The sequence below is a fragment of the Lycorma delicatula genome, chromosome 3, assembly GCF_047948215.1.
Source record: "Lycorma delicatula isolate Av1 chromosome 3, ASM4794821v1, whole genome shotgun sequence".
In the NCBI taxonomy this organism is placed as follows: Eukaryota; Metazoa; Arthropoda; class Insecta; order Hemiptera; family Fulgoridae; genus Lycorma; species Lycorma delicatula.
Window position 1 is genome coordinate 1,067,675 of NC_134457.1, and position 144,179 is coordinate 1,211,853.

A 144,179-nucleotide genomic window follows, 5' to 3' on the forward strand; every position below is an offset into this window, starting at 1 on the left:
CATTATTTCAAACCCCTGGGCCACTGGTTGGTGACACAAAAAACAATCTCCTTATATACGTTTTAGGACCTTATCCAAAGAATAGTAAAAACTTTAAACGAATTCGATATTTTACTTAATAAAAAAGTTATATCGATATTTTGTTTTTGTCATCCCTTGCCGTAAGGATTGATCATATCAAAAAAATTGTTTCAGATAAAGGTTTTAGGTAATTTTTAGAGGACTAACGACCACTTTAAACCGATTCGATACTGTGCCTATAAGGGAGTACGATATTTTTTTGTCTTAAAAATCTCATTTTTTCCAACGGTTGGTGACATCAAAAAACTTTACTTAGATAGGTTTTACGCCCTTATCCAAACAATAGTAGGAACTTTAAACCGATTCGATATTTTACTTAATAAGAAAGTTACAGCGATATTTTGTATTTTCGAAAAAGCTCCCCCATGGTCGTTAACGAACTTGACCGAGATTTTGGGACGAGTTATTTTTAAGGAACAATTTGAAAGTGATTTGCGCAAAATTACGGCAGTTATCGTGTTCACAAGAAAGTGAAATATATATATATATATAAACTTTTGAGTTGACAGTGGTTTTGGGATCTAGGGGATATGAAACGCGAAGATATGTCGAAATTTTCCGGAAGTCGAGTTATGGTACCATTACAATAGGTAGCTTTCTTATGAAATCTACCTAATATAAAACTCTCTTTTTAATATAATTAATAATAACAAATACGAATTATTAATATTATTTTGTCGTCGATTTCACAAACTGAATACTGTGAATAGATTTAATTTTTTTTTTTTTTTGAGTATTCGCTCAGAAGAAACGTATTTATTTCTTTTCGTTACTGTGGATTTGGGTTTGATCAAAACTTTAATCCAAATAACAGAAAACTACTCCTTTTTTATCTAAAAGCGTTGAAAATTGGATGAACTGGAATATTTTGAAATGAAGTAAAATACCATAGTCTCTAAAAAACATGCATTTTTACTGTTACATAGCTCTTTTTGTGACCTGCAATTGTTTATTCTTATATATATATATATATATATATATTTTTAATAATCAATCTCAAGTGTTTTTATATTTGGTACAATTCATACTTTTTATTTCGTAATAATTGGACGTACGTAAAAGTTGTAATCAGTAAAATTTTAATGGTTTTATAAACACAAGAAATGAAGAAAAGTTTACAACAGATTTACAGATGAAAGATAATACTTTAAATTCCTTCATGATGTACGTAGAGGTAGGTATCTGTGTCACGGTGTTTATCATTAGGCTTGTTTTTTCTTCTTTTTTTTATAAATCTTAGTTGTCAATGGTCGCCCGATGAATTGCAGTTGTAAAATCGACTAAAGAATTAACGTCGGTACAGAGGTCCGATAAACTTTCACACTTTCCCAATGACTTTCTTCGCGTAGCGGTAACCTAGAAAACAGAAGTATTAAACGAAGAACCGGCAACTGGTTTGCACTCGAACTTGAATCGGGCTTTAATCTGACTACGCGTAAAAAAATGTAATACGTTAATTACGCCTTACTTCAAGTTTAACGGTAATATTTCCATCTCCTTTTAATATTTCTATTTATACCGAATTCTTGCACCGATTGGAACAAACAATTATAGTATTATCTTTAGTCTAATAGGAATTACACAACCAGAAATTTAACCGCTAAAGAATGTTCGTAATCATTAAAATAATCGTTACTTTACAATAATGCATCGTAAGCGATTTAGTTTCCACTTTCAAGAATGCTTTTGGATGATATATGTGTACTTACACGCGCGCGCACACGCACACACTCACTCACACACACACACACACACACACACACACACACACACACACACACACACACACACACACACACACACACACACACACACACACACACACACACATGCAGATAGAGGGAGAGATATAAAGACAGGATCTCTTAAACGACTTTTAAAAGTTAAATACTTGAAAAACAGATGCAGAAAAATTTTGCTCCTACCTAAAAACGGTCTATTTTGTCGATATGAGTTCCCACGGAGGGCGATTGAAAAATTTTAAATGGAAATAATACGGTTGTGACCGATCACTTTAAAGGGTATTATAAAACAACAATTCTGATGTAAAAAAATTTCGGACTATAACAACCCTAACCAAAATGGCGGGTACCTTATTAAGCTCGTTTCAGAAGTAGCCTAAGGTATACCGAAAGCATTGGTTCCATACTCAAAAATATGGGATCATTTTGAGATAGGAGGCGGAAAGAGTTTTGGCGCAAGAATATTTTCTAAATTTCATTTTTCAATGTTTAACTGAGAAAACGTATTTAAGGTTTTCCATACTTTAACCTTATTAACACTGTGCCCGCGCGCGCGCGTGTGGGCGCGTAATGAGGAATTAACAAGGGTGAAATAATTGTCAATAAATAATAAAGAACGAAAGAAGATGGTGTAACATGCAGGAAGATTTCCGCATCGCGGGTAGCGGTAGGATTAGTGTTGGGTTAGAAAATAAATATTTTCTAGAGATCGATTCAAGTTAATTGAGATAGTTATTATTAAAAGTATAAAGAAACAGTTAGGTAAGACAAAATAGAATGACAGGCAAAATAGAAATGTAATTATAACAATAGTGTAGGCCCTATAACAAAAAAAAAATTTTAAACTGGAGCACACAGCATACAACGGTGCGTGGTCACAGAAAATACGACCGAAGAAAGAAGACCGATGAAACGCCGGTTAAGGTCCAAGGTGGGATCCTCTTTTCATCATTAAAGATGTACGCGCGCGCGCGCGCGCGTGTGTGGAAAATCCGTCATTTACGGGGCCATCATTCATTTTTCGATTTTAAAAGTAACTATGAAGCTGAGATTTGGCATATTTTTCCAAAGGAAAAAATATTTTAATTAAGAACCCCTTATATACCTTAATTAAGAACACCTTATATTCTTAATTTTAATTAGGAATATTTTAATATAGTGGATCTATATTAAATAAAAAGTTTGAAGAGGGTTGAATAAAATGGAAAATCCACTGGGCGCGGTGCTGCCATTAAACAGAAAGTCTTTCCTAACAAGTCTTTTTCTCGCTAATTCTTAAAGAGGTAAAAAGGTGTGGCAAGTTTTCAAAACCGGTATATATATATATATATATATATAAGCATGAATATCTAAAACTTTTTAATATTAAACATTTTTTAATTCGACAGTATAAATTTTGTTAAAAATGTATTAAAACCATCCTCAAAAAAGGGTTACACTCCCTTATCTTATTAACTGCCGGTTTTATTAGTAACTTGAAATTCAGAACGGTCGTTAACTGCAATACTATTAAAACATACCTCGATTTTCCTTTTAAACTGTCCGTAAAAGTGTACAGTCAGTAGTAAAGGGTGCATTTTATAGTTCCGTTATGCTTTAAAATCTAGTTTTCATGAATATAGAATTTGCTTCTGAAATTAAGCTCCATCGATATCTGAAAAAAAATTAACTTTCCGTTTAACCACCCCTAAAAGACGTAAAAGAGGTCACGACGGCTTTCCTAATTCAAGTGGAAATTTCTCATTCCTCAAATAAAAATTAAAATTCGTAACGTACTCTAGCTGTAATAATTTGTTTCGAGACTTTTCTTTAAAACCGATTTAAGCGACTGAAACCTAATATAAGGGTTCCATCACATACATCGAAAGTCTTGGAAATATTTAACAAAATCTCGATGAGAAAAACGACCCTTAACATATCAAATAACGGTTCGTGAGTTTCGTTCCCGGATCAGTCGACCTGAGAGAACATACTTCACTTTCTTTTACGGATAAAAAACGTTTTAGATCTCAAAACGACAAACTCAAATATTTACCAAACAATAAAAGAGTACATCTTTTAATCTTATCGGTACATAATAATAATAATATATATATATATAGATTATGTCATTATGAAATAAATAATAAAGACGGATTATTAAGGTAAAAAAAATAGATGTGTTTAAAGTCTTCTCTCCAATAAAAAATCACGATGCGTCGGTTTTTTGCTGTATGTGCTTGTACTTTTATTCTGAATGACGCGCACGAACGATTCATTCATTCGAACGATTTATATTTCTTGATACGAACGATTTATCAAAAATTATATTTGTATTTTGGAGATAAAAGAGAAAAACATGTGGGTTAGAACCGTGTTAGAAAATCAAAATTTAAAAGTCTTATACATATAAATGCAAAAGTTTGCCTGCAACAGCATCTCGGGAGAACCAGCCCACCGATCGCTTTCAAATTTTCAGAATAAATTCGTGTTATCCAAGGAAAGGTTTTAAGCCGCAGATCGAGACGGAAGTGAATTTTTGATTTACAGATATTCATTAAAGAATAAATTATCGTTTTACTTCATTATCGAATTTCTGCCACCGTGGCAGTAAAATGATTTCTTTAATGAATATCTGTAAAATATTTTAACAACCATGAAGGATAATCCATCACCGAGGGATGCGTAGGGATCCAGAAGACGAAGCTTCCTGTCTAGACGATCGGGCGAGTGAAGCGTGCCCTGACCGATTTGTCAATATTAATGTTTAAACACAAATATATAAAATAATGAAATGCAAATATAAGGAAAAAGAATTACAAATATGTGAAATACAAATATACAAAATTATGAAATACAAATACAGATATAAATATACAAATAAATGAAATAACATTAAGGTAAATAAATTAAATATAAAAAAAATTACTAAAAAACAATTCACGATTTAGAAACCGCTTTGAAAATTTGTGTTACTTAAAAATTCAAGAATAATATTATTTCCGTAAAAGAAAATCTTTCAATTATATTTCAAATAAACTGAAGGGAAAACTTTTTAATACGGTTGTTAATTTATTAAAACTAGAAACGGAAGCGTAATAAGGCCCTTTCTACTAAGCCGAAGTATTACGGTGAGTTACTCGTACAGGGAAACACCGGATATTAAATTACCATTATTTTTAGTAAAGATGCACGTTCAAGGATAAGTTAACGTTTCTAATTTTAAAATATAGATCATCGTGATTAATACTTACGGGCGCCAGATAATTATCTGATAGCTCATTTTTGTATCTTAAAAACTCTTTACACTTAAAAGGTGACGTTATACTTTTGACAGTGGCGGCTCGCATATAGACACTGTTCCCCCTATTCCCACTCGATATTATCGATAACATTAAACACGAGTACTTTTTTCTTTAATTCTTTATTTATACCGCTTGTACAATATATGTACAAGTCTTGATGCTTTATACTTACAATATTACAAGTTAAATCTTTATATTTGTACAATATATAAATCCTTAAGCTTAATGTCAGTAGTTATTCCCCAGTTTATGGAAAAGATACAAAAATCTTTGTACGGAACTGTGCGCTTCCCAGTTCCTTCCAGGGAGAGAGAGCACTGTCGCTATCGCAGTGCCGACCATGCATGCTGGTGGAGGTAGTTTTTTTTTTTACTCCGGGTGTATGCAACGTTCCTTAATCGTTCCCTTTTCTAGTTTAGTCGGTGGAAGGAATTTGAAAGCGGTTTAGTTGTTTTTTCAGCAGTGATCAGAAGACGGCGGAAATCAAGGGCTCTTTGATTGCCAACTATGTCCAAAAACACGCTGGAAGGGCGAAAGAGAAGGTAATTAGTAAAAACTAATTATGTATTTGTTTCTGTGTAAATGAAAATTTAAATGAAGCACCGTTAGACTATAGTGTTTTTAAACGGACATTTTACAGTTATCTAATAATACTAAAAAATATTATCTGTATTGACATTTTATCATTTATTCGGTACACGATTTTTAAACACAATGTGCTTAAAAACCTTGTACCGTATTCTTGAACGTGATAAAGTGTAGAATTAGATTATTATCCTGTTTCCAGCTATTCTATTTAATTCATTTTTGTTCGTTTTTTTTTCGTTATAAAAAACTTTAACCATGGCCTTGAAAAGGCCCAGAAAAAAATTTTCTGGAGCAGCATCCCCATTAATTTTAGCTACGAACCGCCACTGTCTTTTGAGAAGAATAGAAATATACGTAATAATTATTTAATAATGAAAACAAAGCTTAAACATTAGCTACTTCTGCTTGAAAAAATCGTGAGACATCGACTAGTATACTCGTATTATATAAATCGGCTTATTTGTTGATGTTGGGAAATATTTACCGAATTAATGTGAAATTTAGAACCGATTACATCCGAATTTTAAATTCTAAATAGATTCTAAACTTCATTTTGAAAAACTTCCCGAAACCTTCCGTTTTAGAATTAGATAAATTAGGGAAACTCTGTAAACTAATGTGCCGCGAAATAAATTACAAAAAAGTAAGAACCTTTTACGGTAAGCGGGTACCATTTTTTCTTTTTTTCTCAAAAATAACAATAAAAACGCAAATTTTTACATTTATATAAGAATAACCAAATACACCGACTACCAAATAAATTTTTCCGAAAAAGGATCAATTTTCTGTATTATCAATCAATCTTGAATTAGTCTTCTATACTTTTTTTTATTTCTACTCGTCAATTTTATTCAAACATAGGTCTTCCAAATATACCTGATAGAGGTCTTATATAAATTGCTTATAATTATTAATATAATCTAACCAAAGTTAACCTACGCTGGCTAACCTTTACTAATGAGGAGAGGTTACCGAGCGAAGCGAGCGTAGGTTAAGTCTGGTTAGATTATATTTATAATTTCTCTCCAAATACCCACTGATTTGGTGGAAAAAGAGTGCTCTTTTAATCAGATGCACGTATGTTTTACAACCTTTACCGATAATATTTTTTCTCGTCTGTTTTAACTGAAATTATATCTTCAAATATAAAGTTAAAATGTCACCGTTACAGTACTCAAAAGTCGCTTACGGTTCAAAATTTACATATCTGAATAAAAGTAGAACTTTATCAAGTACTATGCGACTTAACTGAAACTATTGCGATGAATACAGACCTGTTGTATTCTCTTTTAATAAACTCACTCTAGAAGGGCCTACTCGATATTTTCATCTTGCTACGACGTAACGCACGCTGAAAAAAACAATTATCCTTTGCCATCGGATCCGATGCCTGATGCGGTAACAATTGTCCATCGTACGAACAAGAAATTACCGTATTTTTTAACTTTGACGTTTTCACTTTCACATCGATCCTATCTCGCATCTGTGAAGAAAATAAAAAATTGATTACAATATAAGAAAAATAAACAGACAATTTTTTTTTATAAATTAAGAAAAACAACTTACATTCGTGGTCGCAGAATATTGTTAGCTTAGTGGTAAAACTGACCGAGTCAATTTTTTTTTTTTTTTTTTTAATAGCACTTTTTATCAAAATGTAATGTAAATGATGAGGTTTTAGTGGAAAAAATGTCCAAGTCCTACTCTACTACTAAGTCGACTAACAGCGCTTTATAAAACGATCAAGTCCTGATAACAAACCCACCGTGTTGGTCTAGAGTTGAACTCGTCATCGCAAATCAGCTTATTTCGAAGTCGAGAGTTCTAAGGTTCAAATCCTAGTAAAGGATGTTACTTTTACACGCATTTGAATACTAGATCGTGGATACCGATGTTCTTTGGCGGTCGGGTTTCAATTAATTACACATCTAAGGAACGGTCGATCTGAGACTGTACAAGACTACATTTCATTTTCATTCATCACATATCATCCTCATTCACCATCTTACGGCGGTTCCGGAGGCTAAACAGAAAAAGAAAGTCCTGATAAACAAATCCGCTGATAAATAAACATACTAAACTTTTTATACTGTAAAAAAGGTAAAATTGGACTCGGGTACATTTACTACTAAGCTGACGATGTATTAATTATTAATTTGGCAGATCACGTACTTTTTATACGCACTAAAAAGGTATAATGAAGAAAAAATTCTCGATAAGATTATGTTATACAGAATGTTCCAGAACGTATTAGGCGAATTTCAGGAACCGATTCAGGACACCAAAATGAACAAAAACGTTCGTATCGACATTAGTCTTATTTTGCTTTGTTTACTTCTGGACGCCATTTTGTATTTTCAACAAAAAGATTATTTCTCAGGAATCGGAAAACCTACTTTAATTAAATTTGCAAATCTAAGACTGGCCTCTTATTCTACAAAATAAAAAATTCTGAAAACGTCACTATCAAAACGGCGACCGTCTTAAGTTATTAATTTTCAATATCTTTGAAATTATTTGTCGATCAAATGTTTACTTATTACAAGATTTATTAAGAATTTTATTTTGAAAAAATGAAGGTAATTTGTAAAGATCCGTTAACGAACAATCGATTTATTGTAGACAATTAACCTGGCAGTACGCTTTCGCACTTAATAGAAGGCGATATTTTTTATTAATTTACAATTAATAATCATATTTATTACATTTAGAGGAGGAAATAAAAACAGGCAAAAAATTATCAACTTGCATTACAGTGCACAAACGTACTGCCAGGTTGATTGTCTCCAATAACTCGATTGTTCGTTAACGGATCTTTACAAATTACCTTCATTTTTTTCAAAATAAGATGCCTTATAAATTCTGCAATAAATAAACATTCGATCAAACAAATAATTATAAAGTTATTGAAGATAAAAAAGTCAAAATGTCCGCAATTTTGTAATTTTTGAAGGTGACTTTTCAAAATCTTTTATTTTGTAGAACAGGACACTGATCTTAGATTTCCCAAATTTAATTAATGTAGGTTTACCCGTTCCTAAGAAATAATTTTTTTGTTGAAAATCACAAAATGGCGCCCAGAAGGAAAACAAAGCGAAAAAGGACTTATGTCGATACGAAATTTTCTGCTTCCTAAATCGATCCCTGAATTCGTCTCGGAACACTCCGTATAATCTGTTATAAATCAAAGCGATCTATTCACACAGCTTTCCCGCCGATTCTAATCTGTGTCTCGGGGCGTCGATTTATTTTCTGACAATTATCTATAGAACCGTAAGTAAAATTATTTAAATATTAAAATAATCTTACCCCTAAACTTTTATTTCAACTAGGGTCAGCGATAAAATACGGTGCACAGCACCGAAGATCTGCTTGTTTACCGCAACAGAGATTTCAGTAATATCGGGAACTGCTTATATACAGACTCGACAAAGGTACTATTACCGGAGCTCAAGCCCGATAGTAATTCTTATTCTATAGAAAAAGCCTTAATAATCGGTTCATCAGGCGGTAGAAAAGCCAGAATCAGTCCAAAATTTCAGCAGGCGGTCCGTTTCTTTACCGAGAGCGACTCGATACTTTCCATCCGTTACTAACAGTAGATAAATGAACGATCTATTTTTTGTTATGCGACCACCACTTGCGGTGTGCTGTAGAAATAACATATGAAAAATATTAATATTTCAATAATTTGTAACCGCAGTTTAATACTTTTGTTATTAAAGTGCTATTTAATAAAAAATTTAAAAAAATATTATATCTCTCTCGTGGGGAAATAGCCTCAAAATTACTTTCTCTTTACTTATCTTTTATATCTGATCGATCTCACTCTCTGAATTCTCTATACAGTCACACCAACAATACCTTCTAAGCTCAATTCACTAGCAAAGACACTTCATCACTTAGTAACAACACATAACTTCAATCTCAAATCTGTATAACTTTCTTTTTTAATGAAATATAATGAAAATCAACAATTTACAAAGTATTTCTCATTTTTACAGTAATGTAGGTGATAAATATATATATATATATATATATATATATATAAATTGCAAGAATATAAATTTTTCCATCAATTTTTAAAAAAATTATAAACTATGATAAATTTTAGTAGAACAGTAGATATGTTACTTCTCAAATTGTTTAAAAAAAAGACGCGATTGAAACTTTCATCACAGTAACAAACAACGCAGAATACATTTTAGATGTATGGAGATTCATGCTCCACGTTTAATTATGTGTATTTGGGCAAATAAAAATCAAAGACAAAAAAAAATACTAAAGTTCATTCTTCGATGTATATAAACGCTCTAAAAATATTCTAATTAATTATTATTAATCGTTGCAGAGATTATAGAATATATTACGTGTGATAACAGACGCGCGCGGGCGCACGGTGTATTTAACAACTTAATTTAATTATCTTTTTTGTAGAACGGTAAGAAATATAGCGTCTACTTTAAATTTTACACGTTATTTTACTATTAAATATACACATACAGATGACTAATAAAGTACGACGGCCCTTAAATAAGTAAACGAAATAAAAATGAAATTTATGGAATATTCGTAACTCGAAACCTACGACCACCGCTTGAAATAAAGTATGAAAAATATTAAATGACAGCCGATTCGGCTAGGGTTGTCGTAGTCAGATTTCTGTATCGGATTTTTTTCAGTAGCTTTTAAAATGATATATTACAACCCCATCCTTTCCACTCAAAATGTTTTAATCGCTCCCCCCTGTAATTGCTAAATTAAACGGGTTTTATTAGTTAAATTAAATAAATCCAAAAGTGTGGAGATCTCCAGAGGAGTATTTGCTAAATATTATTTCTTTTGTATACGGGTCGTCGTACTTTATTAACCTTATATTCATTAATTAGACTGCACCGTATACAGTTTAGAACAAAAAATATAGCCGGCGTCTTGTGTTTTAAAGGTTATAAAACCCGGGTCGCTATGACCTACGGGATAGGTTTAAATTAATAATTACGCGTGTTTCATTCGCACACGTATGCAGTAAACATTCGTAAACCCACTCTTTCAAAATATCTATTAGTAAACCGATTTACATCGGTTGATATTCGGGCACTTTTTACGCCCCCCGCTTTTTTCGCATTTTTCACATAAAAATTACTTAATTTAGCACGTTTTATAATAATCGATAGATATACATTAGAGAAAACACGCTGTTTTATACCGGTCATTTTAAACATATTTTACATAATAGTCAAGGTTAGCGAGCGAAGCGAGCGTAAGTTAATGTCAAGTGAAGCGATAACGAATTGGAAAATATACCTAAGAGAGGTATGTGTGCTGATCATTTATTAAAAAAACCAAAGAAAGGTAGGCGATCCAGGAATGACAATAGAAATAGACGAGTCCTCGTTTTCAAAAAGAAAGTACAGTAAAGGCAGAATTCTTCCAAATCAGTGGGTATTTGCAGAGAAATTATAAATATAATCTAACCAAACTTAACCTTGACTAATTAACAGTAATATTTTGATTATTTAAATAAACTCAGAAATTATCGCAATTATTTAAATAAACAAAACATTACTGTTAATTAGTCAAGGTTAAGTTTGGTTAGATTATATTTATAATTATAACCGATACGCTTATATTTTTAATATTTAAAATATGTTAATATAGAGAATGCTTAAAATGACCGGTATAAAACAGCATGCATTAAGTAATTTTTATGTGAAAAAAGGCGAAAAAAGTGGGGGGCGTAAAGCAAAAAAGTACCGACATTCGAACACTAAGTTTAAAAAAAAAACGAAAAAAATTCTTCATTAAAAGTACTTACTACTTGTGATCGGTAAGTGGGAAACGGTTCGGCGCGAAAATAAAATCAAATGCTTCGATCGTTTTAATCATTCATTCTCAAAGTGGGCGATAACGCTCCCTTGTGAGCGCTATCGCTCACAAGGGAGCATTATCATACTGGGGGGGGGGGGAGTAGAAGGCCCATAGAAAATTGGGGGCGTTCAGGCGGTCTAGGAAGGCGATGGCTGATTAAAAAAAAAGGGTAAAAATTATGTTTTCTTGATATTTCAAACTAAAATTAAATACCTACTACAGTATAACAAAAATTAAAAGAACACCTATATTTTATGATAAAAAGTGATCGTATTCAAATTACTTTAACTTTGCAACCAAGAAGCTGAGAGTAAAAAAAATAGATTGAAGCTTGAATATTCTACTTTCTGACAGCATACTTCAGATATCAAAAATCATCAAATTACAAAAAAAAAATAAGCGAGAAATTGCCATCGTTTAAAATGTACGTTTCAATTGAAAAAGTAGGATATACCACGTTTAAAAACAATAATTACAATTGCTGTTTTTAAGAGCGCACTCACAATTGCAGTTGCAATTATTTTTTAACAGAGTTTAAACATTTTTGAGGCGCTAGAAAATGTTTGATTCTCAATGTGGGCGGTGGCCGAAAACGTTTGAGAATAAACGGTTTAAATCGATATTTGTATAACCCAGGCGGATTTGAATGTTTACTATTAAACAATTATTCTTACTTTTTCCTGTTTAGCCTCCGGGAATCACTGTTCAGGTGTTACTTCAGAGGATGAATGAGGACGGTATGAGTCTTGTACAGTCTCAGTTCGACCGTTCCTGAGACGTGTGGTTAACTGAAACCCGACTACCAAAGAACACAGGTATCCACGATCTAGTATTCAAATCCTTATAAAAATAACCGACTTTACTAGGAGTTGAACGCTGGAACTCTCTGATTTGGGAAGACGCGTTCTCCACTAGACCAACCCGGTGGATTACTATTAAACAAATAACATTTTATTTACTAACCCGATTCGATAATGTTATACTTCCTTTTTACTTAGATATAACGAAGTAATGATTGTATTTACTAAATAAAGTAAATAAAAATACCGATGAAATTTTTACGGTAGACCGATCGTTTCAGATAACATTTTCAAGTTTTCTCAAACATATAAATACGAATTTAATAATTCCATCCTCAAATTATTTTCGTTTAATATTTCCGTACTTACGTATTAAACAGAAACAGTATATTATTAACAAGATTTCTGAAAATTAAAAAAAAAAAAATACATATTTGAGCTAGTGTATTGTAACAGAAAGTATAAAGAAGTTGAAGTAAATAAAATAAAAAAGAGTAAAAACTTTTTTGTCAAATAAAGTAAAAAGAAAAAATGCAACGGAAGATTCAGGACACTTTCACTGATTTAATGATTAAACCGAATAGCCGATGAGATATGAAAATGAACGCGCGATAACATATGAAAGTCGAGCGCGATGTACTTTTCTTTTTTAATAATACCCGCTTAAATAAACATCCGCAAATAAAATTTAATCGTATTAAGTAGAAGTAAAACAGTTACACGTATATATATTGTGAAACATTAATAGAATTTAATACTTTAAATCTCTACTACGACCTTATAAAAAAATGTTTTATTCTAGTCAATTGCTAACATGTACAGGAACCAAACAGCAACAGTAACAATTGAAAACATAAGAAAGAAGCCGTAATAAGAAAGGGAGTCCGACAAGGATGTTCCCTATCTCCGTTACTTTTTAATCTTTACATGGAACTAGCAGTTAATGATGTTAAAGAACAATTTAGATTCGGAGTAACAGTACAAGGTGAAAAGATAAAGACGCTACGATTTGCTGATGATATAGTAATTCTAGCCGAGAGTAAAAAGGATTTAGAAGAAACAATGAACGGCATAGATGAAGTCCTACGCAAGAACTATCGCGTGAAAATAAACAAAAACAAAACAAAAGTAATGAAATGTAGTAGAAATAACAAAGATGGACCGCTGAATGTGAAAATAGGAGGAGAAAAGATTATGGAGGTAGAAGAATTTTGTTATTTGGGAAGTAAAATTACTAAAGATGGACGAAGCAGGAGCGATATAAAATGCCGAATAGCACAAGCTAAACGAGCCTTCAGTAAGAAATATAATTTGTTTACATCAAAAATTAATTTAAATGTCAGGAAAAGATTTTTGAAAGTGTATATTTGGAGTGTCGCTTTATATAGAAGTGAAACTTGGACGATCGGAGTATCTGAGAAGAAAAGATTAGAAGCTTTTGAAATGCGGTGCTATAGGGGAATTTTAAAAATCAGATGGGTGGATAAAGTGACAAATGAAGAGGTATTGCGGCAAATAGATGAAGAAAGAAGTATTTGAAAAAATATAGTTAAAAGAAGAGACAGACTTATAGGCCACATACTGAGGCATCCTGGAATAGTCGCTTTAATATTGGAGGGACAGGTAGAAGGAAAAAATTGTGTAGGCAGGCCACGTTTGGAATATGTAAAACAAATTGTTAGGGATGTAGGATGTAGAGGGTATACTGAAATGAAACGACTAGCACTAGATAGGGAATCTTGGAGAGCTGCATCAAACCAGTCAAATGACTGAAGACAAAAAATAAATTCTGGTCGGTCGAAAAGAATACATTATTTTTGGTTAATGATAATATTGCAGGAAAAAAAGATTAAAAAAAATGAAATTTTGATAGAAAGAAATAGGTATGGCGGTTATAATATACCAAAAAAATACGATACATTACGATGTGAAATTAAAAAAAAAATCTGACAACACATTTGTAGGACTTTCCCGTCACGCGGCTACAACTGTGGGTTTGCGATGCACGGCTTACACGCACGTCTTAATTTAAAATATTTATCGTTTTATTTAAAAAGAATATTTTTTCGTTTATTTCATTTAACGATTGTAACTAAAGCGCGCGCGCGCATACTGTATTTAATTAGCGCGGGTGTGGAGGTACTAGCGGCGACGGTCGGCACTAATTAAACTAATGTAATTTCACGACTTAAATAGAATAATAAATTTCGCTTGTTCGATCGACAGACCTATGTAGCCGCGAGGCTTAACGCGCCAGGTACTGAATCTACTGGGCGATCGAGTTCGAAACCCGACCAGACCGAGTTACTTCTTTACACAACTTAAATATTTAAATATTATAATTATAAGTTCCGCTTACCGACGATTGTAATTACGTTCAAGCTCTTTCGGAAATACTATTTTCCATCTTCAGGAACGTATGATGATCGAGTGTTATTTATAAATATTCACTTCGCGTAGTAAAAATTGAGAGAGTAAAATAAATTAAAATTTTTATAAATACAACAATGATACGATCCAAAATGCGCAAACTACGATTTGGAATACATCGATATGACTAATCGATCCTTTTCGATTAGAATTAAAGAACACATTACAAGTATACATGACGTCCCCGCCGTGTTGAAGTAACGAATGTGAAAAACTCAGCTTTTCAGGAGAGCTAAACAACGGTCTCGATGTTAAATTTAAAACAGGAATGTATATTTGTAATACTGACGTTAAGATTAGTCGTAAGCTGACGAATCTAGAATATGTGATTTTTCACATTCGTTACTTTAGCGTGGAGGTGACGATAAAGGAAACAAAGAATGTTCTACTTTTGCCAAACATATTCTGGAACACAATTACTTAGAGCCTAAACAACTTTATTAATATTTTTTAATACTCTCACTAATAAATTTTATAAAAAAATATTTTAGAAAAATTCTACATCTAATCGAATAACAACAAAGTGATCACACATCGCAGATTTTAAACAATAATTATTGGTTCTTATGTCGGCCAAATCGCATTTATACCAAGAGACAATTAAGTTTCTTCTATTGACAAGACGCATAAACGTCGACTTAATTTTATTACTATAACGATCGCTGTTGTATTTATATAAATTTTAGTTTATTTTACTCTCTCGGTTTTTACTACGCGAAATAAATATATAAATTATACTCGATCATCATATGTTCCTGAATTACTCGTAATTGTCGGTAAGCGGAACTTATAATTATGTCTTTTACGTATTACATATACCAACGGACCACGCTAAGTAAAATTAATCTAAACTTTAAATATTATTCATTTAATTCTACCGTTCACCTGTGACGTTACAATATAGCAGACGACAACAGCATTTTTTGGGACGGGTGCGATTTTGCAAAAAATCTTTTCGCAAATATTGTTGTTTTTTAATCGTTAACAAACGCGCCTAAGAAAAGTACGACCTGAATTACAGATTAGATCTTACATTTCACCTACTGAGGGTGACCTTGCTCCACAGCCTCTCACTTTTGACCTTTTAAATTGAAAATTTAACGGCATCCCCACCTATAGAAGTAATCTGTTTGATCAAAATCGGTCCAGTAGTTCTGAAGATATAAGATGATTTAGAGGCCGACAACGAACATACACGCGTACAACCGAACGTTAATTAACATTCGGAAAATTTTCATCCGGCTTTTTGAGTTCCTTAGGTGTGAAAACGTCAAGATCCGGTGAAAGCCGCACATGCCGAAATCGGACCGATTACAATTCTTTCTCTTTTAAAGCTTTAAAGATACGATATTATACTTCTGGTGAGAATATACAAAAGCATAACGACTATTTAATAATGACGAGAAGCTCATCGTTTTAATAAGACGCTTAAAAGCAAAAGAGTACGGCTTGATTTTATCGCAAATTAAATCGATTTTTCCATACCAACAGAAGTTTTCATCGTTAAATACCCAAACATTTTGATCTACAGACAGCATAAATATTATCTTTATCGTTAATGGAAATTCTATCCTCCCGATTAGCGACGTTACTCCGACCTGAGAAAATCAATGCGACGGTTTTATCTATGTTTTAAGTTAGTGTTTTTCTAATAAACCGTTTGCAAGTCCTTTTAAATAAATATCTTTTAATATTTAGCTGTGTCAGCTATGAAGAGGGTAACGACGAACGATTTAATGTCTTGAGGCAGAAGAAAAACAAAGCGACCGAGGACTCTTTCTCTGCGGAACTTCGCGTTCTATATCTTGGAAGTGGGGATCTACATTTTACATCTGTATTCTCATCAAACAACGAAATTTTATCTGCTTGTTAACGATTACAAATAACCTGTGTTAAGAGTAACGTATGACTTTGATTTGCAAACGGCTTCACCAATACCGTAGTCGCTGGGTATTTCCGTCGGTAAAAAATACGGGACTAATTCGTGCTTTATTGAGATAGCAAAAATTGAAAACGGAATCTTTTTGTTGTAGGTAAATTTAAAATATTTTTTTTAAAACCGGGAAACAGTCGTGTCGGAAATCAATCTGTTCCTAAACCATGCTGAAAGTTCGTTACGCTTTCCAAGAAATGTTAAAAATATTTTTTTTCAAACTACAGAGAATACGAACGATAATAAATTTAATAAATTAAATGGACAGGAGAGGCTTTCTTAAAAAGGGTCTTAAGGGGACAGGAAAGTACTCGGTCGATAATTAAATTTGTAAAAGGTACTACGTAATAGTAATAATAATGTCGAAGATAAAACCTAAGACTGCTTTTAGAATACCAGAATGAATTTTGTCAATACCTGGCGACGGTTTACAAATTACATTTAAAATACAAGTTTTAACTTTCTGGGTATCGACGGAAAGTAAAAATAACGAGTCGATCAGCAAAACCGTTCAAGGTTAACGGGATCGCTATGCGATCAGGAAACGAGACGACGGAAGCTAATCTTTTTGTATTTTTCGTGAAATTATCTATCTATTTTATTCCCAAATCCCGCTGTCATTGTAAACACGGAATTAAATTTATCGCTGGAATCGCCTGTTAAATTATTAGAATGTAATTTTTTGACGTTATGAATAACCGCAGCGTAAATACGTTAGTAATTTTTTAGGTAATTATGGAAGTTATTAGAAAAATTATACATAGATACCTCGCGGAGATTCCTTTCAGTAGCGGTAGACTTTACAATTTCTTTAGTAATCCGTGCGTATTTCTTTTTACGTTTACACAGTTCACTTTTCCTAAAATAAAAGCTGAAAAGAAGGCCTTCTAAAAAACCATTTAAAAACCGTTAAATTTTTCACGAAAGATAATATCGTTATTACTTTCCCGGGTTTTTAAATTTCTAATCGAATTTTTATCGATTATCCTTTTTAAAAATAAAAGTAATCGATATCTCGTCGCGTGCTTTTCATTAATAATTTATGTTATCGCAATTTGACAATCACGATCTGAAAAACGGTGATGCGCAAGATTCGAAAACGTTCTTGTAAAAATATTACGTTTAATATGCGTATATTTTATAACGCAGTAAACGTTTGACTTCGCGGTATAACGCGCTCCTTACGGGGACGGAGCGCTCTCGACGGTTACTCATCGAACGCCGCTACGGGAGCCTCGCTAACACGAGTACTAAGGAGAAGGGGAAGCCCACCACGGCTTCGGACAATTGGCGGTAATAGCGCCGCTTTTAGGAACACCAATTCCTGTATTCCTTCTGCATACGTATTCCTTTAAGAACGAGGGAAGCTTGCCTTATCACCAGTCTCTGCCGATATCCCGCGTTCCTTACAAGGATTCCGTCGCGATTCCGCTCGGGTCTGCGCTACCTACAGTCTTACGTGCAACGTTGTAAGTGTCGTAGGATCCTCGGATTCGCTGACGCAGATCGTAAAGCTGCTGCTTCCCACGCCCGGACGGGCTGTCGATCGTTATCCGACGCGGCGAGGAACAACTGGGGAGCCTCGCCGGCCTCCCAGACGCCCCCATCGGCAGGAGTACTTGACTCTCTTCAAGTAAACTTGTAAAAATATTGTAATTCTAGTCGGCTTGGAAACAGAAATATTTAATCCTGAAACATATGTAATACATTAATAAATAAATAGAGAATATAGGTGAAAAAATATTTTATTTTTCTTTATTTTCTCTCTCTTCTTTCGTTTATTGTTATCTATTAATTAAACCTTTTTTATTAAGAATTACCGAAGAAAGTTTTCAAAACGATCAAGAATAAAACAGAGAGTCGATCTCGTAATACTACCTCGCACGACGTTCGTTACACCAAACGAATTCGGTTGATCCGCATAGCCGTAAATTTAATAACGCAAACAGAATTTTTTACAAGATAAAGGGAACAGGATACAGTACAACGCTTATAATACCCGGTCACGTAAAGCTTTGTGTACCCGGAACATTAGCTTATTCTTTGTTCACTTCTGTGCGAACAAAAAAACGAATACATCCACAGTATAGAACAAATTATACCGGTTGACGGTTCTGTTATATCTTATAACAACTTTATTAAAAAAAAAGGTAGAACATTTTTTTTTTAATTTTTATAATAGAATATTTGAGAACAACAGTTCAACAAAAGGTAGATAGATATCGCTTTATAATTATTCTTCTTTCAGTAAATGAAAGAATTAATAAATGAGACTGTTTTCAACGATTATACGGTATAACTTTTCATTCCTTCTGTGAAAATTAGACGCTAGATCCAAAACGGGTTTCTTAATGCTGCTATTTCACAAAAAATAGCGATTTAACAAAACGAACGTAAACCAAAATGATAAATTAGTGCGTACGAGTAAGAAAATATAAATTTAAATAACGAGTCGCAAACAAACAAGAACGAGTTAAATGTAGTATAAAATTAAAGAGAAGATTATTTAAATGAAAATAGATGATGTGATGTTATGTGACACTACTGAAAGAATACAGATATAATAATTATTTTTAATGTGTTACTTCTCAAGAGAGTGTTACCGATGAAAATAAAGAAATACTAAAAACCTTCAAATTCTATAAGTAAACGTGTACATTACACTTCGCTTAAAAAGTGTAGAAGATCGATTTATTTATGAAGTAATCTAAATTAAAAAAAATCACAGAAACATTTTTTCTTCTATACCTCAATGAAGCGAATCTAAGTCGATTCTTAATACCGAGATCCGAAAATCATAATGAAAATATTGTTTAAAAAATATATTTATTTACTTTTTTTACAACGGTCTGATGTTTTATAATCTACCGTTGGATGACAACTAATTTTTGTTGCTTGTGAAAAAAAAAAACGTTTGCCAGACCGGGACTAGAACCACAAACCTCCGAAAGAATGGCAAAGACGCTACCAAGTTCAGCATAATATATCTATTTTAAATTCTTTTAATATTTACTTTCCCTGCTGAAATTGCACTGCTATAAAGAATAAGTTTAGCGATCGGTTAAAATTTTGGATATTAAGGTTTTTGTAAACGTTGATGTTTCAAGAACTCCTTAGTCCAACAACCGAAAAGAAAGGTTGTAGAAATTTTCAGAAGATACGTACGTAGTTGCCGTGTATTTTTATCAATATCTCCGGACTGGTCGGACATAAATTCTTTAAAACGTCTTAAAAAATGTCTACATACGGGGCGATGACGGCATGACAAAATTAAAAAGGGGTAAGGTTAGTTTTCTCTATTTTGTATTTTTGTTCAGTAATACTACCGTGAAAGTACTTATAGAGTTATTTAAAAGTGCAAAGTTTTAAGTTAATCAAATTTAGAGCTGGAAAGCTATTCAACATTCTTTCGAAATACTTGTTCCGAAGGTTTTACTTCATATCTCGAAAATCCGTCGACCAGAGAGGTTGAAATTTGGCACAAATATTTGACTGTATATAATCTACATTCAGTTTGATTTTTGTCAAGACACTGACAAAGACAAGAAGGCATCACAGTACCCAAATTCTTCTTGTAAACTATCAGTTTTTTTAGCCTTGTTCAATAACACTCAGGCTGACAACTGTCAAGTGATAATTACCCCTAAATAAACAAATAAATACACTTTATTTATAAAGTTTATCCTCAAAAAAACAAAAGGAGATAATGGGATCTGTACTTAAAATATCCATTTTTTTAACTATAATTTTCAAGACTTAAAATTCAACTCGATGAAGACAACATGTAACAATTAAAAAAATCAAGTCCCTCACCCGACTTAAGAATTAAAAATTTGTTTTGAATCTTTTATAACTTCTAATACTTTATACGATGTTGGTAATAAGTTGTGGCTGTTGTTAAAATAATACATTAATCTTTAGCCTTCGAGCAAGGGAGTCAAATAGGGACAAAATGTTTTTATAAGGATTTTTAATTATTTACTAGTTATTCTCTAAATACAGTATAATTTTGATAATGAAAAAGTCACTTGGTGAAAAGAGTCAGTTCAGACCTATAATTTTTAACTAAGAATTATTATTTTTTCTCGCCTCCAAAGTTTGTTTTTGCACGGATAAGCAGTTTTCCCTTCAAATATATTCATACAGTGTTATCTTCATATAATCTTCTACCGGAACTAATTAAATGCAATGCTCTTTATCTTCTAATATATTCCACACCTTAGTTTGATTTACACTGTCAGATGTCTTGGGAACCTCAGGGATTATATTGGCTGAGAATAGTTAAAAAATAAATTTCAATCGAATCACTGGAAACTTGACAAAAAACAATTTGAGATTTGTAGGAAAAAAATAAACAAGAAGTTACGAATTATAGTAACAAATTTAGTTTGAATATTGATACTTTGTTAAGAAAAATAAATTGAAATTTTTGTGAACGACACAACCTTCATCTGTTGATTATGTATGTTAATTAAAAAAGTAGGTAAAAACTTAAAAATAGAAATACGATTTAGTAATTGTTAATCTTGTAATATTTTTCAGTAATGAATTCTACAACAAGAAATCATATCGATTTCTCTTTCCACTTCAATATTTATTTTCACTTTCTACAAATTATTTTTATCTTGTATAAAAAAATAACTTATTTCCTCTCTTAATATATGTATTTATGCATAATTTTTAAGATCATTTTCATCGACAGGTTTATGTAAGTGTTTATACAGAAAAACATAAGACTAGCATTTAATGAAGTTAGTAAATCAAACAATTTTATGTAATCTACTACTATCATGCGCTGAATTATGAATTATTGGTGAATGATAATCATTAACTTAAAGAAATAAACTAATTCAAAACAAAACTTTTAAGACTAAATTTTTAATTCCTAGCACACTTTCTTCTAGAATCGTCTAGTTTGGGCGCTACCAAAAAAATCTCTAATACAGTTACCATTTTATTTGGCCCTTATTTTTTCTTGAACTGTTAAACCTGTTTTCTGATTAAAATTAAAGGTCAACAAACTTTACGGTTTGAACCGTACGATCGACTTTTATTTAAAAAACTTGTTTTAGATTAGTTTTAAACAGTCCGTTACACTTTGTTTATACAGTGCGTTGAAATTCATTGTGTATTTTAAAACGATCTAAAAAATTTTAACCGATTAAAGAAATTATCAGTACTGACACTCTTTGTAATTAACATGATAATTTTCTTTTTAAATTATATAGAAAACTATTAGGATTAAAAGTAGCTTGCATTGTGAGCAGGCTAAAATTTATTAAAAATTAAATTATATAACTCGCTGACCTAACATACAGCAATCTCTGAGTGACCTGCTTCCTAAACATTTATGTACACATGGTGTTGATTAAATCTTAAAATTAGAAGAATTGTTCTTTAAATCCCTGAAGGAAATAAATAACATCTCATTAATTTAAAAATAAAATCGTCATACCTGTTTCTAAGATGCTCAACAAATACTGGCACCGTAATAAGAAGGTAAAGAAACTTAATTATTGTATTAAACCAGGATATTGACAAATTTGTTTGAATTTACACTAATCAACCGCACTGTTCTAAACACTGAGTTTTACATTCCGTGCAAGATAATACTGCATGGATATTAGGTACTATTACCAAATGGTTGCAGGCAACCAGACATGAAAAACTAGTCGATGGCACAGCTGTTCCCAAGAATAAAAAGCATCCTATGATAATCAGCTTATTAGGGAAAGTGAAAAATGAATTTGATCATTGATTTCTTCATCAAGCCAAATATTCTGTCGTATAACAGCACGCCAAGCCCACATAAATGCAGATGAATTCAACCCAACTAATGAGATATTTGCTGTGTTTATTGCAACAGCTGGCTTTATAGTGAACATCATTATTCACATAGAAAGCAGTCCCGTTTGTACATTAGATGTTTTACATGTTTGTTGCTTTAAGATAATTAAAATCAATAAACTAACGTACCTTTTTCTCTGGAAAAAAATGCATTATATAAATTGTGTCCGATCAAAAAAATAAAATAATACTGCACAAGCTAGCAATCAAAATTTTTTTATATATAAAATATATGTTTAAAATAATGCCATGAGACTCTCAGTGTCATTCTGGCTGAACAGTTTTTAAACTAAAATTGGGTACTTCCTTTCACACAATACACTATCAGGGGACGTGAAAAGATGTCTTGCCTTTCTTTAAAGAATCCCTGTTCTTGATAATCTCTTTAATGACTAGAGGAAAAACAACTGGTTAAATCATATGTGGGCAGGTATAAAACTGCTGATGAATAAAAATACTAAGATTCCAATTCTTATCTGGTCAACAGATTAGATAGCAACTGCTTGGAATAGCTTCTGAGCACACCCTCAGATCTAATTCTCCTACCACTCCTTTTCATCATCCTTTACTGTTCTTCCAGTGATATTCTGTGAGTTTTTAGTCAATCGCTGGATCTATGCTAGGGATGTGGCGACCTATGGTTTTGCTATATCTTCTAAATTAGTATGTTTCGGTGCAGTTGGCTTTGTCTATGAAACAATATAGCTTGTGTTTCCTGTACATTAGCAGCTAAAAAAAAAAAAAAACAGTCTGGGGTTGTGTGTTTTTAAAATAAAACTGGAGCCTTCTTATCTGCTCCTTCTACAAACTGAGCTAAAATTTCAAACCGTACTCTTTTGCTGTAAAGGGCTTTACAAAACCAGTCTGCCAAACAAACAATCTCCAGTTTATTTTTTTTACAAAACTATATTTGTTTATCTATACTTTAGTCATTTAAGCCGATAAAATTCATTAAAAAAACTATTTAAGCTGATATAATTCATTAAATTTTGTAAAAATTCGAAATATTACTTCAGCTTGTTGATATTGAACTATACATTAAATATGTACAGCACTAAAAAAAGGAATCGAGTGAAAAGAAGTCTAAAATATAAGACCTATATCATAATTAACGATAAGTTTTTGAAAATTATAGAAGAGACAAACGTGTAGCTACCTCACAATAACATTTCGTTTGATGATGGGATCCAATAATTTACTCTGGAATAAAACTTTAATTTGTTCTTCTCACACAAATCGCCTTGATTTTATCAAGTGATTATGAATTATTGTTATTTATAATCATGAAATTAATAATTGATCATAAAGTTCATTACAAAACACTGATGCGGGTAAGCGCATATGTGAACCGTTCTAAAGCTTCCTTAATAAAACGCAACCTTGTCATCATTAATATTTATTACACTTACATTTATTACCGAATGAAATGTATTATCTGTTGGGAGCTCCCGCAAAAAGTTAAACAAAGTTTTCAAGATAAAAAATGGACTGTTAGTGTTAATCATTAAGACAAAATTAAAAATGTTAATTTATAAATGAGTTTATATTTACGAATGTGAAATCTCTGCTAAAAATAATTATCAGTTATTCTCAACAAAAAAAAAATTAAAAATATATATGTATATCCATCATTATTACCAAACTAGACCACAGTACTCTTCATACAACTTGATACAACACTTTGACTCACACAAAAGAACCTTTTTATGCTTCCAGCATTCTTTTTAATAAATTACCGACCGTTTAAAAAATCTTCCCACCAATTTATTTAAAATACAAGTACAATTACAAGATTTTTTTTTACAGAGAAAATATTACCTTGTCTATGAAATTTAAATAAACCGATCAAAGAATTAAACTACAGTTTGTATATCTCTATTCGAGTACATAAATTAGTGCCCGAATAATTTTCATCACCTTCTGAATAGTGATTTATTTTGTGGTTATTTTTATATTTACTACATTCATTCACGTGCAAGTATTTATCTTAATATTATTTTACGTGTTTATATTTTGAACAATTAATATAGACGCATCTATTTTTTATTTTATAATTAATTATGTATTTTCTACCACAGTTTCTCTTGATCCATCCAGGCAAATGCCGGGCCAGTTTCTTTTTCCTATTTACGGATTACCAAATCTACCCTCTCTTTTTTAAAATATATCGTTATACTATGTACAGATCAGAATAAAAGATTTATTTATAAGATCACGATACATATGTAGTCCAAAATCGTGGTTAAAATATAGTCTTAAGATGGAAATAAAAATTATAAAGTTGATTAAAAAAAACACATTTTTTCCTTCTGTAACAGGTTACAGCTGCGCTACTCATATTCACAGTTTCACGTATGGGATGGGCATCTCAAGGGGTAATAACTAACCATAATTCACAGAATAGAAACTCTATAGAAACTGAAACACAAGAAAATCCAGAGGGTTATTATGCGTTTATTGAATCATCCAAAATGGAGCCTCCACAAGTGAGACCACCTCCTTATTTCAAATCAAGTAGGCTCTGTCCAGGTATGTTCCAAAATTTCACTAATTATTAGCAATAATGAAAAAAATTTTTATCAGACTGATACGTAGAGTATGGATAATGAAAAAATATTATTATGTAAATTAGTGAATAAAACAGAATGCACTATTAGAATTTAGTAAGAATAGTCAATTCGAACATTAATAACATAATGATAAAAATGTTTAATAAAAAAATTTGTGAAATTAAATGTTAACATACAATGGAAGTGAAGCATTAGATTAATTTATTTTATTCTAACTGAATTGCAAAATGACATCCTTTAAAACGAATAAAAATAGAGATTTATTTGAAGCACTATTATTAAAATAGTTATCCATAAAAAAGAATGAATTGAAAATCAGTTAATATAGTTAACGAAGTCAAATCTGGAATCTCCAGAATCAAAACAGATTAAATAAACTTTATTAATTTGACTGTTATTTATAAAGAATGTTATTTCTTTTTATTTAATGTATTATTATGTTTAATAAAAAAAAATTACTTCCTGTTAATAAAATAACAGGAAGTAATTAACTTTTTCTTTTACTATTATGAAGCAAAACAATTTACAGCATCAAGTATGGAGAAATTTTTCAAAAGAAAAATCAACAAGTAAAAAAATTAACTACAAAGAAAAGAGAATTTATTCAGGAACTATTACAACTGAAAAATAAGTGCATATACCCAAATTTAAAGAAAATTTCAGAATTTTGTGACGATTAAGAACTAATCTTTACCGACTTTAAAAAAATGAACAGTTTTTTAATATGAAAGCGGAAAAAGAACTACTTTTGCAGTGTACAGAATAATATTTCAGTCTATGAGAAAGAACCTTACACAACTTCAGTTTATATTCTTGATTAATTACATGATATAAAAGACCTTCTGAATGATGTACTAAAAATTAAATTAAATTAATTAAATAAAACTAAAATTTATCCATATTCATTTAATATGCGCTTAAAAAAATTCTCAACTATTTATTTATCAATTAATGCGTTGAAATTAATAATTTTATAAATGATGTTAACATAGTCATACATTATAATTTCTTACAATTATTATTTTCGTTTATTAAAATGTAACATAACTTTTAACCTTGTAATATTGTTATGATAGAACCCCCTTAAACCTCCCAGGTAAATAATAGAGCAGTTTTTTTTGTTTTTTGTGGAGCATAATTAATTATTATTTTCTGATCTAAATAGAATAGTTATTTATTATGGAAGACTTAAGAATGAGAAGAAGGTTGTGGCGGTTATTCAAAAGATCTTGTTTTAATCCTTTGAAAGCAGATATTTCCATTTGTTATAAAAACCTCTGAGACTCATAATGTTGTTGCTTAAAAGAATGCGAGTCTATGCAATAGAAGCTGCTACATTAGGAGCAACTTAACTAAGTGGAGCAAAAACTAGGGAACTATTCCTTAAAAGAGAGTTAAAACTATTTTAGCAATTTTTGGAAGCACCAATTGACTACTTTCAAATGTCGAAAAAGTAACAAGAATTTTGAAATTTCGCGGGTTGTATTAATCTGATTCTCGGGTTTTTTGTGTTGTACTGGTAAACATGTCTGAAGAGTATCTGTACATTTTTAGCCATATTGGATGTTTAGTCTGTTGTCAGCTATCAAAAGGATCACAAGACATGTTATCCTTTTGATATGATCGGTGATTTTTTATTTGAATAAATAATGGGTCAGAGAATTTGTATTAAATTTTGCTATAAGAATGGAATAAAGTGTAGCAATGTTTTAAAAATGTTAAATATTGCTTTTAATGAGTCTGATATGAGTAAAGCAGGGATTTACGAGTGGTATAAGCGTTTCCAAGAAGGTCGTGAAGACGTTGAAGATGACAAGCGCCCCGGACATCCCAGCTCATCAACAACTGATGAAAACGTGTTAAAAGTGAAAGAAATGATTATGAATGATCGCTAAATCACAGTCAGAGAAGTCGCTGATGATGTTGGGATAAATACTGGCTCATGCCGTGAAATTTTTTCAGATGTTTTGGGCATGAAAAACGTGTGGCAACAAAATTTGTTGAATTTGAAACAAAAAAAGCAGCAAATGGAAGTTGCTCAGGATTCCCTAAATGAAGTCAACAACGATGCAGAACTACTGAAACATGTCATAACAGGTGATGAAACATGGGTTTACGGATATGATGTCGAAACTAAGCCTCAATTGTACCAGTGGAGGCATTCTGGATCACTAAGACCGAAAAAAGCTCGACAAGTACAGCCGAATATGAAGGTCACCATGTTCTTCGACTTTAGCGGCATAGTGCATCATGAGTTCTTGCCATAAGGTCAAACGATCAATAAGGATTAACGCAGTTCAATGCCGTTTGCGTGAAGCAATCCAAAAAATATGCTTGGATTTGTGGCAAAACAATTCGTGGCTTTTGCACCACAATAATGCGCCTACTCACACTTCATTGATTGTTTGTCACTTTTTAACCAAATACAACATTGTAATGAAACCCCAACTGCCATATTTGCCAGACATGGCCCTGTATGACTTTTTTTATTCCCAAAAATAAAGAGAATCTTAAAGGGCTGTCATTTTACTAGCATAGATGAGATTAAAAGCGAATAGCTGAAACAGCTAAACACTACTCCAAAGATCGAGTTCAAGAAGTGTTTCAGAGATTGGAAAAAGTGCTTGCATAAGTGTATAATATCTAATGGGAACTATTTTGAAGGGGGTAACATTAAAGTAGACGAATTAATAAAATTCTTTCCAAAAAACAAAAACTCTTGTTACTTTTTGAACACACCTAGTATACCATATTCTCTTTTATTCATATCTTAGCGACCATTCACTGGCATATTTTAACATTTATAACTCAATGTAGTGAGAGCAGTGAATTTTTTACGCAATTGATCTATACTGCAACTTTTAGCAATGTTTATAACTAGAAATCTGTTTGTCAACCTGTTTAGTCTCTACACTCCAAAAATTCTATAGTTTCATACGTGTGTGTCAGGTTTGTTCACCATGTTACTCGTATATCTTCTTTATACGTGGCTATGGCTTTTACTTCTTGTAAATTAAATTTACAGTGAAGTACAAAACATTACAGAATATCAGAATATTTTGCAACAGTTCCAAATTTTATTTGGTCAACAATTGCAATTCAGTCAACAATGTAAAATAGTAGAAGCCAAAAGCCAAGTTTTCATACCAGACAGTTCTTAATAAAATATCATTCATCAGAAAATACAAAAATAAAGTAAACAGGTACAATCATTTCATAACTTCAGGTAAAACTAAAGAGAGAAGGAAAACATAAAATATATGTAATACGTACATTAACATGATGCATTGATGTATAACAATTTTAAATGCAAGTATGGAAACAGGGCATGGTAATATAACAAGAGAGCTAAGAGTTTGTTTTTGAGTTTATTGCAACTTGATAATAGATCTGTTATCTGCTTCAATGGTAAAATTATATTCAAATTCCAGAGACACACATTACACAACAAAATTTGTCCTAAAAAAATATTGACTTAATATATATTTTTTGATATGAAAAAAATATAGTTTTCAGAACTGTACGTAGTTTTCAAGAAAACTGTTATAAAGTCCAAAAAATTTTATTCATAAGAAAAGTTTTTTAAGTTTAACAAAGAAAAATTCACAAAATTTAACAAAATCTATTTTTATAGAATACATATCCTGAAATTATTCATTTCTTCATGAGATATTCTATATTGTTGCGTGCCTGCGGCTCAATCAGGCTATTGAGAGGTTAACAAATGAAAATGTTTATATATTACAATTTATTAGTTAAAGAACACAAGTAAAACAATACAAATCAATAATAATAACAGATAAATAAAAGAAAGCTCACAATAATAATTAGAATAATGACAATAATAGCAACAGTAAACAATAATAATATTAAATGTCAATAACAAACAAATAATCATAAATGTTAATAGTAATAATAAACAGAGATTACAAACAAGACAGAATTTAATGTAATTGTCAGGATTTATTCACAGGTGGATAAATAATGAAAACCAGAATTCAGTCTCATTGACAAAAGACATTAGCATAACACTACATGGACATTAGGAACATAACACATAACACACAGCACATAACACTAGATCATTTAACCACTAGTCTTGTATTAACAACAATAGTACAATAGATAAGACAAGTATAAAGTTCTTTCACAACAAATACCTTTGCTTTTCACAAATAAAACTACCCTAACAATTTACAAATGAAATTTAGTACATTCACTTGTAGTCTTATAGTAACTCACAGAATCATTTCTTGTTTTCTTGTAGTGGAATTACTTGTGCCGTCACCTTAATCCACTGAATTTGCATAATAACTACTCTATTGTAGCACTTTCATCCCACAGACTGACATCATAATGTCTCGCTGGACTGATTCACAGAACTCACATCTCACTCTCCTCGCAAAACTGATTTTTAACTGGTCTTCCCCAGAGTATTTATACTCCTATCTTCTTTACCTGGCGGACCAGACCCAACTCAAAGTATGAGAATGATCGATCAAGCCCTTTTGTTCCCATGCATTCCTAATCTAGGTCTGGTATATCTTCTCATGAAAGGACATCTGTTTATTGTGAGTCAGAGGGCAGTATTACAAAAGATGAATGTTAAACAGACCTGTTACCTTTACTAAAAGGGTTTCTTTTAGTCCTTTCTGGATTCCTCCAATTATTATATTTTCTACTACTTTCTTCTTAATTGGCAGGAATCTGTTATTCAGGTCCATTACACCGGTCTTGTTACAATATAATAAGTATATTTAATTTGTTCACAAAAATGTATTCAAAAATCTTTATAATGAAAGAAATTTATGATAATATAAAAAATGTACAATATTTTACAATTTCAGGAGTAAGTATAATATTTTACAATATTTCATTTATAATTTCAGGAGTAAGTAAATCTCATATCAAAACTCTTAACAACCTGTGCGGTGATCTGAACAAAGGATTTATTCCAATGAATCCAATGAGGCAAAATATATTTGGAACTCCTTATCCATTGTAAGTAAATAAAGAAATTTCAATAACTGAAAACACTTAGAAAGAAAATCTAGTGATATAATGAAAAAATAAATTAATGTATTTATCAAAACTGAATTAGATGTTATGAGATAGTTTTAAGAATTAAAACTTTAGTCGGCTTTCATTAGCATCAAAGAAAATATAGTCTTTTTGAGACATAATACAGTCTAACAGTTTAGTTGCAAAGTACATCCTGAAATCCAATAATAAAAACTTTATCTTGCTTTATAAGCACATTATGGAACATCACAGTCTTTCATTGCATTACACATTAGTCCTGATTACCTGCTACAGCAAATAGCATATTTTCACTTTCATAATTTTAGAAATATTTCTGCCTGACTTTAATAAAGAAGAATATCTTCTGGATTAATTGATGAAACAGTGAAAAATTATGGACTTTGAATCGGGATTAAAGATGATGGCAAAAAAAATATTTGTAATCTGTGGAATGCATTGTCCATGAATGGCTTTGATCCCTTAATCGATAAAAAAGTCATTAACACAACTAGAGATAACAAAAAGAAGAAAAATTAGAGAGAGTATTATGTTTAGTCTTGAACCAGCGGGTTTAAGACTAATAAATTGAGATATTTATCGATTTATACTTATATATAAGTATACTTATAAGCATATGTATATACTATAAATTAGGACTATGTATATACTGAATTAGGACTGACCAATATAGAAACAGCTACATTGTTACATATTAATATAAAACATCAGCTGTTAACAAGACTAGCTGAATATAGACAAATTCATTTATTTTATAATGAGTAAGAACTATATAGATTATATATTTATTTACTTTTATAAATAATAAGGACAAGATGAAACATGAGTCGTAACATATACTGCCCGTCAAAAAAAAATAAGATGATTTTTTTTTATATAAAACAATGAAATATGGCAAATAATAACATTAATAATCATTGATTTGCATCACAATAAGTTATGTAGATGATTGGTTATTTTATTTTAACATTATAATTGTGAATGAATTATACAATTTGTAGATAATAAGTACATAATATAACCTACAATATTGTATTTTAACAATAATAACAAATATTAGTTTATGTAATTACTAAAAATCTTACTTTACATGACTTCACTAATTATGCTTATCACACAAGTAACAATAGTGTAACTAAATTAATAAATAAGAAATTATCAGTTTAAAATTATATTCACAAGTATTAAAATAATTGTTACAATCATGTAATAAATAATAGTTACAGTGCTCAAAATATCTAAATTTGGTTTACCAACCATATTTTCTTGTATATTTTAACAGTATAAATATATATATTGATCAAAGTTAATGATCTGAATATTTCCAAATATACCTATCATCATATAGATCTAGGATTTCTTTTAATGTGTTGTTCATGTGTATAGAGTGAAGATGTATCCAATGGCCGTTATATAACCCGTGCCATTAATAAATGGTACCAGTGATAATAAATTATCACTGGTGTCTATTGCACCTAATACATATATAAATAAGTATAATGTATATGTATTTGACCTAACTTCTTGATTAGATGATTTTTGGTTATTATTGGTAATAATCGAAAATCATCACAGCAACTGTTATAATTTACTTTCTATAGTACATAAATCTTCTTCGACTTGTTCACGATCCAATGATAAAACAGCATGGTCAAAATTCATTACAAGTTTTGACTGAATGGTCATATTTGCCTTCTAAATCAAGAAGAGTCCTTACCTTAATTTGCAAGGTGTGAATATCACCTTGTGAAAAATCACATTTATCAGTAAATATGCCTATTCTAGTTATAGAGGCCTATTGGCTGACCCTCTATGTCTTATTAATTGCTCTTTATCCATTATAATATTAATAGCATAAATTAACTATGTAAATTAAATGTTATTACATTAATGATAAAACAATATAATTTAAATGTAAGATAAATTAAAAATGATATTACATAATGATGATGTAGATATAAATTGTTGCGAGCCCTTTTATCGTATGAAATTTGTTGGATATGAAGATTCATCAAATATGCAATCAGCATTATGAAATGCAATTTTATATTTTTTGTCATATCGTGTGATTAATAATTCTAATGCAATTATATAATTTTCATTTGTTATTGGCAGATTTTTAATGATAGCTAAAGCTTCATCCTTCAAAGAAGAATGTAAGTAATGTAACTTTTGAATATTGGTTAGATCATTTCTAGTATGTATCAAATCATTAAATATATTAAAATAATACCTTCAATCTAAAACATTACCTCTAAGTAAAGATATATTAATGGTTTCCATTGGCACTGTTTCCTGTATTCACTTGCGTGTTTCAAGTGATTACAAATTAGGAAGACAGAAAACTATGTAATCTTTGATTACATAGTTTTGTAATCATTACATATGGGATGATACAGCAACATCCAAAATAATGAAGATATTATAAAAGGGCACAAAGTACAATATTCTATATATTAAAAATGGCATTAAAACAGGAAAGCTTGGGTACACTGTTTTACACGTGTAGTCATAGATTTCTTAAAAAAACATTTTTCATAAAATTATCAATAATTTTAATTATATTTTTATTTAATACTCTCACATTAAAATCTGATTACTCAACATCTATAATCTCTCAAGACTTCCATCCTATTTCAGTATTTCAAAGCATAGTTTTTAATATTTTAGTATTTTAAAACTTAAAAATATTTCAATGCAACAAGCTATGTGAGGTAAATACATATTACTTTATGTTGAAGATACTTACATTTCTGCCATGATTCATATAAGAATCATTATTGCATTTTTATCAAGCAACCACATAACATTACTGAAGTAATAATTTCATTAAAGTATTACTTTTAATAGTATTTTATTTCAAATTTTAAGATAAGTATAGCAGAGCAATTTTAACAAGGCGCTTTTTACTCTACTTACAGCCATACATTTGCTTCCCTCCACAAGCACCTTGCTATAACTGCTCGGCTATATCTGTTTAATCACAAGCTTTATCTTGTAGTTATATTTTTATTTAATAGTATTCTCTCTATGGTGTCAGTATATCTTAACCAGTATTACTTACTTAAAAACTATAATTTTTTCTATATAGATTATTTTTTGTTCATAAATTTAGTGATATTATTAAAAATAAAACACTGGAGTTCCTAAGTAGAGCACTTCCTATATTGCAAAGAGATGAAACATTACCAAAAGTAGCAAAGTATCAACAAGCAAGTGAACAACCTTTCTACCATGATATGGAGCCAATGTCTGGAACCTCGTAAGTTATTTAAATAATCTCAATATAATATTCTGTAATAAATATATTTTAATAATAAAGAACCCAAGCGCCTGTCATAAATTTCAAAAGATCTGTATAATTTAGAGCATAAAAAAATTATGAGGGCATCACATGACTTCCTTGTATGCCTATTAAATTATATATACACATTATTTTTAATATGAAAAGTACATAAAATTTTATTTCATTAACTTCTGATATTTTTTTTTATTGTTATTATTGAATTATTAATAGTAAAAAAAAGTGTTTACTATATCAGAGGTTAATAATTATTAATAAATCAATATATTTAAATTTAAGAAAAAATTATAAAAAAAGGAAGGAGATGAAGTCTGATTCAAACCGTTGTGCGTTCCCCTTCTAATATCCAAATATTTCATTAATTAAAATATTATTTCACTATAACTCTGAAACCAATGTGAAAATATCTACCACTTAAGATATATTGTTGAAAAGCTCTCAATGAGGGCTTATGACCGCAGTTAAGAAAAAGTCCAAAATCCAAATATTTTTGGATTTTGAGCTTTTTTGGACACTTTTGGTTCAGTCGACTGAAATCAAAAGGGAAGGTGCACAATTAGATGTTAAGACTGTCCTAAATCCAAAATTTCAACATCCTACGGCTAATTGTTCTTGAGTTATGTGAGATACATACATACAAATTTACAGACATCACGCCGAAACTAGCCAATCAGGGATGGTCAAAATGGATATTTCCATTGAAATCTGAAAATCAAATTTTTTATAATTACAATAATTCCTTTATTTCATACAAGGAAGGAATGCTAACAGATTTAAACCTGGGAAAATTAAAATTTAACTCAGAGGTGCTACCAATCTGCTTCAGAGTTTAGGAATTCAGTTCTATTCATAATTTATTTCCATTGTAACAATATTTAATACCTGCACCTAGAAAAAATACAGAAGATAAGAGCATGTAGAGCTTGTACCACCCAGACAAAACAATGGTAATAAGTGTATCACCAGACCACAATCTTAATCACCATCTTGTCAGAGGCAATCATTTTGTGGGTTAATTCCCATCCTCATTCTTTTTCTTCAAAAAATGCCATATGAAATGGGTTTACCACCGCCTTCATTCCACCTGCGATATTATACTGAAATCTTCTGTAGAGTTAACTACAGAAGATTAGCTGCTTCTGAACTTCACTGGGTATCCTTTGCCATCGCTATTCTTCCTTTTATTTCCATTGTCATCATAGTTCCTAAATATCTGTAATTTTTTAGGTTTTTTATTCTTTCTACATTTGTCCTTACCACTAACTCCTTTTTGTTGTTACTTTCATTTAGTTTAGCTTATATTTATTTTCATTACATTCTCTTTCATTTCTTTCTTCAAGTAAGTTAACAATCTTTGAAGCACTTGTGCACCAGCAGCTAGAATTATATCAGCAAACCTTATAGATCTTATTTTTTGTCCACCTATATTTATTCCTTCTCAGCTTTCTTCTAATAAATTCCTTACCACATCTTCAATGTAAATGTGAAATAAAGAAGGAACATCCTTGCCCAACACCTTGACCTTCATACACCCACTTAGTCACATTCTTGTTTACTTTAATTGCTCCAGTTTGTCTCATGTTTAATTCTAACTATCCTTTTGTCCATTCAGCTTTTTTCTCTTGAAGAATCTTAATTTGTTCCCATTTGACTATCAAATGTCTTTTCTAAATCTATGAAACATAGACTCCTCTCTCTTTCTCTCTGGATATTTTGCTCCAATCATCCTTACTAGTTCAATTCCATCTCTGGTTTCTTTTGCTTTCCTGAAGCCAAACTCTTTCTCCCCTGCGTTCTCTTTTATTATTCTTACCAACATCTAGTTTAGAATATTTTTCTCTGACTGATAAATCAATCACCAGAGAAGCTTGTATGTGAGAATATGAGTATGGAAATTTACGGTGCAATAAAAATGCCATGCTGACTGGGATTTGAACCCAGGACCTTTAGATGAAAGGCCAAGACGCTGCCACCCTTTTTACTATGGCCTTTTTCATTCTCATCTAGGTCTATCACCATTTTCATTTTCCTTTTTTCTTTCTTTAATCGCTTAAGCTAGTATTTCTTCCATTGTTTTCTCATCTAATTTCTTTAGTTTTTTTAAACTACCATTCCATCTTTTAACTACTTTTGCTTTCTCTACTTTCTGAAGCTATTCTTATTTTGGTAGCACATGATCACTACTGAGATCTGCACCTGATAATCTGATGAATTTCAGAACAATATTCCCATACCTTTCATCTACTAAGATATGGTCTATTTGACAGCAAACTTTCTCCCCGTATATCTCCTCCTTTTATGATTTTTGAACCAAGTATTGTTTATAAATAATTTTTTTTTTCTTGGTAAAATTCTACTAATCTGTTCCCCCTTCCATTCCTTACCCCTAAGCCAAATTTTCCTACCACACCTACATCTTCTATAACCAATAACAATCTTCACCTTCTATAACGCAACATTCCATCAGTACATTATGGCAGTCCTTTTCAGATTTTATTATATCATCAAAATTCTCAAACATCTCTACAGTATCTTCTTCCAATTGAGATCATTGGGACCATTTGAGATCAAAACAGGACCACACCAAGGCGATAGACTCTCATCACTATTATTCAACTGCGCTCTAGAAATGTAATGACTCAAAAAATGCCCCCAAAAGTGAAAATAGGCCGAAAAATCAAAACAAACTGCCTTAGTTTCACCAACTTGGCACTGCTAACAAACTACATCGATGATGTTAAATCACAGATATTAGAACTTCAAAACATTGCAAATAAACCTGCCTCAAAATATCACTTGCAAAGACAGAAATTATGCTCTAAAAACCAACACGATTAAAAGAAGAAAACATAAATGGTAATAAAATCAAAATAGTAACCCGATTTAAATACCTCAGAGAAAAGTTTTTTTAACCTAAATTAAAAAATCTCAATCCAAATAAAAAGAAACAAACTAGCTAAAGCTCAAAAATTAACCTGGCACATTTACAATAAAAAATGTTTATCAGTAAATGTAAAAATAAGACACTGCAACACAGTTACAAAACCAGAAGCCACTTATGCATCAGAAACTCTTTCATCTGAACAATCAAAGACAGACTCCAGAAAATCAAAAAGAAAAATTGGAAGAACCTGTATCAATAAAAAGTACCAGAAAGACGGGCAGTGGTGAATCATGTCTGACAAAGTCGAGTACAAAGAATTAGAACCCATCACTGATACCATGCATAAGAGGAGACTAGGATTCTTTGGACATATCATGAGGCTGAAAGATTCAAAACTTCTGAAACAGCTAGTATAGTGTAATCTCGACTCGAAAAACACCAAGACAGGATGCAGATGGATCAGAGAAATAAGAGAGGGATCTGAAGGAAATTGGCATTACACCAGAGGGCACCAAAGATAAGATAAAATTAAACAAGAAATTTGAAGCCAACTGTGAAGAACATTTTCGTTATTACTGTCATAGCCTAAAATTTTTATATCATTTTTTTTCTTTTGCAATACCCTTTAAAATGATGTCTCAGAAACCTACGTTTTTCATTTAAAATGTTTGAGTTGCTTTCCCTATGGGTGAAGTGGTCTAACAAAAAATATATCATTTCAGAATAGGTACATTTGCTAAATTTCATTTTTCCATGTTTAACAGTTGAAAAGTTATTTAAGTATTTCCATACTTCATGAAAATTCTCTATGTATTGTTTTTATTATATATGAATATAATAGCTATTTGAAACAGCTGAGATGTTAAAAGCAACACGATTTTTTTAGGTTCCTTTCTGAGGTACTTCAAACACCCACAGTCACCATATCAGAAGATCTTTGACATGATTCGTACTAAATTTTATTTATCTTCTGAGAATATTCTATTGATAAAACCTTCCCAAGGGTGAATGCTTGCAGATAATAATTTTGAAAGATATCATGTTGTGTTACACAATTTACAAATGAATAAGTACTTCACTATACTAAGCTAAGTTCATCATTAAAAAAAATACAATTATAATTAGTATTAGAAATTATAATTATTTAATACAAATTATCACAATTATTTAACTAATAACTGTTAATTAAATTATTATAATTATTGCAATAATTAATTCTTTTTATTTAGAAACAAAAATTCATAACTCAGAAATTAAACTTTTCCAAGGCATTATTCAATTTCTTAAGATAGTTGAAATATAAACATGAGAATCAGTTCATGTAGAAACGCTTCTCAGTCAGTTTTTCCAATAACTTATTCGACTACCTTTGTCACAGGAAGTTGTAGCACTTCCACACTCAAATTAAACATGGGTTACTCGTATCGTGAGTGATAACACTACTGCAATAATCGTCACGTCTTTTGTTAAAAAGAATTTCCTGTACTAAGGATAACAAAATTACCTAACAATTTTTTTAATTGTTTCATTTCAAGACTGAGCCATCAGCAGGAAGAAGGTCATGCTAACCATTTTTTTTGGCTTTATTGGAAGACTTCATGGAAAAAGGGACTGCAATCAACAGCCCGAGTTAAAATCAATTGTTGGAAAACAAGCAGAAGCCAACAATTTGCAACAAACACTGAGGTCTATTGTTGGAGAGGGTATTGTTGCTGCTGCATGACAATGCCCTTCCCCATACGCTTGCCGTACCATTCAAACCATCAACAAGCTGAATCTAGAGTTGCTGGAACACCCTCCTTACAGCCAAGGTCTGCTCCCTGCTCCCTCTGAAATCTGTTTGGGCCACTCAGGAATGTTTTGCAAGGTCGTCAATTTTCCACAGACTTAGATGCGAGAAAGCAGTGCAAAAGTTGCTTCACGACCAACCAAAAACCTTCTTCTTATAAGTAATATGTAAGCTTATGGACGGCTGGACCAAATTCTTTGATAAGAAGGTGACTATGTAGAAAAATTGTGCACATATTGAACCCCTATCTTTGTGTAAATAATTTTTACAATGAAAAGTATAAATAATTTTTGATTCGGACTTGTGCAAGAGATTTTTATATATTTCTTGTTTATCATCCTACACCCTCATAATTTCTGACAAGCTCAATTGATAATTACATCAGTTTTATGCAGCATCTATATATTATATGCATTTATGCTGTATTAACCAATTCAAATAAAAAGAATATTTGTTCATTATACAGTCTAACAATTTTTTTTTAAATGTTTTATTTTTTTAATTGCAGGACTGTTCACAGAATTAAGAGAGAAGAACCATCTGAAAATCAAGAACAACAACCAAGAGGGACCAGCGACTTTATTGATGGTCTTAATCTACTACGAAGTCTTTTTGCCGGTCAGATAAATGAGACACATAGGCAAGCAAGGAAATTTTGTGAGAACAGTGGAGGAGTGTAAGTATCCCAAAATAGTAACAATGGAAAACTTTGATTTTTGTTAAAAAATATTAAAATAAACCGGGTTATGACTTTTTATTCATTTTTTTAAAATTGTAAATATCTTTGATAACCAAATTTGTAAAAAATTCACCTGAAAAGAGAAAGTGAACATTTTATATAACTAATCGGTTAGTTGCATCTGCACAAATCAAATGCATCATGATACTGCAACTTCCTGGTCCAGATTTAGGTAAATGAAGTCTAATTAATCTGCATTAAATACCTATAAAACTATTACAGTCAAATTTAGGATAGTGATAATTTGTGAATGTAGATTGATATAACCCGATGACACACAATTATTGTAACAACAGACTGAATAAGGTTACTGATTCATTATGATGCAACCAATTAAATAACATTAGTAAAGGAAATAAACATAATTAACTTCACATTACATTATTTATTTTTAATTTTCAGAAATTTTGGAAGATCTAAGAGTAAAACATTCAGTAACTTACAGAATAAAAATATCAGATGCTCTAGTACAGTATATCAAATTTAAACTAATATGCACTGTTTAAACTAATATGCACTGTTACTGAAATTTTTGGAAAAATTAATATTTAAAAAATATCTACTTACTGTTAACATTTTTAAAAAATGGAAAGCTTTTATTATCATCATAAGATTATCTACACTAAGGCAAGTCTTGCATTTTCAGTTTATCTTTTACCATCCTAAGGCAAATTTTCAGTTTCTCTCTGCAGTGTAAGAAAATGCAATCATGAAAAATTGTTTCATTCAGTTTACCTAAAAATGATAAATTGAATCCACATCCTATAGTTTTCAGAAACTATAAAATGATTTCAAATATCTTTGGTTTTAATTACTAGCAAAGATAAGTATATATCAGCCCAGTTGCACTATCAAACAGTTATGCCAGCCATTTATTAAATAGTTATATTTTCTGTAAAAATATGAACACTTTCTCTTCTATCTTGCATCACGCCTGTCTCCATTCTCTTCTTGTATTTTCAGCAAAACTTTTGAATTTTTAATGCTCACATTTACTTTCATTTTGTCAATAATTTTTTATATTTTCTGACCTCTCTGCTTTCCACCTTCAACTGATGCTTCCAGTTCTGTCTTAATCAATCCTTCTCCTTTCATGAAATTTACTGGTCAAATAGCTTTCATATTCTAAATTGTTCTAATTAAGCTCCTATTTTTGTTCTCTCTCCTCATGAAGTCATTGTATTTCATTTAATTTTTTTCAACTCCCTCTATATTCATATTTTAAATCCCGCCAGCCTATACTTTTCCTATGCTTATTAGTCTACATTTCACATACATACAATAAATACGTTGAAAAAAAAACATACAATAAACGTTTTTAGCTCTGTTGACAAAAAACTACTTTATTTATCTACGAGTACACACTATCACTTTTCCTCAAGTCTGACTATTTTACTACATAATAGCAGTTTCTTTCTATTACATCCTTCCTTAACAGCTAAGAAAAGGCTACTGTTTTAATTCTTCATTTTTTTATATAAAATTCCTCAGCTTTTTGTCTCCTACCTCATTACTTATTTCTTCTAGAAATAAATTTATTAAAAAAACTGTTATATGAGGGACTGTTTTTTTTTTCAACTTCTGATGAGCTATAAAAAAAGACACATTGACATAACAAAATGATTTTATTATTAAAAGTTGAGTACTAACTAACTTATTTTTCTACATAATACACAAAAGGATTGAGGCATTTGTCGTATCGTGACACCAGCTTTCCAATCCCCTCTTCAACTAAGTTTGTTGCCAGTGAGCTAAGGTATGTCTTGACAGCCTCCTGAAGTTCTTTGTTGGTGGCAAAGTGTTGTCCACCCAACCGTGCCTTCAATTCTCGAAAGAGGTGAAAATTGCTAGGTGCTAGGTCTGGACTATATGGTAGATATCGAAAACTTCGTACTTGAATTGTTTGAGGAGGTCTTGTGTCACGTTGGCCCAGGCAATCGTGTATCAAAACCACATCGGACAAGAGCATGCCTCTTCATTTGTTCTGGATCACTCTGCAGGGGGCAACATAAAGGTTCTCAATAAACTTCCACCAACAAGACACTTTTATGGTCCCAAAAAATTGTAGCCCTTGTTTTCCTGTTATTCAGTGTCTGTTTGAACTTTTTCAGCTTGTTTGTAGAAGTGTGCATCCACTGCTTAGACTGTTCTTTGGTTTCTGGATTGCCACCACACTGGATTCAAGTCTCATCGACAATAACGACAAACTAAAAACTCTTTCCCCTCATTATCATGACGCGTAAGAAACATTAAGGCTGACACTATTTGCTGCACTTTGTGATCATCACTCAGCATTTTTGGAACCCAACGTGCACACAGTTTCTGGTATCCCAGGTCTTTAGACACATTGTATACAGAAAAGACCTTGAAATTTTTGGAATTCTACAGAAAGTTCATTTATCATAAACCTCAGTTTGTCGCGGACAAAATCATCAACACGCTCAACCTGGTGTACAGCAGTGACAGACTTGCATCCTTGCCTACCTTTATCGTGGACATCCATTCACCCTTCTTTAAATTTCCTACACCATTCCCGTGCACTAACATCACTCATAAAGTTTTCACCATATACTAGGATCACTCTGCAATGGATTTCATCAGCACTTATGTCCTTCTGCTTGCAGAAAACGTATCACACTTCATAACTCACACTTGGCAGAGTATCGATCATAGCAGCCATGTTCAATTGCCTATAGCTCAGCTAAGATTGATGCAATGGCAAAGGTTGTGGCAGCACGATCGCACAAAATGCAGACCTGGATCCTGCCTATCTCTTGCTTACTTAGATACATGATCGGAGGTTGAAAAAAAATAGACCTCGTAAAATCTTATTCAATCTGTTGTTTCAAAATGTATAGTTTTAAATAAGTGCGTATTCACATTTTAATAACATTAATATATTACTTGTTCCCTACATTTATATGATTACCGGTTCACACATTCCTTAAAACTAGTTATCAAATATTTTTACTTCAAGAAATAATTCCTAATTTATGTGGAATGCAATAGATTAATTAAAATGTAATACCGTTATTCAAAGAACACAAGTTGGGTAATAATAATCTTAAAGTTATCGGTGTGTTAAAAATAAAACAATAATCACTAGCTTTTTTTTATCAACAGGCTCTGCATGTTATACAAACTCATTCAAGGAGGAGCTATTTCAATGAATGGAATGGCAGAGAGAAGAGATGATGGCATTCCAGATAATATGCTACGTCGAGGGGATATTGGCAATACATTAACAGCAGATCGTGGACCTGAAATCAGTGGACCTCCAACTCCTTGCCCTGCTAAAGTTGAATATGCAACACCAGTATTTGCACGTAATTACCAAGGAATCTGGCGTTATGTAGTACAAATCCCGTATGAAGGATATTTTACACAGACAGTTGAACTTACTAGATGTTTGTAAGTATGTAAACCATAATAATTACGCATGAAAATGACACTTAAACGTGTTCTGTAACAAATATTTACTGTGCAAAACAAAACGGTTACTTACTTAATATAAGTCTATGTTTTGAAAAGAAAGGTGTCACATTTAATGGACTACTATGCCAAATTTTATTTTTTTAATTTTTTAAGATCAAAACTAATTTTTTTTTATATAGCATAAGAATATTTCTTTCATAGCCAAACTCAAATGCAGATGGCTCACATTACAAATTTTCATACTGCATTTCCTTCAAGTAAGTTGACATCACTAGGATCACAAAAACATTCAAATATTTCTAAAAAATTATTAAAAGACCAGTATTATTAGTAATCACAAATGATAATAATTATAACTAATATAAATTATAAACAAACGATGAATTTAAGTTTGATATGACGACATCTGAACTCCAAAGAAGTTGATGTAGTATGCATATGCTTAAAGGAGAGAGATGAAATAAGATAACTGAGATTAACTTTGATGATGAGTCGATATTTATTAAATGTAAATTTGCAATGAATGAAATACTTGCAACAATCAAACTTCACTCAACCAATTACCGCAACCTGGAAATTGTCTACCAGAAGTTGTGACAGTAAAAGGTACTTGGTTCAATATGGGCTTTAAAGAACGTAAAAAAAGAACTTTGATGCAGCTTTAAAAAAAACATCAGCGACTTATGAAATTTACAATTATTTATTTTGTGTATTTTATAAGATCAATCCTTATGCTGTATCATTTCTATATGAATTACTTATTTTGAATAAGTAGTCTATATGAATTACTTTATTTACTAATTACATAAGTTTGTATCATACCAACAAGCATGTATTTTGAATTTTTTTTCTAATGTACATATTTGAAGGAGGGTGCTTAAAACATCTTACTTCCAACACTTATTTGAAAACAAGTTTTTTCATTTTCCTTTCATTTTAAAAGATCGTACTATCTTTCATAAAAGTGATCTGTGTACATTTTAATTTTTTTTTATTAGACAAATTTTACAGAAACAAAGAATCATAATTAAGAATTTAATTTCTCAAACACGATTGTACTAACTTAAAAACTGAATACAAATTGCAATATGTTTCTTTATTACTCATTATATAAAGTAACTAAAACTTTCAGCAAAGGAAATTCCCAAGATGATAATATAAACATTACCTACCAATTTCAGTAATGATCACATTTATCCAACCACGGCTATACTTTAATTTCATAAATAAATATATTCATTACTTATTTCACAGTATCTTTTTTAAAGTAAAGTATGATAATTCTCAAACTCTTTAGTATCTTTTTAGCTTTCGATCCCTCCTCTCATGTCTGAGGGCTGTTGATCCGATTCATATCCTGCTGACAATTTCCCACCACAGCTCACGGTCCTCAACCATTCATAAGATGCGCCTAATGTTTCTCCTGTCACCTCTTCAATTTGGTCCAGCCATCTTTTTGGCATTTTTCCGCATTACCGTTCAGCTTTAATAACCCTCTAAGCTCCATATTCTAAACTTGTATCCTTTTTCTTAATGATAATTTTCAAATTAATTTTTAAAAACAAATAATATTTACTCTAAGGTCAAAGATGAAATTATCCACAATAAAAATTACTTTTGGATTTTATTCAGAGAGAACAAATGAAAACCAAACCGCTATAAACTAAAGAAAGTTGATTTAAGATCTTATGAATAAAATATATACATAAATTAAATTAATTTCTGTATTTACATCAGTAAATGTTCATATATTTTAACAAAATATGTTTGAAGTAAATGCCCTGTGCAGCAATGCATTTTGTGCTCAGGTCAGTTCATGATTATATCGAACGAGGGTCACCTCGTAGAAAACAATGTTGTCAATGCCATCAGACTTCTTTTGAATATTCACCTTCAGTTCATCAATAGTGCGGGGAATCGATTCATAAACTCTACCTTCAAGTAGCCCCAAAAGAAAAAATTACAGCTGCCATCTACTGACAGTTCAATCTGTAAAAGCCACATAAACATATTCTAGTGAATCGTTTGAGCTATGACACGCTGCTTCATTGTGTTTGAAAAAGCGTATTCTTTTTCATAATCTGTTAACTAAGCAAACAGAATTCTTCAAAAATTGTACGGTTCACTTCTATTTTGACAAACTGATCAAAAAATATTGCCCTGTTATACAATTACCAGAAATAGCACATCATACACAAGACTTTCTCATCCTGAAATGGATGCTCAAATATCATGTGAGGATTTTCAGATATAAAATATACCATCAGATCTACCTATTCATTGTCAATGTTTTTGAAAACCCAGTCACAATAATTAAGAAGTTTCCATTTCTCTATTATATTAAGTTGTTGCATAGTCATTACATGATAACGTTTTAAAATTACATCATGAAGAATCTTACAGCAAGATGTTTTGTTTTCACTGCTTTGTTGTGATAACATATGTATAGATTTTTTCAAACTGGCAGAAATTCTTCTTTGAATATCAGCTGCAGCCTCTGTCCTAATAGAAGGCAACCTACTTCTTTATGTATTTGAAACTGATCCCTGTTATACACAAAGTTTTACTGAATCGTGTACGCTACCCTTTGCTGGTATAGTGACATTCAGAAATTTTTTCACAGATATTAGATGTGTTTCTAGAAGGGTCCAGAACGTACATAAATTTCCACTATAACAATCCTTTTCCTAGGCAAATAAAACGTTTTAGAAAATCAATTGCAAAAAATGAAACTACACACTTAGAAGTATGAATAGTTTACAACTGACAACAGTAGTAACCGTAGTAGTAGTAGTAGTAGTAGTAGTAGTAGTAACAGTAGTAACAAGCATCACTGTTACCTAAACAGTGATGCTTGCAACGATGGTAGCAGCATTAAAAATGACACTCAGGAAACTCCATATCAAACTGGCTCAGGTCAGTGTTTTGTTGTTTTCTGTATAAAAATATTAACCTTTTGAGCATTTTGCCAATATGGAGTTGTAGATTTATATCGGAAACGATTGCATACATATATCAATTCTGATCATATTTTGGTTTATGAGCAAATTATATTTTCAAATCGGAGATTTTTCAAAGACATTTTAGAAAATTTCAAATATCTAAAATCTGTGTTTAAGATAATTAAACGCATAAACTTTACAAAGAAAAAAAAACTACCATTAAATTTTGAAAAAAAAATTGATTTAATCTTTTATTTAAGGCAAACTAAATGTCACTATATGGAAGGAGGATGCTTATCATCTCCACGATGGGTAAGCCTTCTGGTGGCTGAAATTTTTTATCCAGAAGCAGTTTTACCAGCATCAAGTAATCGTAGGCCACCGCAACAACCACCTCGTACACCAGTTGCAGGAGATGATCCACCTCCTTTGAAGGATCCACTCAGTTATCAACAACAGCTGCACAAAAGAATCGGTGCAGCTGCTGCTGCTCCAGAACCTAATGCAAGACCAGTTCCTCAACAATTAACACCTCAAACATCAAAACCTGCACACTGCGATGGAATTGATGAAATAGGTTGTTTTCAGGTACAGTATTTTTTATTTTATTTTTTATTTTTTCCATTTCTTATGACTGCATAAGATAAATTTAGTCGGTCCATTATCCAAGTCAAGGGACTATTCAGGCCTTGCGGTCCTCCCACTCAGGAAAGTAGTACTAAAACAAATAAGTGCCATAATGCTGAATTTGTACCCCCCATAAATTTTTTGTGAAGTTTTTCTAATTAGCTAATATTTATTTTTTTAATATTTTCCTTTCTGATTTTTTTTTGTGAGGAATTTTATTTTAGGCATTAAACAAAATAAGGATATTTATTTTAACAATTTTCTTTGTATCATTTATTAGTACAACATATGTAGTAGTTTGTTATAAAAACAACAATATTATTATTATATAAATCCTTATTACTTTCAAAAACATTGTAATATTCAAATTTATAATTTGTATTGTATAAAATAGGTCAAAAGGCAGCATGAATTAATTTTTTTTCCAAATGTCTATCAATAAAACTGAATACCAAAAAACGATCAAGTTACTTCATTTCTACTGACAGTCTTTTATAATCCTCGGTTGATTTTTTAATCTTCCTACAAGAAACAATTGTGTAAATAACAATTATCTTTTTGCAATATTTGCCAACAACATTTAAACAAGAAAATCATGTTGCTAATTTAAAAAAATCTTACTTGTACTTAAATTTCTTATAAAGGTTTTCAGACAGGATCCTCTTCACGTAATCTACATTACCGCATCTGTGTGTCAGTGGTTGATCAATGATTTCATAACCATTGCTGTACATAACTTTTCTTCCCAAACATGGATCGTAGAGTTTCACAAACATTAAATTACTCACATGTTTTATAAGTGCTCTCAATCTTATGTCTGTAATTATCAGATTCATAGAACTAAAACCCCTTTCACATTCTACAGAACTACACGCTATTGTTTTTAATACTGTATTAACAATTTTTTTAACATTCTGTATTAACAATTAAGTCTGAAGGCATGTGACATTCACCGTTGCCAAGATTCTCTAAATGTATTGACTGTTTTCGGTAAAGAGAGTTGAAACAGCTTACATAATGACTATCTAACCAAATCCTAGTGGTATATTGGCTGTCCAGTCATCAGTCTCAAGATTCGTAATTCGGTAGCGATAATTGTTAATAATCTATGTTCCAAATTATTAATAACACTGGTTAATAATTGATCAGGCTTGATTATTATAATTTTCTTATGTGAATATAATTTTATTATTTAAAATTCATCTTTTCAACACCGGTTTCTGCTTCTAGCATTTTTGGTTCCTTTCTCTCTTTCATATTTTCTAATATACCTGATTGTTCTACAAATTTTTCTATTGGCTTTTACAACAGAAAAATTTCTTTGTTGAAGAGAAGTTGAAAGAAGCTCAAATAAAATGTCATGTCATGCTCAAATAAATGTTTTTGCCATTTGACAAAAAATGAGGTGAAGTTATCTGTTTGTGCAATCCATTGAACATACACTGATTATTTTTAGTTCCAATTTTATCTACACTTGCCAATTCAAAATGATGACACAGTGATTCATACTTTGTCCAAACAGAAGGTATTGTTCTAAAGGAACTTGCAACCCATCTCATGTTGAATACATGCCCAATCTTTTTTTATTTCTCGGTCAAGTTCCACTGCAGACTCTGTGATTTCTCTTTGGGTTTTTTGGTGATTTACTGTACAATGAGTAGAAATTGCCCAAAAAAACTGGACATTATTCATTCCTTGTACTTCATCTATTTTTTTTTTTTTTGTCTTCAGTCATTTGACTGGTTTGATGCAGCTCTCCAAGATTCCCTATCTAGTGCTAGTTGTTTCATTTCAGTATACCCTCTACATCCTACATCCCCAACAATTTGTTTTACATACTCCAAACGTGGCCTGCCTACACAATTTTTCCCTTCTACCTGTCCTTCCAATATTAAAGCGACTATTCCAGGATGCCTTAGTATGTGGCCTATAAGTCTGTCTCTTCTTTTAACTATATTTTTCCAAATGCTTCTTTCTTCATCTATTTGCCGCAATACCTCTTCATTTGTCACTTTATCCACCCATCTGATTTTTAACATTCTCCTATAGCACCACATTTCTTCTCAGATACTCCGATCGTCCAAGTTTCACTTCCATATAAAGCGACACTCCAAACATACACTTTCAAAAATCTTTTCCTGACATTTAAATTAATTTTTGATGTAAACAAATTATATTTCTTACTGAAGGCTCGTTTAGCTTGTGCTATTCGGCATTTTATATGGCTCCTGCTTCGTCCATCTTTAGTAATTTTACTTCCCAAATAACAAAATTCTTCTACCTCCATAATCTTTTCTCCTCCTATTTTCACATTCAGTGGTCCATCTTTGTTATTTCTACTACATTTCATTACTTTTGTTTTGTTCTTGTTTATTTTCATGCGATAATTCTTGCTTAGGACTTCATCTATGCCATTCATTGTTTCTTCTAAATCCTTTTTACTCTCGGCTAGAATTACTATATCATCAGCAAATCGTAGCATCTTTATCTTTTCACCTTGTACTGTTACTCCGAATCTAAATTGTTCTTTAACATCATTAACTGCTAGTTCCATGTAAAGATTAAAAAGTAACGGAGATAGGGAACATCCTTGTCGGACTCCCTTTCTTATTAGGGCTTCTTTCTTATGTTCCTCAATTGTTATTGTTGCTGTTTGGTTCCTGTACATGTTAGCAATTGTTCTTCTATCTCTGTATTTGAACCCTAATTTTTTTTAAATGCTGAACATTTTATTCCAGTCTACGTTATCGAAAGCCTTTTCTAGGTCTATAAACGCCAAGTATGTTGGTTCATCTATATAATCACCAATGGATAATTCCAATCGATGAAGGGATACCAAGTTATGGCTTTTGTAAACATTTCCAGTAACACCAGAATTTTTTCCAAGCATAATGCTTGCTCCATCACTAATAAATGTGATTAAATTATTTTTTAAATAGTTTTCATCAAATCCATGAGTTTGTAAGAAAGATAACAGTTCTTCAATTATAGTCTTTGCTGTTTGGTCTGATAGCTCGATTAAATCCAAAAATAAAAAATGTGAACCTTTTAACACATCGGTCTCACACTAATGCACAATTAAATTTGATTATATAAACAATTAAAGTTGATTTTCAACTGAGTGCAGTAGACTTATTTATTATTACAATATTTTTCCATTGATTTTTAATATATTTTGACAGATTCAAACTTTCACTTTTTCCCTGATTGCATCAAAAATTTTAGTGGAACTAAAACGCTAACGTTAACCGCATGGAATATTTGCAACATTAATTTCTTGTAATTGTAATAACTCAAAATGATCAGAATAGGGTCTATTATTTTTGGCAATATAATAAGCAGTTCTGAATAAGAAGAGAAGTTGAATCCCTACTAAAAATTCCAAGATGCCTCAGATTACATCCCAAATTAATAAACATGATAAAACTGACCCTCACAAACACTAAAAAATTAAATTCAGACGAACTCTAAGATTCATTTGAAATCAAAACAGGACTGTGCCAAGGTGACGGGCTCTCACTACTACTGTTAGAATTAATTACAATCTGGAAATGGTAATGAGGGAATGACTCAAAAAATGCCACCCAAAAATAGAAATAGGCCAAAAACTCAAAAAAAAATGCCTTGGTTTTGCCAATGATGTGGCATTGCTAAAGCACAAAAATTAACCTGGTACATCTACAATAAAAAAGTCTATCCATAAGCGCAAAGATAAGACACTACAACTCTTCCACCTGAATGAACAATCAAAAACCAACAGACTCCAGAAAATCGAAACAAGAATTCGAAGAACCTGCATCAACAAAAAGTACCAAAAAGATGGACAGTAGTGGATCATGCCAGACAGTCATACACAAAGAATTAGAAACCATCGCTGATACTGTGCATAAGAGGAGACTAGGATTCTTTGGACGCATCATGAAGATGCAAGAATCAAGACTACTGAAACAGCTGGTATAGCACAATCTTGACTCAAAAAATACTGAAACAGGATGCAGATGGATTAGAGAAATAAGAGAGGATCTGAAGGAAATTCACCTTACTCCAGAAGACACCAGAGACAGAATAAAATTAAACAAAATAATAAGGACAAAAACACTTGCTTCACCCTTACACGAAAGAAACTTACATCAACATTTTCAACACCAGAAAGGACATGGTGATTAAACATATGAAACTCTACTAGGAGAATCGCAAGGCCCGAACAGTCCCTTCGAAGAGACTTGGATTTTGGACTAACTAAAGTGATCCTATATGTTCATAAAAAATTATTAACAACCTATTAATTAAGCATAAAATGATTTACTTCTTAGTGTATTAATGGCAGTCATACAAACCAAAGTCACAGCTATTTCCACATAGCATTGGGCAGAAATAACAGAGTTAAGGCAGGGGTTAAGAGTTGGTGTCTGTAAATTTAAACTATAGAATGATACAGTATCATTCTATAGTTTACATTTATGCTGTTTTCTATAGTTTAGACATTGCTATGCTGTAAAAAGCATTTACAGTATAGCTATGATCCCAGAATATATTTTTATTTATTCAATTTCAAATTTTATAAACATAGTTTTACAATATATGCATGAAATCCCTATAGAAGTATACATAGACATCACACACATGGGTTGAGATATTACTATAATAAAAAGATTTAACAGACAAACTTAGTTTTAAGTTTATCTTAAAGTCTCCCATCTGAGATAAACATATACCATTATTCCTAATTATTTACATTTTTCTACTCCATTTTCTGGTCTTTAATATGAATACTTAAGTTTCACATACAGCTATTCTATTTTTATAAATACCAAAAGCCATGTATAGTCTTGTCTGCATTAAGAGATAGCCGATTAAAGCTTAACCAGTCACTCACTTTGCTTAAAGTTTCATTCATGTTATTTTGAGTCATTGACCGATTCTGATGCAAGCAAATTATAACTATGATATTAGCATATGAAAAAAAATATTCTTGTTCTAGTAATTTTAAAATTTTGATTTATAATAAGAACAGTAAAAATGACCTGAAGAACACCAGTTATGTCTAAAATGGATCTAATCACTTTAATAGATTTTGTTAAACACTTTCTATTTGTTAAATAACTTTTTATCAATTCAAGCGAATGACCTCTAATTCCATACATTGTAATTTTTCTAACAGTAATTTATGATTAACGCATCTAAAGCTCTGGCTAAGTCAAGAAATGTTGCTACGCACGACACTCCATCATTTAAATTATTATATATTATGTTTATAAATCTAACAAGAGTATTTTTGGATCCTTTATTTCTTAAGAAACCATATGATTCTCAGATAGTATCCTGCATTCTGTAACAGAATTGTATATTTTTTTACCTATTATTTTTTCAAGTACCCTAGCTGTTTGAAATTAACGAAATCGGTCTGTAATCTCTACCTACAATTTTATTACCCGATTAGATTTTATGACTGCAGTTTTTAGAGAAGCTGGCTGAGTGGCTTTTTCTATACATAAATTAAATTATATGTTCTAGGGGAACTGCTATGTAACGTACAGTTTTTTTCTATGTCAAAACATCAATGTCAACCATCCCACCTGAAATAGTTTCATTTTGCCTATTATCTCATTTTGACTTGAAGGATTTATAAAAATGTTTTTGCAATTAAACTTTGGTGTGTTCTGTCATTACAGTTTGTTGAGTTTTAATACTTTTCACCAGGTCAGATCAAACACAATTAAAGAATTTAATAAATTGTTCAGCCATTGGCTTTCGGCTTTCATTTTTTCATTATTTTCTAGAAAGAACTCTGGAATTTTGTTTTTATTTTTGCAACTGGCTTTCTTGTTTATTTTTTGATTTGTATAATCCATTTTATTATTTTATGATTTCTCTTAAGCTGTTTTATTTTACCTTCAGTTTTAGCTTTAAAAGTAACTTTGCCTAATACTTTAACAAAGTTTTTGTATTCTTTTTTCTATTTTTCGTTGTCTGATTCTTTTTTCCAAATCTTATAAAATATATGTATTCTTCTTTTTTTTAACTATATCACTTTTCCAATCTGGTTTGTGCGATTTGTTTCTAAGTTGTACTTTACAAATTTGTGTTTATTTTAAATAGGCATTGTTTACATCAATTTTCTCAGAATTAAATTTTCTACAACGTTAACCAGAGATTTTTATTTGTTCATTAGTAAATTAAGTTATTTTATTCAAAATCTAAAGAAAGTATTTTCCGACAAAACTGTTTCAGTTTTACCCTGTTTTTCTTAAAATCTAACTAAGATAGAGGTGTGGGATCACTTTTATTAAATTTCTTAGATCAAAAACCATAAGGAAGCACCAAATTTACCTCTCAATTTATACCCCAATAATTTTAGTATAGTTTAATTTTACAAAGAAAACAGAAAGCAGGGCTACATGTTTCACGAGCTGAAACTCACAAGTGAACCATTTTCTGACCTATGTTTATATGAATTTTTTTCTTATTTTTGGCTATAGAATCATCTCCCAAGAGACTGCTGTGAAATTTTGAATCACCTGTATATATCACAGAGTGCTTTGCATAGTTCTGCTGAAATAATTAACAGTCACAAACAATTAAGGAGAAACCTCTAAAGAATGGATTGACATTCATATACTATAAAAGATTTATTTTGATTTAAACAAGTCGACCTATAATTTCTAAAGTTTGCTTCCTTTCCATGTGAAATAACAAAATTTAAATTAAATGTCTGCATTGAGGTACTGATTAATCTGTAATTTTAAACTATCTGTCCTGGACCTTATAATTGTGATGCATTTAAAGACCTAAGGAAATTAAATATAAATTACACTTGTTTTCTCTGAGAATAATGTATAATGGAATTTACCGTACTGCCAATCCCTGTGACAAATAGAATGAAGATATCACACGTAACAAAAATGTCATTTGGATTTCTGTTGCCTTTCGGTCACACCAGTATGCGACCATATATTCAGATCGATAAGAAGCCTGCAGGAAATCACTTTACTTCTCACTTTCTCTATTCTCCCATGAGATTCTTGTTATTCATGAAGGTAACTATGTCGTTTTTGGAAGCGACTCGTGATTCATGTCAGGTCGACCGCTACAGTTATTGCGTGCACACTTTTTACATCATAAGAATAATTAAATATAAATTTCCCAAAATACAATAAAGGGAATTAAAAATAGTCAGAAATAATTCTTAAACGTATTCTTATTTTCACAGGTTCGTTTATATTACGACTGGTTCTTAGTTCCTGGAAGCTGTAAATGTTGGAGACCTGATTATTTTTCGCGGTATACTAGAAGAAAACCTAATTCTGTATCTTCAGCAGAGTTATAAAATAATATGATTATAAATATTTTAATGTTAAGAATATAAAGAATCATTAAATTAAACTAATTTCAGAAATATAAAAAATGTGAACAATATAAATGAAAAAAAATGTCTAAATAATATTACAGGACAAAAATATTAATTCAAAATAGGATAACATATTTAAGTATAAATATATTTTCCAAATTATATTTCATGCAAATGTTATTAATAGTAGAAAATTTAATTAAGATTCTATATTACAAGTTGTTGATAACAAAAATTACTTAAATAATCTTTTAGGAGTTTTTAGACGAATATCCACGACATACTAAAGATTGTGAACCATACACAAAAGGATTTGGTTTTATTAAGGATAATAAAACCAAATTATTAATAATATTATTATGAAGTAAAATTTTCTTTAAAATAAATTTTTCAATAAAAATTAAATTTTAATCTTTAAAGAGGATACAAAAAAATGGAAAGCTGATAGAGCAAATCACAAACAAAAAAGGACCAGGAACAATTTTATTTTTACGTTTTACCTAAATAATAAGAAATATTTCAAAATAAAAAGTACAATAATATTCAATAAAATATCATTCATTCACTTTTACGTTAATAACTTAAAAAATGGCAGATAAAATGCTAATTACATTTAAATTAGCATATTTATTCTTAATATATGCATGCAGGTAATACTACCAGTGACCATATTTCCATTTTATTTCCATGTTTGTTAGCATGCTTTATTTACACGCATTCTTTGTATCCATATTTAATATAATTTACACGCATTCTTTGTATCCATATTTAATATAATTTTTTGTCACTAAAATACGTATATAAATGGACACCCAAGGTCATAAAATAATCTTAAGAGGTCTGCATGTCAACTATAGATGAATGAGACACAAAGATCTAGAATCTTTTATTATTTCAAATTCAATTGATACATTCAAAAAAAAAAACAAAAGGAAAATTAATCTTATAAGGAATCTACCTAGAATAAATATATTGATTCACAATGGATGCAAATATAGTACTGCATTATTCAAATTTGATTTTTATGAATTTTGGTGTTAAATTTACGGCCTCTTAACAATAAAAAAAGATTCTATTAGTTATAATTTTTTTTTTTATAAATAATACTATCAAAGGTATAAATTAAAGAAAAACTTGGCACAAAAAATCTTAAATCCTTATTACTCTATTTAATCAAAATATTTCATTACCTCCTCTAAGATTAACAGAACAGTTATATAAAAATGAAAATGAAAAAATACAATACCTCTATACTTAATATTTAAGAACTTGTTCGATGCTGTTATTTATTATTATGCTAGATGAAGAAAACAGAATATCAAGTACTTACTTGTACCAGTATCTAAGTTTATGAACGCATGAAATTTATAATGCGATAGAATATTTTGTAATAAAGTACAAATTTGTGGTGATAAACATTAATAATCTACTTAAGAGATAATGTACATATGTAAATAATATTTATTTATTTATTTATTTTATACTTTTTATTACTACTGTATAATTTTATTTTAGTTTTTACAATTCAGAATAATGTAAATAATATTTATTTATTTTATACTTTTTATTACTACCGTATAATTTTATTTTAGTTTTTACAACTCAAATAACTGCTGTTAAAGCCACAACTACTAATACTAATGAACTGATGTATATTACTTTTTTTATTATAAATATAATTAATTTACTTTAAACTTATATAATGTTTATTGTATTTCATAGATTAAATAAATTATACAAAAATAATTTTGGTTTTTCCATTATGAATAATGCAATAGGAAGATCATCATACGATATCTAAATACATTCATTTTTACTTCAGACCCTAATTTAATGCATTAAACATTCTTTGAAAAGCTCTGTAAAGTAAAATTATTATAGCTTCCTTAACTGCGTTGCTGTTGGCTATCGATATGCAACTCTGTGCTTGACAGAAATGCAATATTAATGTCAGAAGACTGCATCTTTAATATATATTATCTCCTCAATTGTTCTCCTACAGTTACAAATACAAACTTTTTTACACTTCTACAGCAAAGAAGTTTATTCAGAAAATAAAATAAACATATTTTTATATAAAATAATTAATAACTAGGAAAAAGGCAAAAATTTTACTCAGTTTATGTTTCATTACAAATGATTTTGTTAAATGTTTTTGCCAGTTATAACTAAATAATGTTCATGAATTTAACGACTAACAATAACAAAAACTTTACAAACAAAAATCTTAAAAATTCTCAACATTTTTAGCTGTTTTTGAGTTGTGATTTTTTAACATAGCTCTAATACCCATGTTTTCCTTTTTAATTCCCAAAACACAAATAAGATTTTAGATAAATTGTTCATATCAAGAAGTATAAATCGTTTGAATGAATAAATTGTTCAAGAAGTATAAATAGTTCGAATGAATAAATCGTTGGTGCGCTGTGGATAACCGCCCGGCGCACCACCATTGGTCCGCTTTGTGCCAATAACAGCTAAAATAAAAATGTGAGCGCATATAACAAAAAAATAAACCCTTGCACCAAACTTTTTAATGGAGAGTAATATCATAATTAATTTATAATTTATTTACTTACTGCAAAGATAAAAAAATAAACAATGTCAAATTATGGTGAAATGTGGATAGAAAAATATGCTCAATCCAAATAGCAAGAGTGGTTTCATAGCACGAGAGTTGCACCTTTACAGCCCTTTATGTCGAATACTTTTTGATAAATAATTATAAATTATACATTCTTTGGAAAGTATAGTTTTTACTTCCTTGTATGAAGTAAAGGAAGTACTGTGATCGCGAAAAACTTTGGTTTTCAGGTTTCAACAGAAATATCCATTTTGACTAGGTTAGGTGTGATGTCTGTATTTATGTATGTATGTATATATGTATCTCGCATAACTCAAAAACGATTAGCCGTAGGATGTTTAAATTTTGGATTTTTTACTATTGTAACATCTAGTTGTGCACCTCACCTTTTGATTGCAATCAACTGAACCATAAGTGTCCAAAAAACCCAAAATCCCCAAAAATTTGGATTTTGAACTTTTTCTTAACTGCATAAGCCCTCATTGAGAGCTTTTCAACAATATATCATAAGTAGTACTTATTTTCATTGGTTTCACTTATATAGCCAAATAAAATTCTAATTAATAAAATATTTGGATCATAGGAAGACATATCGGTTCAAATCAGTTTTCACCTCCCTTTCTAATTTAAATATATTGATTTAATAATTCAATAATTTAATTATTAACCCATAATTGTAAAAAATTTTACAATAAATAAAAATTCCATAATAATAATAAGTTTAATAAGGTTTTCAGATTTCAACGGAAATATCCATTTTGACCAACCCTAAATCCATTTTGACTAGTTTCGGTATGACGTTTGTAGAACGGATGTATATATAGTTATGTAAATTAATAGTCAACATTTCCAAAACTTACAATTTTGCACCTGTATCTATAACAGTATAGCACTGAAATCTAAAGGATTAAAAAATACACTTACCTCACCAAAAAAACACATTTCAAAAATTTGAAAAATGACAGAAAATTTCATAAAATTGGTGTGTAAATCAGTCTTGGAATGAGTTCCCAATTCACTCCAAAACATCATAAAGAGGTCACAGAGATGGATTATAATAAATAACGCCAAAGGAATTCTGATCTACATAAAAGAATAGTTAATATGCTAATAAAATTTATTTGAATTCTTACACATTACAATACAAACAAGTCAACAGACTATACACACCAAAGAAATATCACTATAAAACTCAATGATCACTACACTGGCTTCTTACTCTCAGTTAAAATGCTATTATATAACGTCCAACATGCTGTTTCTGTGTAAAAGAACCAAATTTCTTTTAGCGATTAGATGATTTATAATTATTCAAGATTTTCATGGAACTACCAATCTTGGATCTGAAATTTTTAGCTTCTATTGCAATATTTAACTAATAATTTGGCTGTTCTACAATTTAGTTAGAGCTCTAAATATTTTCTCCTACTTTTCTCTTAAGTAATTACAGATAATACAATTATACACTTAAAAAATATATTACACCTTTACTATATCAGAAGATTTTGAGACCAAGGACGTAGCAGACAAAGATACGTTTTAACAAACTGTGATGGAATTCATCAGGCAATCATCTGCCTTCATTTATTAGCCTAAAAATTAAAATTCAGTAACTGATTTAAAGGTTACTGATGTATTGCATTTCATACTTATTAAACAGTAAGATAACAAATAACTATTAATAAAAATTTGTTAAATATCCCAAGATAAATCTTGTTCCTTTTTAAATAAATGTTTAATAAATTTGTAAACAGTAAACATAATTGTCCCTACATCCAAAAACAATATTATTTCCTTCGATAACAGGTGATGAAAATATTTCACCAGGCATGATATGAGATGATAAAATAGAGCCATCATTTAAATCAAGAATATTAATAATACCTTTTGTTGTACATACAGCGATTAACTTTTTATTTTTACCGTACACAAATGGTGTTGAAAAAATTGAAGACTCAAAGCACGTTTTCCAAATAACCTTTGGTTCAGAGTTAGTAGACAAACAATAAACATAATGATCATGGCAACCAAAAACAATCACGCTTTCATTATTCCGTTCGCATAATGTTAAAGAAGAAAATATATTTCCATCAACATTAAGTTTCCAACACTGCAACAAGAGAAAAAACAAATGGAAAATGACACTCAACACCAAACCACCGTTAATAGAACACAATCCTATAAAATCTTATAAACACTTATAAAGACTTTTACAAAAACTTTGCTGAAGTTAACGAATTAAGTTAAACCTAAATTAACATTTATTTAGCCAAATGATAAGTTTAGGTGAAGCCTAAAATGTTAAATTTAGTTTAAATACTCAACCGACACATCTACATGAATTAGATTTTTCTGATAAAAAATATAGTAAAATTAAACAGGACAAGAAATAAAAATATTAAAATAATATAAATATAAAAATTCTGTTAATTACATAAACATGAAAAAATAATTGAATAAAATACAAGGGGCAGCTGAAATATAATGCACACTAGAATGTAATGGAAGAATGAAATGTCACACAAAGCGAGACAGATGCTGTCATCTTGTAGTTTCATTCTTCTTCTACTACTATTACTACTAGCATTCCAAAATCTATTTAACAGTATGACATCTCATTTTCTGTTGTCAGTCGCCATAATTACAGAGTCAAATAAATGGTTTTTATGGCTGAAGGCTGAGTGGGTGGTTGCCGCACAAAACTCAGACAAAAGAACAAAAACGTTATTGTGATGAGGGAGATGACTTCCTTTTCAATACTGTGACAAGAGATGAGAATTAAGTGCATCATTACAACACGGGAGAAAAACGACAAAGCAGGGAACACTGGGATTACGGTAGCACAATCAAAAAAATTTAAAACACAATCCTCTACAACAAAAAAATTCTCTTGACAGTATTCTGGGATTTTAAATACCAGTACGTGACTCACTATCTGGAAACCGGGTTGACTGTAAATACTATGTAATATAAAGAGATGTGAATGCCATTGTTTGATAATCTGCAGATACGATAATTTTACAACATTATAATACTTGGCTACAGGCATCATGTGCAACAGCCAAGGCTCTTGTAAAGTTGAAATCTGATTCTATTCCATACCCTTAATACTCACCAGATTTGGATTGTATGAGATTTTCACTTTTTTTGCAATTAAAGAGGGAATATTAAGGGTATCCATTTCAATATGGATGATGAACTGAAGGAAGAGTGAAATTGAGGATCAAGGAAACACAGCTAGCATTCTTCACTGACAGCATGGGAGAACAGGTCCATAACTGACAGAAATGTGAACCGGTATACGGTAACTTCATGGAAAAATAAGTGAAAATTATTGTAGAAAATAAAATGTAATTTTAACCTATATCTGTTTCATTCGAGTATCTCATTTCATTTGCAAGTTAAAAGTGATCAGCACTCATATGTGTATCTCATAGTTCAATACAAAAAAAAAAAGTTAATACAAAGAAAACTGTTTTATAAAAATCACAGAAGACTTCAAAAATCTACTAAGTACAAGTAATTCAACTAAAATAAATGAAATAATAAATATTTACCATTCAATAATTAATATTTACATACATAAAATCAGTGGAAACAACTTTCCACTTAAATTTTTGTAGTTCAATTAATATTACTTTCTCAAGAATGGTTAGACTGAGACTGGAAAAATCGTTAGTCAAACTTAAATCAAATTACAGTTTATGGTAAGTAGAATGTTAAAAAATAAAATGAAAAACCCAAATGAAATCTGAATGTATATATAAAACTAATTTTGATCCCTCATACTTGAAATGAACACAACACAGTATTAATCTCATATATTCTTCAGGTCTTGGTTATCAGGAAAAAGTCATTTAATCCCAAAATCTGGGTGACCTGCAGTCAAAACCAATTTGGGTAAAAGTGCTTAAATTCTGAATAACATGCAAAAAGTCTTCACGTATATCAATTTGGTCGCTGTTAAGGTATTACCAAAGAAAACCAATACATTTCATAAACAAAACAATACCTATAATTTTTTAGTCAAATAAAATATATAAAAACACTTACTAATTTTCCTGAATTAATATTGAAACAATAAAGAGTACCAGTGACTTGGGCAAAAATAACATTATGACCAAATATCACCGGTGATGCAAATACAGGGGAAGACAGTTTATAACTCCATAAAAGAGTAGCAGTATCAGATGTTAATGCGATGCAAGTTCCATCTAATGAAGCTGTTATAATTTTTCTACTGTCAGTTACACAAGGAACTGAAGAAAAACTAGCACTACCTTTATAACACCATACTTGACTGCCAGTCTAAAAAAAATCAAAACAAATGATGTTAGTCTATAAAATAAAAAAAATGAAATAATACCACTGTTCTCTTCAATTTTAACTGTTAGAACAACTGCTTAAGTGAATAAGGCTTAAAAAACCATTGTTGTAGGTATATTTCCCACAAATAAAAGATCTATGTCGCTTGAAACTTCTATCTTCTGTATTTTTTGTCAAACAATAAACAATAATGTTTTATAACTTCATAATGGAAAGCAGTATTAATCAAACATAATTTAGATTACTGTGTAGAATATGCAACTGCTCATAAAACATCAGAAACTACATTTAATATTGATTTGATAATGCCATGACATAGTAGTGTTAAGCAATTCTTGTTCTGTGTTTTTATCTTGTTGTTTTTTTAACTATTATTTTTCTACACATCAAGCATTAGATAAAATATATAAATCTAAGTTTTACTTTTATTGTGTACACATTATTATCTGTAAAAATATTAAAAAAGTTTTGGCATAGATTATTAACAGCATCTGAACTTACTTTTTAATAAAACTGACCGTTTATTTTTAAATTCATTCAACAGACTTTCATTTCTTTTTTACATTTTACAGAAAAACATTAAATACATCTCAATAGTTCAATCTTAGTTTTTTCCCTAACTATTGTAACATGCATTAGGTTTTCATTTTAAGATTCCTTCTTTAAGCATAAAGGAAGCAACCTCTATTGACAATGTGGGTTTTTGTACTGAAACTTACAGAAGGTTCAGTTGTGTTGTTACTATGGCTTTAATTTCCCATTTTCACCGACTTGCTGAGGTAATGTAACCGCTGAAGACAGTTGGCAATGTTAGTTCCTTCTCTTAATATGTCAGTGAAGATATACATAAGTCCAGGATAACATCGTTAAGGATGACGAATTTAGACTAAGAACTCACATTATTGTAAGATTATGGCATTCAGAATAGTTTTTTATTTATTTTTTTTAACTTAAATGTTACATATGTAATTTTTTTTATTTCGTAGTAATAATATAAATTAAAATTTTTCATTATTGTAAAAATAACTACAGACAGATCGACTATGAACATCAGATTTATGATTAGCAGTAAGATGTAACATTCTTTGAAGTAATAAAACAAAGAAGAAAAGCACATATCCCTTATGAGAGTTCTGCTCACACAGAGCAACATTATTTCAACTGTCTAATCTGTTTGGGAGGTAACACTTCAAAATAGGTCTACTTTAAAGTGATCAAGGCTAGAGGAATATTTACTGCAAATTATACAAAACTCTGTTCATGAACATGAATCTATTAAATAGCACTTTGCAATAAAGTTGGTTGTCCAACTTAAAAGAGACCTCATCATCGCTTAGTTTAGTCTATAAATAATAGTTTACTGGCAAACACATAATAATTTACAGAAGGTGTTGAAAATTATGTCCATCTAAAAAAATCTATGAACTTGTCAATATGTTTGACCATGTTCCAGGCTACTCTTGTTGGCTGTATCCTGTTTATTTCCTGAATGGCACTGGTAATCTTTGTCTTCAATTCTTGCAGGGTATGTAGATTGCTACTATAAACAATTTTTTTTTAGTAACCCCACAAAAAGAAGTCAGAATTAGTCAGATCAGGGGATCTTGGTGGCCACAATTCCTTAGAAATGATTTTTCCACTAAAAAATTCTGTAGCATTTCCATAGTAGAACGAGCTGTTTGGTGAGTGGTGCTGTCCTGTTGCAACCAGCAATCACACTCATCTCTTAAAGTAAGGCTATGAACTGTTATGTAATTTCTTGGTAGACAGCAGCATACATAGTTTTTTCAAAAAACAAGAATCCTATTATTTGTCCCTTGAAACTGCACACCAAACACCTACTTTTTTGTGGGTGTAGGGGAAATTCAAAGAAAATGTGCGGGTTTTCAGTATCCCGGGTCCAGTAGTTCTGGCTAATAACATATCCACTAGGGTGAAACCACCCTTCATCTATGAAAGACATTCAATCAAAAATGCTAATATTGTCTCTAATAAAGTTCTTGAACTACTGACAGTAGTGAACCCTTTTAACATAATCAACATTAGTTAGCTCATGGAAAACCTGTATTCGATATGGATAACATTTCAGCATTCCCCTCGCTGCAGTGTGGCCTGAACCTAGTGAGATGTACTTTTCCTGGCTTAGTTGTCGCAAAGATTTAGAAGATCTTGTAACTGCCACTTTAATGTTTTGTATGACCTGCATCATAAAAACTGACCTGTGTCACACACATTTCTGGTCTAACACCAAACATATTTCACAAAATTTTTTAACTTACTTCTGAATAACACTTTTCACTGGTACTTCCTTTTCAAATTTCTCCCTGAACTTTCATCAACATGCAACATGAAATTTCGTTTAAATAAGTTTCCATCACAAATACAGGTTCTTCAACAGTTAACTACATTTCAACAAACAACAAGATTATGCAACCTTGTTCAAAAATCAAGCTTGACACAGACTGCCAATACTCAAATGTGCAGACAGTAAACAGTCCTTCCCATAACAGCTCCAGTTGTACCAACATCTTCTACTTTATTTTACCCATCTCACACTAATATATGCAAGTTAAGAAAAATATCTATTTAGTATAAACTCCTGAGTGATGGGGTTCTTTAAGTTGAACACCTGTATTTAAAAATTAAAATAAATCAATTGTATGGACACGATTGATCCCCAATCAATATACATTATTGATACTCTACCTCACTGAACCTCTGTTGTGAATAATGATAAGTTACATGGTTATTTTGTTAATTACATTTTATATGCAAAACCTGTTAGTGAGATTCACTGTTATAGATTATATTTCTCTTCATATTTTACTACACAAAAAATGTATTTTAACAAGTTACACAATTTTATAATAATACCATATCATAAATTTCTTCCTTTGGATAAAAAATTATTCTAATTTTTTCATTATCACCTATATAATTTTATATTTTCATAATTAAAGAATCTCTTTCAATCAACCGATTCCATTACATCAATTAGGTTGCATCAAATGATTTAATTATACATTTTTGTTTAATATAAAAAAATTATTAACATGTATATATATACATATATATATATATCACACACACATATATATATATATATATATATATATACTTGAACTATTTACTACTTTTATGTTTTTCTTTGTTTTATGTATCATGTGTCCAATAACTATTTTTTTCAGATTACTTGATCTACAACATTAAGAAGGGGAACACCCTTTTTCTACTTGAGTTGTGGCCGACCTTCCCTTTTTCTATTACTGTTGTTTTTCAGATCTACACCCAACTGAGGTTCTGCTGATAATTAATAAGTTATGATTTGGTGTAGCCTTCTGGACCAAACGATTTCAATTTGGTAGGCGGTGGGTTATTTTTGTTGGTCATATATTTTGTTAAGGGAGTTTCTGTACCATAATTTGATGAGATCATAGCTATAATCTCATTGGAGTTCTTCAGTATTCATTTACATGGTAAAAATCTGAAGCAACTCTTTACTCAAATTGTTGAATAACTTCTGAGCCTACTTATAGTTACACTACTTAGAGGAATCAAATATGACCAAATTCAGCAGCTCAAAACAGTAGAGTAAAATTCTCATCAGTTGAAAATACTGTCAACCACTGCCTACTTATAAGACATAGTGTCAAGTACTCTTACCAATGCCATAGTGCCATTTAATTCCCAGCAGGGCTTAGAATGTTTTGTATAAAATTTTTACAATTTTTTTACATCGGCTGTTCCTTTCAAGGTCAGGTAATCAAAGACATACAAACACCACAACAACTGCACAAAAATCTATAAGGTATGTTATTAATAGCATGCATGCACCAAAGGCAGAATTCAAGTCATTAAAAGTTGAAAAAGTATATTATTAGACCAAGCAGTTCCATATCTAATAATACTGAAAATTCAATACTATTCTAATAACTGATAAATTAAAGGCTACAAATAAAAGGTAATTTTTATTAATTTATTATTCACCAATTCAATAACCGTATCACTGATTTTTTTTTAATAATGCACACAATTGTCAAATAAAGTTCAGATGTGTACAATTTAATAATCTAAAAATAAAAGAGAACTGAAATTAACAATTGTAGTTAAAAGAATATAACTGTACATAATTTTAAATAGAATAAAAAATGAGGGATAATTACTTTCGAGCAGAGGCAATAAAGATTATGATCATATGAACCGAAGACAATATGGGAATTACTAGTTTTGACCGGTGAACTCTTCACCATACCTGATGTAGCAAAGGACCATATAATATCACCAGAATTAATGTCAACACAGTACAAATTTTTGTCATAACAACCTGCAACAAAATTCTCCATGAATACATATGTAGTGAACAAAATATAGTGAAATTATACAGACTATACTAAAGGTTTTTTTTTTTTTAATATTATAAACAAGCTGTAATGCCAAAATTAGATATGTCCAACTAAGATCTATGTTTTTTAACTAACTTCCTTTCAACACCTTTTATTTTTTTGTCTTACAAATCTAATCTCCAGTATCAGTTTTGTTACTTATTGAGGTAACCTCAAATATTAATACCATCCAAAATTCTTTTCCCCTAACACATCCAGCAGAACTGTTGTTTTAATGACCTTTAATTGACAATTCACACAATTCTACTCTTATTAGGTTATCTCAAATCTGCAGTAAACTCTACAACTATATTCATTTTTTTATTGACGTCATGTTTTTAAACAACTAATTATTAATAGTATGTAGATTGTGTTTGTATTAATTAGATTTGTAGATTGCTTTTTCCTTTAGAAAGACAGAATTATAAGAAATGGACTAAAGAGGAATTTAAATTCTTTCATAACTTTCCTTTCAAGGAAAATGAATAAGCATTACTATTCTTGAATCTTTTATACTAAGCACCTACTGCCACAGTTCTTAAAAGTTATTGAATGTGTAATAAATCAATTACTAACTATATTAGCAATTATACATTCTCAATCACTGAATATATATGCAAACAGTATTTTGTGTAATGTATTGATTGCAGCCTTTCATTCAGAGGTTTATAATTATCACCATCATGTTTGTTTAATAAATAAACTTAGTAATTTTTACATCGGTGTAAAATTAATTTTTGTAATTTTGTGTAATGATTCAGTGAGTGATTTTAAGAATGAATAAATGCGGTCACTACAGAGCGCATTATATTTAAAAATATAAATTTAAAAAGCATTTTTCTCTTCATTAAATACTTTACATTATGGCTGATTATAAGCATTATTTTTTTACTCTACGTAAATGAATTAACCTAACCTAATTGAAATACTAAAAAAAACCCACATAAGACTATCCCAATAATGTAAAATAATTCATTAACCGATTGCAACATTTCATTAACAAGATAAATGAATAATTTCATGTAATATACTCAAAATCTCATTTATATTCTAAAAATATGAATATTTTATAAATATAATAGTTTATTATGTTTGTCATTATTATAGAATTAGGATTGTAATTTTACAATTCATCGAGAAGGTACTGCAGAATATTTTCTAAATGTAATCCTTCAAAAAATATTGGTACCGGTAATTTTATTTTTTGTCTACCCAAGTTCTTTTGCATTATGTACTGTTATTATTCATGTACTTAAATTAACAATTTAAAATTTATATGAAATTCTAGAACAAAAATATAGCACAGCCTATGTTACGTCTGATAACAAGTGAAGACAGTGTTTTCCAATACACTGACTGTCATTTTGTCTCAGGATCATACTGGAAGATCTATATTTCATGACAAGTGATGAATTTTTGAAAAATGTCAATAAGTTGCTACAGCATGTCGGCGCAAATTTCATTTTATGTTCTTTTTGCTCCGGTGTGAGAACTCTGAAGAGTAAAATTGCACAAACTTTTTTCAAACTGAAATCCTCAAGCAAAGTTTTCCACGCAGTGACTCTGTAAATGTTCACAGCTGTAGCAATCACTCAAACACTAAAGTCAGCAATCTTCTTAAAGAATCTGGTTATTTTTTCACATTTTATTTGGTTCTGCAAGTGTAACTAGAGCATTCATCAACTTCCTGACGTGACACTTTTCCTGACCTGAATGAAACTTTTGTGCCATTCAAGCATTACACTGCAGTCTTCCCTATAAGCCTCAATAAACATTTGAAAACATTTCATTACTGTTTTGTCAATTTCTTAAAATTTAAATTCTGACACACAAAAGGAAACATAAGTGCTCTAAACAATGACTGACAAACAACTAAATGGTCAGGAATGTTAATGTTTATCATACAGTTTCAGCAAACCCAAGGTCTCTGCCAAGAGCTGATATCATTTCTACTTTCTGTTAAGGTAAATGCGTAGACTATTTATTTAATAGACACATTTAACACATTGGTAAGGATATCACATCAGTCCAATAAATATTCTTTGAAAAGCAAATCATTTATACAACTGAGTCTCTCATTATTATTCAACAATAAATGTTAATTATTACCATAATCATTTTAAACCTACTTTTATTTCTTACAATAATTTGATAATACAATTTTTTCCCCAAAATTAATTCCATTACAGTTCAAAATATATACATATATTTACAACAAAGGTGTATATATATATATATATATATATATATATATATATATATTTATTTATTTATAAATCCCCAATAAACAAATTTTCATAATTAGGAACTCTGGACATCTTTCACTGTATTAAGGAGGTTAGAGAAGAAATGTAGTGAAAGCCATCTAAACAAGCCTGATTTCAACGGTTAATCTGACATACCTGTAGCTTTAGTCTTTAAAGCTGTTAAGTTATGTACATATGTAATTAGATATGTATTTAAAGTTTTATTAAGACCATTATTGTGATTCATAATTTTTGTCTTTCAATCTTATTTTTCTAATCAAGCCACAACTTCCTCTTGTTGAATAAAAGTAAAATTTACATTATATTCTTTTCCTTGGACAAAAAAAAAATAGTTTTATTCATTCAAAATTTAAAGCCTTACTTAATGTAAAGAAAGCTGCACCATTTTTTCTAATCAATTTACAATTATTGGAAAATTAAATTTTTTTGTTCAAACCCTAGTTTTTGGCAGTGATGTGAATGTAAACTCACTTCTTATTGCAATAAACAGTACAAAAATAATTATAATATACAGCAATGTTAATTTAACAAGATTAGTAAAGGTTCAGTTCAACAAACTTAATGAAAGTGGCTAATGAATTCAAAATTAGGAAAACTTGCATAATGTGAATGCTTCTTTATCGATAGTACAATCTTTGCCTTGTGTCATCATCTAAACTATCAGCAATGAAAAAAGTAGCACTCTACTCACAATAAGCAGCTGATTAAAAAATAACAAATACAATGCACAATACTATCGATAAAATATTGTACCATAATGGAGCAGTAAATGATTTCTTAAATTAATAAGTGTTACCGTCGCAGCAGTCAAATCACATCAAACTAATACTTTTCAATAAATTCTTGTTAAAATGTTAAGTATTTAATGATTGATTTGATTAGGTTTTATTTTAATACTGATATTCAATATATCATTATTAGAAAATACTCTTTTGCATTACCCTGTGCAATCGCAAACAATATTTCATTTATTCATAAAATCACAAAAAAAGATTGAGTTATTTCTTGAAGACAAGAAGACAAAAATGTGAAGTGTTCAAATTGTTTTCAGAATTTTAACAAGCAAATAAAAGCCATTAGGAATAAATTTCTTATGATGATAACCCTAACAGATATAAGTCAGGAATGTTCGTCATTCAACCTACTTAGAGTCCCTATACTGAATCTACTACGATAATTATCAAGAGGAACAGTAATATAATTTAATCTCCCATAACAAAGTTAGTCCAAAACATCACATTCTTTTGCTCAGTACAGAGTCTGAACTTATCATTACTAGAGTCAAAGAAATGGAAATCTAAAGCTAGATTTCACTATGTGTGTTTACGATATATGTATGACATACCAGTCTATAAAATATACAATAAATTATAAAAAGATGGAATACTTAATATTGATATGAAATTAAAACAATAAATAACTTAATAAAATAATTACAAATCGCATACAGCTAGAAATGCAATAAAGAAACCACTCTGACCACAAAATTCATAAAAGATGTAGTTAAGTTACTATAATCTTACCAACATAATAATATCTGCCACACTCCGAGATTAACGCAGATGATTCAATTCTATCAGGCAGATTAGATAACGATATAACTTCTCCATCCTGAAGCTTGATAACAGCCATGTCACCTGAATGTGATCCGACTAAAACCAGTTGTTTTCCACTGAATCAAAAATGAAATTACAATAAACATAAAACAACATACGAGGGGCAACTAAAATGTAATGTACACTGGGATGTAATGGGAGAACAAAATGTTGCACAAAACAAGAGACGCTGTCATTTTGTAGTTTCAATCTATTTTACTAACACTCAAAAACTTACAGATCCACGCTCTGTTATTTTCTGTCAGTTGCCATTTTTATGTTGAAAAGTATGCTTGAAATGTCAATACATCGAAAATATGCAGCGATTGAATTTTTGACAGTAAAAAAATGAATGCTACTGACATTCACTTAAACAAGTATTGAAGATGAACTTTACAATGGTCAACCAGTTTTCGCGATTGATGAATCACACACCAAAAGGATTTAGATGAATCAAAATGACCGTCACATCGTGGCCATCACTCACATAACAACACATCACCACCTAGACAGACATATTAAAATAACGAGTAGGACATATTATTATAACAGAACTGGGCTACAGTAAAATCTCTTCACAGGATGCCATACAAACCCACAGAAATGGACAAGCAATAATGAAAAGAATGTTGTAAACAGTTTCTAAAATATTATTGTGACGAGATAGATGACTTCCTTTTCAATATTGTGACAGATGAAACTCAGGTGAATCATTACACCTCAGAAGAAAAATTGTAGAGCATGGAATATCGGTACTATGGTTTACTACAACTAAAAAATTTTGAAACAAGCCTCTGCAAAAAAAAAGATTCTTTTGACAGAAAATCTGGGATTCCAAACATGAGAACGTGACTGGCTATCTGGATGCAGAACGTGAGTGACTCTAAATTCCGTATAATACATAAGGCGTTAAAACAACCTTACAAGATGAATGTGTCATGTTGAATAACATACACAGCCAATAATTCTGTATCATGATAATTCTCAGCTACACACATCAAGTGCAACTGCCAAAGCTCTTGGGAAGTTGAAATGTGAACCTATTCTACACTCTTCATATTAACCAGATTTGGAGTCCTGTGATTTTTGTTTCTTTCTGCAGTAACGATGAATATTGGGGTTTTCATTTCATCATGATAATGAACTGAAGGACTCAGTAAGGTCATGAGTCAAGAAAAGACCATCAGCATTCTTCATTGATGATATAAGGAAACTAATTCTCCATTGGGAGAAATATGTAGCCGTAAATGATGACTATATGGAGAAAGATTATAATTTTTGTAGCAAATAAAATGTGCTTTTGTCATATCAACCATCCTTCATATATTATCAAAACGCTCATTAAATATAATTATAGCTCAGCCCAGTACTAAAACAGACTGCTACATCATATAACGATTATTAAATTATTACAAAGGAAGGGATATGGAATACAAATGTACAAGATGTAAGTATAAAATATAATAACACATCTTCTTAAAATATGCCCATTATAACTGCAGTGCAATGGTAAGAGCATTTTGCAATATGCAGCTAATTATATAAAAGGGATTTACATATATATATATATATATAAATGTATATAGTACACTAACAGTAAGTAATAAATAATGCATTGCATTCATGATAAAAAAAAACCATCATATAACGATTATTAAATTATTACAAAGGAAGGGATATGGAATACAAATGTACAAGATGTAAGTATAAAATATAATAACACATCTTCTTAAAATATGCCCATTATAACTGCAGTGCAATGGTAAGAGCATTTTGCAATATGCAGCTAATTATATAAAAGGGATTTACATATATATATATATATATATATATATATATATATATATATATATATATATATATAATGTATATAGTACACTAACAGTAAGTAATAAATAATGCATTGCATTCATGATAAAAAAAACCTGCATTAATCCCAAAGTCCATATATTAGAGAAACTAAACTTCATGAACATTATTGTTACTAGACAAATACTGACCAACAATTTACTATACTGTTTTACTTAACAAATTTTTATTCACCATCCATCTTTTCCTTATTCAAGATTCCTTCTACCATGTTATTGGTTCTACAGATAAATATGTGTATCTATATATAAATACATCTCCCTTCTAAATCCTTCTTGCTGAGGATATCAAGTTATTAATGTTAGAGTCTGTGCATCTTCAATGTTATACATTAATTTTCTTTTCGCTGAAATATTTCATATTATGATAATTTAACCCTTTGCAGGCAATGATGTTTTATGGCTGTAGGCAGAAGAAATTTTCAAAAAAAAAGTAACGGCAAAAACTATTTAAAGTAACTTAAAACATCCATTCATGCATAAAAATGGCACATACATTGTGTTTTTGCTGAATTCTGCCACTAATCTGGTTAAGGAACAAGTTTAATTATCTCACGAGAAAAAGCTTACATGAAAACAACACAAGTCTCACTGAGCAAACTAGAATTTACAAACTACAGGTCATGATTTTGGTTATGATTTACACTGAATTCTTTTGATGTAAAAGACACTGAATAATAATAGTAAAAGTAGTAACGTTGATGGTAATATAAAAACAGTAATTTTGAAGAGTGAGAGTTACATATTCAAGGTCATTGAACGCATCTGATAAGTGAAGTAAAATGGTTCCCAATCATGTTGTATCCGGAATTCCTGTCTCAAAATGATTGAAAGAACATCTCTTGGAATTTATATGTAACAATGTGAAGACAAATAGCCGGTTACATTCAGAGACCCATATATGGGTTTCCGCTCTCCAGCATAAATACAGATAGACCATATTTGGGTTTCCACCTGCGAACGGTTAATATTAAAAAATGCATAACTAAAAAATATAAACATAAAATCATCCATTCACACAAACATAAACAAATGCTACTGTACTCACATGATGACATTTAAGCAAAAAATTTCACAATTCTAAGGATTCATAAATCAGCAAACAAAACTATAAAAATTGCAAATATATTTGCCTTGTCCTTTCATATAAAAGCCTTGATTCTTTAATAAAAATTAGCTAAAACCTTTATGATGTCAGTCGCTCGATTCATATCTCTTCAGAAATTCTTAATACTAACTATATAACAATTTCTCAACAAGACACTTTTTTTTCATTTAATAATGAATGCTGAATAATAAGATAAACTGATTCAATTTTTACCTTTTGTAAGACACTAAAGTAGGAGAAGCATCTACACATTTTCTTAAATCATACTTCCATTTAACTTTTAAATTCACTTGCTTAATGTTCAAAAAATTGGATTCTTCTGTGGGATAAGACACAAATGATTTTCCTCTACATCTGATGCTTACAACACTACTATCATCGACTGAATCGCCCAGTTTTTGTTTTTTAGCACAACTTATTAAAATTTCCTCATCACATTTTTCTTCAATGAAAGTGCTATTAGACAATTTTTCTGATTTAGTTGTTCCAATATCTTCAGTTATGATTACCGGGGTAATGATGTTATTTTTTTCATTTTGGTCTTTATTCAAAATGAAAGTATCAGTATAACTGTTATCATTAATTGGGTCCTTTTCAAAACAATTTTCAATTAATAATTTATAACAATTTTGAAACGTGCTATTTTCTAGTAATTTACCAATAAAAATGCTCGGTACCCTTACAAACTGAGACAGTTCACTCACTAACTGAATGGCCGAAACTGAATTTCCTCCACTACTTAAAAATCCAACATCATACTTGAATTGCTGAAAATTTATGGATGAAGATGATGATGATGATGGTAATGAGTCATTCTCATATAAAACATGAGAAAACCCTTTTTCAAAAGAAATTAAATTTACACTTGTATTCTTCACCCAGACTTCTTTAAAAATTAATTCAATATCTTCTTTTGAAATGTCAGATGACTGATGTTTATTAATGCGTAATAAATCAAATTCTTTCTTTAACACTGATTTCAACAGGGTATAGTTCACTTTACCTGAAAAAGTCCACAACATTAGTAAACAATTTTTTTTTTTTAATTTTTTTCCCTACACAGAGTAAGCCTACACTGTAATACAACAGACACAAAAGCAAAAAACCTGAACATGTGAAATAAATGTTAAAAACTAACTTTAAAAGCTAATTTTTCTAAAATGATTATTACAAAAACTTAAAATATTAATAAATCTCCAATTAACAGCTCTGATGTAAAAAAAAGAGAACGAGTGCAAACAATTACGCTTTGCACATAGAATGTGACAATGTCATCTGTGAGAAGTCTTTGCAGACACAAACAGCTGTTTTGATATACACGTTCATCTGAATTCAAATTCTATCGATGAAAAATACTTAATTTAGAATTAACAATTCTGGAAGTAAATTTACTATTCTGTTGAGGGTAACGTAGAGACAATCCAATTTTAGTAGATATTTGCCTCAGACATATACTGAATAATCGAGATATGTATGAACTTATATCAAGAACTCCATTACTTATTGACAACATTCAACCAAGGTATATTCCAACTTGCACTGTTCCCATCCTCACGAACTATCAATGAACCATGATACAAGTGAATTGTTCACCGCTAAAAACTAGAGCCGTTCCTAGATATCTTGTTTGATGAGTTTTAAACATTTTTAAAAGAAACAATTAATGAAAACATTTACTTGCTTAAAAACAATAAAACAAACTTAATAAACAACAAAGACACAGAAAGTTGCATTAAAAACATGTCAATTGTTATATAACAGGAATGATCTACATTCACCTTTCAGACTGTGATGTCATTCTTATAATTTATTTATTGGCCATTCATTTAATGTAAGAGTTTTTTTTGCAAGGTCCGATTGGTCGCGAAATAAAAACCTCATGCAAAAATCGGATGAACCTTTGCGCAGCGTCTCTAGTATGGCCTTCAATCACGCCATATCACTTCGTTTAGTTCTGAACACACAGCTAGCATGTAAACATGTCTACAACAATGGCATCTCCTGCCAAGTGTGAAGTGCATGCGGTAATTCGATTTCTTCAGGCTGAGGGGTGTAATGCAACTGAAATTCATCGACGAATAAGTAATGTGTACGGTGAAACTTCAATGAGTGACAGCAAAGTGCGACAATGGTGCAGGAACTTTAAAGCAAGATGTACAGATGTTCATGATGCAGGCGGTCAGGGAAGGAAGCGAGTGTAAACCGATGATCTCGTTGAGCGAGTAAATCGAGAAAGCGAGGCAATTCGAGAAAATCGTCGGTTCACAATTTCTGTATTGAGTGATTAGTTTCCTGTAATTGTAAGGTCAGCTCTGAACACCATTGTGTATGAGACTTTAGTACCGCAAACTGTGTGCGGGATGGGTTCCCAAGATGCTGTCCGACCATCACAAAAGAATGACAATGGACACCTCCCTAACGTTTCTCCAGCGCTACCACAATGAAGGAGAAGATTTTTTGAATAAAATTGTCACAGGGGACAAGACATGGGTCCATTTCGAAACTGAAGAAACAAAAGAACAATCCAAACAGCGGATGCATTCTCATTCTCCCAGTAAACCAAAGAAGTTCAAGTGAACCTTCTCCAACAGAAAGTGTATGGTTACTGTGTTCTGGGACCGGAATGGAGTTCCCATGGTGGAATTCATGGAACGTGGCACGACCATCACTGCAGCCTCATACTGTGTAACTCTTCAACGTCTACGACAGGCAATTCAGAATAAGTGGAGAGGAATGTTGTCATCAGGCATTGTCTTACTCCATGACAATGCTCGGTCGCACACTGCAGCTGTAACAAAGAAGCTCCAACAGCGTTTTCATTGGGAAGTGTTTGATCACCCACCATACAGCCCAGACTTGGCTCCATCCGATTTTCACCTCTTTGCTCACATGAAACGCTGGCTAGAAGGACAACATTTTGGCACAGACATCGAGCTGCAGACCAGCGTAGAAACATGGCTGAAAACACAGGCGGCTCTGTTCTATGACGAGGGTATTGGAAAGTTGGTACCACGCTACAACAAATGTCTAAATCGGAGTGGCAACTATGTAGAGAAATAGCATAACTATGTAAGTACATGTTACAAATAAAGAATTTTTTATTTTCACTGTGGTTTTAATTTCGTGACTGATCGGACCTTGAAAAAAAAATAACCCTCGTAGATATATTTGTTTATTCACAGACTACTGATTACAATGCGATGAACCAATTTAAAAACTTCTTATATAACCAGACTCGATGTATTATATTTTACACTAACGATATGGTGAATAAGAATGGACATTTTAAACATTTTTCATCAGTTGTTCCATTAAACATACCTAAAAAATACTCTCTAAATCAATAAAAATTAAGAAGTAATGGTATATCCTATCATTACGCTTGAAAGAAATTCCATAAGGGAACTTAAATCAAGGCTTCCTAAATACTAATTATGAGTAAGGAATCTAAGAATAACTCAGGACAAAATAAAAACTTAAGAAAATAAATACAAATAATACTAAAAGAAATCTTTTCACGTAACAAATACTTATAAATCACAAAAAAGTTACATGAAAAACAATAATGAAATCTACATACACAACAGGAAAAAAATATATAATTCTCAAAGTCAATACAAATTAAAAAATTGATAGTCATAAGGAAGTTGCTTAGCACTTGAATTCTCAAAAATAAGCACTAGTCTCAAAAACTAAAAATGCAGATACGAAAAAAATTGTATTAGGCTTAAAATATGCTATTTATTACAAAGCTGTAAATATTGGAAATTTGTGTAACTTAAAATAATAAACCTGTTTAGTTCTTTCAAGTTTGTACACGTAACTAAGATTAATGAAGTAAGTAAAAACCTTTAAAAGCGACTAAATCATCATAGAGTTTCTAATTCTGTGGTGAAGAAGTGTATGGTTCAGCTGGTCCCTCACTTGTACATACTATAAAGTTTATTTTTAAGGAAAGTATCGTACTACAATCTTTTATTATATGTGAAGGTTTATAATAATTCAGTCTTGTATATGATGGAATTTTATGTAGTTCAATATGAATATAACCCACACTTCTACTACTGTCCTTAACACAGAAATCTTCCTTTTTTTTAATATTTCAAAGTTTTAAACAAATAATAATTTAATATAAATAAAATCTTAAATTGTATCTAACGCTAGGTACACATGAAGTTGCCACCTGATTTTGACTCATATTTAACAATTTTCATTTAAAATATTCATCACATGTAGTATTTAGATAATGTGACACTAAATAGAAATATATTTTAAAATAATTAAATTCAAGAAACTACTTTTTTGACAAAATGATTACCGTTGATGACTTTTATTTTCACATATCAAACTCAGTTTGCTGTCAACAAATTTTATGGAAACCTAATATCAAAAGATAGTTTTTTATAACTTCTTTACTGATGATAGAATTTTTTGCTTTTTTAAATATTAAATACTAAGTTATAAACTTAGGGCTCCACTATCTGTAGCCATGAAGCAAGATCGTCCATGCAATGTGTTTTGATATAATATAATTCTCATTGGTCAACCATTTATTCAGCATCAGGTATGCAATTGTTACGGTGCAAGAGAGACTTAGAATGAGTGCTATGATACAAAGCCAACTGTGCTGATTGTGAAATACTCCAAACTGAGGATGAAATTAAGTTCATTATATTTTATTTATTTACGTGAAATAAAATGGCCCCAGTCCAACAGGTATTTTATCACAGTTTTACTTTTCCACCTTGTATTTATTTAAAAAAGGAAAGAAATGAAACATATAATTAAACAATGGAATTTCAGAAACTAATAGTTTTGCAACTCAGGATAAGTAAGTTTCTTCCATTGATCACCGATTCACTAAATGAAATGGCTTCTTTAAGAAATACTGAAAATATAAATATGAAGTATGCATAGTATCATGAAACAAAAAAAAATTGACACACAAACTCCAGATTTAATGTTGAATTTTAATATTGTACTTCTTACTTAAAAAAAAAAAAATTGATCGATTTCAAACACAAAATACTTATCTAAATTTAGATCAAAACCTACCGTGATTATTAAGTGGGATATCATCTATACATAATATGTGATCAGGAATTGATGCTGGATTAAGAATGTTTTTTAAATATGATCTGATACCAATCAAATGATCCCGATTTGACTCGCAGAGAACCACTAGCAGTACAAGTCCATATTTTTCATCCAACATGCAGGTACAACATTTAACATAATCACATGCTAATGTAAATTTTTCTATTTGAAGCAAACATACTCTATGACCCCATCTTTTAATAATGCTGTCTTTACGTCCTAAATAATGATATTCATTATTAGATACCTAATAAAAAAAAAAAAAATATTGAGCTATTAGAAAACTACATATATATATATATATATATATATATATATATATATATATATATATATATAATTGGAGATTTTTATTAATATAATATATATATATATATATATATATATCATAATTATGAAATAGTAGCCAAAAAGAGGTTCATCAAAACTAATCATACAATCAAACCAATGAAAATTCAACATATGTGTTTTTTACACACATTTCAGTATAAATAAAATGCTATTCAAACAGCTTGAAAGTAAATTACAGCAAAAGTTATAACTTTTCTCAAATCTGATTAACTCTTAAATTAGCACAGTGTAAGTTAAAAACTACATTTTTTAAAATAAAGTCCCTTTAGTAATTTCCACTAGTCAACCATTTATTCAGCATCAGGTACGCAATTGTTACGGTGCAAGAGAGACTTACAATGAGTGCTGTGATACAAAGCCAACTCTGCTGATTGTGAAATTCATGATGCATTGTTTTCTGTTAGCAAAAAAATACTGCAGCTACAACACAACTTTGTGAGGTTATGTGCCAAATTTTATGAGTGATAGTAAAGTTAGGAAATGAGAAAATGATGTCATATGTTTACAGAAGAATAAACAAATTTTCATAATGATGAACGTAGCAGTTTACCGACAAGGTAACAAGGGTTAATTAAGAAATACAGATGAATGTGAAAGTTTGTGACAATACGACTGATTTACAGTTACAGAATATTCTATTTGATTTCTAAACATTTCATGCTCAGCAATCTATATACTGACAGTGAAATCTAGGTAGAAGATTTCACTGTCAGTAAAATCTGTATAAAATGAGTGCTGAAAATGTTAATGAAGATACAAGAACTGAAACAACTGGCCTCAGTTCAACATTTTATGCAATTTTTAAAGAGGAAGTGATGGGCTATTTTACCACTTATTTACTGGATGAAACCTGGATTGGGTCTCAAGGGTTATACGACCACCACTATAAAAATATAAAATAAAATAAAAATAAATAAATTTTGTGTATGAGGTCCCAATTTTTTGGGAGGACCCAATCATATTAATCTAACCAAACAACCTAGCTTCATTCGCTAGTCAAGGTTATCAAGCGTAGGTTAAGTTTGGTTAGATTATATTTATAATTATATTTATTTATTATATAAATTTATTTTACAAAAACAAGCATGTACACATATTACAGGCCTTAATTTATGACGAGTGTATAGGCCTTTATCAGTGGATGATTATATTAAGATTTATAGTGGCGGTCATATAACCCATGAGATCCTCTGGATTTCTTACACAAATGTCAAGTCAAAACAATAAATCAATGCAACAGCAACAGCCACCACCTCTGAAATAAAAAGGGTTAAGCTAGCACCTTTTGTCCCAAAAATCAAGGCTACTGTTTTCCAGGAAAAGATGGGCACCTTGATATCCTCTACGTTATGGAAGCAAATATTAATGCAGAAATGAACTGTAAAACCTTGCAGAAACTTAGACAATGCTTTATTATAATAGGTTATGCTTTTGCACAATAATGTTCAAATTCACATGTCTCTTCAAGCTGATCAATTTTTTGAGAAAATATTTATCAGAAAATCTTTTACCACCAATTCTGTAGCCTCGATCTTGCACAAAGTTTCACAAACAAATTACCAATTAATTATTCATCCATTCAACAAACTAGCTTCATCAGTTTATAGAAAACCCACAATAAATAACATTACTATAAATATACATTCTAACTACCCACAATCACAAAAAATTAACATATAATATTTGACATAATTACATATCTATATGACATTTGGAGCTATTCATTACACAAAAAAATAAAAATAAACTAAAAAAGAAATAAATGAAATAAAACAAATAGTATTTAATGGTTTTATTGATAAAATTATAGAAAAAATTTATAAAAATAGACTAAAAAATACCACGATAATTATACAAAAATACAACAGCAGGAAAATAACACTAAGATCAATAATAATTGATACTTAAAATACAACTACACAAATAAAATAATAAAAAATATTACTAATGTAATGATAAAAATAAATATAAAAAACCACATAAATAATATGATTAGTAAACCATATAATAATATAAATAAATAATATAAACCAAACAAACACATAATGAAATATTTAAAAAATAAAAATAGAGAGGAACTAAGAAGAATATACAAAATTAAATGCAATGAATGTCATAATACAGTCAAACCTCTATATAACTAACCTCGATTTTACAAATTCTTTTATTGCACTGTGACATTTTAATAAAACTACATATAAATGAAATGTTGAAATACTGCAAAAAATATAAGTACATACAGTAATTTTTACAAAATGCTTTTTAAAAATGACATTAAATTTAGTATTTTGGACATCTCTGTGAGTTTAAGATAGTTATTCTTTTGATTTCTATATCTAAAATGTACCTGTATCCAAACAAAAAGTATTCTTGACAACAATCAAGAATGACAGGTTATTTTTATTGAACTGGTAAAGCGTAAATTCCCAAGATTCTCTTAAAACCCAGTAACAATAAAATTCTAACAAGAGATTTAAACACATGTTCTGCAGTTACTGTCTGCCTGTACATTAAAGTGGCGGAATTTCCTGAAATTCATTAACTAACACAGAGGCAGACCTTACTTGAGATATATATTTTTTATACAGTACGTATAACGTATTAGATTATTATGTAACTCATGTTATAAAAATATATAATTATATTTTTTTTCTATAGAAAAATTAAGAAAAATAACTGTACTTAATTTTAATTCATCATAAAACAAGATAAAACGTTCATATAAATAATTAGACTGGAAATTCTTGCTACACCTATATAACAAATTTTTTCCCGGGGATTCTCGATTTTGTTATACAGAGGTTCGACTGTATTTATATTGATAAAACCAACAGATCATTTAAAAAAGATTTACAGAACATTACACAGCAAACAAAAACTAAAAGAAAGGCATATCTAATGTAGCTGACAATTTTTTACTATGCAAACATGATATTATTAATACCAAAAATAATTTAAATGTTTTGGAAGTTAGTAATAATGATAAAAACATGAATATACTCAAAAAATATTATATTTCAAATAAAAATAAATGACATAAATAAATAAAAAATTATGAATCATCAGATCACATTCGAAGATGATGATATAATTAAAAACATAATAAAAATATAATCTAACGGTTGGCAATAAGGCAATAGAACAAAGGAAAACTATGCTTTAAATACTACATCATTCTAGTACTGGACAGTAGAATTTGCATATACATTCATAATAACTTTCAAAACTTTTATCTCAAAAACCTCATATATCAAAAACCCATTGATTAAGAATGTTGAAATTTGATACAAATATTTGGCTACGTATAAAAACAGATTAAATGAAATTTACAGTTGAAAAACAACCTACATGAAAAAACCTCAATCCAGATAAGAAACAAACCAGTTAAAGCACAAGAATTAAACTGGTACACCTACAGTAAAAATATCTAACCATAACACAAAAGTAAGTCAGTACAACAGTTACAAAACTGGAAGCTACATATTCAGCAGAAACACTTTTCCACTTGAATGAACAATCAAACACAGACAGACTCCAAAAAATCAAAAGAAGAAAAGACAGGCAATGGTAGATCATGCCCAACAAAGTCATGTACAAAGAGTTAAATCCCATTAGTGAAACAACGCATAAGAGGAGAGGCTAGGATTTTTCAGACACATCATGAGGATGCAAGATTTGAGACTACTAAAACTGCTGGTACAGTATAATCTTGACTCAAAAAACACTGAGACAGGATGCAGATTGATCAGAGAAATAAGAGAGGATCTGAAGGAAATTGACCTTACATCAGAAAACATCACAGACAAGATAAAATTTAACAAAAAAATCAGAACAAAAACACTCACAAGAAAGAAACTCACAACACAAACATTTTCAATACCAGAAAGGGCATGGAGATCAAAAAGTATGAGAAAGTATTTTTTTTTCTCTTTCTTTTCCTTACTCCCACATTGAACCCGCAATTAAGCATTCAACAGCATAGGAGGTGTCCTTTCTACTCTAACAGCCCTTCCCACCTACCGGCAGTATGTCCAGCATGGCAGGTCGGGCTGCCAGTCAGATCCTTATTTTATATTATATTAGTAAGCAACCCATTAGAGTACCCCACTTCCTGTGTAGTTTTAGCAGTGATCCTATATGAGGCTACCCAGCTTCCAATTGTCACTATTCAAAAACTACAACAAGGAGGCCCCGATCCCTCATCAAGAACGGCCCACCTCGGCGAACTGTCCTCTCCAGATCAAGGCTGCCCTCCTTAACTAAACACACACACGGTAAAACATGATCGAAGTCCCAACCGTCACGGGATTTTGTCTTTAATATTCTAGAAGCTAGCTTCTCCACATTTCCCCAGGCCTGTCTACTGGAAAGCATACAACCCATAGTACTCTCTGGAGTAAGCTAGGTCAAACCCAGCTCCTGTCGAACACTGTCCCAACTACAAGAGTGGTATACGGTGTGCTCCGGTGTGTCCTGTGATTCACAGTATCTACAAACAGAGGCAGCGCATTTACCAAACCGGCACAGGTACCCCTCAAACTCCACATGCCCGGTTAGCAGCTGGGAGAGGTAGAACCCCACCTCCCCAAAGTCAAGCTGAACCCCCAGATCAATGCTATGTATAATGCATCTTGTCCAATCTCCTGTAGAACCATTCAACCTGGGAGGACTGCAAGGTCGAAACAATCCCTTTGAAGAGACTTGGATAATGGACTGACTAAAGTGATCGTATGTAGTCATAAAAAATACAAAGATACAAAAAACTACCAAAACTTAGTAATTAGATAAGTTAAACTTACCACCATTAATTTCCAATAACTGGTTTTTGCCGTATCCTGCACCTTCAGTTGGTACTAATGTTGTAGTTGTTTTAATGTAATAGAATTAATAAAACATATTCTTTTAATAATTTGTCATTTTATTCTAAATTATTAAAGAATATGTTCTAATGTAATAGATACAGAATTTAATATCAACTGAAAATGCAGCATACTTCAAAAAGCAGTTATAAATTAAAATGGTAAGTTAACTTATCTAATTAGTATGTTTTGGTGCTTTATATTTCATATAATATTAAATTTTATTAACACATTGATATTAATGAATTATTTGAATATTTAAAAAAAAAAATTAATAAACATATATATATATATATATAAAACAACCAACATAGTTACACAAACAAGCAAAAATACCTTCACAATATCACCAGTTGATCTAAATACAGGAAACTGAAGATTCTCCAGTACTTCACCATCCAAGAGGCAGTATCGTGTGCTACTTCCTGAAATAATTAAAATATAGTTATCGTCTGAACAAACATACTTTACAATATAAGAAAACATAACATTTTTTGATTTTAAATATTAAGTAATCTACATTCAAATCAATGGAAAATTTCCTTTTAAATGTTTTTGTAAGCTTATTAATATCTTCAATGAAATACCTGGTAGCACTGTTGTTAGTTCCCATCTTTAAACGGTCAGAAAACCCTTTAAATGTGTTCCAATAATACACTTAACCTAAAGTTCTAAATTTCAGTTAAATTCACTCAACCTAAGTTCTATTAGTTCAAAATATGGCCAGATCAGAGGAGATCCCTTTTCACGCCACACTCACGATCTAAGCAAGAAAGCTGGGAAGATGGTTAAAAGCCTGACAATGCTACTGTTAATACTGGTGGGCCCCAGGCGTCTAAAAGGAGGCTGTATGGTGGGTGGCGTCATTGGTCCTGCTGTATGGCATCCTGGTATGGAGAAGAGTCATGTCTGTGCGTAAGACAGGAACCTCATGGAGTGTTTTCAACGTCACATGGCATTGAAGGTGGCGTCAGCATACGTCTCGGTCTCGACCACGTGGTGCTGCCACTTCAGCAGTTAGCAATGGCCCGAACATTGAATTTTCAAGGCGTTTCTAAGGAAGAGGACATCCCAACCCTGTAGGGGAAGACACTCGTCTTGTGGTTGCTTCCGGTTGCCACACCGAACACCCCCCTGTTCTTAGCCCTAATGGGCTTTAACAGGAGTCATCTTTCACCCTCTAACTTTTTACATCTCATAGTAATAAGCCAGGCCTCGTTAGGATGCCACTGATGTAAATGCCTTGGTAGACATTTACATCAGCGACTTATAAATTCAGCTTTTGCCTTAGCTGCAGGCCTCATCCAGACATTTTGAATGTCCTACATCGTTGCCCTCTGAACTAGCTAACCAAGTTCGTGGAAGCACAAACCCTGCACTTAGTCCAACATTTTATAGAGTCAATTCATGTATAAATATCTCGTAAATTTTGAGGCAATTGTATAATAACATACCACCAAAAATGTTGTTCGCAACAACAAAATTAAAAATTTATTCCTAGTTCCCTTAGTGAACTCAACTTCAGTTCATACCCCTGACTTGGTTTCATTATGGACTCTGGTATGGTCTGCCACGGAGAGGCGGACAAACTCCTACTTCCACTCAGCTCATCATGGAGTCCTGCATGACATTTACTTTTACTTACTACCATCGTCAAGATGCCTCTACATCTCACGGTTGCATGGGAATCCATGCCCTCGGCAGCGCAGTCACCATCATGCCGACAATGATGCTTGTTCATTCAAAAACTTCCCTCATCAAAATGACGCTACACCTCACGGCTGCATGGTTACCCATACCCTTGGCAGTGCAACCATCGTTCCGCCGACAGCTAACATTTCAATAATAATCGCCATTACTTTACTGACTAATTGTGGCTCGATGCCAACATGCCAACCTCTGGCCAATCAACTGTCCAGGCAGTCCCTACTCTACTTATACCCATTCAGTCATTCTGCTCAGGGCGAGGAAACAGAGGAAGCCAGCCATGATAGTCCATTCTCTGCGAGTCTTCCAGTTGACTCGCAGATGAAAAGACGAATTTACTCTCTCGAGCTCCCTAACAACTCTGGTACGTTTAGCCTCGTACCAGAGACAAACATAAAGGACATGATCTACAGAGTCATCGATCGTACAGTTTGGGCACAATCCCGAATCAGTCAAACCAAACCTGGCGAAAACTATTTCTAAAAGTACCATGTCCTGAAAGGAATTGAGTTGTGTACCGATTGGGGGAGACCACCTAATTGCTCACAGCTCCCTAACATTTGGAAATATACCATGCGTGTATAAACCAGTAGAAGAATAACCAACCAAGAGTCCTAACCTGCCAAGAGTCAAAACCTTGTTCTTCAATTTCTCACATATGCCCAGAAGTAAGAAAACCTCCCTTCTTAGAAACATACCATTTTCAACATTCCGTAGCTAAAATGTCAATGGATTTTATACCGGCAATCACAGAAACTGCCTCTCTCAAGACAGATCTGTAGCCTCTGAAAACAGCTAACAATAGAAGATGCTGGGCTCACAATAAAATGTCCATAAAACGTTACAATTGTAAATGATGAGCCCAGACGGGTACAGCGTACAACATTATGGCCTTGCTGATATCTTTGTAAAGAATACGCATGGTACGAAAATTCAACCCCCCCAATCAGGATGGATGACTCTATGAACACCAAAGAAGGCATCTATAACCTTCCTTGTAACAAACTGAAGGTGCTCCCTGAAATGAAACCATTCATCAAGGATGGCACCCAGATATATCTGAACAGCAGCATATCTAATCGGAAGGCCGTCCATCACAACCCACAGGTGACAGGTCACGACTAGACAACCTTTAAGAAACATCATAGTAGTTTTCTCTGCACTGAAAACCATCTTATGCTGAAGACTCCACAACCTTAGTACCTTGCATGCCTGTGTAAGCTTCATCTCAGCATGCGAGTTACCCTCGACCAGCAGCAACCTATCATCGGCATAAGCCACGATGCGTCAGCCACTGGGTATCCACAACCGTACGGAAGAGGACAATAGAACAGCTTATAAAGATTGGCAGGCTAGATGGGGTGCATCCATGAAGGGGAGGTGGATACATTGCCTCATAGCACATGTTGAGCCTTGTGTCAGTAGAAAATTTGGCAAAGTTAGTTTCTGTTAGTTTCTCTTAACCCAGTTTTCAACAGCCATGTAGTCTTTTGAGAATATTTATGCAGGCAGAGAATCCAAATTGCCCGTACTGTCAGGAACTGGATTCACCTGAACAAATGATATTCCGATGCCCGCAGTAGAACGGGGAATGCCGCGGGTGTATTGCAAGAATAGGGCAACTGCAGATAGAGACTACTGTGCAGAAGATGCTACAGAATAAGGCAAATTTCTACACCGTGGTAGGACTCATGACAGACATTCTGCAGAAGGACTAAGAGGCAAGAACCTTCCAGGATGATTGAGCAAAGAGAAGTCCTCTTACAGGCAGAAATAAACAACTGGAAAGTAAAGAGGTGAAGGACAGCCCTCTGTGGAGCCGTCGTTCGTCCGCGCTTGCTTGGATGGGCGATGGTGATGATGCACAGGGACTCTGGATCCCTGAGCTCAAAGGCACCCCTCCCAAGCTGTGATAATGCTTAATTGCAGGTCTGGCCATGGGAGGGGAGGATCAGTGAGGTAGGAGGTTTAGTCGGTTGGGTGCAGGCACACATACACACTCTAAAAACATCTTTCAGAACCTGTTAACGAGCTCAACACACAGTATGTAAATGGTATTCCTTTGACTCATCAAAAAAAAAAAGTTCTATAGTTCATTTAAAAAATACAAGAACACATCAAAAAACAAGCACAACAAAAACTGAATGCATTATTCTGTAAAAAATTTATGGAATTTCCTAATCTTTTTTAGGACAGGCACCATTAAAAAAATGCTACCAAATACTTCATTCTAAAGATGATTCTAACAGACTTTTCGAAAAAAGTTACATTACTTTGAAAATGAGTTGTTTGATACTTAATGATTTCCATGGGCAGTTTATGCAGCCATAACTGAATATGTTCTCCTTTTCAAAACTTAGGGTCATAACGTCAACAACAATAATAGTAGATATACATGTAATACAGCAGCTGAGTGACTGAGGAAGTCATTGATTAGTTCATAATTTTACTATTTATCATCAGGATTTGAAAGTTAACCAATATTCTACACCTGTTGTGTGCTTTCAATATTTATTTAATGCTATCCAATCAAGACGAAAATAATTCAAATGAATTACATTTAAGTTAATATATATATATAGGTAGTATTTGAAAAGTAAAGTAAGTAAATCCACATTAACAAATTTAACCAGTGTCTCATCACCTGCTACAGTGTAGATAAAGAATTCTAAAACTTTGTTATTAATGATGCCGATTTGTTGTTGAGATCAACATTGCTTTTAGTTCATCGATAGTATAGGGATTCTATTCTTCAAATAGCCCCAAAGAAAAAAATCACAACCATTGCTCAATTGATGAGTGACATATTGCTCTGTTTTGATTAAAGACGCCATACCTTTTTTACACGATCTGTTAAGCAAGCATAAAATTCTTTAAATAAAACTTCAAAGGTAAACTTTTGTATTGACAGTTCAATCAATAATATTGGCCCACCATACAATTACCAAAAACAGCATACCATATACCAATTTTCTCATTGTGAAATGTATACTCAAACATCTACTGAGGATTTTCAATATCCAATATCTGGTGATACACAACCAAAAACTGAAACTAATGAACTAAATAAATAGTTTACAAATGTAGAAGAAAATGATGTAAATGCGATACTAAAAAATACAAATAACTTAAATCTGCTGCTTTCGTTAACCCCACCCTCATAAAAAGCCTGTTTCTTAACCCAACAAATATTACTGAAGTATTAAATGTAATAAAAAATTTTTTAAATATCACCTGAAATAGATAGCTTTAATGCTTCTTGCTTAAAAGAAATAAGTAACTATATAGCAGAACCACTTGAACACATAATAAATAGATGTTTTATTGAAGGCTATTTCCCTACTAAATTTAAAATATCCAACATAATTGCAATATATAAATCTGGAGGTAAAAACAACCTGGAAAATTACAGACCTATAAGTCCGTTAAGTGACTTTTCCAAAATAATTGAAAAAATATTAAAAACTGAATAATAGTTTCTTGATAAAGATAATTTCATTCATAAAAATCAGTATGGTTTTCAATCTGGAGAATCAGCAAAAGATGTGGTTTTACATTTAACTAGAATAATTAACAACAATTTTAATAAAAATAATAAGACTATAGCAATATTCCTTGATTTAGCTAAGGTATTTTACAAAATACCTAACAAAATCTTAATACATAAACTAAATAACTTCAGTATACAAGGACCAGTAAAAGAACTGTTTGAAAACTACCTTAAGGGTAGAACTCAAATTCTGACTTTAAATAACATCAGTGATCACACAAAATCCTCACACTTCGAACTACCACAAGGTACTATTCTCTCGCTAATATTTTTTATGACAACAATCTTTTAAAACTGAACCTTCCTGATGGTATCATATTATCTTTCACTGATTACACGGCTTTGGTTTTTTCAGGCAAGATTTGGGATGAAGTATATGAGCGATACCCATGGATTACTTTTGGTAAAGTCTTGGTCTGGAAGCCATATTCTTACGCTCAACCTAAATAAGACGAAAAATATGTCATTCTCACCTGCTGAAACTGACAAACCCCCTCGTGAATTTAAAATAAAACTACACACATTTTCAGTAAATAACAGCGAATTGATAAACAGTAACTGCCATTGTCAGTCAATAGATGAAATTAAGTCAATAAAATATCTCAGAATAATATTGGACGATCATATGAAAAGGAATGTCCATGTACAGTAATTAACATCAAGATTAAAATACCTTATTCATACCTTTTACAAAATTAAAGATCTTGAAATAATAAGAATTATAAATTTTGCATATGCTTATTCACTTTTTCAATATGGAATTAAAATATGGAGAGGAACATATGATACCCATCTTAATAAAATATTTATGTTCCAGACATATTTAATTAGAGCAGCTCTTGGCAGACCACGGTTATATCCGGTACATGCTTATATCCGGTACACCCTTATTTGAAGAATTTGAAGTACCTACATTGAGACAAATATATGTCAAGAACGTCAAATTTAAATCAAGAAGAATCTTACTGCAACAACACTTTGTTATATAACTTAACATATAGATTTTTTTGGATTGGCAGAAATCCTTCTTTCAATATCGGCTATGGCATTTGGAGTCCCAACAGAAGGTCACCTATTTCATTTTTCTGATTGAAACCAATCCTGCTGTATGCTATTTTTTAATCAAATCACGTATGCTACTCTTTGCTAGGACAGTGACAATCAAAAAATTTTCCACGAATAATTGACAAGTTTCTTGAAAGAATAAAGCTTCCACTTTAGCAACCCTTTTCTTGAACAAATAAGCATTTTAGAAAACTATAACTGCAAAGAACGAAACTATACTACACCAAGCATAAATAATTTACAATAGATGAGAGTAGTAACTAAAATAATAATGGCACTAGTAGCAGCATTGACAGTATCATTGTTGAAAATGGCACTAAAATAGCTGCAGTTCAAGCCAGCTCAATTCAGTTTAAGTTTCCCACCCGGTTTAATAAAACAATATTTAATTTATTAACATATTTTATTGCAGTTTTTTTATTTTTAAAAATTCAAAAAGCTATTTTATATAATTTTACTATAAAACTGATCACTCTTCAAGTGAGGCATCCTCATGAAGTAAATTTGGCACACACATGAATAGTTGCACGAGGTTAAAGCTTTACTAGGTATTCTCATCGGATACACATTTACTAGGAAACTCGTCAACTACACATTTTCAGTATATTGTAGTTTTTAAAATACTAACAATTCTTTTTTTTTTAAATAATAATCTTATATATGTATATAGATTCCAGTACTGGACAGCAGAATTTGTGTATTCACACATAATAAAGTCAAAATTTATAAAAACAATTTATTTTAATGTAATTACAGAATTAAATATCAACTGAAGATGCAAGATCCTGTGAAAATTGTTTTTTTGGAAATAATATGGTAAGTTTAACATATCTATTTACTGTATTTTGGTGGTTTAAATTTCATTTAAGACATATACATATTTTTTCTAAAATCGATCCTTTCAGGAATCATATTCCTTTGCACTATACAAATTATATATATATATATATTATAAGACAAAATAATTGAGTAAAACTAAAATAAAATAATAAATTGTCATGGCAATTAGCAGTCCTGACTTCTTTTCCACTTGGACCCAGGAAATTTTATACTTGCTACTTTCGCTCTTTTTCTTCAGTGCAATTCTAATCATAAAAAAAGAAAACTTTGATAATTTTAAAAATATAATCTATACAAGTACTTAGAGAAGTGTTCAGTCATAATAAACCTCACATTAGAAGTCATGTTTTACTTTTTCCAGTACTTTCACAATAAAAATATTTATTTACTCTTTGGGTAGAAGTGTTGTTAAAATCAAAATTTTGTAAAAATTCACAGTAATTGAGCATTTATATAATCAGTAAATGTTCTAAAAAATGTATTTAATTATTAATGTCTTATTTGTTTCCTTTATAACTTCTATAAAGTCTCCAAACAATTTTTATAATGCTTATGAAAGAATAAATTCAGAAAAGAACAAACTAAGTAAACTAAAACTAAAATAAACTATGCATCAAATTTATAGAAACTAAGGACATGATCTAAAATTAGACTTCATATTTCATTGTACAAAGAATAAACTGATAAAGTTACTGAATCTGAAGTAAAAAATATTTTTTTTTTTTAAAAAGAATTATTTACAAAAATCTACCGATGAACATTTCTCCAACTCCATTAGAAATCTGTTCACCATCTTCTCCCTTTACTTGCAGAATAGTTTCTGTCAAAGGTTGACCCAAATTGCTACCATCATCACCAGGCTTGATTTGATGTATTGAAGCCCAACAAGATACTTCAGTGATACCATACAAACTAAATATTTTTGTATTATTATGCTCTGAACTAAAGCTTTTTATCACTTCCCAGCTTGGACAACATTCACCTCCTGGAACGTAATTAAACAATGAAAAATTCTGTGAAAGTAAAATTGTTTTATACACAAAACTATTTCTTAATTCAGTATATTAAAAAGGAATTTCTTGTTTTTAGTTGCACTACACTATAAAAAACACATGTTAGTGTGACAGGAAGGCATTAAGCATTAATGGGGATGAGTGTGAGAGAGAGAGAGTGAGGGGGTAATAATTTTCTCCTTAACAATACCTTATATGTTCGTTATGATAAGATATGTGTGCAATTTAATTTTTTTTCTGATATTAATTTACATTACTTGTTCTTTAGAAGGATTTTTAACTGCATGAAGGATCTCTATGAAAGGATCATCCATGACATGCTACCACAATTTGAAACAGCTAAATGCTAATACAAATGTTGCCTTCCAATACTTTAACAATATTTTTTTCACCATCATTTTGCACTTCCCCACAGCCATTCGAGGGTTGTGTACATACACTGCCTTCTAGGTTTATAAAATTATCTGTGACTGACTTTGAAATCTTGAAATCCAGCTTTTCAACTCGGTACAATTTGCTTGCTAAGAATCAGAATAAATAAAAAAAACCACAGTGCTATTTTAATGTTAATAAACTGTTATTTTGCCAAAGGATACAATAACAGCTTTGAAATAATTTGATAACGATTATTTTTATTTGTTGAAAAATTTTAACCAATATACGAGGGTAAGTCAATTATTATTCGCAATTTAGTTATATTTTTGTTTATGTTGGTAGTACTGTCATGTTGTGTAGATAACACACGCATGGTTTAATTGTTGTTATGTCTGTGCAGGTTTTATGCTGCTAGGTTAGTTCCATTATTGCTGCCCTGCTGTTAACCATGGCTGCTCCGCTTTCTGTTTGCACCAGAGAAGAGCAACGTTCAGTAATCCATTTTTTGTGGTCGGAAGGGGTATCAGGAGCTGAAATTAATCGAAGACTTTTGGGTACAGTATGGGAACAGTGTGTTGCCGCGAGTGTCTACGAAAGGATTGAAAAATTCAAAAATGGTCACACAAGTGTTACACGACAAAGGAGCCGAACGACCATTTACCGCCACAAATGAGGAAAACATTGAGCGTGCACGTGACATGGTTTTCTTATAAAGACTAGTAACTGTTGATGAAGTGGCACATCGTCTGTAAATTAGTCAAGGTTCTGCTTATGAAATCATCCACAACAGACTTGGGTTTCATAAAGTCTGTGCAAGATGGGTGCCAAAACAACTCGCAGAGTTGCATAAACAAACACGCTTGGACATCTGCCAAAAACATTTGGATCGCTTTGGTAACGAGCGGGACATCTTCTTAAGACAGAATCATCATCGGTGATGAAACATGGATCTATCATTATGAGCCGGAGAGTAAACGACAGAGTACAGAATGGAAACATCCAAATTCGCCCTGCAAAAAAAAATTCAAGACCCAACTGTCCACAGGAAAACTGATGTTTATGGTTTTTTGGGACTCACAAGGCCCAGTACTGGAACATTATGAGGAAAGGGGCACGACAGAAAACAGTGCGCGTTACAGTGAGATGCTTACTGCCACGCTGAAGCCTGCAATTCAAAGCAAACGCCGAGAACTGCTGTCGAAAGGTGTTGTGTTGTTGCATGACAATGCCCGTCCACACACTGCTGAAACGCTCCAGAAACTCAATTTTGAGCTCATCTTCTGTATAGTCCTGATCTTGCCCCTTCTGACTACCACTAGTTTGGTAAACTCAAAGAGGCATTAAGGGGCCGTCGATTTACCGTGGATGAAACAGTGAAAGAAGCGGTGCAATCCTGTCTTGCAGCTCAACCGAAAACCTTCTTTTATGAGGGCATCAGGAAGCATGTTCAACGACCAAATGCGTTGAAATGCAAGTAAACTATGTTGAAAAATGATGTACATATAAGTTTCCTATTTGTACTGCAATAAAATTTACAACTACATTGCAGATAATAATTGGCTTACCCTCGTACACTGTTGTGGAAATAAATCCAGAATTATATTTTAGCCAGAAAAACTGTTAACATCAGTTTTTTGAAAGGGCGACTATTATAACACAGTTGTGTTCTTATTTTAAATGTATTATACTTATTCTATCTGACAATGATATGTGCCGTTATCTCTAGCAATCACACAAAGTATTCTAACACATGTATAGAACAATCTTAGTTTACTGGTTATTCTAATAACCAGTAAATGACAATCAAGCTTAAATATTAAACCCCATATAAGAATAAGTTGTGTTCTACAATAAAGTATAATTAATAAATATGTTCAATATTAATGCTATCTATTAAGCCAAAGTGTTTTAATGCACAATTCCAAAACTAAATACATATATTAAATTAATTTAAAAAAAAATACATTTTTTTATTATTTTAAAGAGTTATATTTAATATATTTTATTTGAAATTAATCTGAAAGTTATTACAATAAAATGAAGTACACTAGAATTATCATAAAAATTAAAATTACCTGCAATAAATTATTTTTTTTAAATTCTATATATCAGTTAGATCATCACCTACTTTATATTACCAAATACCTCTTCCTAATTTAAAATATTTCTCCTTATCATTATTTTCCAAATATCTCCCTAGTTCTTCTAACCTCACACCTCTTTGCTACCAAGTCTCTCTCAATGACCTAAATCATAACCTTAATATAACTCTTTTTGTTATTTTTTTTTTATAATTGTTCTAGCAAAAGTTTAAAGTAGCAAAAATTAGAAGAATTGTACTTGATTTCCTGCATTAGAACCAATATCAAAGGTTTTTTATATATTTCTTTCACTTAGGACGTTAACGACCAAAAAGATTTTGTGTAACAAACATCATTGATAATTTACTTTAGAACCGAACAAGTTTTACATAATCTTTTTCTTTTTATTAAAATATTTACTAGGTGGGTGAGTAGACATGGAGCTGTACTGCAGTAGCAAAACCAGATTTCATTAATAAATAAGAGCAATTATTATCAGATTAAAAAAGTAAATAAAAAAGTTAGAAAAATATAAAGTAAATAATATGGAATTCCATTTTTTTAATAATTACAAAAATATTTTAAACCGTATAATTATAATATACACATACCTAAAGCTAAAACTTTTAACGTTGTATCATCATTCATTACTCTTTTACGAACAAAATCAACAGGCCAATTAAGAAATAATGATGGTGTAGTCTGTATAAATGTAATGTTATGGACACGCCGCTGTGTTTTTTTATCAGGAAAGAGAATATCTAAAACATTATATGCAGCAGCTTTTAACTCTCTTTTTATGATAAAAATTGTTGCTCCTGTAGTTAAAGCTAAAAATAATTCTATCACGCTCGGATCAAATGTAACCGGTGAAGAGAAGTATATTACATCTGAAGGAGTGATTCCAAACAGCTTGCTAAAAAAAAAAAATTAAACATCAATAAATAATAATAAATAAAACAACAATACAGATTATAACAGAATCTTCTACCTTATCTTTTAAGAAGTATAAGAGTAAAACTAAACTCTGTGTGTAAGAGTAAAACTAAACTGTGTAATCCCACAATTATTTTACCTTTTACCTCATCATAGAAAATGAATTTATCACAAACACATGAATCAAACAATCTTTGTCTTATGGCTGATGTTTCTTTTTTTAGTAAAATGTTTCAGCAGCAGTAGGATACATTAAATTGGGTGGGAAATCTATATTACAGGCCGATTTCACTTATGTAAACAATCCAAAACTGTCAGAAGAATCAGCAAAAGTTAGGTTATATCAATTCTTCCAAATCTCAAATTCTTCTACAAAATCACTTTCATTTTCAGAAGGGTTTGAATGCAGACATAACTCTTCATTAACTTCTATGAGAAATAATTAAAAATCTGAATAATTCCAGAAACATATTGGATTGTTCTTGGACATAAGGAAAACCTTTTATACTGTTATTTTTTTATACTTGAATTTGGTAGGATTAAAGATTTAGCACTGAAGTGGTTCAAATCGTAAGTGAAAGATCTGTTTGTAGAATACAGCATCACAAAAATTCCTGCCACTTTTAGATTCCATAACCTATTTTAAGACTAGTTATTTATTTATTTTCTTTTTTATTGATCTTTATCAGGAGAAATTTAAGGATTTGAAAGCATTTGTGGATGACACAGCTTTGGCTTTGCTTTGGTTAAATATAATACTTTCATAAAAGATGTTCAATAGTTCAATAAAAGATTTATAAGATGATATGCAATCTATCTGTTTCATTTGAGCACGTAATGTACAGTTGGTATTTAAATGCTGGTAAAATTAATACATGCATACACAGACTGATTAATTTACCATGATAATACACTTTACTAGTATGAGATATCTTTATAAGAGCGATGTACTAAAATATACTGCAATAATTTTTATCTGGGATATCTTGAGAGCCCACATTTGTAGCAAAAAAAATATTTTTTTTTGTTTTCAGAGAGTAAGTATTACCTTAACTAGATGTGTCCAGTTTTTATTTTAAGACAAATTAATTTTGAATTTATTAATTTGAAACTTGATTATGATCTTTCATGTCAGGAATACGTGTATGTGTGTGTGTGTATGTGAATGAGTGAGAGTGTGTGTATGTGTGTATATGTGTGTTTATGTATGTGTGCATGTGTGTGTGTGTGTGTGTGTGTGTGTGTGTGTGTGTGTGTGTGTGTGTGTGTGTGTGTGTGTGTGCGTGCGTGCATGCACAAGCATGTGTGTGTATATAGTTTATCTAATCATAAAATATAAAATATTTTTTCAGTAAAAATATACACAAATATATATATATATATATAAAACAAACAACTCCGATAACAAACATACGTTGATTTATTGGGTTAATAAGCAAAAATATAAAGCATTTACATCAGCTTTTTCCCATTACTTTTTTCTGCAAGTCTTTCCTCTGAAATATAAATACATACTACAACTGATAGCAATGTTCTAAAAAAATAATGGTAATCAGAAAAATTAATGGTGGATTACAGAACTAGTAATTATTATAATAAGACATTTCTAAATCTTTAATCAGATTACTGAAGTCAGACACCACATAACTTCCTTGTACGCCTATTGGATGCTGGTTATAAAACGGATAAGTGGACTGTATAATAAAATGACATTGTTTAAATGCAACTAAAAATTATGACACCTTTATTCTATTAGATTGACATGCCACGTCTACTTCACGAACCCAACTGAGCGGGCAACATACATAAAAAAGGAAGTGGGAGAACTCCTCACTACACCAGACACACAAACACGCACCACATGCATGTAAATACAGAAAAATATCCAACACGCCCTCCACCTTGAAAGAACACCTTCAAAAAATAAAATTAATAAAAGTAAGGACATGCTAAAAAATTAATTACATAAATGTCAGTAATAATACACGAGACTACATACACATTTTAAATATGTAAAATAAAAAAAAGTAAGTATGATAAAAAAAAAGTAAGATATGCACATAATACACAAGCAAATCATAATGTAACAATGAACTTATTGTTTTGATAATGGACATATTTTAGAAATTGATTTTTTAATGTTCCAGTTGAAGTTTTAAGTGCCACCACACGTATTTTTCCATCGTTTCCAGGATGTATGTTGATTACAATAGCCATTTTCCATTGGAGTAGAGGGAGGTTGTCCTCTTTGATAACAACCAAATCATTTCCTTGCAGATCTGGAATAAAGTTTTTCCATTTTGATCATTGCTGAAGATCTTTCAGGTACTCATTGGACCAACAAGAGCACAAGTGCTGCACTTGCTGAATCTGTTGCCAGTGATTAAGCCTATTTATAGGAAAGGTTGCAAATTAACTTCTGGAAGGCTGCTAAAGATATCACCTATTAGGAAGTGTGCCAGTGTTATAGGAAGAAGACAGAAGGGTCATCCAATATTGAAGTTAAGTGTTGGGAATTTATACATGCCTCAATTTGGGTCAGTAGGATGGTAAGCTCTACTATTGTCAGACTGTTAGTACCAATTACTCTTTTCATGTGATTCTTAACAAGTTTGACTGATGATTCCCAGAGTCCACCAAACTGTGGAGCATTGGGAGATTGAAAATGCCATTGAATACCTTCAATGGATGAAACTTCTGCAACACTTAATCAAAAATTTTCAGTTCTGAATAATTCCACTAGCTGAATCAGCTCTCTTTGGGCCACAACAAAATTTGTTCTGTTGTCAGAATATATTTCAGTAGGTTTGCCCCTCTCACGATGAAGTGTTTCAATGCTGAGATGAAAGAATCTAATGATAAATCTTCAGCCAACTCTAAATGAATAGCTTTAGTGCTAAAACAAATAATGATGTGTTACACTTCTGAGCTATGACTCCACGGTTTCTGGATAATTTTACCCAAAATGGTCTGCAATAATCAATCCCAGTGCTTACAAATGATCTAAGCCTTGGATTTACATATGATTTGGATAAGTTTCCCATTATCTGGGTGATCCCCTTGGAAATTGCTTTGAAACATTTTACACATTGATGAAATATTCTACAAACTAAGTTTTTCTCCAATAGGCCAATATTTTTGCCTAATCACGTTCAGTAGTGATTGTGGTCCATATGCACATTTTTGACATGGATGTGTCCAGGTTATCAGATCAATCAAGATGTGATTCTTTGGTAAAATGATGGGATTCCTTTGGTCAGAATGAAGGCTGGAATTTTGTAAATGACCTCAGACTCCTAGTATATCATTAACATCGAGATATGGATTTAATGGTTTTAGTTGACTAAAACCATTAAAACCATTTGTTTTGAATTCTTTTCAAGGATTTGAGATCACTGATTTCCTTGGAGAAGGCATTATCTTGTAGTAATTTCAATATCTTAGTTGCTGCCTTACTCAATTATTGTACAGAAAGTGGACCCTTGACATGAATCTTGTGGTTCTGATAATTGTTGATAAAACAAGAACAATATGCATATACTCTAATTAATATATACTATAGCTGCCTTCATAAAACTTGAATATTTACTGAAAACTGTATTATCAATCACAGGAGAATGAGAAGAAACTTGAACTTGACATTCAGGAATTTCGCTGGATATGTTTTCAGGAACATCCCAATGTGTGTTGCCTTCCATCAAACACTTTGGGTTGTGCCAATACAATTTTTTATCAACAGTTGATGAGGTAAAAATCATCTTGATAAGAAGTTAGCTGGATTTTCATTTGAAGGGACGTAATTCCATGACACGATGTTGGAGTTCTCTTGAAGTTTTGCGACTCTATTTGTAATGACTGTTGCCCAATGTGAAGATCGTGTTTTAAATCAAGCAAGTACAATTTTATAATCCATGTACAAATATATAGAGCTGATTTGAAGTAGTAATGAACTTGTGGTAATTTTCATTAGTTTGAATAAAAGTAACACACCACACAATTCTAACCTCGGTTATGATACCTTTTTTAATGGAGCTCATCTTTACATTGATGTAATTTACCGTGATCTTGTTTGATGCATCAATGGATTACAGATAAATACATGCAACATACGCAGATTCAGATGCATCTGAAAAACCATGTATTTGAACTTGACAAATTGTTCTGTCTTGTTTGTGAGGCATCTGGGAATTTCCAGAGTGGCCAATGACTGAATGGATTCTTGAAATGAATTCCATTTATTTAGCAGGTCCTTTGGAATCTCATCATCCCAACCAACCTTGCAAGACCATAGATTTTGCATAATACAACTAGGTTTTGCAATGATTACGACAGGCTCGAGTAATCCCAAAGGATCAAATATTCATCCTATCGCAGCTAAGATTGTTCGTTTTGTTGGTTTTGACTTTGGCTTTCCTTGTGGAATAAGAACTAAAATGCATCCTTCACAAGATTCCAAATTAGTCCCAAAGTTTTAACTCTAGGATCTTGATCGATGTTGTAATCAGTCTGACATACATCATCACACAGAATATTGGACACTAGTTCTTGATTATTTGCGCACCATTTTCTGAGGTCAAATCCTCCACGACTAGCAAAATCAATTAGATCTCTCTGAGGTTGTTTTGCTTCTTCAAGTGAAGATGCACCTATCATAAGATCATCCACATTAATGTCGTCTACCATTACAAGAGACGTCTTTAGAAATGTTTCCTTTCATCTAGAGCTAGTTGCTTTAAAGTTCTTGTTGCTAAGTAAAGTGCACTTGAAGTCACATACATCAAGGTTAACAACTTGTATGTTTTTATTTCTTCTTGAAGTTTTCATGCTATACAATTAACTGAAGATTTGTTTGAGAAGTATGGATTTCAATTTGCCTATACATCTTTTCTATGTCAGCCGTCATAGTATACTCATGAGTTCTGAATCTGATGATAATGCTGATTGAATCTGACTGCACCATAGGTCCAACAATGGATAAGTCATTTAGTGAAATCCCAGTTGTTGTCTTAGTGGAAGCGTCAGAAACTACTCTTACTTTCGTTGTGAATGAATCTTCCCATATAACACAATGGTGTGGAATGTAATATGATTTAGATCCTGCACCTTCTTCATCTGATATTTCTGTCATGTGTCCTAGGTTTTTGTATTCTCTCATGAAGTTTATATATTGTGATTTCAATTCAGCGTTTGAATTCAGAAGTTTCTGAAGCGAAAGAAGCCTTCGCACTGAAGTAGTTCTTGATTCACCAAGTAGGTTTACATCACCTTTCAGAGGGATCTTCACACAGTATCTTCCATTCATAGATCTTGTTGAATTACTTTCATACAATTCTTGACAAAGTTGTCATTTTCTGTAAATTGTTTTTTGATAGAGCTGCTGTCTTCTAATTCTAAACATTTTTTAATGTTTTCATTGATGTGATCTAAAGCAGATATATTGCATATATGTTAAAACTGTTGAATACTGATCGATAGATATTTTACTGGAAATTACCCAGTCAAATAGGATATTTTGAAATGTTGCATTTGATTTACTTGCTTTAATGTTTCCTTCACATAAAATAATGCTGCACCAAGAAGCATGTCAATATCACTTGGTTTGTGAAAATCTGGATCAGCCAGTAATCAAATTCTGCAGTAATTGCAAATTTGATTTTCTGATTTGAACAGTGGATAATTGTTGAGTGATGGTTGGTAAAACTACACACTCAATTTTTGCTGTGAATTCGTTCACTCTTGATTTAATAACACATTCCACGGAATGATTTGTAATGGTTGTGGCCTTGCTTATACGATTAATTTGTAACATGTTTTTCTTTGATAGTAGTCTTAAAAACTTAGCAGTTTATCAGTGATAAAATTTGACTGCAAACTGCTGTCAAGTAACACACGACAACAGTGAGAATTGCCACGTATAACTAACACTAAAACAATGGCTGTTGACAGCATGACAGCAGGGTTGGATTGTTTCAAACTAACATTTGTCATGGATACTACTGATTGTTGTGGAATTACCACTGGGGACGATTCATAGCCGCTGGCAGAAATCTCATTTTGTGTAACACTAGAATTAGGTCTGATGTAATGTAGTAAACTATTGTTTTTTCCACAATGTTTGCATGAGCCTGCTTGACAGACTACAGTTTTATGCCGACTGTTTAGACAGTTGAAGCACAGACCACGTTTTTTAACCTCAAAAGTTCATGGACAGGAATTGATAACATTTTGAAAGCTTACAAAAATAAATTGGGTGTTGTAGCTGATTATATAAAGAACAATTTTTTGTAGACACTGACAGTTTTCGGATAATGTATTTATTATTTTTAGTAAATGACTTAAATTTTGGTAGTTGCACTTTATTTTTGGTAATCGATTCAACCTCATAATTTTTGGTTGACAAAAAAATTTTTGGTTATAATTTTCTAAAGAAGATAAAATTTCAGCTGCTTCACCCTTTAAAGAACATCGGAGGTAATGAAATTTATGAATTTCTGACATTCTTTAGAATGAATGAGCGACACAAACGTGTCATGAAATGACACCCATTCTTCTTGGTTTCCTCTGAATGTGAGAAGTTTTAGGTCTGGAAGTTTAAATGACATGGATTGAGCTTTTTTGGTTTGATTTCACTGCTAAGTGGGGTTTCATATGATTTAAGAAGGTCTTGTGCTGCAGACATTAATAAAAAAAATTCAGACTCAATCTTCAATCTTAAAAATTTGTCATTTCTTCAATCTGACTCTTGGAGTCATCCTGTAATTCTATTTGTAGTTGAAGTTTACCAAACTCAAACCAATAACTTTCAATCTTGGCAAGTGTAATTTTTAATTGAGTAATTTCACTTAAATTTGATACAGCAGTGAAATATATTTTGAACCTTGTTAACTTAGCTTTAACTAAGTTACATTGTTTAATTAATTGCTTAATTTCAGTCATTTTTACAAATGAAACAAAAAAAATTAATATTATACAAATTAATTGTATAGTTGCGTACTGTATTTTTATTAGTATGAAATAATTTATCGAGACATATGATAAGGGATTGGACTGAATAATTTTATGACTATGTAGGCTAACTAAATAAACAAGAATAAATAATATGATTAAGCATTTAAAGAACAAAATCAAATTTGTGGTAGGGTAAAGTGTGTAATAAAAGAAATTTGGAATGCTGATTATGATTCACTGCAGGAATGTTTGGTAACAGATTACAAAAATACATGCTTTACTTATCTTGTTTACACAGCGATAATGCAACACCGGTCAGCTTATCTCCAACTGGAATGTAACAGCATTATGTTATGTGCGCACATATATGAGAGCAACAACAAAATTCGTTTCAGCAATAATAAAAACTGTCCGTAAATTTATACGTCTTAATAATTATAACTTGGACGCTTTAGAAAAAATCACAGAGTATACCGAACACAGCTTTGAAGAATTGTAAATTATTAATTGTCACAAATTTACAGTTTTGTTTGCACTTGAAAATAACAATTTGCTCATCTATTTCAGTAAAAACATATCCGGTCCAGAGGACCAATAGATGCTGGTTATAAAACGGATAAGTTGACTGTATAATAAAAAGACATTGTTTGAATGTAACTAAAAATTATGACACCTTATCGTATTAGATTGACACTATTGTATTAGACTGACACGCCATGTCCACTTCACGAACCCAACTGAGTGAGTAACACACATGAACAAGGGAGTGGGAGAACTCCCCACTACACCATATACACAAACACGTACCACAAGTATGCACATACAGAAAAATATCCCACACCAATAGGTATGTAATTTAATAAAATTACATACAATTTTTTAAAAATGAAAGGACATAAAATTTTATTTCGTTACTAATTTCTGATATCTTTTCATTTTTTTTTTTTTATTGTTATTGAATTATTATTTATCGTAAATTTCTTTTACAATCGAGGTTAATAATTGTTATTAATAAATCAATAATTTAAATTTTTTTAAATTTAATAAAAAAAAAATAAAAGGAAATGAAGAAGTCTGATTCGAACCAATGTGCCTTACTCCTTTAAGATCCAAATATTTCATTAATTAAAATCTTATTTGGCTATAACTCTGGAACCAAAGAAAATAAGTACAACTTATAACATTAAAAAGCTTTCAATGAGAACTTATTACTGAGTGTTAAGAAAAAGTCCAAGATTCAAATTTTTGAGATTTTGGGCTTTTTTGGACACTTTTGGTCCAGAAGGACCACTTTTGGTTGCAATTCAAAGGGGAGGAGCACAACAAGATGTTACAACAGTCCTAAATCCAATATTTCAACATCCTACTGCTAATCATTTTTGAGTTATGCGAGATATACACTCACATATGTATGTACAAACGTGAGGCTGAAACTAGTCAAAATGGATTCAGGGATGGTTAAAATGGATATTTTCATTGAATCTGAAAACAAAAATTTTACGTGATTACAAAACTTCCCTTTACTTTGTATAAGGAAGTAAAAAATTAATTTCTTGCGCCAAATATTTAATATACTTCCCCCTATTAAGATAAAAATCAACTTATTCATACAATGTTTAGAGAAAGAATAATGCTAAAAGAATGGCTTTTAATCTGTTAATAAATGTTGTTAAAAATTTTCAAGAAAAAATAAAACAGAAATTTTTTTGTAAAATACCTCTGGATGATTAATTGATTTAAGTTTTAACTTGGATTTGATTTAAAATGTATTTTGGTTCAGATTGTCCTTTCCTTTTTTTTTTATACAAGAATAATTATATTATTTCCATTATCTGGCAATAGTTTAATTTGCTGTCTATTTTCCCATTAATTATTCAATAAGCTAAATTATATTAACCACATATTGACTACTACCTTACCAACTAGCAGTTAATGTTTTTTTCCTATATGTTTAGCATTACTTATTTTCAAAAGTTGCATTTCATCATTTGTCTAATTTACTAGGTGTTCCATTCGTTTCCATATATTTTGTGTGGTTTGTAAGCAGGTGTTGGCAATGAATTTCCTAGAATTGGAATCAAAATTGTTATAAAAGATGTGCTACATTATTTTTACAAACAGAAAAGAAACAGCTTTTGAGCGTAATCTTGTTTTCCAATTTATTTCAATAACTTAGCGTAACTTTTAATTTCTATTTGTGAATTATACAGTGTTATATTGAATTGTATAAGTTACAGAGTTATTCATGTGAATAGAAAATTACAACCTGAAGAGTATAAACGGGAAGGGTTAATGTGAAGAAATAATTTAAAAACACTATTTATTCTAATAATTTAGAAAGACCGCACACTTAGTGGATGAAATCAGGAGGCTGCTGGTCATTTATAAATCTGACTAGCCTTACAAAATTAAAATCCATTCCACAAAAGTGGAAATTTAGACAGCTGAACAGTGAATAAACATAGCAGTTAGGTAATACTTTACTGGACTGAAACTTACATAATTAAAAAGCTGAAGATTAAACACCACACACTATTTTCACAAAATTCAAACAAACCTGAGAACGTAGACGTTAGGCAAAATACATTTTTCAGGCACTTGAACAATTTTTGGCACTCCAGTACTGCCAGAAGTTTGGATAGCGTAAAAGAACTGTTGAGGTCGATCAGTATTTACATTAATCAACTCTTTATGGATACCTGGAAATTAAAACTTACAAATTAAACAATTCCTGAATCGTGCAAACAATTTATAAATGAAAAACTGACTGAAAGATATTTACTGATTTGTAAAAATATGAGCTGCAATCAGAAAGTTATCCGACTGTGATGCAAACTAGCAAAAATAGTACACCACTGAGCTCCTAAGAGGACAAATGCCAATACCTCAAGAGTTATTATGACAACTGATATGAAAATGCAGAAGTAATGTAGGAGTTATGATAATGTTGTAACTCCTACATTATCATACCAATTAATGGGAAATGTTTTTCATGATGTGCACAGTTGTCTGCAAATTAAGTAACTGAAGCAATGTGCAGACATCAAATTTTTTGTGAAGCTCAGAAAATTACTTCAGAATTAATCATACTCCATCATTAAGCCTTGAAAATGATGTCCAAGCAAAACTTGAGAGAGATGATGAGAGAGAGAGAGAGAGAGAGATATTAATAACTCTCAATCACTTCAGATTTAAATTAACAGTTACACCATCTATATTTAAACAAATTTCCATTGCCCACAAAATGATGAAAATCTTTTTCCTCCTGGAACAATGAAGTATCATTATCAGCACCCACACACAGTATTAATATAGGAAACAATTAACACTTTAACAACAAACTTAAATAACAGCCAAATAAAAAAAAAAAATCAACTACTAAAAATATTAAAAATGTAACTTAAAATAACAAAATTACCATATTGCATATGCTAAATAGCATAAATATACAAAACACTTTATAATGTAATAATTCCTAGCTATTCACAGGTGTTCCATTCTGCACAAATAGGCTGAATAATGAAACTACAAAGAGCAAATACAAACTTATATGGCAAAAAGAGGGTTACATTCTTAAGTAACCCTAATTTCACAATAGCCAATCGTGAAAAACCTGCAATTACACTTTTAATCTTTTCTGCATTCTTCTTTATGAAGCAAATAGTTTATTCATTAAGATTAAACATTTTGCTACTGAAGCTATGCTTTCACCAGTTTTCAGTTCATCAAGGATGAATTTCCTAAATAGAGGAATAAGTTTTTTTTGTCATTCTTTTTATTGTTCACTTTGAACATTTTTGTTTAATAAAGATGGAGACCTTGTAACAACAACAAAAAATTAATAACCACAGCAGGCTTCTCAGAACTTAACTAAAACTGTGCACAAACCGAATGTATCCGCTCAATATCACAACTGCAACTTGTTGGTTGGTTGTTTTTACTATTTGTAGTGAACTTGAGAAAACGATTAATTAGTCCACATGCTAACTGTTGCAGTTTGCGAATGAATCAGTATTGGTGCCAAGATTGTTAACAGCAATGGAGAAGTGGCTAGCGGTACCTGTATTTTCTTTATCATCATAATTAGGCTATAATTAAAACGAAGATTTTCACAAAAATATACACATCACATAGGCGTAGTGTAAATTCATTATGTTCTACTATTATTAAATAAATGTTATATTTATTATTTAATAAATTATCCTGCTACGCTGGTTAACCTTTTCCCAAATACAGATGAAAATATTGTTTTCAAATGATAAAAAAAGTACATTAATAACAAAAGATTCCTTAGATACTATAATAAATGTTAATTTTTTAATGTAACTGCAGTTATACAACTAAAATTCACTCTTTAGAAAACTGGATCAGGCAACCACAAGTAAAATTGTGAATGCCAAACCCATGAATAACAAGAATTATTGTAATAATCAAATTTCAGAATATAGATAGATGCACCGCCTTAAGAAATAGCAAGGCATTAAACAAGTGTAAGAAGAAACAGTATAAGATGTTGTGTACGTGAATACGTTGTAATCTGCACAGTATTTGTGATGTGGTGACATGTATGTTGAAAAGGTTCAGCAGCTCAGTGTGTAATGGGAAGAAAAGCTGGATAGGCTAGGGCCACGGAAACACCAATCTCTAAACTCTTGAAGAGTAAGACTCCCCATCAGAGAAATGATGAATAAGAAGACGAATACAGAAAAGTCCAAGAAAGCAAAAAGGGTGGGCAGTACGTTGCCCAAAGAGTAATCAGGCAACAAGTGAGAAAATAGAAGAAAAATCCCTCAGTCTCATCTGACTCCAGTCCATGGAATTATCATATCTCCTGCCATAGCGCGTCCTTACAATAGATCAACTGTTAAATTTGGTCGAGGAACTCTGTAGAATTCCAGTAGTGATCCGTCAAACCACACTCCTAGAGATACCAAGTCCAGACAGATCTTGCAACAAACAGTATCACCATATGCCGTGTTATATCAACATGGCAGTGTGAAAAAGACTCACAAGATAGACGACAGCTTGAAGCAGGGACCTGCTATCTACATAATACTCCCGCTTACAGTGATGTTCATCAAGCAAGATAGCTGATAACAAACTGCCACCAACCGTCACCATGTCACCTTTTACAGCAATGAGGTCCCAGGTTCCAACATCCTTACTGGGTGTTAAACAGCCGCTCGCTGGCAACAAATGTATTCCTTCCTCTTCAGTTCTGAAGAGATAAACATGGCCACCGCATCATCTAAGTGAACTCGTCTATCATGAGTATAGCGACAACCCTGAATGATATTAGCAGCAGTCTCAGTTACTGGTACTGAACGACAGTTTGTATCTTTCCATCAAAAGTAAAACAATACTTAGTTGAAGTTTATTGTGATATTTATGTTACTTAAAATGCTGAAAACAGCATATAAAATATGACTGAAGATCAGTTTATAAGTAATTACCTAAAAAATAATCAGTTCAAATAAACATTTCAAACAGACCACCTCATCAGCTACTAGCCAACATTTTAACACATGAAACATATCTATGCATCAATACCACATACTTTGAATTGTACAGCCTGCTTGACAGATATTTTTTATAATATTAAAAGACTATCTTTCTTCAACAAAATGTTTTCAAACATATTCATTTCATACAATAATGATTTAGAATTCATTTTAACGATTTTTTTTTAATTTTATACAATAAACATCTGCAGTAGCTTCACAGCTATAAATACATTTTATATTTGTAACAGATCTACAACCATAAATAAAATCTGATAACAATGGTTTAATATTAAAAAATACAAACCAAAGATGTATTAAAAATTAAATTATAAATAATTAGATTTAATATTATTAATCAATTATATAATATTTAATGATAAGCAGAGCGTAACAAAAAAAGTACTTGACTATTCATTTTGGGATTCTGCATATCAAGGCGACACTAAATAAAGAGACAGAAAGAATAATCATAGTTTTGAAAACAAAATCCTAAGGAAGGTCTTTGGCCCCATAAATGAAAATAAAGTGGAGGAGCAAAAAAAAGGAGGATCAGGAGACTTGTATAAGAAGCTTGTCAGAGCAACCCAGGCGAGGAGCAGAAGAATTAGGTTATGTTTTACAAAGAAAAAGGGATTCCTCTTAGGAGAAGTAGGACTGAACAAACCAGAAGGAAGGAGACCTACAGGCAGAACAAGACAGAGACGGAGGACCAAGTTATAAAGGACCCGACTAAACTGAGGAGGATAGTTGAAAAGGCGGAGGACAGAGGAAGATGGTGGGAAATTGTTGGTGTGGCCCATTCCATCTTGAGCATCAATTGTCATAAATTATTTAATGTTTTTTTTAAATAAATAAAAAGACAGCTATTTTATAATGTAAATAATGTTTCACAAGTTAATTTATTTATAATCATTTTAACTAGACATTATTGGCCTTGATAGTAAGAAAAAAATTCAATTTTATTCAAAGTAATCAGTTTAATAGTGATGGAGATGAAATCTGGAAGAAAATTACATCATCAGTTTTCTGCAATAAGTAATTTGTTGGCTGATTTCCAAAAGTACAGTTTTTTTTATAATGAAAACCTTAACATTTTTCTTAGAAAACATATTTTTGTAAAACTAATGTTTTGAAAGAAATAATATATGAAAAATAGGTCACCATTTTACAATATATGAATGTTTGTAACAATCTTTTATTTATTTCAGGAATCTGATGTAAACAAGTGTATCATATATTACCACTCCTCAATCTGGTCTTGAGATATAAATATAACAAATTAACGGATAGAAGGAAATCGCCTTTATTTCATAAAACATTTTGTTTATTTTGAATGTGTTTTTTTTTGTTACAGCCTTTATAATATTTTATTTCAAATTTTTTTTTCAATATAAAATCACATACAGAAAGCTGTAAAAAGTTTTTACCCTTTTTATAAAAAGGGTAAAAACATGAACGCATATTTCATATAGTGTTGCTGAAGTAACTAATACCTGTAAAAATAAATTAAATACACAAATATGTAAACGGATTAAAATGTCAGACTTACTAACAACAAAAAATTATGTTGTTACTTGTTTCAATTACTTTTCTTTCACAAGTGAGTACATTGAAAGGTAAGATTAATAATTTAAGGAAAGATACTAGCATGTTATAAAAACAAAGAGTATGTAAAGAATTTAAAATTAAAATGTGGAACATGTGTAACACGACCGACAATTTAATAAGGAATAAACACATAATTGTTAATAAGATTTTAAAAGAAATGGATAGCAATCAAAAACACAAGCCTTAGAGAAATATTTTATATGAAGGAGGGCTGAAAAGTAAAGCACAGTTGATCATAACTCACAAGTAAAGAGATAGTCAAGTAAAACTGAAACGAAAAGAAGTGAAAAATCACAGAACGCTTTATCTGGCGAAAGTGGAGGATGTAGAATAGGTTCAAATTTCAAATACACAAAAGGCATGACTGTGGTTCATGAGCTGGCCGAGCATTATTGTGTTCCAGAATTGTCAGTTCCATGGACTGCTGAACAGGACAAACATGTTCCTACAGTATTTTAACATCTCTATATATTGTAAAGAATTTACAGTTGACCCGCCTTCAAGGCAGTCAGCCACATACACATGTTTGGAATCCCAGAACAATGTCAAAAGAATTTTTTTTTACAAAGGCTTGAATTTTTTGTATGTGGCAAGCCTTAATGCCATTATTCCATACTCTGCTGTTTCTCTTCTGTATCATTATGATGTAACCATATTTCATCTCCCGTCACAATATTGAAAATAAAATAAATTTTCCTCATCACAATAACATTTCAGAAGCTGTTTATAACATTCTTTTCGTGTTATTTATTTTTTACTGTAAGTTTGCATGGCAACCACACAAACAGATAGTGTCCTACTCATTCTTTCGTTCTGGGTGCAGTGCATTTTTGGGTAACGCAATAGTCATTTTGAATCAACTCATCCACCTAATTTTGATTCTTCTAATCAGTCAAAGAAACCAGTCTTATGTTTGTTTCATCCTCAATATTCACTTTACCAACTTCTGATGCATAAAATTTATCGTCTACCTACTCACATATCTTCAATTGACAATTTCATCAACATAAGCAGCTTTTAGATGATAATAAATGTCACTAACATTAATGTTTTTTATTTATAGATTCAACCGTTAAATGTTAACAGACACATTGATGTAGCAGGCATATTCAACTCGATAAAAATGGTGACCGACACAAAATGAGACAGCATGGGTCAATGAGTTTTGGAATGTTACTAGTATTGGAATAAAACTACAAGATGACTGTATCTGTTGCTTTGTGCAACAGTTTAATCTCCCATTATGGTCCAATTTGCATTACATTTCATCTGCCCCTTGTATAATGAAAACAAGGAAAAACACAGAATGGTAATAAACGTAGACCAAGATACACTGTATAAGATGGGAAAGTGCTAAATGCCAGATATCATTATGGCAACATCAATAGAATATACAATTAAAGAAAAAAGATTGTCCTTTTTTCTACATTAGATGTAAATAAGAATACAACTTTATATATTTATAACACAGTAAACATAACTTTTTGAATATTTTAAAATTAAACTTAATATTTTTAGTTATGACTTGGGACAGATAATATAGAACCGAGAACACAAACTGAAAATGCTTCTTCCTACCAACATACAATATTGGTTTTAGCAAATTCATAATTTTTTTTTTTTTTTTTGGTGGGCAAAAATCGAGTCGGAGCGTGGAATGTTAGAAGCTTAAAAAAGGTTGGTAGGCTAGAAAATTTAAAAAGGGAAATGGATAGGGTGAATGTGGATATAGTAGGAATTAGTGAGGTTCGGTGGGAAGAGGAAGGCGACTTTTGGTCAGGTGATTTTAGAGTAATTAACTCAGCGTCAAATAATGGGCAGGCAGGAGTAGGTTTCGTGATGAACAAGAAGATAGGGAGGAGAGTGGAGTATTTCAAAACGCATAGCGATAGAATCATTGTAATAAGGATAAAATCAAAACCTAAACCGACAACGATTGTTAACGTTTATATGCCTACAAGCGCCCATGATGATGATGAGGTAGAGTGTGTATACGAAGAGATTGATGAAGCAATTAAACACGTAAAGGGAGATGAAAATTTAATAATAGTTGGAGATTGGAATGCAAGCATTGGAAAAGGCAAGGAAGGAAATATAGTGGGTGAATACGGGCTGGGCAAAAGGAATGAAAGAGGGGACCGACTTATAGAGTTTTGCACGAAGTATAATTTAGTAATTGCCAACACCCAATTTAAAAATCATAATAGAAGAATATACACTTGGAAAAAGCCAGGCGATACTGGAAGGTATCAGATAGATTATATCATGGTTAAGCAAAGATTTAGAAATCAACTCGTTGACTGCAAAACTTACCCTGGAGCAGACATTGATAGCGACCATAATTTGGTGATAATGAAATGTAGATTGGGGTTTAAAAACCTGAAGAAAAGTTGTCAGATGAATCGGTGGAATTTAGAGAAGCTTGAGGAAGAGGAGGTAAAGAAGATTTTTGAGGAGGACATCGCAAGAGGTCTGAGTAAAAAAGATATGGTAGAAAATGTAGAAGAAGAATGGGAGAATGTTAAAAAGGAAATTCTTAAATCAGCAGAAGCAAACTTAGGCGGAATAAAGAGAACTGGTAGAAAACCTTGGGTTTCAGACGATATATTGCAGCTGATGGATGAACGTAGAAAATATAAGAATGCTAATGATGAAGAAAGTAAAAGGAACTATCGGCAATTAAGAAATGCTATAAATAGGAAATGCAAACTGGCGAAAGAAGAGTGGATTAAAGAAAAGTGTTCAGAAGTGGAAAGAGAAATGAACATTGGTAAAATTGACGGAGCATACAGGAAAGTTAAGGAAAATTTTGGGGTACATAAATTAAAATCTAATAATGTGTTAAACAAAGATGGTACACCAATATATAATACGAAAGGTAAAGTCGATAGATGGGTGGAATATATTGAAGAGTTATACGGAGGAAATGAATTAGAAAATGGTTTTATAGAGGAAGAAGTGGAAGTTGAGGAGGATGAAATGGGAGAAACAATACTGAGATCTGAATTTAAGAGAGCATTAAAAGATTTAAATGGCAGAAAGGCTCCTGGAATAGACGGAATACCTGTAGAATTACTGCGCAGTGCAGGTGAGGAAGCGATTGATAGATTATACAAACTGGTGTGTAATATTTATGAAAAAGGGGAGTTTCCGTCAGACTTCAAAAAAAGTGTTATAGTTATGATACCAAAGAAAGCAGGGGCAGATAAATGTGAAGAATACAGAACAATTAGTTTAACTAGTCATGCATCAAAAATCTTAACTAGAATTTTATACAGAAGAATTGAGAGGAGAGTGGAAGAAGTGTTAGGAGAAGACCAATTTGGTTTCAGGAAAAGTATAGGGACAAGGGAAGCAATTTTAGGCCTCAGATTAATAGTAGAAGGAAGATTAAAGAAAAACAAACCAACATACTTGGCGTTTATAGACCTAGAAAAGGCTTTCGATAACGTAGATTGGAATAAAATGTTCAGCATTTTAAAAAAATTAGGGTTCAAATACAGAGATAGAAGAACAATTGCTAACATGTACAGGAACCAAACAGCAACAATAACAATTGAAGAACATAAGAAAGAAGCCCTAATAAGAAAGGGAGTCCGACAAGGATGTTCCCTATCTCCGTTACTTTTTAATCTTTACATGGAACTAGCAGTTAATGATGTTAAAGAACAATTTAGATTCGGAGTAACAGTACAAGGTGAAAAGATAAAGATGCTACGATTTGCTGATGATATAGTAATTCTAGCCGAGAGTAAAAAGGATTTAGAAGAAACAATGAACGGCATAGATGAAGTCCTACGCAAGAACTATCGCATGAAAATAAACAAGAACAAAACAAAAGTAATGAAATGTAGTAGAAATAACAAAGATGGACCACTGAATGTGAAAATAGGAGGAGAAAAGATTATGGAGGTAGAAGAATTTTGTTATTTGGGAAGTAGAATTACTAAAGATGGACGAAGCAGGAGCGATATAAAATGCCGAATAGCACAAGCTAAACGAGCCTTCAGTAAGAAATATAATTTGTTTACATCAAAAATTAATTTAAATCTCAGGAAAAGATTTTTGAAAGTGTATGTTTGGAGTGTCGCTTTATATGGAAGTGAAACTTGGACAATCGGAGTATCTGAGAAGAAAAGATTAGAAGCTTTTGAAATGTGGTGCTATAGGAGAATGTTAAAAATCAGATGGGTGGATAAAGTGACAAATGAAGAGGTATTGCGGCAAATAGATGAAGAAAGAAGCATTTGGAAGAATATAGTTAAAAGAAGAGACAGACTTATAGGCCACATACTAAGGCATCCTGGAATAGTCGCTTTAATATTGGAAGGACAGGTAGAAGGGAAAAATTGTGTAGGCAGGCCACGTTTGGAGTATGTAAAACAAATTGTTAGGGATGTAGGATGTAGAGGGTATACTGAAATGAAACGACTAGCACTGGATAGGGAATCTTGGAGAGCTGCATCAAACCAGTCAAATGACTGAAGACAAAAAAAAAAAAAAAAAAAGGGCAAAAATCGCCTTCACATTATCGCCCAGTTGAAACATAATTTAAAAGGAAAAAGTAAAAAAAAAAAAATAAATAAAACATAAATTAAAGATAGATTAAAATTAAAACATATATAAAAAAACTAAAGGCTTAAAATCTAAAAACTAGCAACTAATATCATATAAGCTAAAAAAAAAAACTAACTTAAAACTACTATCACAGAAAAGATATCACTAGAACTTAAAACTAATATCACGTAAATATTACAACTAATATCACAGTCAACAGTAAAATAAAATTATATAAAACGAAAAACTAAAATATAAATAATTTAACAAAATCCAAAAGGAGTGTAAGGGCCCCTTCACAGAAAACAAAGATTAAATTTCTGAAAAAAACTACGACTAATCTAAAAACACTAAATGTAGGTATACATTATATTTTATTAAACATATTTATTTTTCGTAGGAATAACAGTACCTAATCTACCACAAACCTAGAATATGGCGAATGTTTCGAGATATTTTAAATTCGGGACGTAAGGCCATAACATACACAATCTGAAAGGATGTGGCACACAAATTCATAATTTGAACTGTTTGATAATTAGATAAGAATACTATAATTAATTCATAACTATACTTTTTTGCCATTACAACATTGTTTCCTCTTTAAATTGGAATTTGTATAGAATTTTTTTTACTGTCTAAATTAAATATAATAATTTTATTTATACATTTTTCAGATTTTATACAATATTTTCAAAATCAAAGAAAGCGGACCTGTATTGAATGTAGTATATATATAAAAACAACTTTTATTTTGTTCAGCGTTTTGAAAGTATTTTCATACACGTGTTAAATACAAAACATTTTGATAATCCGCTTCATGAAAACAAAAATACATTACCTGTCAAAAATTGACTAAAATATTGTTCCACATATTACAAATGAAACATACAATAAATAACAAATCTATTTTTAAAAAATAACCAAAAATCTTACCTATACACCAAATTTCAATTACTTCATCCATTAATTCACAACTTTTTAAATAATTAAATTCTTTAGAAAGATTGTTCAGTACCTTAGAATACTTTCTTTCAGTGATAATGAAACTTACTCTTATAGTAGTTATAAGGTTTTGCAATTGTTCACTTGAGCAGTTCACACCAATACATACAAAAGGACACTTGGACATCAGTACTCTGCATCAAAAATAATAAATTATATTATTATACACTACACAGTTTTATAAAATGTAAGTTATAACATATTCTATAATTAAACTTACATTTTTAGATTTTTTTACTTCTAAATACAAGGAATGGGCTGAAAGGTAAAATACAAACTTGGATATCATAAAAGTAAAAGAGCTTCATTTTTTAGTTGTTTATTATTATCTTAATAATATTAAAAATCAAACAAGCGTCGATCGATTATAGTCTGCATATTTAACTTACAACAAAGAGCCACTTAATTGGCACTTTGTTCCCATGTTCTAATGAAACATGAGATAAACATTAAATATGAGATGATTACTTTTTTGTTACATAAATGTTGCTTTTTTTTTAAAGGTTAGAGACTAAAAAGTAGGGATCGAAAATGTCAGTGTTACAAAAAAAAGTTTTAAGCTTCTGCATTAAATTAAAAAACATTCATCTTTATAACAGCAATAATTGTTTGTAAAGATTTTACTGCAATAAAAATATTCTCTTTCATAACGGAGGAAATAAAAAAATTTGACTAAAATTCAGTCAAACTGAATCCCACTTTCCCACTTTGCAACTGCCAACTCATAATATAATGACTTCCAGCAGAACTAAGTTGTCTTAAATTTTTTTTGAATAGTGAGGTAATATTTTTATTCAAAATGAAGTGAAGTGGTTCAGATTTAATTAACCCAGTTGTGGATGCTATTGTTATTCCACTAACACATTTAATTAATGAATCTTTCAGAGTATTCCTAGCCACCTTAAGACTGTTATTTCCAGTAGTATGAAAATAGGGGTAGTTGCGCCAAATCCAAGATAGCGGGTGGTAGCCATCTTGTGACGTCAGAAAGATGGCGGGGAGTTGCCATCTTGTGACGTGAGTGGCGCTAGTAGCCCCAGTGTTGCCAATGTGGTTATTAGTATTAAATAAGAATAGATTAAATGATATTTCAAAGGTTGGTAATATTGTTGATCAGCTGTAGTGGTGATTTGAGCGGTGGTGGTACTCCCAGTGTTGCCAACCTCAATGTTTGTATCGAATAAGGATAAATTAAGTAATATTTCAAAGGTTGGTGGTATTGTTGATCGGCTGTAGAGACGTGTTTGGTGGTAGAATAAATGAATAATATTTAAGGTGAAAAAAATGTGGATCGGCTAGGTTTCGAACCGGCGACGGTCGGTTCTTGGTTGTAGTTGACTGACGCCTTAGATCGTTCGGCTACGGCGGATAGCATCGGAGGGAGTGAAATTTTTCCTATGTAAATTGTTGATATTATTAATGTTGTTGTTGGTGGTGTCTGTAATCGCCGCTGCAGTCGCAGTAGTCGTGTTTTAACGTTACACTGGTCTGTATGTGTGTATGTGTGTATGTGTGTATGTGTGTATGTGTATGTGTGTGTGTGTGTGTGTGTGTGTGTGTGTGTGTGTGTGTGTGTGTGTGTGTGTGTGTATGTGTGTATATGTGTATATGTGTGTGTATGTGTATGTGTGTGTGAGAGATAGAGTGAGTGAGTGTGTGTGTGTGTGCGTGCGTGTGTAAGTTTAAAAATTTTAGCTTACCTAAATGATGTTCCGGGTTGTCGTGGCGATTGCACCGGGAGACGTCACTACAATGGAGAGGTTCTCGTCGTAGATTGTGCTCCGGGAGGCGGCGCCTGCGCTTGTGTTTGCCTGCGTGCGTCAGCGGAGCGACGCAGGATGTTTACCGTGCGAGATGAAGAGTCGACCGTCCGACGCGGTCTAAAGTCGACCAATCGCAGCGCTGGAATTTGAATCAACGCATGCGCACCAACCGTTAGTGTGTACGTGCGAACTGGATCGTCGATTCTAAGAATGGATGCGATAAGGAAAATTTTTTGATAATTATCGAGTCACTAATACAAACGAGTGATCGTGTGTATGGGTTTGCTGTTGTAACCAGTTAAATACAGTTGTGTATGGATATAAGCAAAAAACGTCGCGTGACTTCATCATTCGCAATCTGTTATTGAACGTGAATACATCGATCGCAGAGAGATCATTATCTTTTCACCAAAGTGCAATTTCATCTTAATTAGCAAGGTAAGTTTTAATGAGACAGTATGGTATTATTAAATAACTTTAAAAAATGTAAAAAAATTAATATAATAAAATAATAAAAAAATTGAAAATAAAATAATATGAATATCAAACAAAATGAAAAAGATTAATACAATAAGAGGAATAGATAATACAAAGAAATATGAATAAATTCAAAAAATTAAAGACTAATGCAAATAGATAATAAAATAAGAAAAATCTTCCTTCATCACCATCTGAAACACACAAACACAAAATATATACCATTTACAAAAAAATACAATGTATTTTTATTTGTTTCAGATATTACCAAAAAAGAAATGGTACCACCGGCAGTTATCGGGCAATAAACAACGTCATCCATCTTCGATGGGACCTGTCTGACTTTGAGGAATTATACCTTCATTCAAGCATTCTACGGTATCAGACCAACATCCTGAACCGTTTGAAATTTCGTCAGAAATTTTACGGCAACTATGTTTGTCGTAAAGTGAACTACTATGAAAATAAAGACCGTCGATGTTGGCGTCATGTGAAAAGAATGAATCGTGGCTATCCTTTGGTTGTGTTGTTGATGATTACTAGCGAAGGCAAGATTTTCAACAAGCGTATATGGTTAAGTTTTTAGAAGAATGCGACAAGTACGAGTGGCCTATTCAACTGGTGATTTAAGATAAAAACATGTCCAACACGAAGGTCCGACACGGATGTAACTTTATTTCGAGATTTAGACACTCTCCACTCGTGTACAAAAAACCTTTGTTGGAATTTCGAAACAGACATGCATCCACGGACTACACAAACGTTTACGTGCAAATTTTGGAATACGGTAGTCGACTGGAAGGAGCGAGATACTGTATAGTGATCACAGAAGATAAGATCACCCAAAACGCTGTACCGCTTAGCATTAGTTATCATACGGTAGAAAATGTTTTGTAGACACAGCTTATGGAGTGCAATTTATCGACGAAGTACCAAACACTTTACCGATTAGACGTGGAGGATTGCCGTTTGACGTGAACAAGGCTCAGGCCCTTTACCGGCGAGTTTCTCAACGAAGCGCTACCTACAATGCGGTTATACGCCGATGTGTTCTGATAAAGTACAACGATCGATGCGAACTGTTTGAAATCCAAAACGAAGATTTGCTGCGAAAATGGAGCGAATATGCAAGTACGAAACCGGACGAATTTTGGTTGTTTAAATCTGTTGCACTTACATTTGCAAAGCGATCGATATAAAGGAAGAGAGTAGCGTATCTACACCAACGGTTATAAGACTGTTTAGTACTCAACAAAACGAGTTCGTCAAACCTGTAAACCCACCCTCATCGAAATCATCAAAATCACCGGGTTTTCGTGTAAATCATTACTTGAACCTAGCCGTAAAGGATAAAAGTAAGAGAATCGACAACGTGTACGGAGTGAAAAACGTTAACGATCGGTGGATGATCGAAAAAGGAACTTTTGTTCAAAGGAAATTCAAATGTTATCGATAACGAAGGTTATAAAGGAGTCGACGGCTTGTATCAGTTGATATTTTTTAATAAACCCCACGATTACACAAAAAAGATATACGCGACTATAAGAAAACATTAGAATATACAGAAGCACATAAGAGTTAAAGTACCGGTCGTATAATTTCCAGTAAATCTAACAAGTACAATGCTATTATTAAATAACAGTTTCCTCGAAAGCGATACGGGAACATAAACGACGACGAATATCCAATAACAGGAACAGGCCTGCTTATGAAGGCGAAGAAAACGATTAGACCGGATTACGTGTACTGGAACGACCCGAACGAACTTTGCGACAGAGTGCGTTTATTGGTGACTTCAATGCGTGCAGGTCATACTGGTCACAATAACGAAATAGTTTCTATCGTAGAACTGCAAGAAGGCGGATACATAAAGGATGGGGTAGAGGTAACATTTTATTTTAATCAGTCTAACGATGAGCATCGACAAGTTCGGACGTTTTCGCGGCGGATCGTACGGTAACAGACTGCCGCCTACACGAGTTAACGAAACGTTTGACAAAACCTCCAATGGAAATTACAACATTAGAAAATGGAAGTTGTGCAATGTGGGAAGCGCCGTTGAGGACGACGATCCTAAGACTTTCGGTTTTGCGAACAAGACTTACTAAACCAAAGCGATTTGACCAATCGATACATACCAACGGTCTTACCGAAGGACAACGGGCTATAGTTTTCGAACAAGCGATTATGTAACGTCGGTGAACCTGTCGACAAGACCGACGTCGTCAACCTCAATTATTTACACAACCACTTCAACAACGTTTCACCTTTTGGTGAAACGTTGTTTATATGAAATATCAACGAAGAACCGTTTTCACGAATTCTGGAGATGCGGTAAGAGCAAAGGATCCTGTTTCAAAGTGGTATGCGGTTATATAGAGAAACGTATAAGACAAAGTATCGATGAAAGGTGTTTGATTAGCAATTATGGAGTGATAGATGCAAAAGGAAGTGTTGTTACCAACGCCAGCACTCCGGTATATCTATGATCTACCGGTAGGTCTACCGGTGGTCGGTCTGGAGATCTAACTTCAAAGGCGTCTGTTGTAGAATATCTGTTCAGATTATATAGACATATAATGCATTAATAAGAGGACTCAAGTTATGAAGAAATTGGTCCAGCCGCGTTTATGAGACTATTAGAAAAAACTACGGTGCCAGACAAACAACAGCCTGATGAAAGTGAAATGCAAAATTACCTACCAAATACAGGTCTAAATAAAAACAGTAGATCAATTATAAAAGTAGTAGTTTTATTTGGCTCAATAGTAGATCCAAATAAAAACAAAATACCCTTTCCAGTAACGGATCCACCGATGGATGTCGAACATGAGCAAACCTTACCGAACCATCCTCCTCCTCCTACACGTAAAGATAAAGGGAAGGAGGATTCGACTAAGAACGAGATACGTCTACCAGTACTAGTAGATCCAAATAAAACTAAAATACCCTTTCCAAATTCGACTAAGGTCTTTCCTCACTATCCTCCTCATCCAAAAACGGATCCGCTGAGCTATGAAGGACATGAGAGGAAGAATCATTTGACCAATAATGAAGAACGACACCGATCGCAAATCCAAACAAAGTCGTTCCTCACTCGAAGGATGTCAGTGGACGATCGTAAAAATTTCAGTCTCTCTCGAACATTGAAAGGGTGAGAAGGTTAAAGCGTAAGGGTGGTAAGGTGAGGAAGACTAAAAGAATCGTGTCTTAAACGAGGTGCTGGTCTGTTAACAGGTCTAACCGCAAGAGCTGTAGGAGCGTTAGGATCTTACATTAGTGAAAAGGCATTAAAAGGCGCCAAAAAGGTAGTCGGTAGTGATAAACAAAGGTATCGATCTACTGCCGGTAGAATTACATATTCCGGACTATCAGTACTGCGAACCGGGAACAAATTTAAGAAAACGATTAGAGAGGTGATCTCGGTGTAGACAAATTGGACGCAGTTTGTAAAGGACACATCGCATACGCTACATACAGCGATAACGAAAACAGAGCGGCTGCAGATCGTAAATTAGCCGATAGCGCTTGGGAAAGAGTGAAAGCTAAAAATCGAGTATCGCAGAAAATGCTACTGCATTGGCAGTTACAAACGCGATGAAGCTAAAGGCGAAATCCGGCAATGGAAGAATAAAGAAACGACGACGAAGAAGACGTACAAGAAAGAATAACAAAAAACATCTTGTAGAGATGATGAAAAGAAATGCAAGTGTCGGAGGGAGGGGAATATACCTTAAACCATACCCAGGATCGGGGATAGCAGGTAGAGGTATAAAAAATACGCCATCGTTTCCGATAAAGGTAATACCAGTGCGACCACTATCTAATATCGAATTGATGTGAAACGCGAAAAAGAGACTAAAAATACCAAATTTTTGAGGAGTCTTCATGTTAGACATTACCGGAAAAACCGAAAACTAACGAGTTGGCGATAGTCAATCTTGATCTTAGTACCAGACACGGAACGCATTGGGCATGTTACCGAAAACGAGGGCGGACGGTAGACTATTTTGAGTTTCGGTAATTTGCGACCGCCGAACGAATTGATGCGTTACTTTCCATCCGTGTCGATTATTAATTACAATTATCAAACCAGACAGCGTATAAACACGGTTATCCGCAGTCATTTTTTTCTTGAATCCCTCAGTCGTGGATCGTCCGTGTACCAGAAAACATCATAATGTTCTGCATAAGTGGAAATACGTCGTTATTACACACAACATTCTTCCCGGCAATATATTTAACAAATGGCGATTGGGAATTGGCGTTGATAAATTTGACCACATAAAACTCGATACCGAATATGGAAAACGGAATCAACAACACGTTTACCGTTTTACCATCAACGTCGTTGGCTAACAACACGTTTACCGTTTTACCAACATCGTCGCCGGTTAAAAAGAAAAAAGTCCGGTTGGCCCTACCGACCGGTTCCTACGAAGTGGATGATATAGCGAAAACATTAAGCGACGAATTAAAGGAAAAACACGGAACCTTATTTATGCGTTCAAATAACAATACGCTAAAACGTGAAGTTAAATGCGACGCCGTGATTGACCTAATATCCGAAGATAGCTTGGCACCGCTCTTGGGATTTGAGAAGGCGCGTTTAGCAGCGAATATATGGCACACGTCATCGAGACCGGTCGTCATTAACGACGTGAACACCGTACGTGTCTAATGCAATCTTATACGAGGCTCCTATAGAAACGGATCAAATCACGTGTTGCACGAATTTACGCTAAGTGTACCACCCGGTTTCAAAATAATCGAATCGCCAAAGAATACAATATACTTACCGGTGAATAGAAAGAGCATAAAAGAAATCACTTTGAAGTTTACCAATCAGAACGGAAAACTGATAAATTTCAGCGGTGAAACCATTACTGCGAGGTTACATTTAAGACGAAAATTACAAGATGGAACTAATATACAACAACAGTAGTAGCGGAACGGTACGCAAACCTTTCAGTCGACGTTTCAATACCAGAGCGTTAACAACGCAGAACGTGTTATTTCTTCGCAAACTCGGTTTTACAGTGGTGAATCCCAATGACAAGAGCGGATATGTTGAACGTCGGTGAAAATGTTTCCTTAGACAACACGATCACTCAGTATGAATATCACACCCATCTACCGTACGCATCATCGACTTATAACAAAAACGATGAAACTGGGATACCCATACACCAACAGGATGTGTACATGTTACCATATAAATGTTTTTTGACGGTAGAAGGTACACTGTAACTACCAAGAACGGCGATAAAAAGGCGGTGGAATCGTCATCGATCAACAACGCTGTACCGTTTCTGTTCGAGGAGATACGATGAGATAAACGGTACGGAAATTTGTCGTGAACAAAAGTTGGGAATAACAACGATAAAAAATATCCTATCTTTGCGTAAAGTGGAAGAGAATATTTTGGAGAACTTAACAAAACGGATAAATTCAATGTAGACGAAAAGACGGGAAGGTTTTGCTTCTACGTGCCTCTGCGTATGCTGATGGAATTCGCCGAAGACAATAAACACATAATATTGAACGTGAAACAGGAGTTGGTTTTGCGTAGACCTTCCAGCGACGTTCACGCGCGTTTCTTCGAAAGAGGCGCCCGATTCAAAGTTGAAGATAATAAAAGTGGCATGGAAAATTCCGTATGTTCACATCACCGATACGATGAGATTGAATTTGTTGAAAAAAGTAGAACAGGATAGACCGCTGGCTGTCGCTTTTCGTACATGGCAGATACACGAGTATCCGGCTCTACCGCAAACAAACATACATTCATGGACGGTAAAAAAGTGTTCACAAACGGAGACACTGATATGTGATATTCGGTTTACAGACCGATAGGAAGGATAAAGCCATATACACTAACCAATTTCGATATGTGCGATTTGGTAAACGTAAGACTGTATTTGAATTCGCAATATTTTCCGTACAATAATCTACAGGGCGATGTAAATATGATGTATGAAATGTTTGCCAGCTTTCGCTCTTGTTACGACAACACGCCAGAAGATGAATGTCCTGCTAACAGTTTAGCGGATTTCCAAAATAATGTACCGTTGATACTTATCGATTATTCCAAGCAGAACGAATCGCTAAAAACGGGTACTGTTGACGTACGTATAGATTTTGAAACTAAAACAATATACCAGCCAATACGGCAGCCTTCTGTCTCCTTATTCACGATACTATAGTCACGTACACACCGCTTACAGGAATAGTGAAAAAGGTTAGGTAATGGCGGAAGTATTTACAATCGATCAAGGAAACGAGAAAAACGATATCGTTATGGCAACGGTTACAGCTATGGATGTTAATACTGAGCGTATTTAAAACGGGTATTTCAGTTGGAGTAATTTTATCGGTATTATTGGGCGACTTTTCACAGCAGCAACTGTGTCCCAAGATGACGCCGGTTATAGGTAGAGATGTTTTTCGCCGTCACCATCGTTAAAATTCCATCAGTTTGGTGTAATTCAACATCATCAGTAGTAGATACGGTGAAGAGTTTTTACACTACTACACCATCTTCAATCAACACAACCACTACCGCTGCTGTTATGAGTATCACACCGTCTACTTTAAAAGGTAATGTCGTCACGTCATCGTTGTCGACAACGACAGCGATGCTTGCATTGAAGACAACCATCATGAATATCACGTCAACGGTGTTACCAATAGTTAACACTACCACTAATATAACCAACGTCAGTGGCACACCGTATAAAAAGCCCTCGTTTTCTAACCCAACCTATGATTATGAACAAATAGAAGACGAAGAAGAGGAAAAATGGAGGGGGTTACCCCCACCACTTCTACATTGAAAGTATAAAAAGGCTTAATCTGACTGCGCACACAAATCAGTAGTTGTTGAGCATCCGTCATGGAAGAAGGTGTTTATTCGCCAGACGACGCTCAATCGTTTCTATTCATGAAGAAACTAACATAACATCGAAAACCAACCTGAAATTACGAAACCGAGGACAACTACGACGACGGTGGAGAAATCGAAACCAACGAAGAACCGCTGCAAAAAGAAAAAAACACGTAGTAAATTTTATGATAAACGTTCTTTATTGAAAAGACGAACACAAAGACCAAGAAGAAGAAGAAGAAGAAGGTGTGTAAGGGGGAGGAGAAAAAAGCCAATGCCTATTGTAGCATACGCCGATTTTGAATGTGTTTGAATCTGACGCCATATCATCCAACGTATACAAAATCATATAGTTATACAACCCATGTGCACGAATCGATGAGTTACTGTTTGCATTTCGTTTGTCGCGAATCGGTTTTCGATAAAATAAAACAAGTCCTCCCACAAGAACCTGTACTTTATAGGGGCGAAAAAGCGGCTGAAAATTTCATAAATTTCTATCCTATTTCGCGAATCAAGTTGCGTATGAAATGATACACGTTGCAATAACACCTCTTTCCGTCCTTGAACAAAGAAATTCAACAACGCTAAGCGATGCGAAATGTGTCATGCAGGATTCGGTGTAGATTGAGAAAAAGTTTGCGATCATTGTCACTTTACCGGTCATTATCGAGCCACGTAATGCAATAGCTGCAATTTACGCAGACAAGCACAAAATTGGATACCAATAGTCATTCACAATTTAACCGGTTACGACTCGCATTTCATTATAACAAAGCTGGATTTCGATAGAGGGGATATAAACATCATACCTAAAACCACCGAAAAATATACAATGTTTACGAAACAAATGCCGGATGTTTTGAGTATAAATTTCAGACACTTTTCAAATTTTGGCCTAGAGTTTGGAAAAAATAGCGTCCAATTTACCAAAACAATCATTTAATCACGTCAAACAACACTTTACGGTAGACAACTTACCAATGGTCACGATAAAGGGCGAGTATGTGTATGAATATACTGATTCGTGGTCGAAATTGGATGAAACACAATTGCCGTCGAGGGACAATTGTTACAGCTCCCTCACCGATTCGCATATTACCGACGATGAATATAATCACGCGAAAAAATTTTGGGATAATTCTAAATGTAAAACGTTGGGCGAATACAGCAACGTATATTTAAAATGCGATGTGCTGTTGTTGGCTGACGTTTTCGAAAATTTCTGATCCCAATGCGTACGAGAATACCGCCTTGATGCCGCACACTAATTTCAGCACCCGGTTTAGCTTTCGACGCCATGTTATACGAGGGGTATTTTTTTTTCAAGGTCCGATCGATCACGAAATAATTCCCACAGTGAAAATAATTTTTTTTTTAATTTGAAACAAGTACGTATATAGTTATGCTATTTCTCTACATAGTCGCCACTCCGATTTAGACATTTGTCGTAGCGTGGTACCAACTTTCCAATACCCTCGTCATAGAACGGAGCCGCCTGTGTTTTTAGCCATGTTTCTACGCTGGTCTGCAGTTCGATATCTGTGCCAAAATGTTATCCTCCTAGCTAGTGTTTCATGTGAGCAAAGAGGTGAAAATCGGATGGAACAAAGTCCGGACTGTATGATAAGTGATCAAACACTTCTCAACGAAAACGCTGCAGGAGCTTCTTTGTTACAGCTGCAATGTGCGGTCGAGCATTGTCATGAAGAAACACACAGCCTGATGACAACATTCCTCTCCGCTTATTCTGAAATGCCCTTCGTAGACGTTGAAGCGTCACGCAGTATGAGGCTGCAGTGATGGTCGTAAAAATTACGAAAAAAGCAAAGGGTGTAAAAAACATATAGTGCAAAAAAGTATTACGTTTGACGATTATAAAGCATGTCTTGACGATTCCGATTTGGAAACATACAAGACTGACACTCTTCAGAACGAGTAAACACGAGGTAAACACTGTACTTACGAATAAATTAGCGCTGTTGAACTACGATGACAAACAGGTGGCCATAGATAACATCAATACACTGGCTTGGGGCCATTACAATATACCGTTAGAATTGAAGCGTTTATATGGGAAAAAATAAATACCAGTCTACATCCATTTTATTAGCTCAATCGATTTTGTTATTTAGTTTAGTTTTTTTAATACACGTTAATTTAGTTTCCTTACAAATACTGCAACTAGATGGTATTTTATTTTTTTCAACCACGACGCAATTACGCGATGGAGTTCTAAATCTACATTTCATACAAAATGAATACATTACATCTCTAAAATATATACAACCTAATATGGAACGTCAATACCGCATGTAAACTCTACATCATGATAACTATGTCCATTATTCATGTTCTTAAATCCATTATATACTACTATATAAAGTTCTTTATTTTTATTGATTTCCTCCAAATCCGATTCTGTAAGTTTATTAAATCTTTGTGGTAAAAATATTCTTCCAAAACTTTCAATAATCGCAACAATCGATTTACCGTTTCTAGTATTCATAAACTCAATTCTGTACTGCTTATTACAGGTCAATTCACCAATATTTTTAATAGTATTGCTATAATTTAACCTATTCAATTTATCGAAGATATTAGACATTTTTATGATTCTATATATAAAAGTAATGAAAATTAATATTTTATTGATGTTAAAAATTAAACTTATTTATAGATTTAGAAATGAGTTTATTAGATGTTTGTTACAAACAGAAAAAAGATAACTATTCTTAAGGTATTTTCGGCGATTTTAAGCTAAATATCGATACAAATACCGGTATTTTTAACGCGACGAAGTTATGTCAAAATGGTGGGAAACAATTTGATAATTGGTTTCGTAATAAATATTCGAAAGAATTAAATGATTATTATTCACAAAAATTAGTCACCTCGAATTCGAGTCGACAAAATATCCTATTAAAGTGAATCCAAAGGATAAAATTCCATTAGATTTATTTATTGGTACTTATTTAAGGGAGAAATTAATTTTGAATTTTGCGAGTTGGATATCAAAAGATTTCTATGATAAATGTTTGAAAATTATAAAAGATTATTTCATTAAAGATTTTAAGTCATATAAACATGATATTGTTCAGTTGCATTCAAAGTTGCAATATATAGAATTCGAAAATAATAGACTTGTAGATGAAAATTTAAAACGTAAGTTGCAAATTAACGAATTAAACGGTAATGTAAAAAAAGTAAAACCATGACCCACGATATTTATCTACACTTTTTCCACACGATGAGTGATAATTGCATTATAATTTTAAATAAAGAAAAAATGTCGAAGGGTATAAATATTATGCTATTCGTGTTCAATATAAAAAAATAGAAGACACATTGAATAAACTTAGAAAAATATACCCCAATTTTAAAATTGTTTATCAAAAATTAAAAGATCCGAATAGCGTAGGATTTTTTAATCTTGCTTTTAAAGATCTTAAATGTAAAATAAAACGTAATCATTTTAATATAAATACGGAATTTAATGAGTAGTGTATAAATAGGAAAGCGGCGTCACAAGTGCCTAGCCCTCCCGCGGAGAGCGTTAGTGTCGCGTCCGCCATGTTGGTTTTTCCCTTTTCTCCCTGTGGGAATTTCCCGTTTCCCTTTGCGGGAAGTTTGAAATTCCACAGGGTAGCCAACGTTGGTAATGTTAATTCAGTTTGAATATTATTTAATTATTTAATTCAAAGGTTGGTACCGCTGTTGTTCAGCTGTTGTGTAGCGGTATGTTTGAATTAAATAAATAAATAATATTTAAAGTGAAAAAAAAACCAGGTCGGCTAGGGTTTGAACCTAGACACGGCGGGACGCGACTGACTGACTGACGCCTTAGACCATTCGGCTGCAGCGGCTCCCCTGGTCGGAGGGCGAAATAATTTGTATATAAGTCGACGACAACAGCGGCGGGCGGTGGTTCAACCGCCATCTTGTGACGTCACACCTGGCGCGTAATACGGTAAGTGTGTGTGAGTGTTTGTAAAATAAAACGTGTTTTAAGGTACTCACCATATTGTCATAGAGTGCAATGACTGCGCGTGCGTGCGTCCACTGGAGACAGACATCTTAACCGTGCACGATCCAACGCTCAACTGAATAAATGACGAAATGATTTTAGTTTAGGTGGAATATTTTTTTTCTGTTCACCTGCCGCGCTGTCCACCAATCACAATGTCTGAAACCCAGTACCCACATCCTCGACCTGTGATGTATACAACTGCATCAAACCAGTTCACACTGGTGAACAACCGACCGAGTCGGATTAAAATGGATAATTAAAAAAACGGTTACATTTTTTTTAATCAAGTTTCCTTTCGTGTGTATATATAAAGCATTCGCATCATTTAGTCATTTTTTCACTAACTGTTGAATAGTCAACATCGTGTGTAAAAAAAGTATTATTTGCTTGTGAAAGCGGTATTTTGAAAAGCGATCGTCGATTGTAAAAAAATAGTATTTGCAAAATCGTTATATAGAAGAGTGAACATCTATAGTAAGAAAAAATACTACTTTACAAGAGAATTATTTGCAAGAGTGCTGTCTAGGTAAGTCTAAATACATAAGAATTCTTTTTTAAATATGACATGGTATGAGAAAAAAATTAAAACAATTAGAAAAAAAAATTTAATATAAAAAATAATATATATATGAATATAAATAGAAAATAATAAAAATAATAAAATAAAATTGAAAAAAGATAAATACAAAGAAATAAAAATAATAAAATTGAAAAAAAGATTAATATAAATACAAACAAATAATATATATATGAATATAAATAAAAATATATGAATATATGAATATAAATAAAAATAATGAAAATAATAATGAAAAAAGATAAATACAAAGAAATAAAAATAATAAAATTGAAAAAAGATTAATATAAATACAAACAAATAATATATATATGAATATAAATAAAAATAATGAAAATAATAATGAAATAAAAATTGAAAAAAAGATAAATACAATGAAATAAAAAATAATAAAATTGAAAAAAAAGATTAATATATAAATACAAACAAATAATAAAATTGAATAATATATATATATGAATATAATAAAATTGAATAATAATTGAAAAAAATGATCTTTCATCACCAATCGTCATCATCACTGAAACACACAAACAAACAAAAAAATAATTACTATTAAGTTTGTCTAAAAGAAAAACATATGTTATTATAATTTTCTTTTTGTCTATTAGGTATCATCAAAAATGCAAGTAAATCCAGCCGCGATTCGTGCAATCAATGATAATGTCATCCGCCTTCGTTGGGACCTAACCGAGTTCGATGAGATGTACCTTCAGTCAACACTTCAACAATACAAGACTCATATCCTAAACCGTTTGAAGGAAGAAGGTAGACGCTTCGACGGCAACGTAAAATGGTAAGTGTGTAACTACTTACATTCATCAATTACTCTTTGTTACATTAACAATACATATTTTCTTCACATCTGTAAAGATACTAATACATCTGTATTTTTTTTTTTATAGGTATGTTGCGGTAAATGTCGAACTAAAAAAGCAGACGACTCTCGAAGGCGGAGTAGAGACGTCATATACCAACGTTTATTTGGACGGACGGACGAAAACAATTATAAATATGGAGGAGAACACCAACGTTGTCGATGAACAGTGGGTGGAGTCCGTCGAAAAAATCGTCGAGACGATGGTGAACTTCATCAACAACAGTAGCGGATGGGTAATGCATAAAATAATTTATATAGACCTAATTGTTATTCGTTACCGTCCGCTATACGGTGCTTCTTCCTCCTATATACGTACTCCAAAGGAAATTTCAAAAAGAGAGGCAGTAATTAACGTAAAGAATCCACATGACCAGAAATGTTTTCTCTGGTCAGTTTTAGCATACCTCCATGACCAATCTGGTCGTAACTACCGTCAGACGTGGTATGCTAGGTACGAGCGTGATATAAACATGCTTGGGATATTATACCCTGTAAAAGTAAGAGATATTAATCGCTTTGAGATGTTAAATCCCACAATAAGCGTTATGTCTACGGGTATGAGGAGGAAAACGATCGTGTCTATCCGGTACGCGTTACCGAAAATCACGATCGTGAAAACTGCATAAACCTATTGCTGCTTACAGGAGAGACTAGAGAAAAATTTCATTACTGTCTGATTAATACCAAACCAGGTAAAAACGGACTTTCTCGACTCCTGACGGGTCTAACAAAGGCCCACTGTGCTAAGTAGATACTGTCCTTACTGTTTGCACCGTTTCAGCTCATCAGACCCACATGTCGCTGTACAAAATCTACAGAAACAGCTGATCGAGTGTAAGCGACACGGTGCACAACGAGTAAGGCTTCCCAAACCGTACAACCAAAAGGAATGCATAATGAAGTTTAGGGACTACTCGTCCACGCTACGCGTTCCGTATACGGTGTATGCAGACTTTGAATCATTTGTACATCCGATGGACACTGCCACCCCTAAACCATACACTAGTTTTACCGATAAGGTAGCCCATCATCTTCCGTCCGGTTACGCCTATGTAATCGTTGACGAGGAAGGACAGATTTGTGAAGGTCCTGTAGTGTACCGCGCGAGAACAGATGGTGAAAATATCGTTGAAAAGATGCTGGATGAATTGCTCGATTACACCGATAGATTGCACAAAATTATGATTACCGAAAAACCGATGGTGATGACTCCCGAAGACACTGAAACATTTCAAAGGGCTACCGAGTGTTTTCTTTGTCATTGTGAGTTGAACGACGATCGTGTACGTCATCACTCACATACTACAGGACGGTTTCTCGGTGCATGTCATAACGAGTGCAATTTAAATTGTAAGCGCACCGAGCATATTCCAGTATTTTTTCATAACCTCCGCGGATACGATAGTCACCATATAGTTCAAGCTTTGGGGAAATACAAACACCAACACAAAATAAACTGTATCGCCAACACGTCCGAGCGATTACAGTCACTGTCCATCGGACCATTGACATTCTTGGACTCTTTACAATTCCTTCCGTCATCCCTCGAAAAACTTGTAGAAAATTTAGTAAAAGATTGTCAGAACAAAGACGTTGTTTTTAAAACACTCACCGCCCGCTTCCCACTACCAGAAAAAAGGGATTTCTTAATCCGAAAAGGTGTCTACCCATACGAATACATGACACATGTAAACAAATTTTTCGAAACCCAACTTCCACCGCAGACGGAGTTCTACAGCACGCTAAGAAGAGAGAACATAACAGACGATGATTACACCCATGCCCAAAACGTGTGGGAAACGTTTGACTGCAATACGTTAGGCGATTACCACGATCTGTACCTTCTTAGCGACGTACTATTGTTGGCAGATGTGTTTGAAAACTTTCGAATACGTCTATGCATTACGGTTTGGACCCGTGCAACTTTTACTCCACCCCCCATTTCACGTGGAACGCCATGTTAAAATTTACCCGACAAAAATTGGAACTGTTGACCGACATAGATATGCATCTGTTTGTTGAAAAAGGTACACGAGGTGGTGTAGCTATGATTTCAAACAGGTACGCCAAGGCAAACAATCCAAACATTCCAGATCAATATGACCCATCCGAACCCACCTCCTGGGTTCAATACTATGATTGCAACAACCTTTACGGTACAGCCATGGTTGAACCCCTACCATATGCAAATTTTAGGTGGTTGAGTAGTGAAGAGATTAACATTCTCAACATCAACAATGTTGACGATCGTGGAGAAAAGGGCTATATATTGGAAGTGGATCTCGAGTATCCACAACACCTACACGATCGTCATAAGGATTACCCCCTTGCGCCCGAACGACTAGTACCAGTTGACGAAATGTTGTCACCCTATTTGAATGATGTACAAAGATGTCCCGTAAAAAACTAATGACAACATTGTTAGATAAAGAACATTATGTCTTACACTACAGAAATCTAAAACTATACACCCGCCTCGGTTTAATCGTGAAACACATTCATAGAGTTCTGGAATTCTCCCAATCGCCTTGGTTGAAACCGTACATTGATTTCAATACCGAAAAGCGTGCACAAGCGCGAAACAGTTTTGAAAAAGACTTTTTTAAGTTAATGAATAACGCGGTGTATGGTAAGTCATTGGAAAACGTTCGTAACCGAATAGACTTCCAACTCATCACTAACGAGCGTAAACTGGATAAAGCAATAGCGAAACCGAGAGTTAACGCTTGGTACATCTATAACAAAGATGTTGTGGGGATAAGTTTGAAGAAAACGGAAATATTCCTCAATCGTCCAATATACATCGGATTTACCGTATTGGACATTAGTAAAGCGATCATGTACGAATTCCACTATGGTTACATGGTGGAAAAGTACGGTGATAACATAAAGCTTCTAATGACTGATACTGATAGTCTGATGTACCATATAGTGACGGATAACGTTTACGACGATATCCTTCACGATATAGATCGATTCGATACTTCAGACTACCCCCGAGATCACATGTGTTATAGTAATACCAATAACAAACGTCTTGGTAAGTTTAAGGACGAGATGAATGGAAGGGCTATTCGTGAGTTTGTCGGTCTTCGTGCTAAGATGTATAGCATTCTCGAATTCGACAAGAAGGAGAAGAATGTTGCAAAGGGTATTCCTAGAGTATCCATTGCAAACGATCTTAGACACGATCTGTACAAACAAAGTCTTTTTAAAGATCAAGTTACATACACAAGTGCGTATGGAATCAGAAGCACTCTGCACAATATACATTCCATTAATCAGTCTAAGAAGTCGCTATCACCGTTCGATGACAAACGATTCATTTTACAAAACAGAATAAACACAGTTCCAAATGGTCACTACAGTGTAAATAAAACAAAACGTAGACCGTCCGAAACCGTCGATAACCCAAACCGACAAAAGAGACCAAGAATCGATCACGATGTCCTCATATCCCACGGCCACGACTATTTACAATAATTATTCCCTCCTCTATTTATAATAAAAATATTCAATAAAAAAGTGTATCTGTTTTTTTACTTGTAAAATATTTAATATATATTGTATTAACAAATATGTAAATTATTTAATATATATTGTATAAACAAATATATAAATCTATTAATATATAAGTATATAACATAAGAAAAAAATAAAAACTTTTATTAAATTAATTGTGTGTTTTTTAAAAAAACCCATTACTTACTCAGTGTCACTGTCACTATCACCTCTCCACGGACGTTTCTTCCATAGATTCTTTATATTTACCGAAGAGTGGTAAAACAGATCTTTAGTCCAATAACTAAGACGTATTCGACGGTTACTACAAAATCGACTCCACGGTGAACGTACATCATAATATGGTATATGTATACTGTCACCTTCGGGACGCGATTTTGTAATCATAACCATCGTCTGTGAACATCTCATTTCCATAAATAAAAAAGAATCTATTATGTCTCTGATGGTCGCTGGGTATGAATGCAACTCCCATGACCATGAGGGACCATAACTGTCGACAGGCACCTCCACCAACATAAACATCACCGGTCCCGCATCGTTCCCTATTAAGGACGTTCGAAAGATATGCCGTAGCATATCCTTCATCTCGTCCTCATCCCGCTTCTTCTCGGGTGGCGATCGTAAATAATTAGTTATGATCGCCACCCATGAAAGGTACGCTAACGACGGAGCCGGCATGAAGATGTGATAACAAGTGAATGATGTACCCCTTTTTGGGTGTACTATATATATGCAATACGTGACTGAATACCCCCCCACCATATCACTTTGTCAGCCCACACCTCCTAACTTCTAATCACTAACTACAAAACTAATACCATATATAAAACATGAATTATAAATAATACAAAACAATAAATTATAAATACAAAAAAATAATCTACTTACTCACTAGACCCCAATCGTTTCGGTCTCTTCCACCGATTTTTTATGAATGTCGATGAGTGCATACGACGGCGTTTAGTATTACCGGATAGTTCCCACCGTCCAGTACTAAAACGTATTTGATCCTGACGACCAAATAGCTCCCATGGTGGATGTACTTTGTAATACGGTACACGTATACGAAGACCGTCTGGAGGCGATTTGGTCAACAGAACCAACGTATCACCTGCTCTTCTGACATTCAAAAAAAACCAGATTACGTACGATATGGATTCTAGCGTTGAATATAAACCCCAGAACCCGTGGTCATACCACACCTGCTCCGTCGCCCACAACTCTGGTCCCGCATCGTCCTTTATAAAAGATGTTTGAAAGATATGTCTAAGCATATCTTTCATTTCATCTTCCTCCCACGTTGTCCTAGGTGGCGATTTTAAATAATTTCTTATAATCGCCACCCATGAAAGATATGCTAACGACGGAGCTGGCATGACGATGTAGTAACAAGTGAATAATGTCTTACTTTTGTGTGTACTATATATATGTAACTGAATAACCCCCACCCACAACGTAACATAACACTTTGTCACCCATGTAATCGTACTTTGTAATCAATAGCTACAAAAAAAAATACAAAACATGAATATAAAAAATATATTTTTACATACCTGGTATGCATCTGGCGATATGAGATTGTCACTCGCCGACAGAGTGCACACCGACCATAGTCCGAAAGCACTCTTACCGCACACACCTCACAGAAATGATGACCGCAAGGGGTCAAAGAAACATCCACCCTATTTGATAAACAAATAGGGCAGGTGGTCTCCCCTATACGATCATTGTCCCTGTGAAGGGAGAGTAAGCGAGCGACCAAATGTTGACGGTCGTGGTACTCCCGTGGTGGCGCAACACCTCTACCACGTGCCGTCAACAACGCCCTCAACCGCGACGTCACATCTTCTCTATGACTTGATGGTGGCGGAGACGCTGGTGTGTATTCAATCGGCGACGTAGGCGCCTCCGCTGCGGCGACTGGTGATGGTGGAGGAGGTGGTGTTGCTGCTGCCTGCGGTTGTGGTGGTGGTGGTGGAGGCGTAGCCGCTGGAGGTGGTAGAGGCGCTGGAGGCGGCGTGGCTACTGCCTCCGCTAGTTGTTGGGCCTCCACCAAGCCCTCATTGGCCGTATATAGCTTACACACCGCCTTTTCAGACGGTGCATACAGTTGACCACATCCACAATGCTGTAGAACGCCTCCACCTGCTGGTTGCGGTTGCGTTGCAACCGTCCACCACACCGACGGATGTCTACCAACCCATCCATAATCTCCCTTATATCATCTGACTAATGAAAATAAAAATGAACGAAGTTTAAAAAAAGTTAATAAGTTATTAAAAAAAAATATGTAAAATAATAAAATATGTAAAATAATAAAAATATGTAAAATAATAAAATAAATAATAAAATAAATATAGTAAAATAATATAAGCCAATTCTAACAACTACCGACTGAAGCGCAAGACTAATGTAAAACAATCTTGCACTCAGCTAATATATAAGTAAATGGCTAGAAGAAGATAGAAAATATTTTGTGTATGTAAACTTCTTTTGTCTTTGTTAATCGCAAATAAAATATTATACACACACACACACACACACACACACACACACACACACACACACACACACACACACACACACATAGTACATTAGTTATATATAATTTTAATTAAGTAAAAAAAGAAAGTCAAGTTTATTCGCAAAAGAAAAAAGAGACAGTAAATAAATAGTCTATCTTTTACTTTTTCATACAACTAATAAGTATATTTTTAAAATGCATCAAAGAGAGAGAAACATAATACTGTTAATAAATATAATTTTAAATGTATCAAAGAGAGAGAAATAATATTTCTTTGTTAAAAGCAACTAAAAAGAGAGAGAAATATTACTGTACAGTTGGTTTAATTGGAATGCGGTTTTCAAGAGCGATAAGTAGTACTTCTTTGTTAGCTGCAAGTAGAAAGAGACAGAGATACGACTATGCAGTTGTTTTAATTGTATGCGGTTCTCATGAAGGAAAAGAATGGGGAGATATACGCACTACATATAACCGCATTTTTAATAAAAAAATATCTTATGTTATAACGTAATTGCAACATGTGGTTTTTGTTAATAATATCTAACAGTTAAAATATTATTTCTTTTAATAATTGCATCCGCAATAGAAAATAACAAAGGGGAGATAAAAGTCGTATGTTATACTGTAATTGCAACATGTGGTTCTTTTTTAATACTATCTACCAGTTAAAATATTATTTCTTTTAATAATTGCAACCGCAATAGAAAATAAAAAAGGGGAGATAAAAGTACTACCATATGCATAATGTGTAATGTACAACTTCGTTTTGTATTAATAATTCTACACAAAAAAATAAAAATTGCATTTTATTTAACGCACGTTTTTGTACTATTCTATGAAGTATAATAAAATATTTAAAATAACAAGCAAGAAGTATATATTATTAACATCTGTTAAAATTGCATTAAATGCGTTTTCTTTGTGTTAGTATATGTAATAAATTATTTAAAAAATACGTAGAGCAAAAAGTATATATATATTACAGACAATTTATTAAAGTAAATTCCACTTTATTAAAATAGCATTAAATGCGTTTTCTTTGTGTTAGTATATGTAATAAATTATTTTTAAAATACGTAGAGCAAAAAGTATATATATATATATATATATATATATAAATATATATATATATATATATATATATATTACAGACAATTTATTAAAGTAAATTCCACTTTAACGAATTCGTTTTATCTTTTTGTATTGTATAAGGATATATTACAATTAAAAGTACAAGGACAATTTATTAAAGTAAATTCCACTTTACTGTATTCGTTTTATTTCTTTGTATTGTATAAGGATATATTACAGACAGTTGTTTTATATTCAGTTGAGAATAATAACAACATATACCGCATATAGTAATAAATTATTTCTGTTATTTGCAACTGGTTATCAAAACGTTATATATACTACACACTATAATAATTTATTCCTTTAGTTACTCTGCACATAATAATAAACTGAATTTTATACATCTCAAAATTGTTCGTTTAATAATAAATTAAATTAAAATTTTATACATCTCAAAATTGTCCGTTATTCCTTATACATCTTAACAGCGGAAGTTAGAAAACAAATTAATATTTTTTTTAAGAAATAATTATTAAATAAATTAAATTAAAGTTTTATACGTCTAAAAAATCGACCGTCTTTCCTTATACAACTTATCAGCGGAAGTTGTAGAATATTATTTTTGTAACAGATAAAGAAACTTTATTCGAGACTTTCTTCATTCTTGCGCTAGTACTCAACCATAATAGAACGTTCATTTTATGATAGAGTACATACATTTTACAGGGTTACTAGAGACGGTAATAAAAAGATTTATACACCGTTATGGCCGCATATGAAAAACACGTTACTTTCCCCACTGATCCTAGCTATCCATGGGTTCAGGTACGAGGGTATCGAGGATGTAGTCAGATGTGACTATTGTTCTATACGCTTGTGGATGTGGGAAGAAACGGACCATCCATATGTGGAACATAAACGGTGTATGCCATCTTGTCCGTTTTTTGGGTAACCCTCTAAGGTGTACAACGGGGCTTTTCAGGACCACCCTAAACCCCCCGAATCGATAATTTATATTAAATCATAATACGCTTTACGATATCGTAAATCGGATATTGATTTTCATATATATATGTATTATCGATACGGCCGGTGCCAAGGCCGGGATATAAGAGTGGTGAGGCGAGTAAAAAAACAATAAAGAAATAAAGATCCTTTTGATATTCCCTTCCATACAAATGAAATATATTTAGTATCACAATGAGCACCGTTGTGACAACCGCTAACGAGTACTGCTCCATGAAATGGAGTTTACTTCTGTGTATTACAATAACTTCATTACTAATTGTGGAATCTCGAAATCTAACATTCACTGAGACATATCGTGAATCTATAGGTTTCTTATGCAAAATCCCACAAAAAAGGTCAATACCAACCATTAACATTTCGAAATAGTTAAAGTCTCAAAGGTTTACATTCAGACCGGTGTATGTTGTTTTACACCGATGTGATAAAGGCTCGGGATCTTGTCAACAATGTCAGGAAGTTAAATGTCAACCAGAAAAAGACAGCGTTGAAAAAGTAACTTTAGAAGTTCACATTACAGAAATGTTAATGAACAACAGCTTCATAACGTATTATAAAACCATTGTAGCCACCAATCATACTCGTTGTTCCTGTCAATCAATCGAAATTCCTATCCGATAAAATGTAAATAAGGTGCGTCTTACGATGATTTTATCACTATAGCGATGAACACCAAAGCGACAATAGCTAAAGAGCTCCACCGACAGGCTCGACGAAACTATCCTACAAGACGTGTCGAACTGAAGAATATTTCTGATCTTTTCCAAGCTGACCTTGTAGAAATGGGACCGTACGCAAGATCAAACAAAGGTTATCGATACATATTGACGATGATAAATTGTTTTTCTAAACTAGCATTCGCCGTACCGGTTAAAACTAAAACCGGTACGGAGATCGCTAAAGCCCTAAAACCTATTTTGGATAAACACAAGATGCGACATTTTCAAACCGATTTGGGTAAAGAGTTCTACAATCCGACGGTTAAACGACTATTACAGTCGTACAATATAAATCTCTATTCCACACATTCGGATAAAAAAGCGTCGATAGTCGAACGGTTTAATCGAACACTGAAAACGATGATGTGGAGAAAGTTTACCGAACAAGGAACCTACAAGTGGTTAGAATTACTACCGAAACTTATTGCAAAATACAACACTAGTCATCGTACTATCGGAATGAAACCGAAAGATGTAAATACGCGAAACCAAGCCGCTGTTTTACAACGGTTAAATACGGTACTCTACCGAAAGCCTACCTTACCGAAATACAATGTTGGCGATCGAGTGCGTATAAGCAAATTTAAAAAGACATTCGACAAAGGATATTTACCGAATTGGACAAACAAAATATTTATCGTTCATAAGGTACACGATAATACGCGTCCGTGTACTTACACGTTGATCGATGTTCACGGTGAAGTGGTGAGCGGTAAATTTTACACTGAAGAACTCACTAAAACTAACGTTACAAATAATGTGTATTTAGTCGAGAAGGTCTTACGAAGAAAAGGCGATAGGCTATTTGTAAAGTGGCAAGGGTTCGATGGAAAACACAACAGTTGGATACATAAGGTGGATTTGGTCAGGTGAATCGATCAGTCATAAATATTAAGTTGGAACGTCAACAGGTCGGTAATATTACGCTAGAAAACTTTGACGAATATGAAGGAGCTGGGTTTAGAGAGGGAAAAAGGACTCGTCATGGACCTCTTCTGCCGAATACAATCAGATGTATTATCTGCGGACCGTCTAATTGTGGAAAAACAAATGTCCTATTCAACTTGCTGTTCTCACCGGACGGTTTACAATTCAGAAATATTTACGTGTTTTCTAAATCGCTGTACCAACCAAAATATAAGTTTCTAGAACAAGTTATGACCGGTGTTCCGGAGATCGGTTATTTTTCATTTACCGAAAACGATCATGTGATGGCGCCCGACGAAGCGGAACCGAACTCGATAATGATTTTCGACGATGTAGCTTGCGAAAAGCAAAATAATATTCGCAAATACTTTGCGATGGGTCGTCACAACAACATCGACAGCTTTTATTTGACACAGACATATTCCAGTGCTGGAAAGCACCTTGTGCGAGACAATGCAAATCTCCTTCTTATATTCAAACAAGACGATCTCAACTTACGTCACATATATCAAGATCATGTAAATACCGATATGAAATTCGATCGGTTTAAAATTCTGTGCGGAGTGGCATGGATAAAGCGTCACGGATTTTTAGTTGTGGATAAGGAGAGCGATATCGACGGTGGACGATATAGAGTAGGCTTCGATGTTTTTGTAAAAGAGATCAGTCGATAACCGGTAACAATGGCAAGCATACACACCTACGAGGACGTAACACCGTATGCTAACGCCATACGTTTTAGACAAAAACCGCAAAACAACTTGTGTTCCAAATATTTTAGCGACCGTCAGAAGTTTTGCGGTAACTACGTCTGTCGTAAAGTGAACTACTGTGAAAATAAAGACCGACGATGCTGGCGACATGTAAAAAGAATGAATCGTGACTATCCGTTGGTCGTTCTGTTGATGATTACTAGCGAAGGTAAGATTTTCAATAAGCGTATATGGTTAAAATTTTTAGAAGAATGTGACAAATACGAGATGCCAATCGAACTGGTGATCTACGATAAAAATATGTTCAACACCACAGTTCGACACGGATGGAACTTTATTTCAAGATTTAGACCCTCTCCGCTCATGTACAAAAAGCCTTTATTGGAACTTCGGAACCGTCATGCATCTATGGACTACACAAACGTTTACATGCACATGTTGGAATACGGTAGTCGTCTTGAAGGAGTGAGATGTTGTATAGTGATCACGGAACGAACTATTCCGATCAGGTCACCCAAAACGTTGTACCGCTTAGCGTTATCATACGGTAGAAAATGTTTTGTGTACACGGCTTACGGAGTACAATTTACCGATGAAGTACCGGAGACATTACCGGTAAGACGAGGGGGATTACCGTTCGACATCGTGAAAAACAGAGCGCAGGCGCTCTTTTCCGGTGAATTTCTAAACGAAGCGATACCTACTTTGCGACTATACGACAATGTGTTCGGATTGAGGTACAACGAACGACGCGAACTGTTTGAAGTCCAAAACGAAGATCTGTTGCGAAAATGGTGCGAATATGCAGGAGCGAAACCAGACGAGTTTTGGCTGTTCAATAGCTATCTGTTGCATTTACATTCGGAAGGTGATCGTCATCCGATCAGACGACTTTCCAGACGGTACCTGACAAAGGTCCCACAACGCGATCACTCAACAGTTGTGGATATCCCAATGTGGGTTGGAAATGTAAAGAGAGCTGTTGTCTTTAAAGACACAAGCACGAAACTCATGATACCGTCTATCGATCAGGGTGTAACGCAATATTACCGCGAATTGTGCAATACCATTCGTCGTCCGACAAGAATGAATGTTTCGTTATGCAATATTATACGCTTTTTACGCAGAACCAAAAAACATGCAGTGTTCTTTAGATCGGTGGAACTAGGATGGTGATGTGTCGACTGGTTTCCGATCATTCGTAACCACGATGTCGAACAAGAACGAGGTCGATATGTCATCGTCGTCGACGTCTGCGAAGTTGGTAATGGAAATCGATAGAATACGAGATTCCATTAAACGAAAACATCGCGCTATTACGCAAGGAATAACGGAATCGGAACAGGCTATGGAAAAGCAATTTAAGCCTATTGTCGAACCGCTCCGAGAACTTAATCAATCGTTTAAACAAAAGTACGATGTTAAAAAAGAACAAGAAGAGAATGCAAAGGGAGTGGGTGAAAAGGAGGAGGTGGAAGAGACACCGACGGTTATGAGAAGACTCTTTAAAACACCAACGTCGGAAAAACAGTTCGTGAAACCTGTAGACCCGTCGACACCGAAAACGACGGGTTTTCGTGCAAAACATTTCTTGGACCTTACCGTAACAGATAAAGGTAAAAAAATAGACGTCTACGGAGTTAAAAACATTGACGATCAATGGATGATCGGAACAAAACCACTCCAGTTCAAAGGAAATAAAATAGTTATCGACAACAAGACGTATAGCGGTTCCAAAGGTTTATATCAATTGATTTTTTTGAATGACCCTGTAGATTATACAACCAAAGATTTAAATAACTATAAGAAAATATTAGAAACTACTGAGGCACATAAAAGTCAAAATACCGGTCGCATAATTTCCAGTCGGTCGTTAAAGTACAAGAATATTATCAAAAGACTGTTTCCTCGTACGCATCTTTCGTCGGAAAGCGGTCATGACGACGAAAGTCCAATAACCGGATCGGGTCTGTTGATGAGAGCGAAGAAAACGGTTAGACCGGATTACGTTTACTGGGACGATCGGAACGAACTGTGCTATAGACTGCGACTTTTATTGGCTTCGAAACGTGCGGGTCATACCGGTCATAATAACGAAATAGTTTCGATCATAGAAGAACTACAAGAAAGTGGATACATAAAGGAGGGTAGTACAGGGAACTTTTTATTTTAAACAGTCTGAAGATGAGTATCGACAAGTTCGGTCGTTCTCGCGTTGGGAGCGCAACCGCCCAACCACCACCAACTCGGATTGTCGAAACGTTTGACAAAACCGCCGATGGAGATTTCGGTATCAAAAAAAGACGTTTGTGCAATGTCGGACCGCCTGTTGAAGATGATGATGGTGCAACAATCGGTCACGTTAAGAAAATGGTCGTAAAGCAAAGCGAATTGAATAATAAATACTTACCGACGGTTTCACCGATGGACAACAACGCACTCACCTTTTCAAAGAGGCGTTTGTGCGATATCACCGATCCAATTGTAAAAACAGACGCCGTAACTGTCGACTATTTACGGAAAAACCTTTTCGGTACAAATGAGACAATTAACGCGAGAGGGTGCGTTATCGCAAATGCTGGTGCACCAATTAATAGCACGGATCTCACTACAAAGTCGTACGTAGACAAAGTGACAAATGGGATTTTAACGAGTAAAGACGGTGTTGTGGATATCCAAAAAAGTGTTATAACAAACGCCAAGGCACCTGTTGAGTTGACTGACCTCGCGACTAAAGGATATGTCGATCTTATGAGGGGTCAATTGAAGAGAAAGATGGTTGAAGAGTTCGTAATGCATAGCGACCTAAATCGTGTATTCTTAGCGAAGAGTTTTAAAGATGATGACAACGCAAATAATTATCAAAATAAGCGATTATGTAGAGTCGGTGATCCTGTCGAAAAGACAGGATCACCGACTCTGAAAAATATGGTGCGTCCACCAATCACTGATAAGACATTGAAAAATGAGGATGTTTCTGCAAACACAGTTCTAAGTAGTAAAGATACAATGGAGAATGAGGATGTGACAAAAAATATGGTGCGTCCACCGATTACTGATAAGACATTGAAGAATGAGGATGTTAACAAAAATATGATACGTCCCCCGGTCTCAGATGATGTGAATAAAAATATGGTACGATTGCCGAACACGGATCCAATGTAAGATGGTGGAATGTAGTTAACAAGCTCATTGTCTGTCCGACATGGCAAGAGTGAGGAGGTCAAAACGTTCGTCTCCTGTTCGAACGGGTAAGGTGAGAAGATCTTAACGAATAGCCAGTCTTAAACGAGGCGGTGGACTGTTAACAACTCTAACAGCAGGAGCTGCAGGAGCGTTAGGATCCTATATCAGCGATAAAGCATTAAAAGGCGTCAAAAAGGTGGTGGGAACGGTCGTAAACAAAGGGGTCGATTTATTACCGATAGAGTTACATATTCCGGGATATCAGTACTGCGGACCGGGAACGAATTTAAAAAAACGATTAAAGAGGCGATCCCGGTGTAAACAAGTTGGACGCTGCTTGTAAAGAACACGATATCGCATACGCAACGTACAGCGATAACGAAAGAAGAGCGGCAGCAGATCGTAAATTAGCCGATAGCGCTTGGGAACGAGTTAAAGCTAAGGATTCGAGTATCGCGGAAAAAGCTACGGCATTAGCAGTTACAAACGCGATGAAATTAAAAGCAAAGTTCGGTGGTGGAAGAGTACGAAGACGAAGAAGACGAACAAAAAGAATAATATAAAACGCCTTGTCGAAATGATGAAACGAAAAGCGGGCGCTGCTGGGCAGGGATTATACCTTAAACCCTACCCTTCGACTGGATCGGGAATAGGTGGTAAAAAAAAACATCGTCGTCGTCGTCGTCGACGCCGTCTCCAATAAAGGGAATACCAATTCGACCGCTATCGAATATAGAACTTATGTTGTACGCGAGAAAGTTAAATATAGCCGATTTTAGAGGAGTCTTTATGTTGGACGCATTACCTACACAACCGAAGACCAACGAATCTGCGATAGTTAATCTTGATCGCAGTACCGGTCATGGAACACATTGGGTATGTTATATAAAACGTGGACGGGTGGTGGACTATTTCGATAGTTTCGGTAATTTGCGTCCACCTAACGAATTGATGCGTTATTTTCCACTCGATTCTACTATAAATTTCAATTATAACGCTACACAGAATATAAACACGGTTATCTGTGGACACTTATGTCTTGAATTTCTCAGTCGTGGTCCGTCGGTCTACAGGTAAACATGTTCTGCATAAGTGGAAATACGTCGTTATTACACGCTACATTCTTTCCACCATTGGATTTGTCTGATGGTGATTGGGAATTGGCGTTGATAAATTTAACCACATACAACTCAATTCCAAATGTCGAAGAGGGAATCAACAACACATTTACTGTCGAACCAAAGAGACCACAAAGACCGATTAAGTTGACACTAGCGACAGGATCGTATGAAGTGGATGATATCGCTAAACACTTGAGCGATGAACTGAAAGACAAAAGCAAAATAGATTTACTTATGCGTCCGAATAACAATACGTTAAAATGCGAACTTAAATGCAGTGCTGCGATCGATCTGACCTCTACGGATAGTATGGCACCGCTGTTGGGGTTCGAAAGAACTAAACTGTCGGCGAATATATGGCACGAGTCATCAAAGCCGGTCGCCATTAACAACGTGAACACCGTACGGGTCGAATGCAACCTTATACGAGGCTCCTATACGAACGGATCAGAGGGACACGTATTGCACGAATTCACGCTTAGCGTACCACCTGGTTTCAAAATAATCGAATCACCGAAGAATATAATCTATCTACCGGTGAATACGAAGAGCTTAGACGAGATCGTTATAAAGTTTACCGATCAAGACGGAAAACCGATAAATTTCCGCGGTGAAATAATTACGGTGAGATTGCATCTACAAAGGAAAATCAATAAATGGGGTTAATATACAATAGCGGTGGTACTAGTATCGAAACGACACGCAAATCGATCAGTCGACGAGCAAACACCAAAGCGTTAACATCACGTAACGTGTTGTTTCTTCGAAAACTTGGTTTCACAGTTTTGGTGAATCGTAATGGCAGGAGCGAATATGTTGGACGTCGGTGAAAGTGTTTCGTTCGACAACACGATCACACAGTATGAATATCATACCCATCTACCGTACGCTTCTTCAACCTACAACAACAACGATGAAATCCGGATTCCGATACACCAACAAGATGTGTACACGTTACCGCATAAAAGCTATTTGATGGTCGAAGGTGCGTTAACTACTAAAGCAGGCGATAAAAAGGCAACGGAATCGACTTTAACAAACAACGCGATACCGTTTCTCTTCGAGGAGATACGATACGAGATAAACGGCGCGGAAATGTGTCGCGTACAAAAGTTAGGAATAACGACAACGATAAAGAATATTCTTTCCTTGCGTAAAAGCGAAGAAAATATTTTGGAAAATTTCGGGTGGAAGTTCAAAGCTACGGATAAGTTCGATTTAGATGAAACCACTGGAAGATTTTGTTTCTACGTACCGCTGCGTATGCTGATGGGTTTCGCCGAAGACTACAAACACATAATATTGAACGTCAAACAAGAATTGGTCTTGCTTAGATCTTCCAGCGATGTGAACGCATTAGTGTCTTCCAAAGAGGCACCTGATTCCAAGTTGAAAGTGACTAAGATAGCGTGGAAAATTCCGTATGTTCACGTTGCCGATACGATGCGATTGCAATTGTTGAAGGTCGTAGAACGAGATAGACCGTTAGCGATTGCTTTTCGTACATGACAGATCCACGAATATCCGGCTCTACCACAAACAAACATACATTCATGGACGGTAAAAACATGTGCGCAAACGGAGAAACCGAGATACGTGATATTCGGTTTACAGACGGACAGAAAGGATAAAGCTACAAAATCATTGACGCTCTTCGATATGTGCGAGTTGGTAAACGTTCGTCTGTATTTGAATTCGCAGTACTATCCGTACGACAATCTACAGGGAGATGTGAATATGATGTATGAAATGTTCGCCAGCTTTCGGTCCGCCTATTATAACAAACCGGAGGACGAATGTCCCGCTTACAGTTTGGCGGATTTCAAGGCCAGTGTACCGTTAATTGTTATCGACTGTTCCCGTCAGAACGAATC

At 32.6% G+C, this 144,179-nt stretch overlaps 2 protein-coding genes across 2 annotated transcripts; one reads left to right on the top strand and one right to left on the bottom strand.

Annotated features, from left to right (window-relative positions):
• The first annotated feature begins 19,987 nt into the window (after positions 1–19,987).
• spz6 (Spaetzle domain-containing protein 6) lies at positions 19,988–53,230 on the top strand. The gene is made up of 8 exons (XM_075358769.1): positions 19,988–20,011; positions 24,892–25,102; positions 30,033–30,144; positions 33,299–33,445; positions 38,669–38,836; positions 42,023–42,310; positions 45,537–45,864; positions 53,114–53,230. Exons 1-8 carry the CDS (start codon positions 19,988–19,990, stop codon positions 53,228–53,230), a joined length of 1,395 nt encoding a protein of 464 aa, XP_075214884.1.
• Positions 53,231–56,934: 3,704 nt separating this feature from the next.
• On the bottom strand, positions 56,935–113,006 carry Aasdh (Aminoadipate-semialdehyde dehydrogenase). Its single transcript, XM_075359330.1, has 11 exons — positions 112,809–113,006; positions 102,761–102,902; positions 92,931–93,235; positions 89,602–89,835; positions 82,025–82,113; positions 76,437–76,725; positions 71,595–72,384; positions 68,334–68,482; positions 64,325–64,485; positions 59,889–60,143; positions 56,935–57,945 (listed from the first exon to the last, which is right to left on the bottom strand). The coding sequence occupies exons 1-11, from the start codon at positions 113,002–113,004 to the stop codon at positions 57,571–57,573; spliced, it is 2,985 nt and encodes a 994-aa protein (XP_075215445.1). The 5' UTR covers positions 113,005–113,006; the 3' UTR covers positions 56,935–57,570.
• Between the last annotated feature and the right edge of the window lie 31,173 nt (positions 113,007–144,179).

Bases quoted from the DNA above. Each gene is read 5' to 3' on its own strand.
- spz6 (XM_075358769.1), top strand. From the start codon at position 19,988: ATGACAAAATTAAAAAGGGGTAAG. The intron at 20,012-24,891 runs GTTAGTTTTCTC...CTTCTGTAACAG, and splicing joins CAAAATTAAAAAGGGGTAAG to GTTACAGCTGCGCTACTCAT. The intron at 45,865-53,113 runs GTACAGTATTTT...TTATTTTCACAG, and splicing joins ATGAAATAGGTTGTTTTCAG to GTTCGTTTATATTACGACTG.
- Aasdh (XM_075359330.1), bottom strand. From the start codon at position 113,004: ATGTCCAAGTGTCCTTTTGTATGTATTGGTGTGAACTGCTCAAGTGAA. The intron at 76,726-82,024 runs GTATTTTTGCTT...TTTTTTTATTAG, and splicing joins CAACTGGTGATATTGTGAAG to GTATCTAATAATGAATATCA. The intron at 72,385-76,436 runs GTAGGTTTTGAT...GGACTTTTTCAG, and splicing joins TATCCCACTTAATAATCACG to GTAAAGTGAACTATACCCTG.